This window comes from Macaca mulatta, chromosome 19 (assembly GCF_049350105.2).
Source record: "Macaca mulatta isolate MMU2019108-1 chromosome 19, T2T-MMU8v2.0, whole genome shotgun sequence".
NCBI lineage: Eukaryota > Metazoa > Chordata > Mammalia > Primates > Cercopithecidae > Macaca > Macaca mulatta.
In genome coordinates, this window is record NC_133424.1 from 10,558,888 (window position 1) to 10,671,734 (window position 112,847).

The 112,847-nt window shown below is 50.4% G+C and overlaps 1 protein-coding gene across 6 annotated transcripts; it reads right to left on the reverse strand.

The window, feature by feature from the left end:
* Positions 1-3,746: 3,746 nt before the first annotated feature.
* Positions 3,747-89,059, reverse strand: OLFM2 (olfactomedin 2). 6 transcript variants are annotated; one of them, XM_077976366.1, is made up of 6 exons: positions 88,891-89,059; positions 10,571-10,720; positions 7,720-7,860; positions 7,268-7,487; positions 6,813-6,919; positions 3,747-4,887 (listed from the first exon to the last, which is right to left on the reverse strand). In XM_077976366.1, the coding sequence occupies exons 1-6, from the start codon at positions 88,951-88,953 to the stop codon at positions 4,210-4,212; spliced, it is 1,359 nt and encodes a 452-aa protein (XP_077832492.1). In that variant the 5' UTR covers positions 88,954-89,059; the 3' UTR covers positions 3,747-4,209.
* Between the last annotated feature and the right edge of the window lie 23,788 nt (positions 89,060-112,847).

A 112,847-nucleotide genomic window follows, 5' to 3' on the forward strand; every position in this document is an offset into this window, starting at 1 on the left:
CTGCGGTTACCATGACAACAGGGCCCTCCTGGACTGGAGGGGGCTTCTGTGGGGAGGGGGACGGGAGCAGACACGGCTTCTAGTGCTCAATTGAAGGTGCAGCAGAGGGGATCCTGGGGTGGGTGGCGGGGAGATGGGGTCCCCCGCCAGTGTGGGGGCTATGGATGTGGCCTGCCTGACCCCCATCCCCTGTTCAGTCGGGGGGCTGTGGGTCTGATGGAGAAGTGGTTATGCCTGCACGCCCTATTCCCCTTCCACTTGATGGGGACCAGCCCAGATTGTGGGGGTGCCTGGCTGGCAGAGCTTAGGGACCAGAGCAACTAAAGCCTGGCCCCAGGGGACCTCCCCTCCCGCAAGCGCTGAGTTTCTAATAAAGGCCAAGCCTCATAAACAATCACCTGTGCCTGCTCCCATCTGGCTGGCTTCGGGAGCAATCGCTCACTCGCCTGCTGCCTGCCTGCCGGAGCGTTTGTCATTAGGAAGGTTTAATGGGTTTCCTCTCAGCTCCAGAGGGCTGGGGAGAGCCGGCTGCATGGCTACACCGCCAGGCAGAATGTTCTCCCGTTGCCTGGTGGAAGGGGGTTGGGAGTGAGGCAGCCGCGCCACCATTCACACCAGCAGTTGGATGTGGGGTTGGGGAAGTGACCACCCCTCCTGGAACAGTGGAGGCCCTGGTTCTGGAAGGATAGGAAATTAGTGGCTGGGGCCCAGAGGGTTTGCCGAGTTCCACTCCAAGGTGAAGAATGAGTTTTGTGTTCTGTCAGCAGCAGGGCCCAGGGAAGCGTGTGCATCGTTCTGTGTGGGAGACGCTGCCCCCCACCCGTGTGTGTGTGTGTGTGTGTGTATGTGTCTGCATTTGCCCAGTAATGTGTGGGGCCATGTGATTGGTTGTCTCTGTGTCCTGTGCATTTCGGGAGTCCCCTCATCTAGGTGTGACCACCTGCCCCTCCAGGCACCCCCTTCCCTTGTCTGTCTGTGCAGTGGCCAAAACCCAAATGAGAATGTCGCTGTTAGGTAACCATGCCTCCAGAGCCCACTTCGGGGCCGTGATTCATTATTAAGCAGCTGTGCATTCCCTTACCTCCCACTCACCCCCTCCTGCCTAGAAACAGGGCATAAATCCCAGGCCTTTAGGATGGTGACAGTGTAGTCTTCCCTAGTGCCACTTTACAGGCACCTCCCAGGCCAGACCTGCCCCAGGGGGTCAATCTCCACATGCCCCTGGCTTCTGTGGCCGTAGGGCAGGGCTGGAGCAGGTCACCTTGGGGTAAACGGGATTACTGCCCCAGGATTGGAGTTGGCTTCGCGGTGCCCATGTCCATGATGAGAGGGGAAATCAGTGAGTTAGCAGTGGACAGCTGAAGACATATGCACACAGATTGATCCTGGCCTGGGAAGTGTTAAGTCTGCCTGCCTATCCTTGTTTGTAACAAAAACCACAAACTCAAAAGCTCTGAGCCTGCGTGTGTGTGTGTGTGTGTGTGTGTGTGATCTCTCTCTGAGGACCTGGTACAGATGTGATGGACACACCCACACCCAGCCCCAATCGCGGTTTGAGAATGTGGCTCCCCAGCACTCAGCGTATTGTGGACAAAGATTGTGGACCTCAGCATCCTCAATTCTGCACCTTACTTTGGGAGAATCCAGTGTCTAAGGGCAATAAACTACCCTGTCCTCTCACTGTGGAGACTCTCTGCCTCCAAATAAATGTAAATTGGGGTGGGAGTTGGGGGGATACAGATGTTCTAGGTGTCCCGGCTTTGTGCTGCTTTTCGTTTCATTTTTTCAGCCGGTACAGAGTAAGGTGCCTCTCCACGTGCTAATCCGGGAATGAATCCTTTTTCCAATGTCAAACATATTTGCTTAAATGGAAATTAATTGCTTTTCTTGAGGATTTCTCTAAAAATTGGTTTTAAATGAGTACATTAGGCAGTCCCATTTATTATTCATTGGTTTCATTCCCAATATGGCCCCAGTATCTGAGTTCCCGGAGATGCCAGCACAGAGCGGAGATGATTTAATCAGGGAAACCATTAATTAGAGATGGGGAGAGCCTCCCCCGGGGGAGTGGGGAGCACCCACTCTGTGGCCTCAGCGGGGTGGGGATCTGGGCCACTGGGGCTCTTTAAATGATGTTTCTGCTCTGGATTCAATAGGGACCAACCACTGGGGTCAACATGGGGCAGGATCACCTGGGCAGCTTCCCCTACCTTCATTCTTGGCCCCTCAGCCCCAAGGGTGACGCTCCTCATCGTTCTTGTACCCCTTCCAACTAGCCTGGCTGCACCCCTTACATCCACCTCACGCAGGCCTTCAGACAGGCCTGGCTCGTATAAAGCCTTCATCTGGTTCTTCCCCGTCTGTGACTTCCCCTCCCCTGCCTTTAGCCAGATCTCTAAGGCTGCTGAGGACTTAGCTTCTCCTTTTTTATTTTTAAAATTGAGACAAGGTCTCACTCTGTGGCCCCGCTGCAATGCAGTGGCGCTCATGGTTCATGGCAGCCTCGAACTCCTGGATTCAAGAGATCCTCCCACCTCAGCCTCCCGAGTAGCTGGGACTGTAGGCGCACACCACCACGCCTGGCTAGTTTTCTCAATTTTTTTTAGAGATGCGGTCTTGTTAGGTTGCCCAGGCTGGTCTTGAACTCCTGGGCTCAAGCGATCCTTCCACCTCAGTTTCCCAAAGTGCTGGGATTACAGGCATGAGCTGCTGTATCCGGCCTTCTATAGTTCAGTCCCTTCCTGTCTCCCTCATACTCTTCTTTCCTGCCTCCAAAACGTCTTGTCTTTTCCTCTTCTTCCCCTCCAAGAGTTCTGGTTCCCCATCAAGGGCTATCCCTGCCCAATCCCTCTTCCAGGCAAACAGGCTCCATGTGTGGGGGGTGAGTGTGTTCAGCTGAAGGCACCTGAGTGCCCCTTTAGGCTGTTTCTAGCTTTTTTTGTGATTAGCTAACTCGGCACAAATGTGACTCGTTTAAAAACGATTTTTGAAATTACAAAGCAACAAGAGAAAAAAGAAAAAGGAAAAATTCAGCTGGGCCCTACTCTTTCATACCCAGCTTGTCAGAAACCAGCTCGATTGTTAAAAACCCATTTAAAAAATTGCCAGACTGGCCGGGCTCAGTGGCTCACGCCTGTAATCCCAGCACTTTGGGAGGCCGAGGGGGGCGGATCACTTGAGCCCAGGAGTTCAAGATCACCCTGGACAACATGTCGAAACCCCCATCTCTACTAAAAATACAAAAATTAGCCTGGCGTGGTGGTGCGTGCCTGTAATCCCAGCTACTCGGGAGGCTGAGGCACGCGAATCGTTTGAACCCGGGAGGCGGAGGTTGCAGTGTGCTGAGATCATGCCACTGCACACCAGCCTGGGTGACAGGGCAAGACTGTCTCAAAAAAAATTTTTTTTTTCCAGACCACTTAGTAATGCATCAAGAGTGATCAGAGAGTGGCAATCCAGTGACGGGAGAATACTCATTTGAGACCAGTTTTCATTGTTGTGCTAGAATTCTCGGTTGTTTTGATCAAACTGCTTTTAAATGAATTGCTTTCCATCAAAACAGCTTGGGATTGGGTCTCCTCACCCATCTCTCCAAAGGGCTGGCCCTGGGGAACCCCTTCCCCTCAGTTTGCTTAAGCTCAAGTCATGGAATAAGGGGAACCTCACTGGAGATGGGTCTCCAGGCTTGGACTTTGGGGCCACCTCCACCTCTGCCCCTGTTGGACACACAGAGTCATCAAAGCATCAAATGTCAAAGGTCCCGTTTATTCCGGCAAACCGGAAAGAAAAAGTGTAAATAAAAAAAGAAACAGATCCATGCACTCAACTCCTGGGGGTGGGGGTGGAAGTGAGGGATGAGGAATGGGTGGGAAGCAAGGAGGGAGGGGTGGAAGGACAGAGAGAGTGAGAGAGACAGAGAGAGGCAGAGACAGGGAAAGAACTGGAGAACCAGAGCCATAAAAAGAAAAAGACATCCATAAAAAGGCAGAAAGAAAGAAGTGTATTAAAAGCAGGGATCAATAAAGGAGAAGAGGGGAAATTGAGAAAATAGACAGAAATACACAGGCAGAGAACAAAAGCCCAGCAAAAAGGCGGGGAGAAAGGGCATGACAGAGACAGAGAGATCACCCTTGAGGGACACAGGCAGAATGAAAAGGGCCCCCAGCCCCCGGAGGCCCCCCAGGCAGCAGCCTGAGCCACAGCATTGGCTCAGGGGTCCCCAGAGGTGCTGATGACGTGAAACAGGGTGACATTGTAGAGCACCTGGTGACCGTTGTTCCAGGTATAGAGGGCGCGCTCCCGGGGGTTGTAATCCAGCATCGAGATGTGGGAATACTGGTTGTGGAAGGGCACGTCCGTGTACTCGTAACTGGACGTGTTGGTGAAATAGGCAAAGTAGACCTTGGCCCCAGCCAGGTGGGAGTTGGTCACGTAGAGCACACCGCAGATCATGAAGGCCTCGCCGGCGCTGCGCTTGGGGTAGCCGGTATCCCAGGACCGCATGACCTCGAGGGTGTGCGGGTCCAGCCGGCTGACCACGATGTTGCCCGCGTTCTGGTTGGTGGTGTACACAGCCCAGAGCCCGCTCTCGTCCACCATGAAGTCCATGTCGGAGAAACCGCCCCAGGAGTAGGGGAAGGTGTTGTTGTAACCGGCGCCCGGGAGGCTCCTCTGCACCAGCACGGAGCGTGAGCGGAAGTGGTATTTGACCACCACGTTGCTCTGGTACTTGTTATAGAACAGGGAGCCGTTGTACACCACGTGGCCCGTGCCCGCCCACGGCTGGGGTAGCAGGTGCTGGATAAAGTTCTGGCCTTTGATGAAGTCTCCCAGGGTACGGAACTCCAGGACCCGGCGGCCCTTGTAATAGCCATCCATGTACCAGACCTACGGGAACAGCCGCTGGTCACTGGGTGGGGGACCACCACCAATGACCCAAGGGTCCCAGCACCAGTTACAGCCATTAGAGATCAACGGTCACTAAGTAGTCATTAGTCATGGGAATTCTGTTGACCGTTCATTACCAATTATGGCCCTAGTGTGACCATGATCGTCTCGTGGTGACAGCATTAACCATGGGCAGTGAATTCAAGTGATGTCTTATCACTCAGTGGCTGTCCAGTGACCACTAACCACCCAATATCCAATGATCAGGGAATTCCTGGGCCCAGTGAGTCCCCAGGGGCTGCAGTTTCTTGGGGAACTGCATGGCCCCAGTGGGACCACGATCCCAGTGAGTGCTATTGGTCTTTTTTTTTTTTTTTTTTTTTTTGAGATGGAGTCTCGCTCTGTCGCCCAGGCTGGAGTGCAGTGGCGTGATCTCAGCTCACTGCAACCTCCCGGGTTCAAGCGATTCTCCTGCCTCAGCCTCCCGAGTAGCTGGGATTACAGGTGCGTATCACCATGCCCGGCTAATTTTTGCATTTTTAGTAGAGATGGGGTTTCGCAATGTTGGTCAGGCTGGTCTCAAACTCCCGTCCTTGTGATCCACTGTCTCGGCCTCCCAAAGTGCTGGGATTACAGGCATGAGCCACCATGCCTGGCCTTTTTTTTTTCCTTTTGAAACAAAGTCTCACCATTCTTCCCAGGCTGGAGTGCAGTGGCACAATCACAGCTCACTGCAGCCTTGACCTCCCAGGTTCAAGCGATCCTCCCACCTCAGCCCCCCGGATAGCTGGGACTACAAGCACAAGTCACCATGCCCGGCTAATTTATTGTATCTTTAGTAGAGACAAGGTCTCACAATGTTGCCCAGGCTAGTCTCAAACTGCTGAACTCAAGTGATCTGCCTGCCTTGGCCTCCTAAAGTGCTGGGATTACAGGCGTGAGCCACCGCACCCAGCTGCTATTGATCTTAAAACAGACCTGAAGTGGACAATGCTTCATCCCAAAGGACCCGGGGAACTGCAGCCCCTGGGGACTCACTGGGTCCAAGAATTCCCTGGTCATTGGATACTGGGTGGTTAGTGGTCACTGGACAGCTACTGAATGATAAGACATCACCTGAATTCATTGCCACGGTTAACTAACCCCTGTCACCACGAGGTGACTAGTTGTGTCATTGACATTATCGCTGTCATCATGTTAACTAGCATTTGTTGTTTTTGTTTTGTTTTGTTTTTGAGACAGAGTTTCATTCTTGTTGCCCAGGCTGGAGTGCAATGATGCAATCTTGGCTCACTGCAACCTCCACCTCCCGGGTTCAAGCGATTCTCTTCCTCAGCCTCCTGAGTAGCTGGGATTATAGGCATGTACCACCATGCGCGGCTAATTTTGTATTTCTAGTAGAGACGGGGTTTCTCCATGTTGGTCAGGCTGGTCTCGAACTCCCAGCCTCAGGTGATCCACCCACCTCGGCCTCCCAAAGTGCTGGGATTACAGGCGTGAGCCACCATGCCTGGCCTCATGGATGGTTCTTGTGTGTCTAAGTGATAGGCAGTCATGACCATGGAAGCTACTAGAAGTCCAAAGGTCACTGAGCAGTGCTTGGTGGAGGAGGTCTCTTGTCCTTGGGAAGGCATTGGTCATTGGATAGTTACTTGGACGTCAGTAGTCCCTGAGAACTGGTCGGTAGAACTCAGTAACCACTAGCCACTATACAGACACTGGAGGTCAACAGACTGGGATTCACAGGGCTGCAAAGCCCTTGGTCACTTGGGGGTTACTGGACAGGGAGGTCCAATGACCCTGGGGGATCCAGGACACTTTGGGCTACAAGACAGTCACCAGTGTGAACTCCCGGGGCACGTATGGGCAGTCAGAGGCTCTGTCCCTCCCAGGCCCTGACCCCAGGGGTGGGCGCAGTCACTCACCCGGCTATCCGCACTGGGGGCCATCGTGTCAGTCATCCAGGAGCCGAAGCGGGACCCCATGGCCCGAACGGTGATGGGGTTACTGACCCCGGTCAGCTTCCCACAGCCTGGGAGGCAGGAAAGGGGGAATAAGGATGGGGAAGGGAACAGCCCAAGAGAGGCAGGGCAAAGATGAAGTGCTATGATCAAGTTGGGAAAGTTGGGACCAGGGATGAGGGAAGACTCAAAAATCTGGTCCCAATATGTTGTTCAGTTGTGAGTGAGGGGTTAGAAGCCAAGGATCAGGGCCATTTCCAGCTTCTAGACTCAGGTGTAGCCTTAGGTAGGAAGGTCAAGGGTTGAGGTTTAGAAGTTAGAGGTCAAAACTGTGCCCAGCTTCTAGGCACAAACAGGTGATATTGGAGTTGGGTGTGGCAGTCAGAGATCAGGGGTCAGGGTCAAGGGCCAAGGCATACCCAGTTTCTGGGCGCAGGCGTGGAGCCGGGCCTCCAGGGCCATCACCCGCTGCTGCAGATCCTCGTACCCGTAGGCACCCATCTCCTCCTGGATGGTCGCCAGACTGCCGGAGAGATTCCTCACATCCTCCCGCAGGCGTACAATGGTCCGTGTGTCTGCCTTGTACTGCTCCAGGACCGAGCTCAGGGGCAACAGTTCTGTCATCCTGTCCTTCAGCTCCTGTGCATCAAGATGGAACCATGGCCAAGCCTGACCTCTGGCCTTTGACCCAGACATGACCTCAACCTCTGACTCATAACTTCACTCTTTGTCTTTGATGCACACCTGGCCCTTGGCATTTGGCTCAGACTGGACCCTAGATTCTTCCCAGACATGACTCCACTGTAGGAACTAATGGATACCAAATCCCAATCATTCGTTTGACCTCTGGTCTGGACCCAGGAGGACCCACCTGGAAGCTCTTGGCCGAGAGGGACCCATCAGCCGCCCGGAGCCGTGCATCCAGGCTCCGCATGAGGGTCTCCATGCCGCGTACATACTGGAGGTCGCGATACGTCCGCAGCTCAAGGACCTCCATGGACTGGGAGACATTCTGGACCTAGGAATGGGGACAACTGAAGGGACCAGACCTCCTTCCCCAAATCCCAACCCAGAGATGCCACAGACAAGAGCTGGCAGGGCCAGAGGCTGCGCAAACACCAGATCGACAAAGCCACCTTCTCCTCCCCTGAGCTTACCAGCAGCCTCCCAGTCGTGTGCCCAATCCATCCATCCATCCCTCTCTCCCTCCTACCCACTGGCTCCCATCTGGTCCACCCACCACCACCTCTCACCTCCTCCCTAGTCTCCCAGTTCCACCTTCATCCCCTGTAGTCAATTCGCTACACAGCAGACAGAAGGAACTTTCAAAACAGAGATTAAATCACCTTCCTCCTCCACAGATCCTGCGCTGGCTGGTCCTGCCCCGCCCCCCACCCCACCCACTTCCTCTCTCTTTGTTCTCACAGACTCTAAGCTCCTTCCCTCCGCAGGGTCTTTGCACTTGCTGGTCTCTCTACCTGGAGTGCTGTTCCCCCAACATTCCCATGGCTGGCTCCTTCTCATCCTTCAGGGTTCAGCTCCAGCATCCCCCACTCAAAGCATCCTTCCCTGACCACTCTGTCCCAGGTAGCCGCTCACTCACTCTCCTCTTGCCTGGTCATTTCTTTCCCAGCTGTGACTATGTAGAACATTCTTATCCATCTGCCTCCTTCAGGTGGGACCCTCAGAGACAGAGGCTGCGTCTAGCTTGTCCACAGCTTAACCTCCCGTGCCCAGCACTGGCCTGGAGTAGAGGCTCAGTAAGTACTTTTTGGCTGAATGAGTTAAATAAACTTCCCTTGCCCTGGCCTCTCCTGACCCAACCTGAGAGCCCCCAGCTCCCACCTCCACCTGGCTACGGTGAACTCCACCTGGGTAAGTTGAACTCCCCCTGGCTAAGGTAGACTCCCACCTGACTAAGGTGAACATCTGGCTAAGGTAGCCACCTTGTTAAGGTGAACTCCATCTCTGGCTTAAGTAGACTCTCACCTGGCTAAGGTAGACTCCACCTGGCTAAGGTGAACACCTGGTTAAGGTAGACTCCCACCGTATTAAGGTAGACTCTCACTTGGCTAAGATGAACACTTGGCTGAGGTAGACCCTCACCTGTCTAAGGCAGACCCTCACCTGGCTAAGGTAGACCCTCACCTGGCTAAGGCAGACCCTCACCTGGCTAAGGCAGACCCTCACCTGGCTAAGGTAGACCCTCACCTGGCTAAGGTAGATTCCTACCAGCTTCACCTGACTAAAGTGGACTCCTCCTGGCTAAGGTAAACTCAGAGTCACCACTGGATGCTTGTTGAAATACAGACTTTCCTGTACAATTATTCACATGACACTTGGAAATTCTCAGAAACCCAGCAGCCTAATACCCACCCTGAACGCCACAAAACTTTTTTTTTTTTTTTTTTTTTGAGACGGAGTCTCGCTCTGTCACCCAGGCTGGAGTGCAGTGGCCGGATCTCAGCTCACTGCAAGCTCCGCCTCCCGGGTTCATGCCATTCTCCTGCCTCAGCCTCCCGAGTAGCTGGGACTACAGGCGCCTGCCACCGCGCCCGGCTAAGTTTTTGTATTTTTAGTAGAGATGGGGTTTCACTGTGTTAGCCAGGATGGTCTCGATCTCCTGACCTCGTGATCCGCCCGTCTCGGCCTCCCAAAGTGCTGGGATTACAGGCTTGAGCCACCTCGCCCGGCCCACAAAACATTTTTACAGCACTCTTCCCTTCTCCACATTTTCACATTTCAGCTGCCTGAGGCCAACCGCAGTCCGAAAATATTAAGTGGGAAATTCCAGACATCAGCAATTTATAAGTTTTATTTATTTATTTATTTATATTTATTTATTTGAGATGGAGACTCGCTCTGTTGCCCAGGCTGGAGTGCAGTGGCGCCATCTCAGCTCACTGCAACCTCCATCTCCCAGGTTCAAGCAATTCTCCTGCCTCAGCCTCCCAAGTAGCTGGGACTACAGGCACACGCCACCACGCCCAGCTAATTTTTGTATTTTTAGTAGAGGCTGATCTCAAACCCCTGACCTCAAGTGGTCCACGTGCCTCGGCCTCCCAAAGTGCTGCGATTACAGGTGTGAGCTACCATGCCTGGCCCAGGGGACTATTTTCTATTGACCATGATCAGAGATAGAAGGAAACTTTTATAGGAGCCTCTTGGGGTGGAGGGTGAGACCCTCCCCAATGGGCACAGAACTCTGTCTCAAAAAAAAAAAAAGAAAAGAAAAAAAAAAGCATTGAACAGATAGTGGATAAAGTAGCCATCTGGGCATGATGGCTCACCCCTGTAATCCAAACACTTTGGGAGGTCGAGGCAGGAGGATCACTTGAGCCCAGGAGATTGAGACCAGCCTGTGCAACAGAGGGAGACCCCATCTCTACAAAAAATATAAAAATTAGCAGGGCATGGTGGTGCATGCCTGTAATCCCAGCTACTCGGAGGCTGAGGCGTGGGGATTGCTTGAACCCAGGAGTTTGAGGCCGCAGTGAGCTGATCATGTCCCTGCATTCCAGCCTGGGTAACAGAGTGAGACCCTGTGTCAAAAGGGGAAAAAAAAAAAAAGGACCTGCCTGGAGAGGAGCTGGATTATCAGCCAGCTCTGAATAATTTGCATAGCTGGATATGGCCACTGGCTGACCTGGATGGGGCTGGAGGGCGGGGTGAGAACTGGGAGATTTTCCCAGCCGCCCCCAGGGCACCTGGAAGGTTCTCACCTTCTCCATCAGTTGCCGCAGCTCCCGACTCCTGCCATCTCGAGAGCAGGTACTCTGCGCTGGGATCACAGCCGTGCAGATGCATTTCCCGTCAGGGGCCTGGGCTGAGGTGTACAGCTGCCAGCCCTCTTCTGGGCTCTGGAAGAGAGTCTGCAAAGAGATGGGCGTCAGAGACTGGGATCCCAGTGAGGGTCTCGCCTCGCCCTCGCTGGGACAGGAAGGGGGCCCGAGGAAACCACAGATGCCCTTTGCTGGGTTCCAGGTATATGCCAGTGCCTGTTGTGTGTGATCTCAGGCCCTCCTTAAGGAGCCTCATTTCACAGATGGCAAGACTGAGGTGCGGAGGGGTTGAGGAACACGGCAAGGAATTGGAGGACTCAACTGTTCTCCAAGACCAGAATTCATTCTCTCACACAGATTCATGCACACACACAACACTGTCTCCGTAACTGCCATTAGAACAGAGATCTGCCGGGCGCAGTGGCTCATGCCTGTAATCCCAGTACTTTGGGAGGCCGAGGCGGGCGGATCACGATGTCAGGAGATCGAGACCATCCTGGCTAACACAGTGAAACCCCGTCTCTACTAAAAAATACAAAAAAATTAGCTGGGCGTGGTGGTCGGCACCTATAGGCCCAGCTACTCAGGAGGCTGACGCAGGAGAATGGCGTGAACCCGGGAGGCAGAGCTTTCAGTGAGCTGAGATCGCGCCACTGCACTCCAGCCTGGGCGACAGAGAGAGACTCCATCTCAAAAAAAAAAAAAAAAAAAAAAGACCCACTCAACCCCCAAACCTGGGCCTCCTCTCTGCTTCCCCAGGCCACAGTGACATATCGGCTCTGGAGCTATCTCAGGACCACTTCATGGTTTGTTTTTTGTTTGTTTTTCGGTTTTTGGTGTTTTTTTCTTGTTGTTGTTGTTGTTTGAGATGGAGTCTCGCTCTGTCGCCCAGGCTGGAGTGCAGTGGCCGGATCTCAGCTCACTGCAAGCTCCGCCTCCCGGGTTTACGCCATTCTCCTGCCTCAGCCTCCCCAGTAGCTGGGACTACAGGCGCCTGCCACCTCGCCCGGCTAGTTTTTTTTGTATTTTTTAGTGGAGACGGGGTAGGTTTTTTTGTATTTTTTAGTGGAGATGGGGTTTCACCATGTTAGCCAGGATGGTGTCAATCTCCTGACCTCATGATCCGCCCGTCTCGGCCTCCCAAAGTGCTGGGATTACAGGCTTGAGCCACCGCGCCCGGCCTGTTGTTTGTTTTTGAGACACAGTCTTGCCCTGTCGCCCAGGCTGGAGTGCAGTGGCGCAGTCTGGGCTCACTGCAACCTCTGCCTCCCGGGTTCAAGGGATTCTCCTGCCTCAGCCTCCTGAGTAGCTGGGATTACAGGTGCACGCCTCCATGCTCGGCTAATTTTTGTATTTTTAGCAGAGATGGGGTTTCATCATGTTGGCCAGGCTTATCTCCAACACCTGGCCTCCACTCCAGCCTGGGTAACAGAGTGAGATCCTGTCTCAAAAGGAAAAAAAAAAAAGGATCTGACCTCAGGTGATCCGCCCGCCTCAGTGCTGCCATTACAGGCGTGAGCCACTGTGCCCAGCCATCAGGGCCACTAAATGTTAAGTGCAACCCTGCTGTGCCCCACCCTACCTGGAGCCGCTCAGGCAAGGTAATGGCAGACAAAATGCTCAGATAATCCAGCGATCAATTATGGCTTTGTTTCCCAAGCCATGCTCCTTGCAACACTGGTAATCTTACCAGGTGTGCTGGGAAAAGGATGCTCTGTGGTCAAATAAATGTGTTTCTTACTGGGAGAAACAAGTTTTGTTACTGTGGGACTTATCAGAGCCTTAGAAATGCTAATAAGTACCAGGGAACTCTAGGCACAAGACAGTCATAAACTTCCAAACTGACTAGAAGATACCCATGAGGCAGGTGGATCACCTGAGGTCAGGAGTTCGAGACCAGCCTGGCCAACATGGTGAAACCCTGTCTCTACTAAAAATACAAAAATTAGCCAGGCGTGGTGGCAGGCGCCTGTAATCCCAGCTACATGGGAGGCTGAGGCAGGAGAATCACTTGAACTTGGGAGGTGGAGGTTGCAGTGAGCCGAGATAGACCACTGCACTCCAGCCTAGGCGACAGAGCAAGACTCCATCTCAAAAAAAAAAAAGAAGATATCCATGAGAGTCTCTTCTGTCCCAGGCATAGGGTCTGGGATAGGATCAAGGAAGAGAAGGAATGAAGAAAACATCTGATGGTTGTCCATGGAGCTACTAGGAGAGACGGACATCTATCACTTAATGCCATTGATGCTTCTGGAACCACATGCTGCAGTGAGTGCTTTGAAGAGATAGTGCAGGGAGTAACAGGGGGTCTTCCCTCAGGCTGAGGGTCTCTGAGGAGGTGTCCAAGAGAATGGGCTCTTGAGATGAACTTGAGGGACGAGTGAGACAGAGGAAAAGGAGAAAGCAGGGGGCATTTCTGTCATTACAAATCCTGATCAATATCTGGAGGGGCCCGGGAATGTTGGCTCACGCCTGTAATCCCAGAATTTCGGGAGGCTGAAGTGGGCGGATCACTGAAGGCCAGAAGTTTAAGACCACCCTGAGCAATATAACAAGACCTCATCTATACTAAAAATTAAAAAAAAAAAAAAAACAACTAGCTGGATGTAGTGGCATGCACCTGTGGTCCCAGCTACTCAGAAGGCTGAAGCAGAAGGACTGCTTGAGCCCAGGAGATCGAGGCTGCAGTGAGCTATGGTTGTGCCACTGCACTTCAGCCTAGGCAACATGGCAAAACCCTGTTTCTACAAAAAATACAAAAATTAACCAGGCATGATGGCACACACCTGTGGTCCCAGCTACTCACATGGCTGAGGCGGGAGGATCGCTTGGGTGCAGGAAGTCGAGGCTGCAATGAGCTATGGCTGTGCCACTGCACTCCAGCCTCGGTGACAGAATGAGACCCCATCTCTTAAAAAAAATAAAGAGGCCGGGCGCAGTGGCTCACACCTGTAATCCTAGCACTTTGGAAAGCTGAGGTAGGTGGATCACCTGAGGTCAGGAGTTCAAGACCAGCTTAGCCAACCTGGTAAAACCCTGTCTCTACTAAAAATACAAAAATTAGCCAGGCATGGTGGTGGGCGCCTATAATCCCAGCTACTTGGGAGGCTGAGGCAGGAGAATCGCTTGAACCCGGGGGGGTGGGGACGGCAAGCCGAGGTTCCAATGAGCCGAGATCACACCACTTTACTCCAGCCTGGGCAAAAGAGCAAAACTCTATCGCAAAAAAAAAAAAAAAAAAAAAAAAAAAAGGATGTGGGGGAACGTGAGGGTTGTGGGGTAACTGGCTTGGGCTTGCACATGTTCAAAACCTGAAGTCTTTGCTTCAGACCTGAAGGAAGTGAGGGAGGAGCCATCTGGATGTCTGGGGAAGGGGTTCCAGGCAGAGAGAACAGCAAGTGGAAAGGCTCTGAGGCAGGACCACGCCTGGTGTGTTTGTGAAACAAGGAGGAGGCCCACGTGGCTGGAGCAGATTGAGTAAGGGGTAAGTGGAGGCAGATGAGGGAAGGGAGGTGATGGGGCAAGGCCTTGTGGGAAGCAGTGACGGCTTCGGGTTCTGCTCTGAGGAAGGTGGGAGCCATGGAGGGCTCTGTGCAGAGGCGGGACGTGACCTTACTCGTGTTCACAGCGACCTCTGCCTGCTCTAGAGGATGAGGGAGGGAGGCCAGGGCAGGGGTGACTGCACGGATCCAGGCAGGCGATGATGGGTGGTGGCCATAGAGGCGGTAAATGGAAGCTTCTGGTCCTATTCCAGGATGCATTCTGACAGGCATGGAAGAAATTCTGATTAAAAAAACCCCCAGTGTTTTACAGAGAAACAAAGCACCACAATCATTGATCGTTTGCACAGCCATTACTAGATCTCCCAGCAGAATCGGTGCCGTGAGCTGCAGCACAGAAAAACCAAGCTGTGAATTATGAGCAATCCCAGGGACTCCAACTATTAGCCCACCTTTTTCTCTCCCACTCAATCAAGTCTTTTTTTTTAAGCCTTATTGGAATATGAGCAAATGATATAATTGTACAAATTGTACAGATGAGCTTGACTCCCCCACTAATCTATAAGGAAAACAAACCATTCATAAATGCCAGCTGAAACTATTTTAGTCATTCTTTGAGCCTTTGTACACCCTTCCTAAATGGGGATAACCCCTTTGTAAGTTGCACATCCTCAGCCCCTGCAGAGAAGCACAGTAACTCACTTTCTCCGCCTTCCTTGTATTCAGGTAGGAGCTGGGTGGAGCTAACATTCACTGCAAGTGTGCCCAGGATTGGCCACAGCCAAGAGCTTTCTCTGGTGGTCAGACTCCACCCTGCCCTTGCATGGGGCCAGCAGAAAATACACCCAGCAATCCTCAAAGATGACCCAGAGGCATTAGTGATTAATACCACTCCTCTTGCCTCTCCAGTGGGAAAGAACTCGAAGGTGTATGTTCCATGAAATCTCCCAGAGGAACCCATTAAATTTGCACCTCAGTTGTCCACAGCAGCAACCTGCTTCTTACTTCTCTTTTATTTATTCACTTATTTTATTATTTTTTATTTTTGAGACAGACTCTCGCTGTGTTGCCCAGGCTGGAGGGCAGTGGTGCGATCTTGGCTCACTGCAACCTCCACCTCCTGGGTTCAAGCGATTTTCATGCCTCAGCCTCCCGAGTAGCTGGGATTACAGGTACCTGCCTCCATGCTTGGCTAAGTTTTGTATTTTTAGTAGAGATAGGGTTTCACCATGTTGGCCAGGCTGGTCTCGAACTCCTAGCCTCAAGCTATCTGCCCACCTTGGTCTCCCAAAGTGCTGGGATTGCAGGCGAGAGCCATTGCGCCTGGCACATTTATTTATTTTTTTAAGATAAAAAAATAAGACCCAGGACTGAGTCTTGCTGTCGCCCAGCACTGGGTCTTGCTGTCACCCACCACTGGAATGCAATGGTGCAATCCTAACTTACTGCAGCCTCAAACTCCTGGGTTTAAGCCATCCCCTCCCACCTCTGCCTCCTGAGTAGCTGGGCCTACAGGCAGGTACCAACACACCCAGCATTTTCTTTTTTTTTTTTTCCTTTTGTAGAGACAGAGTCCCACTTTGCTGCCCAGGCTGGTCTTGAACTCCTGGGCTCAAGCGATCCATCTGCCTCGGCCTCCCAAAGTGCTGGGATTACAGGTGTGAGCTGATGCGCCTGGGGTACTCATTAACTCTCCCTGCATGGGTTTCATTCACTTCCTCTCTCACTTCACTGCTCCCCTACTGGTTCTTCCTGGCGTCTCTTAGGTGGATATTTGCACTTACATCCTCCCTGAAGAAGCCTGACCTAAGACAGCAAGGATGGCCCAGTACAAGAGGAATACCCCATGAAAGCTTGTGCCTTTGGTTCTGGGAGGATCCAGAACTACTCTCCCCCACCTCCCTTCTTCTTCTTCTCTTTTTTTTTTTTTTTTTTGGAGATGGAGTCTCACTTGGTCACCCAGGCTGGTGTGCAGTGGCACTATCATGGCTTACGGCAGCCTCACCCTCCTGGGCTTAAGTGATTCCTCCCTCTTCAGCCTCCCGAGTAGCCGAGACTAAAGGCCTTTAGTCTCACCATCACACCTACTACTTTTTAACTTTTTTTGTAGAGATGAGAGTCTTGCTATATTGTCCAGTATGGTCTCAAACTCCTGGGCTCAAGCGATCCTCCTGCCTCAGCCTCCCAAAGCACTGGGATTACAAGGCATGAGCCACTGTTCCCTCTCTGGTTATTTTTGCTTTTTTGTTTTATTTTGAGAGGGAGTCTCGCTCTGTCACCCAGGCTGGAGTACAATGGTGGGATCTCGGCTCACTGCAGCCTCCACCTCCCAGGTTCAAGCAATTCTCCTGCCTCAGCCTCCCAAGTAGCTGGGATTACAGGCATGCGCCACCAAACCTGGCTAATTTTTGTATTTTTAGTAGAAACAGGGTTTCACCATGTTGGCCAGGCTGGTCTCGAACTCCTGACCTCAAATGATCCACCTGCCTCAGCCTCCCAAAGTGCTGGGATTACAGGCATGAGCCACCTCCTCCGGCCCTCCCTTCTTGATAAATCCAGTCTAATTCTTTAAAACAAAAAAACAAACAAAAAAACAAAGAAAAACATCAAACAGGAGCCCAAGCATCCCTGCCCCTCCTCCCCTGGCTCTGGTCCCCAAGCAATTTGGATAGAACCCCCAAGGAATATCTTTTGTGCAGAGACAAAGCCGCCGGTTCAACGTAATTAACATCTTCCTACATTTCCTAGTGTGTCCTTTGAAGCAAACAAGCCATTTTCTCTCGACAGAGGAAATATTGAATTGTAAAAGAGAAGCAAGATTTAAGTGGTGCAGAGAGAAGGCCTCCATGGTTTTCCTAAAATAATTGTCTGCGTTGGACGCATCTCACCGGAGTGTTCTCTGCAGCAGTGTAATTAAATGCCTGGGTTTTGGCTGCCAGTTCTCAGCACGCAGAGGTCCTCTGTTTTGCCCATTGGGTTTAAGTTCAGATATGCAGTCAATGCATGTCCCTAGGAACCACTGGAATGTTCTGGAAGGTTCCATGTGCTAGCTCTCCCATACTGGGTCTAGCTTGGAAACAAAGTCAAGAGCTCTTGGCAGTCAGAACACTAGGGAGGAACAGAGAGTGTCCTACTCTAGGGGAAATGCTTATAACAGCAGGTGCAAGAACACAGGCGTTCTCCAGCATAGAAATCTGTGGTCTAGCAGCCTGTCTCACCTTGGATGTGGCAGATGTACTAAAGAAGCCAATGCACTTTTTTTTTTTCTTTTTTTGAGACAGGGTCTTGCTCTGTTGCCCAGGCTGGAGTGCAGTGGCATGATCTAGGCTTACTGCAGCCTCAACTTCCCTGACTCAAGCAATCCTCTTGCCTCAGCCTCCCCAGCAGCTGGGACTACAGGCGTGCACCACCAGGACTGGCTATTTTTTTTTGGTACAGATGCGGATCTCACTACGTTTCCTAGGGCTGATCTTGAACTCCTGGGCTAAAGCGATCCACCCACCTTGGCCTCCCAAAGTGCTGGGATTATAGGCATGAGCTACCGCGACAGCCCTGCCAACCACTCTCTCTTTGCTGAGCCGTTGGTTCAGGGTTTAATATTCTTGTTAATGGGCTTTAAGACAGTGAAGCTATGCACTCAAGTAGCTGTTCCTCAAATGTCTTTTCTGGCCGAAATCTTTCAAACACTGTTGCTGAGGCTGCCCCAATTAAACATCAGCCTCTAAAACAGGTCCAGGATTAACTGAGTAGGACACAGGTAGGAAAAGTTTTTCTTGCTGTCGGGCCAGGGATCATCGTCTCTTACTATTCTACCACTTATATCTTGGTTCAAAAACAATTCCTGGTGGCCAGGCGCAGTGGCTCACGCCTGTAATCCCAGCACTTTTGGAGGTTGAGGCTGGCGGATCACAAGGTCAGGAGATCGAGACCATCCTGGCTAACACGGTGAAACCCAGTCTCTACTGAAAAATACAAAAAAAATTAGCTGGGCGTGGTGGTGGGCGCCTGTAGTCCCAGCTACTCAGGAGACTGAGGCAGGAGAATGGTGTGAACCCGGGAGGTGGAGCTTGCAGTGAGCTGAGATTGCTCCACTGCACTCCAGCCTGGGCAACAGAGTGAGACTCCATCTCAAAAAAAAAAAAAAGAATAAAAAGAAAAAAAAATTTCCTGGTGGCCGGACGCGGTGGCTTATGCCTGTAATCCCAATACTTTGGGAGGCGAAGGTGGGCGGATCACCTGAGGTCAGGAGTTCGAGACCAATCTGGCCAACATGGTGAAACCCCATCTCTACTAAAAATACAAAAAATTAGCCAGGCATGGTGGTGGGCGCCTGTAATCCCAGCTACTCAGGAGGCTGAGGCAGGAGAATCGCTTGAACCCAGGAGGCGGAGGTTGCAGTGAGCCAAGATCGTGCCACTGCAATCCAGTCTGGGCAACAGAGTGAGACTCCGTCTCAAAAAGCAACAACAGCAACAACAAAAAAAAACAATTCCTGGTGCTTCCCTGGGGACGGAGGCATTGCTACAGGGTCCTGGGGACAGGAGGAGTATTGGCTATCAGGAAGTAGCCAACGAGAAGACAGCAAGCGCCTACCTCTTAATAAAATGAGGCTATTATTGTGTTTGAGGCTGGATAATTTAATCAGGAAGCCAAGGCAGCTTGGGGCTTACATATTTATTTGTGCCCTGCCTTGTTCCAGAGAGGACTCTAAGTGGTTTACAAGGATATGTAAAATACCGTAAGATAGCGCCAATTAAATATGAGAGCGGGGATTAGATATTTTTGGAGGACAGACTGCCAGTCCGCAGCCAAGCCATTAAGGTTTCTGCAATTTGCATTTTATTCGGCCAATCCAAAGCTAAGAATTCAGCCCATGGAAACTTTGTGGACAAGCATCTGATTGCTATAAGGGAGGTTCATTAAGCATTGTTTAAAATTGGACAACTAGAAATTATTTTGATCAAAAGCTATTACACATGCTAGAAAAAAATTTTTTTTTGGAGACAGGGTCTTTCTCTGTCACCCAGGCTGGAGTACAGCAGTGTGATCATAGCTCACCATGGCCTCAATGTCCCACGGCTCAAGCGATCTTCCCACCTCTGTCTCCTGAGTAGCTGGGACTACAGGTGTGAGCCACTACAGGCTAGTTTTTTTTTTTTTTTTTGAGATGGAGTCTTGCTCTGTTGCCCAGGCTGGAGTGCAATGGCATGATCTTGGCTCACTGCAACCTCCGCCTCCAGGGTTCAGGTGATTCTCCTGCTTCAGTCTCTGGAGTAGCTGGGATTACAGGCATCTGCTACTATGCCCAGCTACTTTTTGTATTTTTGTAGAGATGGGGTTTCACCATGTTGGCCAGGCTGGTCTTGAACTCCTGACCTCAGGTGATCTGCCCGCCTTGCCCTCCCAAAGTGTTGGGATTACAGGTGTGAGCCACCACGCCTGGCCCAGGTTAATTTTTTAAAATTTTTTTGTAGAGACAGGGTCTAGCTATGTTGCCCAGCCTGGTCTCAAATTCCTGGGCTCAAGCAATTCTCCCGCCTCAGCCTCCCAAAGTATTGGGATTACATGCGTGAGGCACTGTATCCAACCAATTTACAAATTTAAGATGCATCTACAGAATGAGATACTATGCAGTCATTAAAAATTAGGGATTAATGGAGATTTTTTTTTTTTTTTTTTGAGACGGAGTCTCGCTCTGTAGCCCGGGCTGGAGTGCAGTGGCCGGATCTCAGCTCACTGCAAGCTCCGCCTCCTGGGTTCATGCCATTCTCCTGCCTCAGCCTCCCGAGTAGCTGGGACTACAGGCGCCCGCCACCTCGCTCGGCTAGTTTTTTGTATTTTTTAGTAGAGACGGGGTTTCACGGTGTTCGCCAGGATGGTCTCAATCCCCTGACCTCGTGATCCGCCCGTCTCGGCCTCCCAAAGTGCTGGGATTACAGGCTTGAGCCACCGCGCCCGGCCGGATTAATGGAGATTTTAATCACCATCTTTAAATTTATCTTATTTTCCAAATTTTCTACAGTGAACATATATCATTCTTTTTTTTTTTGAAACAGAGTCTCGCTCTGTCGCCCAGGCTGGAGTGCAGTGGCTGGATCTCAGCTCACTGCAAGCTCTGCCTCCCGGGTTTATGCCATTCTCCTGCCTCAGCCTCCCAAGTAGCTGGGACTACAGGCGCCCGCCACCTCACCTGGCTAGGTTTTTATATATATATATATATATTTTTTGAGACGGAGTCTCGCTCTGTCGCCCAGGCTGGAGTGCAGTGGCGCGATCTCGGCTCACTGCAAGCTCCGCCTCCCGGGTTCACGCCATTCTCCTGCCTCAGCCTCCCGAGTAGCTGGGACTACAGGCGCCCACAACCGCGCCTGGCTAATTTTTTGTATTTTTAGTAGAGACGGGGTTTCACCGTGGTCTCGATCTCCTGACCTTGTGATCCGCCCGCCTCGGCCTCCCAAAGTGCTGGGATTACAGGTGTGAGCCACTGCGCCCGGCCTAGGTTTTTATATTTTTTAGTAGAGACGGGGTTTCACCGTGTTAGCCAGGATGGTCTCGATCTCCTGACCTCGTGATCCACCCGTCTCGGCCTCCTAAAGTGCTGGGATTACAGGCTTGAGCCACCGCGCCCGGCCTATATCATTCTTATAAAGATTTTTAGGCCGGGTGCAGTGGCTCATGCCTGTAATCCCAACACTTTGGGAAGCCAAGGCAGGAGAATCACTTGACCCCAGGAGTTTGAGACCAGCCTGGGCAACATAGTAAAACCCCATCTCTACAAAAAATTTAAAAATTAGCTGAGCATGGTGGCACATGGCCTCCAGTCCCAGCTACTCGGGAAGCTGAAGTAGGAGGATCACTTGAGTCTGGGAGTTCAAGGCTGCAGTGAGCTATGAAGGCGCCACTACATTCCAGCCTGAGTGACAAAGTAAGACCCTGTCTCAAAAGAAAAAAAAAAAAAAAAATTCTAAAAAGTCCCTTAAAAATTTTTTTTTTTTTGGCAAGGGAGAAAAAGAAGAAAAACAAAAGCAGGGACATAAGACAGAGCCAGAAACGAGGCTAAGAAAAACTCATCCCTTAAAAACCTGAACAATCAGCATATGGCCGGGCCATAAGTTTGGCTCCAAGCTCCTTAGCAGCCAACTCAAAAAGGGAAAGCTGGTCATTTATGCGGTTCTCAGTGTCCTGAAACAAAAGTACACCAGATGCTCAGGAGAAAGCTCAATTATTTTTGGCAGGGATTTCTCCCACAGTCCTCCCAAAAAGGATTCCACGTGATGTCACCAGCATCTCTCCGGGCAATATCCTTACGATAGAAGTGACTAGCTTCCTCTAGATGTTTCTTATTCCTCCTGGGATGGTAGAGTAGGGCCAACTGGTAAGAGCAGGGTCCTGGAGTCAGGATGTCTGGGTTTAAGTTCTGGCTTCGCAGCCGGGCGCGGTGGCTCAAGCCTGTAATCCCAGCACTTTGGGAGGCCGAGACGGGCGGATCACGAGGTCGGGAGATCGAGACCATCCTGGTTAACATGGTGAAACCCCGTCTCTACTAAAAAATACAAAAAACTAGCCGGGCGAGGTGGCGGGCGCCTGTAGTCCCAGCTACTCGGGAGGCTGAGGCAGGAGAATGGCGTGAACCCGGGAGGCGGAGCTTGCAGTGAGCTGAGATCCGGCCACTGCACTCCAGCCTGGGTGACAGAGCGAGACTCCGTCTCAAAAAAAAAAAAAAAAAAAAAAAAGTTCTGGCTTCGCCATTCGCTTGCTGTGTGACCTCAGCGAGTGGCTTAACCTCTCTGTGTCTTTCTTAGTTTTTTCATTCGTACAATGGACATGATGACTACCTACTTCTCAGGGTTGCTAGGAGGATCAAATGAGTTCATAATATATATAAGAACAATTCGAACAGTCATCAGCATGTAGTAAGAGCTACACAAGTGTCTGCCAATACTGTTATTTTTATTTTTCAAGAGATAGGGTGTCACTCTATCGTCCATGCTGGAGTGCAGTGGCACAATCATGGCTCACTTCAGCCTTGAACTCCTGATCTCAAGCGATTCTCTGGCCATCAGCTTCCTGAGCAGCTGGGACTACAGGCATGTGCCACTATGCCCAGCTAATTTTTTATTTTTTGTAGAGATGGGAGTCTTGCTATATTGCCCAAGCTGGTTTTGAACTCGTGGCCTCAGACAGTTCCTCCAGCCTCAGCTTTCCAAAATGCTGGGATTACAGACATGTACCACTGTACCTGGTTAATTTTTAAAAATATTTTTGTAGAGACAGGATCTTACTGTGTTGCCCAGACTGCTCTTGAACTCCTGGCCTCAAGCAATCCTCCAGCCTCAGCCTCCCAAAGTGCTAGGATTACAGGCGTGTATCACTGCACCTGGTTAATTAAAAAAAATTTTTTTGTATAGGTGGGGTCTCACTATGTTGCCCAGGCTGGTGCAGCAGCATGATCATGGCTCACTGCAGCCTTGGATTCCTGGCCTCAAGAGATCTTCCCATCTCAGCCTCCCAAAGTACTGGGATTACTGGCCTGAGTCATCACACCCGGCCCTGCTATTGTTATTATCTTCATAACACTCAAAAGGCCAATTTGGTAACTTCCTGAGGTCAAACGGTGTGAGTCTTGACACAATAAAAAGGATCTGGCAAAAGTCTCATGGAGTTGGGGTTGAGGCTGTGGGATCATGAGGTAAAGAAAGTCCAGGCCGGGCGCGGTGGCTCAAGCCTGTAATCCCAGCACTTTGGGAGGCCGAGGCGGGCGGATCACGAGGTCAGGAGATCGAGACCATCCTGGCTAACATGGTGAAACCCCGTCCCTACTAAAAAACACAAAAAACTAGCCAGGCGTGGTGGCGGGCGCCTGTGGTCCCAGCTACTCGGGAGGCTGAGGCAGGAGAATGGCATAAACCCGGGAGGCGGAGCTTGCAGTGAGCCGAGATCGCGCCACTGCACTTCAGCCTGGGCGACAGAGCGAGACTCCGTCTCAAAAAAAAAAAAAAAAAAAAGAAAGTCCAACAAGGGAGAGAGGAGAGTGAGGGATGAGAGGGGACACTTGCTCCATCCTAGTCCCCACGCTGCCCAGCTGGCTTCCTGTTCCAGAACATCTCCTTGCTATAACCTGGCAGCAGGGGAGCCACGGTCCTGCATTCTTACAGGCAATGAACCAGGATGTAGGTGCACACTGCCGTGTTCTCTCTGGCCCATCCTCTCTAACTGTCTTTCCGTTCCCAGGTAACAAGATGCTTATTCTCATCTCCAGGCCTTTGCACGGGCCAGGCCCTCTGCCAATCCCCGCACTCTCCCCTTCTCAGGGCCAGGCTAACTCTTCCCCATGCCCGGGGTTCAAGCATCTAGGTCTCTTCCAAAAGCAGTCTTGGCTGTCCCTGCCACACGTTACCCTCCTCTCAAGTCATCCTCTGCATTTTCCCTAACGCTTCTGTTTCTTTCTTTTCTTTTCTTTCTTTCAGAGACAAGGTCTCAACTCTGTCACCCAGGCTAGAGTGCAGTGGCGCAATCTCGGCTCACTGCAGCCTTAACCTCCTGGGCTTAAGTTGTCCTCCCGCCTCAGCCTCCTGAGTATCTGGAACCACAGACATGCATCCCCACACCCGGCTATTTATTTATTTATTTATTTATTTTTGAGACAAAGTTTTGCTCTTGTTGCCCAGGCTGGAGTGCAATGGTACAATCTCAGCTCACTGCAACCTCTGCCTCCCAGGTTCAAGTGATTCTCCTGCCTCAGCCTCCCGAGTAGCTGGGATTACAGGCATGCACCATCACACCCAGCTAACTTTGTATTTTAGTAGAGACGAGGTTTCTCCATGTTGGTCAGGCTGGTCCTGAACTCCCGACCTCAGGTGATCCACCTGCCTTGGCCTCCCAAAGTGCTGGGATTACAGGTGTGAGCCACTGCGTCCTTACTCCTCATAGAGCAAGGCTAGGAGGAAGGTACTGTCATTATCTCCTTTTAACAGGTGGAGAAACTAGGGAAGAGCGGTCAGGGCTCTTTGCCAGGTGCAGAGGCTCATGCCTGTAATCCCAGCACTTTGGGAAGCCATGTCAGGCAGATCACTCTAGGTCAGGAGTTCAGCCTGGCCAACATGGTGAAACCTCATCTCTACTAAAAATACAAAAAATTAGCTGGGCATGGTGGAGAGCGCCTGTGATCCCCGCCACTTGGGAGGCTAAGGCAAGAGAATCACTCCAATCTGGGAGGCAGAGGTTGCAGTGAGCTGAGATGGTGCCACTGCACTCCAGCCTGGGCAACAGAGCGAGATCCTGTCTTAAAAAAAAAAAAAAGCCGCATGCTCTGGCTCACGCCTGTAACTCCAGCACTTCGGGAGGCCAAGGCAGGTGGATCACAAAGTCAGGAGTTCGAGTCCAGCCTGACCAACATGGTGAAACTCTGTCTCTACTAAAAATACAAAAAAATTAGCCAGGTGTGGTGGCGCTGTACTATAATCCCAGCTACTCAGGAGGCTAAGGCAGGAGGATCACTTGAACCCTGGAGGCGGAGGTTGCAGTGAGCCAAGATCCTGCCACTGCACTCCAGCCTGGGCGACAGAGCAAGAGTCCATCTCAAAAAAAAAAAAAGGCTCTTTGCCAAAGTATCACTGCCTGTAAGTGGTGTAGCTGAAATTCGAACACAGGCCATCTGGTTCCACAGTCTACATGGGCTAGTGGCACCTCTCCTGTCCTTCTCCTCAAAGCCCTGATCACAGTTGCCATTAGGAGGGCCTCACTGCTGGGAACGCTGGCTCCAGGCCTGCCTCTACCCTGGGACAGGAAATGACAGGGAGGTGGGGAGTTTTGTTTGCTTTGCAAACAATTCATCCGTGATCCTCAGAACCTGGCACGAGGTATGTTTGTTGAATGAGGATGCTGATGGACCAGTGGGACAGAGAGCAAACACTTTCACAGGTCTACCGTCAATTTCTCCCTTCTGCCACGGAGCTGGCTTCTGTTGTTCATCCTGGGGAAGGATAACCTGAGATTAGGCTGCAGACAGGTGCCCAGTAGGCTAAGCAGAGGCTGTGGCTTCTCTCTGACTGTGGGGATGGCAGGAGGACCGTGATGAATGATGGAGAATGCGCCTGTCTGCTACGTCTGAGCTGTGACAGGGGGCCATGTCCCTTTGGAAAGCTTGAGATAATAGCAGCCTGCTCTTGTCAAACCTTGAGGTGTTGGGCAAATCTCCCCTGAGTGATAAGCTTGACAGTCCTTAAAGAAGATAGCAGCCAGGCACTGTGGCTCATGCCATCATTCCCAGCACCTTGGGAGGCCAAGGCAGGTGGATGGCTTGAGCTTAGGAGTTTGAGACCAGCCTGGGCAACATGGTGAGACCCTATCTCTACCAAAAATACAAAATAATTTAGCCAGGCGTGGTAGCATAAGCCTGTGGTCCCAGCTACTCGGAAGGTTGAGGTGGGAGGATCGCCTGAGCCTGGGAAGCAGAGGTTGCAGTGAGCCGAGATCACGACACTGCACTCCAACCTGGGTGACAGAGTGAGACCCTGCCTCAAAAAAAAAAAAAAAAAAAAGATATCAGCTTGCCCATGCCATGCTGGAAGCTTGGGAACTGCCAGGGGCCTCCCTCAGCCTGAGAAACTGGGGTTCTGCCTGGAAGAGCCTTGTGGCTCGGGGAGGGGTCAGGATAGAAAGTGATTGTGAGTCCACACATTCATTCATCCATCCATCCGTTCACCTTTCCACCCATTCATCCATCTATCCATTCATTCATACAACCAACCATCTATCCATCTATCCATCCATTCATTCTTCTGTTCATCCATTTATCTATTTAGCATTCATTCATTCATCCATCCAACCATCCATTCACTCATATTCATTCATCCAACCATCCATTTATCCATCCATCCATCTATTCATTCACCTGTCCATCCATCCCCAAGCTCTACTCCCATTCTGAATTTCATATTTTACTTAACACTTATAGAGCTCACTCTTCTAAGTTGCTTTACAAAATATTACCAACATTCAATCCTTAGAGCCCTATATCATGGTAGGTACTAACACCAGCTCCATTCTACAGATGGGAAAACTGAGATACAGAGAAAGGTCAAGTTGTCCAAACTCACAGAGCTGGGATTTGGATGCCAGCCTATCAGACTCTCAGCCACTATGCTGGGAGGATAAGAGTCATTTCCTTCAGGGTCTCACTCTGTCGTGCAGGCTGGAGTGCAGTGGTGCAATCACGGTGTGATCCCTGTTCACTGCAACCTCCACCTCCCAGACTCAAGCCATCCTCTCATTTCAGCTCCCTGAGTAGCTAGGACTACAGGTGCACACCACCACGCCAGGCTAATTTTTGTATTTTTTGTAGAGACAGGGTTTCACCATGTTGCCCAGGTTGGTCTTGAACTCCTGGGTTCAAGGGCTCCACCTGCCTCAGCCTCCCAGAGTATTGTGTTTACAGACGTGAGCCATCACACCTGGCTGACATTTTTGGTTTCTTAAGAGACAGGGTCTCAAGCAGTTGCCCAAGCTGGAGTGCAGAGGCATGATCATAGCTCACTGCATCTTCAGCCTCCTAGGCTCGAGCAATTCTCTTGCTTCAGCCTCCTGAGTAGCTGGGACCACAGGTGTGTGCCACCACACCCTGATACTTTTTTTTTTATTTTTATTTTTGTTTTGAGACAGGGTCTTACTCTGTCCCCTGACATTGGTGTGATTGTGGCTCACTGCAGCCTCAACCTTCCAGACTCAAGCAATCCTCCCACCTCAGGCTCCCAAGTAGCTGGGACTACCGATGTACACTATCGTGCCTGGCTAATTTTTTTTTTTTTTTGTACAGACAGGATCTCGCTATGTTTCCCAAGCTAGTCTCGAACTCCTGGCCTCAAGCGATTCTCCAATCTCTGTCTCTCAAATCGCTGAAATTACAGGTGTGAGTCACCATGCCTGCCTAATCAACTTTCACTTTTGGATTTATTTTAGATTTACAGGAAAGTTACAAAGATAATACAGAGAGCTCCTGTCTACCCCTCATCCTGCCTTTCCTGTTATTACATATCTTACATAACCAGGGTACACTTGTCACAACTAAGAAATCAACATCGGTGCATTCATTACTATTAACTAAACTCCAGACTTTATTCAAATTCCCCAGTTTTCCCACTTGAGTCCTTTTTCTGGTCCAGAATCTAATGCAGGATCCCACGTTGCATTGAGTCATCACATGTACTTAGACTCCTCTGGTCTATGAGTTTCTCTGTCTTGTTTTTTCTGACCTTGACAGTTTTGAGGATTACTGGCCAGGGAGTTTTGGAGAATGCTCCACTGGCCTTTTTTTTTTTTTAAAAAAAAAAAAGAGAGATGGGGTCTCATATATTGCGCAGGCTGGACTCAAACTCCTGACCTTAAGTGACCCTCCCACCTAAGCCTCCCAAAGTGGTGGCATTACAGCCATGAGCCATCATGCCCAGCCACCACTGGCTTTTATTTATTTATTTATTTTTGAGACAGAGTCTCGCTCTGTCGCCCACCCTGGGGTGCAGTGGCGCCATCTCAGCTCACTGCAACCTCTACCTCCCGGGTTCGAGCGATTCTCCTGCCTCAGCCTCCCAAGTAGCTGGGACTACAGGTGTGCACCGCCATGCCTGGCTAATTTTTCTATTTTTAGTAGAGACGGGGTTTCACCATGTTGGCCGGGCTGGTCTCGAACTGCTGACCTCAAGTGATGACCCACCTTGGCCTCCCAAAGTGCTGGGATTACAGGCGTGAGCCACCGCACACAGCCTTTTATTTTACTTTTTAGAGACAGGGTCTTGCTGTGTTGCCCAGACTGGTCTTGAACTGCTGAGCTCAAGTGATCCTCCTGCCTCAGTCTCCCAAAGAACAGGGATTACAGGCATGAGCCACTGCACCCGTCCCCTACTGGCTTGAGGGCAGGAACTAGGGCCTCACTTTGTTGGCCGTATCCCCAGCCTGTAACCCAATGCAGTAGCTGCTTCAGACACTTCCTAAATGAACAAATATTGAATGGCCATCACTGAGAGCTTTATCTTCCTGTCCTCCCTGTTCCGCAGGCATCCCAGCCAGAGGCTAGATCTAGAAGAGTTCACGGTGAAATAAAAGCTTTTCTCCTTTCAGAAAGATTCGTTTTTGATCCTTTCTTTGTAGACATCAAGGATTCATTTCTTTAATATTTAAGGGCTTTTGTACCAAAGAGAAGCAGCTGCATTTGCATCAGTCTCATTTTTTCAAGGCAGGCGAGAGAGATCTTTCTAGCAAGATGGGGTTTCTTCCTTCACGGAGCTGTCACTTGATTTATCTGCTTCTCCTTCCCCAGCCTTCATGCCTCTGGCAGGGGGCAGGGAGGAGCGAGGGTTCTGGAATGATCCACAGATTCTGATGTCCTCTCTGCCACAGCCCTAGGAAGCTTAATTAGAACCTCGCCAATTTGCAGGGACTGAGGTGGCCTTAGGAGCTGGTGCAAGGGCCTGGCCAGGGAGGAAGATGAATTAGCAGCTTTTTTTTTTTTTGAGACAGTGGCACGATCACGACTCACTGCAGTTTCGACTTCCCTGGCTCAGGTGATCCTCCCACCTCAGCCTCCCGGGTAGCTGGGACCACAGGCACTCACCACCATATCTGGTTTTTTGTTGTTGTTGTTGTTTGTTTGTTTTTCCCACAGAGACAGGGTATCGCCATGTTGCCTATGTTGGTCTCGAACTGCTAAACTCAAGCAGTCCTCCCACCTCAGCCTCCCCAAGGTGCTAGGATTACAGGTATGAGCCACTGCACCTGGCCCGAATTAGCAGTTTTATTTCCTGTCCCTCTCAATATCTCAATAGCTACCACAGGGACCAAAAGCCTGGCTTGGGTACTCAGAGCATGTCCCTTTTCTAACATTAGCTGGTCAGAAGTGGGAATCCCTTTAGCCACGCAGGCCTGCAGGTCTCACTGCTTTTTATTTCTGAGCCCCGGGAGGCCAAGCTGAAGGCAGAGAATCTAAAGACACTGTCCTCAGCGAGGTCATCTCCCCGCCACTGAGGTCCCTACTGCTGGGAGACACTGGCCTCGATTTAATCTCTTGCCTGAAGTTTTTCAGACGTAAAAATGAGTCTGGGTGAGCTTTTCAGATAGTTCCTTCAACTTACAGGAATTCAATTTCTGGCCTGGATATAAATTTGCAGCCATCAGCGCCCGCGGTAGGGGCTGGGACCGGGCGCTTTGGTCGGGGATGGATTTCTAAAATCAATCCGTCAGCGCGTGGAAAAGGTCGTCATGGGGGACATTTATCTTCTATGGCTGGCTGAGGCATTTCTTTTTTTTTTTTTTTTTGAGACGGAGTCTGGCTCTGTCACCCAGGCTGGAGTGCGGTGGCCGGATCTCAGCTCACTGCAAGCTCCGCCTCCCGGGTTTACGCCATTCTCCTGCCTCAGCCTCCCGAGTAGCTGGGACTATAGGCGCCCGCCACCTCGCCCGGCTAGTTTTTTGTAGTTTTTAGTAGAGACGGGGTTTCACCGTGTTAGCCAGGATGGTCTCGATCTCCCGACCTCGTGATCCGCCCGTCTCGGCCTCCCAAAGTGCTGGGATTACAGGCTTGAGCCACCGCGCCCGGCCTGGCTGAGGCATTTCATACCAATAGCCAGGGACATCCCTGTACAAAATGGAGGTGTTTACTGTGAGGCCCCCAGGTGGTGGCTGGAGGGAGCCCTCAAAGGCTGGACAGCACAGCCAGGAGGGGATATCGATCAACCTGCCTAATAACAGACAGTCAGCTACGGGGACTCCTGAAAACCCACCTCCAAGGGCTCCTTCCTGCTAGGTTCCCCGTGTGCCCCTGGGGGTGGCAAGTCCACTCTGGGCCCAAACCCTTTATCCCTTGGCTACACCTGCAACACAGATTCCAGGGGTTTCAAAGAAATGAGTCTCAAAGGCATTCAATTCCCCCAGTGGAGGTGGGAGGACGTGGTCATTAAGGGTCTTAGGAGACCTCAAGCCTCAGGTCTGCTGTGTGACCTTGGGCTAGTGACTTAACCATCCTGTGCCTCCGTTCCCCCAGTTAGAATATACAGCTAAGAATAGTACTGATGTCATGAGGTGGTGGTTAATATATCAGAATGGCTTAACATAATGTTATGGTTTGAATGTGTCCCCACAAAATGCATGTGTTGGAAACGTAATCCATTTTATTTATTTAAAGTGAAAGCAAGTTTATTAGAGAAGCAAAGAAACAGAAGAACAGCTGGGTGCGGTGGCTCATGCCTGTAATCCCAACACTTTGGGAGGTCAAGGAGGGGGCAGATCAGTTAAGGCCAGGAGTTCGAGACCTGCCTGGCCAACATGGCGAAATCCTGCCTCTTGTAAAAATATAAAATTTAACTGGGCATGATGGCGGGCACCTGTAATCACTTGAACCAGGTAAGTGAAGGTTGCAATGAGCCGAGATCGTGCCACTGCACTCCAGCCTTGGCAACAGAGCGAGACTCCAGCTCAAAAAATAAAAATAAAAAATACGGCCTGGCGCAGTGGCTCATGCCTGTAATTCCAGCACTTTGGGAGGCTAAGGTGGGCGGATCACCTGAGGTCCAGAGTTTGAGACCAGCCTGACCAACATGGAGAAACCTTGTCTCTACTAAAAATACAAAATTAGCCGGGCGTGGTGGCACATGCCTGTAATCCCAGCTACTCGGGGGGCTGAGGCAGGAGAATGGCTTGAACCCAGGAGGCAGAGGTTGCTGTGAGCTGAGATTGCGCCATTGCACTCCAGCCTGGGCAACGAGAGAGAAACTCTGTCTCAAAAAAATAAAATAAAATAAAAATAAAAAAAGTAAGTATTGAGAGGTAGCACCTTTAGAGATGAAGTTAGGATGAATTAATGCCATTATCAGGGAAGTGGGTTAGTTATCATCGGTGTGGGCTATTGACAAAAAGAATGATTTTGGCCCAATTTCCTCTCTCTGTGTCACTTTTGCCTTCAGCCCTTTGGCCATGGGATGACCTGTGCCAGAGGCTGGCACCATGCCCTTGGACTTCCCAGTCTCCAGAACTGGAGAAATAAATTTCTTTTCTTTTCTTTTCTTATTTAAAGAAAGATTAATTAATTGATTGATTATTTTACAGATGAGGTCTGGCATTGTTGCCCAGGATGGAGTGCAATGATGCGATCCTGACTCATTGCAATCTCAACACTCCGGGCTCAATCGATCCCCCTGCCTTAGCCTCCTGAGTAGCTGGGACTACGCATGTGCCACCACATCTGGCTAATTTAAAAAATCTGTGTAGACATGGGGTCTGGCCACATTGCCCAGGCAGGTCTTGAACTCCTGGGCTCAAGCAACACTCCCACCTTGGCTGTCTAAGTGCTGAGATTACAGGCGTGAGCCACCACACCCAGCCCTTTATAAATTACCCAATCTGTGGTAGTCTGTTATAGTAATAGCAAACAGGCTGGGACACATACGCAATGTGATATTCAAGGGAGTGTGACAGAATTGCTTATGGAGTAAAAATAAGCAAATCGGTACTGACTGGGAACACAGAAAGGTGGGCTGGACCATCTGAGCTTCAATCTTGGCTCTGTGTTACCCTGGGCAAGTGACTCTCTCTGAGCCTCAGTTTCCTTACTCTTTTTTTTTTTTTTTTTTTTTTTTGAGACGGAATTTCACTCTTGTCACCCAGGCTGGAGTGAATGGCACAATCTCAGCTCACTGCAGCCTCCACATCCCGGGTTCAAACAATTCTCCTGTCTCAGCCTCCTGAGTAGCTGGGATTACAGACATGAGCCACTACACCTGGCATCAGTTTCATTTCGCAAACAGGGAAACTGGCAGTAGGTGATGAGATGACCCTGTCGGCATTTTGAGGATCCAGCGAGCGAATACACCGAAAGTGCTTCAAGCACTGGTCTAGAGAGAGTGCTCAGGAAATACCAACCGCTGTTTTCCTTGCAAAGGCAGATAGGACAGCACCCTCCACAGCTTCCCCACATTCACAAATAAGCAAGGAAGAAAGAAAAGGAAAGAGGCAATTATAACAGGGTGTGACAAGTGCAGCGATGCAGGGAAGCACAGAATGCTGGAAGAGCAGAGCTGGGCTCCAGAGCCTGCGTTTTTTGTTTGCTTATTTATTTGAGAATCGGTAGCCCAGGCTGGAGCACAGTGGCGCAAATCATGGCTCACTGCAGCGTCAACCTCCTGGGCTCAGGCGATCCTCCCACCTCAGCCTCCTGAGTGGCTGGGTGAGAGGGTTTGGATTTGTGTCCCGTCCAAATCTCATGTCAAATTGTAATCCCCAGTGCTGGAAGAGGGGCCTGGTGGGAGGTGACTGGATCATGGGGCTAGGTTCCCCCTTGCTGTTCTCGTGATAAGGAGTGAGTTCTTATGAGATCTCGCTGTCTGTTTATTTATTTATTTTGAGACAGAGTTTCACTCTTGTTGCCCAGGCTGGAGTGCAGTAGCGCAATCTTGGCTCATCGCAACCTCCGCCTCCCGGGTTCAAGTGATTCTCCTGCCTCAGCCTCCCGAGTGGCTGGGATTCCAGGCATACACCACCACGCCCAGCTAATTTTGTATTTTTAATAGAGATGGGGTTTCTCCATGATGGTCAGGCTGGTCACAAACGCCCAACCTCAGGTGATCTGCCCACCTCAGCCTCCCAGAGTGCTGGGATTACAAGCGTGAGCCGCCATGCCCAGCCAACATCTCATTGTTTAAAAGTGTATAGCACCTCCCCCAATCTCTCTCTTGCTCCTGCTCTGGCTGTGTAAAACCTGCCTGCTTCCCTTTCGCCCTCTGCCATGAATGTCAGTTTCCTGAGACCTCCCCAGCTATGGTTCCTGTACAGCCTGTGGAACTGTGAGCCAATTAAACCTCTTTTACTCATAAATTACCCAGTGTCAGGTATTTCTTTAGAGCAGTATGAGAATGAACTAATACACTGGGACTCCAGGTGTGCGCCACCGCGCCTGGCTAAGTTTTTTAATTTAAAAAAATTAAATTTAAATGTTAAGAGCCTGGGCTACGTTGCCCAGGCTGGTCTTGAACTCTGTTTTTTGTTTTTTGAGGTGGAGTCTCGCTCTGTCGCCCAGGCTAGAGTGCAGAGGCAAGATCTCAGCTCACTGCAACCTCCGCCTCCTGGGTTCAAGTGATTCTCCTGGCTCAGCCTCCTGAGTAGCTGGGACTACAGGTGAACGCCACTATGCCTGGCTAATTTTTGTATTTTTAGTAAAGACAAGGTTTCATCATGTTGGCCAGGCTGTTCTTGAACTCCTGACTTCAGGTGATACACCTACCTGGGCCTCCCAAAGTGCTGGGGTTACAGGCATAAGTCACTGGGCCGGGTCTGGTCTTATTTTTTTCTTTTTTTTGAGATGGAGTCTCGCTCTGTCGCCCAGGCTGGAGTGCAGTGGCCGGATCTCAGCTCACTGCAAGCTCTGCCTCCCAGGTTTACGCCATTCTCCTGCCTCAGCCTCCCGAGTAGCTGGGATTACAGGCGCCTGCCACCTTACCTGGCTAGTTTTTTATATTTTTTAGTAGAGACAGGGTTTCACCGTGTTAGCCAGGATGGTCTCAATCTCCTGACCTCGTGATCCGCCCGTCTCGGCCTCCCAAAGTGCTGGGATTACAGGCTTGAGCCGCCGCGCCCAGCCTAGTCTTAAACTCTTGAGGTCAAGTGATCCTCCCACCTCAGCCTCCCAAAGTGCCAGGATTACAGATGGGAGCCACTGTGCCTGGCCCAGAGCCTGGTTTTGAGGGTGTAGCAACAACCTTCTGGAAGAAACAATAGCTAAGCTTACGGATGTAGGAGCGAGAGTCGGCATGGGCAAAGGCAGGGAGGGCACAGTATCTGTTCATCCCAGAAATATTTACTGAACACCCACTATGTGCCAGTCACTGTTCTAGGTACTGGGGTCACTACTGTCCAGGAGACGGGCAGACATCCCCACCCTCATAAAGCTTCTGCTCTAGTAGGAAGAGGCATGGCAAATGGAGGGACCTGAAAGTTGTTCAATGAGGAGCTGGGGCCAGGTGTGATGAGGCGCACCTGTAATTCCAGCACTTTAGGAGGCTGAGGTGGGAGGATCACTTGTGACCAGGCGTTTGAGTCTGCAGTGAGCTGTGATCACACCACGGCACTCCAGCCTGAGCAACAGAGCGAGACCCCATCTCTAAAAATAAATAAATAATACAAATAAATAAAAGAGGCAATGAAGACACAGACACACATAGGAAAAGACCATGTGAAGATACAATAAAATGTGGCCACCTGCAAGCCAATGAGAGCAGCCTCGAAAGAAGCCAATGCTGCCCACGATTTGATTTCAGGCTTCAAGCCTCTAGGATTGTGAGAAATTAAATTTCCATTGTTTAAGCCACCTAGCCCGAAGCACTTCATGACAGCAGACCTAGCAAACAAACACACGTTTCTGCAGCTTTGGTGCTCTCTCTGTGGCCTGGGGGTAGCAATAGTTCCTCTCAGCTGCAGACCCCAGGGATTTTCTGAGACAGTCTTGCTCTGTCACCCAGGCTGGAGTGCAGTGACGCGATGTCGGTTCACTGCAGCCTCTGCCTCCCAGGTTCAAGCAATTCTTCTGCCTCAGCCTCCCAAGCAGCTGAATTTACAGGCATCCCGCTACCACATCCCGCTAATTTTTGTATTTTTAGTAGAGACGGGATTTCGCCATGTTGGCCAGGCTGGCCTCAAACTCTTGACCTCAAGTGATCTGCCCGCCTCGGCCTCCCAAAGTGCTGGGATTATAGGCATGAGCCACTGCGCCCAGCAACCCCAGGGATTTTCAACATCCCTTTGTTCCTTCTGTTAACCCTGCCCACATCTCTGAAAATAGTCATTTCATTCCAGAGAATTCTCCTCTGGAATCCCTTTTGAAGGAACTATGCTTTTTCCTGGGACCCTGCCCGATACAGTGATGTTATGCAGGAGCCTGGCCAGGCAGGGCTACTGAGAGATGGACTCTGAGATGACTCAAGGGTAGGAAACTTCCAACGGCGTGCATGTGAATTTGACTGCGTATCCCAGGCTGGGCAGCATAAGCAACAAAAATGCATTGTCTCACAGTTCTGGAGGCTGGAAGTCAGAGGTCAAGGTGTCAGCAGGGTTGGTTCCTTCAAGGCTCACTGTAGCCTCAACCTCTTGGATTCAAGGGATCCTCTCAGCTCAGCCTCCCGAGTAGCTGGAACTATGTGTACATGCCACCATGTCCTGCTAATTTTTAATTTTTTCTTTTTTCTTTTTTTTTTTTTTTACAGTTGGGGGTCTTGCTGTGTGGCCCAGGCTGGTCTCGAACTCCTGATGTCAAGCGATCCTCCCACCTTGGCCTCCCAAAGTGCTGGGATGACAGGTGTGAGCTACTGCACCCAGACCTAATCTCCTTTTCTTATACAGACATGAGTCATGTTGGAGTAGGGCCCATTCCAAAGACCTCATTTTAATTTAATCACCCCTTTAAAAAACCCCACCTCCAAATACAGTCACATTCATTGTGAGGTACTGGGTGTTAAGAATTAAACATATGGGCTGGGCGTGGTGGCTCACGCCTATAATCTCAACACTGTGGGAGGAGGCCGAGGCGGGTGGATGGCTTGAGCCCAGGCAATTGCTTGAGACCAGCCTGGGCAACATGGCAAAACCTCATCTCTACAAAAAATACAAAAATTAGCCAGGTGTGGTGGCTTGCAGCAGTAGTCTCAGTTACTCGGGAGGCTGAGGAGGGAGGATCACGAGGTCAGGAGATCGAGACCATCCCATCCTTGTTCACACAGTGAAACCCCGTCTCTACTAAAAATACAAAAAACTAGCCGGGCGTGATGGCGGGCGCCTGTAGTCCCAGCTACTCAGGAGGCTGAGGCAGGAAAATGGCGTGAACTCGTGAGGTGGAGCTTGCAGTGAGCCGAGATTGCGCCACTGCACTCCAGCCTGGGCAACAGAGCGAGACTCCGTCTCAAAAAAAAAAAAAAAAAAAAAAGAATTAAACACATGAATTTTTGGAGGATGGAAACACACAATTCAGCCCATAGCCGTGTGTGAGTCGGGTAAGAATGTGGTCAGGGGCTGGACGGTGGCTCACACTCGTAATCCCAGCACTTTGGGAGGCTGAGGTGGGTGGATCACTTGACCTCAGGAGTTTGAGACCAGCCTGGGCAATGTAGTGAGACGCCGTCTCTACAAAATATTAAAAAATTAGCTGGGCATGGTGGTGCATGCCTGTGGTCTCACCGACTCGGGAGGCTGAGGTGGGAGGATGTTTTGAGCTCAGGAGTGAGCTATGATTGCGCCACTGCATTCCAGCCTGGAAAACAGAGCAAGACCCTATTAAAAAAACAAAACAAAACAAAAGTCTGGGCGCAGTGGCTCACGCCTGTAATCCCAGCACTTTGGGAGGCCAAAGTGGGTGGATCACGAGGTCAGGAGATCGAGACCATCCTGGCTAACATGGTGAAACCCCGTCTCTACTAAAAATACAAAAAATTGGCCAGGCGCGGTGGCTCATGCCTATAATCCCAGCACTTTGGGAGGCTGAGGCGGGTATCACAAGGTCAGATCAAGACTATCCTGGCTAACATGGTGAAACCCCGTCTCTACTAAAAGTACAAAAAATTAGCCGGGCATGGTGGCGGGTGCCTGTAGTCCCAGCTACTTGGGAGGCTGAGGCAGGAGAATGGCGTGAACCCGGGACGCGGAGCGTGCAGTGAGCTGAGATAGCGCCACTGCACTCCAGCCTGGGCGACAGAGTGAGATTCCATCTTGGCGGTGGGGGCGGGGGGGGGGGAAGCCAGGTGCGGTAGCTCATACCTATAATCCCAGCACTTTGGGAGGCCAAGGTGGGTGGATCACATGAGGTTAGGAGGTCGAGACCAGCCTGGTCAGCATGGTGAAACCCTGTCTCTACTAAAAAAAAAAATACAAAAAAAATTAGCCGGGAGTGGTGGCAAGTGCCTGCAGTCCTAGGTACTTGGGAGGCTGAGGCAGGAGAATCACTTGAATCTGGGGGTGGAGGTTGCAGTGAGCCAAGATCCCACCACTGAACTCCAGCCTGGGTGACAGAGCGAGACTCCATCTCAACAACAACAAAAAAAAGAATGTGGCCAAGAAGGAGATCATGAAAGGTGAACTGGCCAGGGCAAAACACAGGCAGAAATCCAGCAAATTCCAGGTAAGCATATCCAGGCTGACTCAGCCCATCCCTCTGAATAATTCTAAGACTTCCAAAGGAATCAATCTCAGAGGCAGTAAACAGCTCCAGCCTGGAGGCAGGCACGTCCTCTGCTTGGAGGGGAGGGGGCAGTGGCGGCCACCTGGGTCACCCGAGACCTTTGTTAGCGAGAATGGGCCGCTTAAAGAGAAATCAATCCTGGCTTACACTGAGCAGCTGCTCCCAGTCAAAGCTGCTGGACAGAGGCCCTTGGCCCCCCAGCTTCTCCAGGGCTGGGAGTGGAGCCAGAGGAGGCTGAAGACTGCTCTGCCAGGTGGCAGGACTCAGAGGGCCTTCAATCAGCCTGCATTGTACCCACCAGCGCCTGTATTCATCCCCGGCTGAGCACGCACTTCAGTATCACCTCTAGCCACGGCATTCACCAAAGTAATCCAGCATCCAGCAAGTAATAACATCTTCACCAGCCTAGTCAAGCACTGCCTGTGTGCCAGGCATTCCACATGCACGATGTGTGCACGGGGGACCTCATCGCACCACCTTCTAGCCATGACCTCAAACAAGTGACTTGAGCCTCATGGTGCGCCAGTTTCCCCGTCTGTAAAACGAGGTGAACGGCAGCATCCACCTCTTAGGGCGGTTGCGGAGGTTGAACGAATGCCTACGCTCACAGAGCTTAAAATCATAGTAGTCTTGGCTGGGCATGGTGGCTCACGCACTTTGGGAGGCTGGGGTGAAAGGATGGTTTGAGCCCAGGACTTCGAGACCAGCCTGGGTAACATAGTGAGACCTCCGTCTCTACCAAATATACATAGATTAGCCAGGCATGGTGGTGCGCACCTGTAGTCCCAGTTACTTGGGAGGCTAATGGGGGAGGATCACCTGAGCCCAGGGAGGTTGAGGCTGCAATGAGCTGTGATCACACCACTGCACTCCAGCCTGGGTGACAGAGTGAGACCCTGTCTCAAAAATTTAAAAAAAGACAAAAACAACAAAACAAAACAAAACCCAGGCACAGTAGCTCAGGACTGTAATCCCAGCACTTTGGGAGGCCAAGGCAGGCAGATCACAAGGTCAGGAGTTCGAAACCTAGCCTGGCCAACATGGTGAAACCCCATCTCTACCAAAAATATTTAAAAGTAGCCGGGTGCGGTGGCAGGCGCCTGTAGTCCCAGCTACTCAGGAGGCTGATGCAGGAGAATCACTTGAATCCAGGAGGTGGAGGTTGCACTGAGCCGAGATTGTGCCACTGCACTCCAGCCCCAGGTCTATGGGATTGTAGAGATGTTGGTGTTTCTACAGCTAGGACTCCCCAATTCTAGGCATTCTTCAGGGCTCACAGCAAACATCACCACCTCCAAGAAGCCTTCTCCATCCTCTAAGATAGGTCTGGGTTCCTTCCTGTGTACCATCTCCACAGCTCCCTGCCCCTTCCCTCCACAAGGTTCCTATATTTTATTCTTTTCCTTGCATGGTAGGTGTCTGCATGCCCCATTAGGATGTGAGCTCCAAAAGGGCAGGGCTGAGTCTTTCTGCTGTGGTCCCGACACCAGCAGATGCTGGAGAGAATGAACAGGCATCGAGACATGAATGAATGAATGAATGAATGAATGAATGAATGAATGCTTCCTGTACACTCCAAGTTTTCCATGTGGCCTCTTCCTCCCCGACACACTCTGTCCGCTCTCTTCCTCCTTCCTCTCCCATCACAGGGTGGATACAGGGGCTCTGGGTTTTGAAGGGGTCATGGGGTCAAAGGTTGTTGAGTGTAGCTCTGAAGCACATGGACCCTGGAGGCTGACAACTTGAAATTCAAAACCCAGCTTCTCTTTCTAGCTGTGTGACCGTGGACAAGTGACTTAACCTCTCTGTGCCTCACTTTCCCCACCTGCCAAATGGGAGTGATAGTAGGTGCCTTAGTGTTGAGTGAGTGATTCTGACCCATTTAGAGGCCGCGTCTCTTCCTTTGGGTCCCTTCTGCAATTCCCAGACTGGGAGGCAGAGGGCTGAGTCTCCGGCAGTTAATGAATCCGGAAAAAATCTCAGCTGTGTCAGAGGAGCCCCAGTGCCAAGCTGGCCTGGTTTTTATCCCGAGAGAGCTGAGAACAGGGTCTGGTGTCAGACATCCACGCTGCGATTGGCGTAAATGCCTGGTGCTCCTATGACTCCCCTCGTTAGGGCTGGGGGAGTGTGGGAGATGCTCCTGGGGCTCTGCCCGGAGCTCCTGACTGCCTAGATGTACCCGCCCTGCAGCTGCTGAGCATGGCGGCTCATTGCTAGCAGCTGTGAACTTCTCTGGAGACCTGCCCATGGCTTTTGGGGGCCACTACACCTTGGAGATGCTTGGGAGGTGTCACCTACCCCCAAAGGCAGCTAATGACTGATGCAGGGGTAAGAAGCCCACCCCTTTTCTCATGGTGGGATAACTCCACAGTGCCCCCCACCCTTGTGGATCAAGCCAAACACGGACTTTACCTAGGATCTCATCTTTGCTCAATCTATTCTCTTCCAGGTCCTGCTCCCCTCACCCCTGCCCCGACTTTCAATTATGTGCTCCACGGTTGGGCACGGTGGCTCACGCCTGTAATCCCAGTACTTTGGGAGGCCGAGGCAGGAGGATCATTGAGCCCAGGAGTTTAAGACCAGGCTGGGCAACACAGCAAGACCCTGTCTGTCTCTACAAAAGATTAAAAAACTAACCAGGTGTGGTGGCGCACACCTGTAGTCCCAGCTACATGGGAGGCTGAGGTGGGAGGATCGCTTGAGCCCAGAAGGTTGAGGCTGCAGTGAGCCATGACTGCACCCCTGCACTCCAGCCTGGGCAACGGAGTAAGACCCTGTCGCAAAAAAAAAAAAAAAAAAAAAATTCACATGCTGGAAACCTACGTCTCTAGTTCTGCTTCTTAGGAACCCAACCTAACATGGGGGAAATGATGAATGTTCAACCTAAGAGGGTTATTATTATTACTATTTTTTGAGACGGAGTTTTGCTCTCGTTGCCCAGGCTGGAGTGCAATGGAGTGATCTCAGCTCACTGCAACCTCCGCCTTCCAGGTTCAAGGGATTTTCCTGCCTCAGCCTCCCAAATAGCTGGGATTACAGGCGCATGCCACCACGCCCAGGTAATTTTTTGTATTTTTAGTAGAAATGGGGTTTCACCATGTTAGCTATGCTGGTCTCGAACTCCTGACCTCAGGTGATCTGCCCACCTCAGCCTCCCAAAGTGTTGGGATTACTGCATCTGGACCTAAGAGGGTATTTATGTCAGTGTCCCATCAGGCTCACATTCACACCGCGGCACTGAGCTCTGTCATTTCCACCTGAATAAGCAATCCATCCTGCACAACCCTGAGAGCAGCCCGCGCTTCGAAATGCATCCCGGATTCTGCCCAATCTGCCTCATTTACATGTGCAGACCCCGTCATGCTCCAGGGCCAGCCCTGATGCATTTTTCTGCATAGGTCTGACTATGTTCCCCACCCCACCTTACATTCATCTCGGTTTTTTTTCTTTCTTTCTTTTTTTAAATCTTGGCTCACTGCAAACTCTGCCTCCTGGGTCCAAGCGATTCTCCTGCCTCAGCCTCCCAAGTAGCTGGGATCACAGGCATGTGTCACCACGCCTGGCTAATTTTGTATTTTTAGTAAAGATGAGGTTTCACCATGTTGGCCAGGCTGGTCTCAAACTCCTGACCTCAAGTGATCCACTTGTCTCGGCCTCCCAAAGTGTTGGGATTACAGGTGTGAACCACTGCACCCGGCCTACCCTCTCTTTCTCTTATACCAATGCATCAGCCTTACCTTTAGAATCTACCCATTGCCCTACCCTCTTGATGGCCATCGCCGTGATCAAGCCCCTGGCATTGCTCACCTGACCCAGCACAGTTCATCCCTTCTGTGGTCTCCCAGTTCCCCCTACTTGCCCCCACAGTCTGCTTCCCCCACAGCAGGCAGAGAGCGCCTGTGAACACCTGAATCACGTTGAGTCTCTCCTGTGCTGACAGCCCTCCATGGCTCCCATCTCCCTTGGGGTCAAAAGCCCAAATCCTTAGCCAAGTGTGGTGGCTCACACCTGTAATCCCAGTATTTTGAGAAGCAGAGGCGAGAGGATCACTTGAGCCCAGGAGTTGAGACCTGCCTAGGCAACATAGTGAGACCCCATCTCTACAAAAAATTTAAAAATTAGCCAGACGTGGTGGCATGTGTCTGTCATCCCGGCTACACAGGAGGCTGAAGTGGGAGGATCGCTTGAGCCTGGGAGGTCGAGGCTGTGGTGAGCCATAATCTCTCCTTGTCTCAAAAAAGAAAAAGAAGAAAAAGCTTTTTCTTCCTTTTCTTTAGTAGAGTTCTCCCCAAGGCACGTAAGTCCTGCACAATGTGTTCCATCACCTCCCTGCCCTCACTTCCTTCCACTCTCCCTCTCGCTCACTCTGTTCCAGCCACACGGTTCCTGCAAAACCCCAAACATGTTTCTTCTAGATCACCTCTTTGCACTGGCTGTACCCTCCGCCTGGAATGTCCTTCCACCTCCTTCAGATCCTTACTGAAATGTCATTGTTTCAAAAGACCTTCCCTGCTGGCCGGGCGCGGTGGCTCACGTCTGTAATCCCAGAACTTTGGGAGGCAGAGGCGGGTGGATCATTTGAGGTCAGGAGTTCGAGACCAGCCTGGCTAACATGGTGAAACCCCGTCTCTACTAAAAATACACAAATTAGCCAGGTGTGGTGGTGCACGCCTGTAATCCCAGCTACTCGGGAGGCTGAGGCGGGAGAATTGCTTGAGTCTGGGGGGCGGAGGTTGCGGTGAGCTGAGATTGTGCGACTATACTCCAGTCTGGACAACAGTGAGACCCTATCTCAAAAAAAGAAAAAAAAAAACCTTCGTGATCTCCCCTGGCCAGAACTACAAGTGCCCAAGCACCCCCCATCCACTTCCCTACTCCATCTGCTTCCGCCACATCATTTATGCATTAATTTTGCAAATTATCTTTCTTCCCCTCCAGAATGTCAGGCAGGAGTTTTTACCTGTTTTTGTTCACCGCTGTGTTGCTAGCACTTAAAATAGATCATCTTGCACACAACAGGCACCTGGTATCCATTTGTTATTTTTAAAACTGCACAACAACCATATGAGGTAGGAACTCTCGGTGTGCCCCTTATGTGGGTGGCGAAACTGAGGCCCAGAGAGGGGAGGGACTGTGCTTGGGTCATGGGTCAGGGAGTCAGCTGTGGCCATGTGTCTCTCTATGGTGTGTATGTGTGCAACTGTGTTTTTTGTATTTTATTTTTTGTTTTTGAGATAGGCTCTTGCTCTGTTGCCCAGGCTAGAGTGCAGTGGCGCGATCACAGCTCACACAGCCTCGATATCCCAGGCTCAAGCAATCCTCCCACCTCAGTTGGCCAAGTAGCTGAGACTACAGGTGCATGCCACCATGCCTAGCAAGTGTTTGTCTTTTTTTGTAGAGATGGGGTCTCACTATGTTGCCCAGGCTGGTCTCGAACTCCTGGGCTCAAGCCATCCTCCTGCCTTGGCCTCTCAAAGTGTTGGAATTACAAGCATGAGCCACCATGCCCAGCCCAACTGTGTGTTTTGTGCAGATGCAGCGTGAGTGACTGGCTGCATCAGCCCGAATGTGGACAGAGGAGGATGCATTTAGGCTCACTTTGCATCGGGGTGTCTGTGAGTGGAAGGGAGGCAGTGGGCCAGACCCAGGCAGGTGTGAACACGTGTCTGGGTGTTCGGCTGGGTATGAATGCGTGTGTGTGCCAATGCACTGGCGGATGGGAAATTGTGCATCCACAGTGAAGCTGTGTGTATGTGTGTGTGAAGGGGAGGCTCTGTGAGCCTCGGATGGGGCTGGAGCTGCAGTTGAAGCAATGTTGTGGGTGAGGGAAGAACCCCACCAGCCACAGGCCTGTTATTTATAGACGAATCCTGGTTCATAAATTCCAATTTTTTTTTTTATCTCCCTTACTGCCAGGCCCCTATAAATATTCATGAGTTTCCTGCCTTGGAATATTTGAGTAGTCAGAAGGAGGAGTGGGGAGGAGAGGGGAAGATGAAGGGTCCCCGGTGGCGCTGGGAGATCATGCGGGTCAGGAGGACAGGGGTCTCTCTGGTTTTGCCTTCTCTTCCCTCTGGGCTCCCCTCTTCCAAGCTGCAGCTGGCAAGGTGAGGAAGGCGCTCGGCTGATAGAGAGATCTACCAGCACCTATTATTATTTTTCCCCAGTGTCTGTGGAAAAATACCACCCACTCTGGGGGCAGAAAAGGTGTCTGCACTGTTTTCTCAGCTCCGGCTCTAGCTGCGGCTCAGAAACTCATTACCCCTGGGACCCCCAGCTCAGCAGAGACGGGGAGATCCCTCTGATGTATCTGAAGCTAAGGGAAGACTCTTGGGGGAGGGGGTGGCCACTGTGGCCTCCTGCCCTGCCTCAAGGAAGGAAACAGGTCATGAGAATGAGTGCCCGTGAGAAGGAATAAAGTGTGTGCATGTGGACGTATCTATGGGAGTAACTGTTGAAACATGTAAGAGGCTGCAGCAGTCAATAGAACTGTTGACAAATTTTCTAGTTCTTTTCTCTTAGGCATATGATGGGGCTGTAGGACTGCCCCAGTGTGGCCACGTGACTTCCTTTAGCCAATGCTGTTTAAGTGCAGTGACTTCCGGGTGAATACTTTAAGAGCCAGTGTGGACCAGGTGTGGTGGCTCACACCTGTAATCCCAGCACTTTGGGAGGCCAAGGCAGAAGAATTGCTTGAGGCCAGGAGTTTGAGACCAGCCTGGGCAACATAGCAAGACCCCCTATTCTACAAAATATTTAAAAAATTAATCAGGCGTGGAGGGGCACACCTGTATTCCCAGCTACTCAGGAGGCTAAGGCAGCAGGATTGTTTAAGCCCAGGAGTTGGAGGCTGCAGTGAGCTGTCATCACACCACTGTACTCCAGCCTGGGCACAGAGCAAGACCCTGTCTCTGAAACAAAGAAGAAAAAAAAAGCCAAGTCAGTGTGCAATGCCACAGTCTTCCCTCAGCAACTGCAGAAGGGCATGTTGGGCTGGGTGCTGTGGCTCACGCTTGTAATCCCAGCACTTTGGGAGGCCAAGGTCGGTAAATCACTAGAGGTCAGGAGCTCGAGACCAGCCTGGCCAACATGGTGAAACACAGTCTCTACTAAAAATACAAAAATTAGCTAGGCCTGGTGGCAGGTGCCTGTAATCCTAGCTACTTGGGAGGCTGAGGCAGGAGAATCACTTGAACCCGGAGGCAGAGGCTGCAGTGAGCCAAGATCGTGCCATTGCACTGCAGCCTAGGCAACAGAGTGAGACTCCATCTCAAAAAAAAAAAAAAAAAAAAAAAAGCGCATGTTGGGGCCAGGCATGGTGGCTCACGCCTGTAATCCCAGCACTTTGGGAGGCCAAGGTGGGTAAATCACTTGAGGTCAGGAGCTCGAGACCAGCCTGGCCAACATGGTGAAACTCCATCTCTACTAAAAATATAAAAATTAGCCATGTGTGGTGGCACGTGCCTGTAGTCCCAGCTACTTGGGAGGCTGAGGCAGGAGAATTGCTTGAACTGGGAGGCAGAAGTTGCAGTGAGCTGAGATGGTGCCACTGCACTCCAGCCTGGGCAACAGAGAAGACTCTGTCTGAAAAAAAAAAAAAAAAGAAAAGAAAAAAGAAAAAAGTACATGTTGGTATGAAGGCTCCATCACTGGGGTCCCTGAATGGCCAGACTAGACAGAGACCCTGCCAACCCTCATGTATCATGCTCATTTGGTTGTAGTAACCCTCTGAGACTTGGGAGCTGTTTTGTTACACAGCAAAACCTAGCCTATGCTGACTGGCACAGAGCCAGTGAGTGTGTGAGACGGAGGTGTGGTACATCTGTGTCTACGTGACCAAGAACACACATGAGCATGTAGCCATATATAGGCTTACCTGTGTGAGCATCAGCAAGTGTATAAAACTATGCATATGAATGTATAAAATAGGATGGTGTCAGATGATATATAAGTGAGAAAACTTCAGGGACACTGTTCTCCGAGAACACCACGACCCTGGAGTTGGGTACTATCGCAGATGTGAAATTGGTGTGGTGAGGAGGGCTATGTGTGAGTGTGCCAGTTGGCTGTGTTTATAAGACCGTGATGTGGTCTGTACATGTGTGTGCCAGGGTTTGGGGTGTCAGTGTGCATGTCTGTGCCACATGTGTTGCTGTGTATCTGAGGCACGTGCATGGGTTGGTGTGACTGTGTGTCTGCACGTGCATATATGCTGCTATGTGGATATGGGATACGCTGGGTGTGACAGCTTATGTGGAGTGGGGGCATCACTCAAGTCTGTATCAGAGTACACACAGTCAACACCAGAGGGAGGGACAGCCACCCTGGGCATCCCTAGTGCTGTTGGCTCATGGGCCTGAGCTGGCTCAGCCTTGGATCCTAGGATGACCTGGCATTGGGAAATAAAATTCTGGCTGGGCGCGGTGGTTCATGTCTGTAATCCCAGCACTTTGGGAGGCCGAGGTGGGTGAATCACTTGAGGCCAGGAATTCAAGACTAGCCTGGCCAATATGACAAAACCCTGTCTCTACTAAAAATACAAAAATTAGCCGGGCATTGTTGCGGGCACCAGTAGTAGTTCCAGCTACTCAGGAGGCTGAGGTGGGAGAATCGCTTGAACCCAGGAGGCAGAGGTTGTAGTGAACCAAGATGGCGCCACTGCATTCCAGCCAGGGCGACAGAGTGAGACTCTGTGTCAAATAAAATCAAATAAAAATAAAATTATCTTTCCTTCATGAGTCCTGGGACATTCCAAGTCATCTGCAATGGCCATTCATCCCAGAGGCACTCAACAGTTTGGGTGATGCGGTTCAACAAGGAGAGTAAACCTATTCTCCCACAACTTCAAGTTAAGCTTATTTCCAAGATAAGCCCATTTTCTGGTTCTATCCTCACAAGGTTCTGATCTGATCTGTCTCAGGATGTGGGTGCCGCCCTGGTCTATCTCAGGATTCAAGTTAAACTCCGGTCTATCTCAGTACCTGGGTTTAGCCTTGTCTGTCTCAAGTCCACAGCGTAGCCCTGTTCTACCCAGGACTCGGATTTGGTCCTGGCCTCCTTCATCTCCTAGAACCAGGTTTCTCTTTGGTCTCTCCCAGTTTAGCCATTGTCTCGTTGTCTGTCCTGAGCTTGAGCTTGACTCTAGTTTGTCATAGAGTCAAACCACGAGGCATCTTTTTTTTTTTTGAGACAGAGTCTCGCTCTGTTGCCCAGGCTAGAGTACAGTGGCACAATTGCGGCTCACTGCAGCCTCCACCTCCCAGGTTCAAGCAATTCTCCTGCCTCAGCCTCCCAAGTAGCTTGGATTATAGGTGCCCACCACCACGCCCAGCTAATTTTTGTATTTTTAGTAGAGACTGGGTTTCACCATGTTAGCCAGGGTGGTCTCAAACTCCTGACCTCAGGTGATCCACCCACCTCCACCTCCCAAAGTGCTGGGATTACAGGCATGAGCTACCGTGCCCGGCCAACCATGGAGTATCTTAACACCTTGAGGATGTATCCCTGTTCTGTTCCAGGACTTGAATGAACCCCCCATCTTGGAACCTGAACTGAGCCTGGTCTATCTCAGTACCTGGGCACAACTTGCCCTAGTAGAACGTTCACAATCAGGTGAGAATTTCGTGGCAGAAGTTTCCCCCTCCTGGGCACCTTCTCACATGTGGAGCACTTCTCTTAAAGTGCTTGGGGCCTCTTGGGTGAACGTCTACTGCAAATGATTGCTGTGTCTCAGGATTAATGAGGGTAAGGGGATTTCATTTCTCCAACACCATCATGTAAAATTCATTAAAGCGGAGTTCGCAGGTCTATTTCAAGGATTATTACCAGGGTTTCTTGATGAGCTATTACACACAGCATAAATCTTCAAGAGGTTTCAAGACTTTACAAGAACCATCCTGAGGCTCACCTCATAGATACTAGAGTTGAACGTCCCTCTATCTGAGCTCTCCCCAGCCTCAGACACCAAACCTCAGGTCAGGCATTCAAGATGGTTTTCTCGGTCAGGCACTATGGCTCACCCCTGTAATCCCAGCAACTTTGGGAGGCCGAGGCGGGCGGATCACTTGAAGCCCGGAGTTTGAGACCTGGCCAACATGGTAAAACCCCATATCAACTAAAAATACAAAAATTAGCCGGGTGTGGTGCTGCATGCCTGTAATCCCAGCTATCAGGAGGCTGAGGCAGGAGAATCGCTTGAACCTGGGAGGTGGAGGTTGCAGTGAGCCGAGATCATGGCAACATGCGCTAAACAGGAAGGCTCAAAACCTACGGTCACCTGAGCCCAGGTAGGTCGAGGCTCAGTGAAACCAGGATGGTGTCACTGCACTCCAGCCTGGGCAACATAGTGAGACTCTCTCTTGAAAATAATAATAATAAAAATAAAATAAATAAAATAAAGCCGGGTGCGGTGGCTCATGCCTGTAATCCCAGCACTTTGGGAGGCCGAGACGGGCGGATCACGAGGTCAGGAGATCGAGATCATCCTGGCTAACACAATGAAACCCCGTCTCTACTAAAAATACAAAAATAATTAGCCGGGTGTGGTGGTGGGCGCCTGTAGTCCCAGCTACTCGGGAGGCTGAGGCAGGAGAATGGCATGAACCCGGGAAGTGGAGCTTGCAGTGAGCCAAGATTGCACCACTGCACTCCAGCCTGGGTGACAGAGCGAGACTCCGTCTCAAAAAAAAAAAAAAAAAAAAAAAAATACAAAATTAGCCAGGCATGGTGGCGCATGCCTGTAATCTCAGCTACTCAGGAGGCTGAGGCAGAAGAATCGCTTGAACCCGGGAGGCGGAGGTTGCGGTGAGCCAAGATTGAGCCATTGCACTCCAGCCTGGGCAACAAGAGTGAAACTCCAATCAAATAAATAAATAAATAAATAAATAAAATAACTTTCTGCTCCCCGGTTGAGAACCACAGCTCTAGACTTAGCCTTGCATTTTCTCTTTACCTTTGTCTTTCTCTAAGGAGTCTTACCCTTACCAAAGCGTCCATCAACACCTGCCTGTATATATGTCCTCAGAGCTCCGATGCATATATGCATCATCTGACTCCTTGACCGCTCCTCCTGCCCCGGATATCTCTAAGGCATCTCAAGCCCAACATGTTCAAACTGAAATGCACAGCCTTCCCTCCCAAACCAGTTCGTATCCGATATTCCTCATGTCACCATCTCCATCCTCCCCACCCCTGGGTCAGTGGGTTAGACACCCAGGCATTATCCTCACCCTCATTTTACTCCCTCACTAAATCCTACTGACATTAACTCCTAGATCGCTTTAGAATTCACGCATCATTCTTCATCTCTATCACCATGCAATGATCTAAGCCACTTTCACAATTCAGCAAGTCTAGGCTGTGCGCAGTGGCTCACGCCTGTAATCCCAGCACTTTGGGAGGCCGAGGTGGGAGGACTGCTTGATCCCAGGAGTTTGAGACCAGCCTGGGCAACATATTAGGACCCCAACTCTACTCTAAAAAAAAATTTTTTTTTTTGAGATGGAGTCCTGCTCTGTCGCCCAGGCTGGAGTGCAGTGGCCGGATCTCAGCTCACTGCAAGCTCCGCCTCCCTGGGTTCACGCCATTCTCCTGCCTCAGCCTCCTGAGTAGCTGGGACTACAGGCGCCCGCCACCTCGCCCGGCTAGTTTTTTGTATTTTTTAATAGAGACGGGGTTTCACTGTGTTAGCCAGGATGGTCTCGATCTCCTGACCTTGTGATCCGCACATCTTGGCCTCCCAAAGTGCTGGGATTACAGGCTTGAGCCACCACGCCTGGCCAAAAAAATTTTTTTTTAATTAGCTGGGTGTGGTGGCACATGCCTGTAGTCCCAGCTACTCAGGAGGCTGAGGCGGGGGGATCACTCAAGCCTGAGAAGTCAAAGCTGCAATGAGCCGTGATCACACCACTACACTCCAGCCTGGGTGACACAGTGAGACCCTGTCTCAAAAATAAATAAATAAATAGTTGTAAAATATGACAAAATTTTTAAATAAAAATAAAGAAAGTCTACTTGGTCTACTTCAATCTACCTTTTTTCTTGCTAGTAACTCTATACATGGGAGCTTCCAGGAAACTTTATTTATTTTTATTACTTATTTATTTTTTTAGACGGAGCCTTGCTCTGTCATCCAGGCTGGAGTGCAGTGGCAGGATCTCAGTTCACTGCAAACTTCGCCTCCTGGGTTCAAGTGATTCTCCTGCCCCAGCCTCCCAAGTAGCTGGGATTACAGGCGCACACCACCATACCTGGCTAATTTTTGTATTTTTAGTAGTGACAGTGTTTCGCCATGTTGGCCAGGCTGGTCTCAAACTCCTGACCTCAGGTGATTTACCCGCCTTGGCCTCTGAAAGCCGGGAAACTTGACGATGCAGGTGTGATCACATTATCCTCCCAGCCAAAACCACATTGGTGGATTCCTTTAATTCTTAGGATAGAGACAAAACTCCTTAACATCGCCACAAGAGCCTGTGGGTCTGCACTTTACTTACTTATCTGCTTTCATCTGGTCTCCTCGCTCCCAGGCCTTCCTTACTTTATTTTAATTTTTTTCAGAGACAGAGTCTTGTTCTGTTACCCAGGCTGGAGTGCAGTGGTGCAATCATAGCTTACTGCAGCCTGGAACTCCTGGCTCAAGCCATCCTCCCACCTCGGCCTCCCAAAGTGCTGGGATTATAGGTGTGTGCCACCTCATCTGGCTTTGCAAGGCCTTCTTTAGTCCATCACGTTTTCCATCCTTCCTCTCACCCCAGGGCCTTGGCATAAGCAATTCCCTCTGCCCAGAGCATCCTTTCCTCTCTGCCTCAGATCTCAGCTCTTGCTTCCTCCAACTTCCAAATTACATCAAATCTCCTTATTAGAAGCTCCTAGAGCACCAAGAATCTTTCCCTCAAAGCTGTTATCACAGCTGCCAATTATATTTATTTACAAGTACATAATCATCACCTACCTCCCTGTTTTGCGGGAGGTGCCACACATCCACGTCTGTTTGATTGAATTTAATTTCTCCGTTAAAAGCACATAAGAAGTCCTCAAAAATACTTATTGAGGGTGCAGTGGCTCACACCTATAATCCCAGCAGTTTGAGAGGCTGAGACGGGTGGATCGCTTGAGCACAGGAGTTCAAGACCAGCCTGGGCAACATAGCGAGACCTTGTCTCTACAAAAAAATTAGATGATGTGGGCTAGGCATGGAGGCTCACGCCTGTAATCCCAGCACTTTGGGAGGCCAAGGTGGGCAGATCACCTGAGGTCAGGAGCTCAAGACCAGCCTGGCCAACATGGTGAAACCCCATCTTTACTAAAAATATGAAAATCAGCCTGGCGTGGTGGCAAGTGCCTGTAATCCCAGCTACTTGGGAGGCTGAGGCAGGAGAATCACTTGAACCCAGAGGTGGAGGTTGCAGTGAGCCAAGGTCCCACCACTACACTCCAGCCTGGTCCGTGTGAGACTCTGTCTCAAAAAAATAAATTAGAAGGCATGGTGGTGTGAGCCTGTAGTCCCAGCTACTCAGGAGGCTGAGGTGGGAGGATGAGCCTAGGGAGGTCGAGGCTGCAGTGAGCTGGGATGGTGCCACTGCAATCCAGCCTGGATGACAGAATGAGACCCTGTCTCAAAAATAAAATCAAATAAAAACAAAATACTTGTCGAATAAATAAATACACGGATGGATAAATGGCTCCGCTGTTTTCAGGATCTAGTCTGAGTGACTTGGCCTGGCATTTGAGGCTCTCCATGACCTCAGGGGCTGAGCTCCCTCCTGGTCTCAGTAAAGGTCAGAGCAAAAACCCAAGGGCACGAGATGCCAGGTGGGGAATAATAATTCAGCAGAAGCAGGAAGTCAGAAGCACAGTGACCAAGACAATTCAGGCCCCTCCACAGAGTCACAGAAATGTTGAGGGAAACACTGACTTTATTTTCATGGAGTATGGAAGGGGGTTCGGATCATTGTTACTTCCTGGCTATTAACAGGCAGAGTGACCTGTCTGATGTCTGTTCTGCCTTGATTCTCCTTGTCTTTTATTTTATTTTTACTTTTAGACAGGGTCTCGCTCTGTTACCCAGGCTGGAGTACAGTGGCATGATCATAGCTCACTGCAACCTCGACCTCCTGGGCTCAAGCAATCCTCTCACACCTCAGCCTTCCAAGTAGCTGGGACTATAGATGCTTGCTACTGCGCCCACCTATTTTTTTTTTTTTTTTTTTTGAGACAGAGGCGGGGTTTCACCATGTTGGTCAGGGTGGTCTCGAACTCCTGACCTCAGGTGATACACCCACCTCAGCCTCCCAAAGTGCTGGGATTACAGGCATGAGCCATGGCGCCCAGCCCCAGCTAATTTAAAAAAAAATTTTGTGTGTGTGCTAGGAGTGGTGGCTCACGCCTGTAATCTCAGCACTTTGGGAGGCCAAGGCAGGCAGATCACCCGAGGTCAGGAGTTCGAGACCAGCCTGGCCAATATGGTGAAACCTCTTCTCTACTAAAAATACAAATATTAGCTGGGTGTGGTGACAGGCGCCCGTAATCCCAGCTACTTAGGAGGCTGAAGCAGGAGAATTGCTTGAACCCAGGAGATAGAGGTTGCAGTGAACTGAGATCATGCCATTGCACTCCAGCCTGGGCAACAGTGAGACTTCATGTCAAAAAAAAGAAAAAAAAAAAGCGTGTGTGGAGACTGGGTCTTGCTATGTTGCCCAGAGCAGTCTCAAGTTCCGGGGCTCATGCGATCCTCCCGCCTCAACCTCCCAAAGTTCTGGGATTACAGGCATGAGCCACTGTGCCTGGCCCCCTCCTTATCTTTAAGAAATTCTCCCTGGACCTTAGAAGTCTCTTTAGTCACCACGCTGTTTCTGTGTTCCTCTCTTTCCCCATTTCATCACATCTGATCCATCAGCAAGTGCTGACGGCTCTGCTTCTGAGATGTACCAATCTGCCCACTGCTCACCATTCCAGCTGCCACTGTTCTGGTTCAGACAACACTAGGCTTGCTTGGTCCTTCTGCTTCTACTCTCACTCCATTACCCAACCCACCAGCTAGAGAGATCTTTAAATAATGTGAATCAGATCAAGTCCCTCCACCCTACTGCAAATCGTCCAGCAGCTTCTCACTGCATTTAGAATAAAAGCCAACAACTTTGAGAGGCCGAGGTGGGTGGATCACTGGAGGTCAGGAGTTCAAGACCAACCCAGCCAACATGGCAAAACCCCGCCTCTACTAAAAATACAAAAATTAGCCGGGCGTGGTGGCAGCCACCTGTAATCCCAGTTACTTGGGAGACTGAGGCAGGAGAATCACTTGAACCCGGGAGGTGGAGGTTGCACTAAGCCAAGATTGTACCACTGCACTCCAGCCTGGGTGACAGAATGATATTCCATCTCAAGAAAAAAAAAAAAAAAGAATAAAAGCCAACAGTTCACTGTGGCTGGAAGCCTCGAATGCAGTGTTCCTTGCCAACCTCTACAACTCCATTATCTCTCCCTCTCCAGCCTTCTCTTTCCAGAGTACACCACACTTGTTTCAACCTCAGGGCCTCTGCATGTGCAATACTCTCTCCCATAACGCCCATCTCCCTGGTTCCTTCTCAATCAGCTCCACAAAGAGCTTACCCCAGTGACCCGACATAATGGGGCTCACCCACTCATACTCTCTCCCACCTGTTGTGTTCTTCTCTTTTCTTTTTTGAGACAGAGTTTTGCTCTGTCACCCAGACTGGAGTACAGTGGTGTAACAATGGCTCACTGCAGCCTCGACCTCCTGGGCTCCAGCGATCCTCCCATTTCAGCCTCCCAAGTAGCTGAGACTACAGGTGCATGCCACCATGCCTGGCTAATTTTTGTATTTTTTTGTAGAGATAGGGTCTCACTACATTGCCCAGGCTTGTCTTGAACTCCTGGGATCAAGCAATCCTCCCACCTCGGCTTCCAAACGTGCTGGGGTTACATACTTATGGTGAGCCACCGCACCTGCCCCCCGCCGCCAGATACTGTTTAACCCTCTGTATTGCGCTTATGACCAGATGACAATTTCTTGTTTATTTGTTTGTTACTGATCTCCTCCCACCACAATGTCAGTTTCACAAGAGCAAGTGGCTTGTCTCACGTGTACCCCTGGCACATAGTAGGTGCTTAATAAATATCTGTTGACTGAATTGACAAAGGAGCGAATAATGGCTTTCTGAGTCCCTGGAGCCCCAGCTATTGGGTTTTGGCAGATTCCCTGCATTCCTTACATAAAGCTCCTATTTCCCTGGGCTGGTTAGGAGGCTTTCAATTCCAAACAGACTCTCTGACTCCCCCCCACCTCCTGGCCGACAGGAGGCAAATGAAAATGAAGAGGGGTGTCAGGGAAGAGCTAACTGCCGAGAGAGGAAACCTGGGAAGGGGAGGAGGGGGATGACTTGAAAGGATGGACCTTCTCTGGCTGGGGCAGGGAAGGAGAGAAACTGGTGGAGCTGCGTCAGTGGAGAACAGAGCAACATCATGGGGAATGCAAGCACACGCAGAAGCTGTGAGAAAAGGCTGGAATATTAGACAGAAAAGGGCCGGAATCTCTCTGCACTGCACTGGTGGAAAATATTCATGATAGTAATCATGATTCAACTCAATAAAAACCATGGCCTCGGCCAGGCGCGGTGGCTCACGCCTGTAATCCCAGCACTTTGGGAAGCCGAGACGGGCGGATCATGAGGTCAGGAGATTAAGACCATCCTGGCTAACATAGTGAAACCCTGTCTCTACTAAAAATACAAAAAATTAGTTGGACGCAGTGGCGGGCACCTGTAGTCCCAGCTACATGGGAGGCTGAGGCAGGAGAATGGTGTGAACCCAGGAGGCGGAGCTTATAGTGAGTCGAGATCGCACCACTGCACTCCAGCCTGGGCTTACAGAGCGAGACTCTGTCTCAAAAAACAAAAACAAAAACAAAAACAAAAAAACCCACCACGGTCTCTACCATGCATCGCACCCTTCCTTGTGCCGGGCATCTTTCTGTGCATTGGCCCCCATACTTAGCTCTGATGGGGGAAAGGTGTGACACGTGACAGGGGGTGGGGTGGGGGGGAATCCCAGCTAAGAAGGGCTGGTGAAGCACTTTGGGTGGCTGAGGCAGGAGGATCGCTTGAACCTAGGAGTTTGAGATCGGCTTGGACAACATCGTAAAACCCTGTCTCTACAAAAAAATTAAAAATTAGCTGAGCATGGTGATGCATGCCTGTAGTCCCAACTACTCAGGAGGCTGAAGTGGGAGGATGACTTGAGCCCAGGAGGCTGAGGCTGCAGTGAGCTATGATTGCAGCACTGCACTCCAGCCTGAGTGACAGAGCAAGGCCTTGTTTCAAGAGAGGAGAGGGGAGGGAAGGGGAGGGAAGGGGAAGGGGAGGGAAGGGGAGGGAAGGGGAAGGGGAGGGAAGGGGAGGGAAGGGGAAGGGGAGGGAAGGGGAGGGAAGGAAGGAAGGAAGGAAGGAAGGAAGGGAGGAAAGAAAGAGAAAAAAGAAAGAAAGGGAGAAAGGAAAGAAAGAAAGAGAAAGAAAGAAAAAGAATGAGAAAGAAAGTAAGAAAGGAAGGAAGGAAAGAAAGAGAGAAAGAGAAGAAAAGAAAGGAGAGAAGGAAAGAAGGAAAGAGGAGGGAAAGAAAGAAAGGAGAAAAACAAAAAAAGGAAGGAAAGAAGAAAGAAAGGAAGGGAGGGAGAGAAGGAAGGAAGGAAGCTGGATACAGTGGCCTGTGCCTGTAATTCCAGCTACTTGGGAGGCTGAGGAATTAGACTTGCTTGAGCCTAGAAGGCAGAGGTTGCAGAGAGCTGAGATCACGTCACTGCAGTCCAGCCTGGGTGACAGATTGAGACTCTGTCTCAAAAAAAATAATAATAATAATAATAATGAAAGAAACGGTGTGGTTAGCAGGGCTGTGCTCAGGGCTCCGTATTCCTGGCTCACTATCCAGGATGGCCGAGTACCCAGACACCCACCTGACTCTAAACTTCCCTCTAAGCTCCTTTCAAAAGAGCCTGAGGGCACTTCTGAGGCCACCTTTGTTAGCTTTGAGATCTTGCTTTACCAGGAGTTCAGAGAATTTCTGGAGATTTGGTTATTTGTGTTCCAAAAGAGGAGCATGTAGGCATTGGAGCGCATGGGGATTCTGACGCCTGTGTTTATCCACAGGCACATGTGAATTCCCACTTTCAGGGCACATGTAGGGTATCTGGACATGCCTGTGACTAGCCACGCACACATGTGCACATCAGTGAAAATCCAGGGAAATGCCATTGTGCATTGGAGGATATGTATGTCTGTGTGCTGTGGCTGATGGCAATTAACATTCCTTTTGTTCACACATGTTCACAAACATTCTATTTCCATAGATTCTGTGTACAAATCGTGAGCCCACAAGTCAACCTGTGTAATGACTTTACATACTGACTCTATATTGATATCGTGGACACTGGATATATCTGTGTTTACTTGCCTTCATCTATTTTTTTTTTTTGAGATGGAGTCTTGCTCTGTCGCCCAGGCTGGAGGGCAATGGCGCGATCTCGGTTCACTGCAACCTCCGCCTTCTGGGTTCAAGCGATTCTCCTGCCTCAGCCTGACGAGTAGCTGGGATTACAGGAACCCACCACTGTGCCTGGCTAATTTTTATATTTTGTATTTAGTAGAGATGGGGTGTCACCATGTTGGCCAGGCTGGTCTTGAACTCCTGACCTCAAGTGATCTGCCTGCCTCGGCCTCCCAAAGTGGTGGGATTACAGGTGAGAGCCCCGGAGTTCAAGACCAGGTGTGAGGATCACCCAGCCTTTTTTGGTTTCTTTTTAGAGACAAGATCTCACTATGTCACCCAGGCTGGAGTGCTGGTGCGATCATAGCTCACTGGAGCCTCGACTTCCCGAGTAGCTGGGATTACAGGCATGTACCACCATACCTGGCTAATTTTTTATACTTTTTGTTGTAGAGACAGGGTCTCCCTATGTTGCCCAGCCTCATCTTGAACTCCTGAGCTCAAGTGATCCTCCTGCCTTGGCCTCCCAAGTAGCGGAGACGACAGGCGGGTACCACCACACCCAGCTAATTTTTGTACTTTTTGTACAGACAGCCTCGATTTCCCGAGTAGCTGGGATTACAGGCGTGCACCACCATGCTTGGCTAATTTTTACATATTTTGTTGTAGAGACAGGATCTCACGATGTTGCCCAGACTGGTCTTGAACTCCTGGGCTCAAGCGATCCTCCCACTTCAGCCTCTCAAAGTGCTGAGATAACAGGTATAAGCCACTGCACCTGGCCGTTGCTTTTATCCTTCATAATTCTGCAGCCATGGACAGAAGTGCACATACCCATACTCACAAATAGCTCTGTAACATGTGCCAGTGTGTGAGCCCATCACACTGGTGAACACCTCCCTATGAACACCCATGGCCCTCTGTGTGTTCTCCTGAACAGCCAGGTACACACATGTATGCCCACCAGGAGCCAAAAACATGTTATTCACTAACATATTATCCACACAGAAGGCACACACTTGCGTCCATTCAAGGAACAACTGTGCCCTTCCGTGATTAATTCTCCACACCCATTTGTGTCCAGCTGCCTCTATCCACGAACATTCCTACACTCCTTTCAGGAGGAACTGGCATCTGTATATATCTTTCAGCTGCCATCTTAGGTCTCCCAACGAACTCATTAGCATTGCGGTGAGACCTGAAATATTCCTGCAGAACTTCTGCTATACCAATAAGCCTGATGTCCTGCTGAGGTCACATGGCACTTACAAGGGCTAATGGAGCCAGCCTTGGCCAGCAGAGTTAGGAAACCCTGGACTCCTGGAAGAGCCAGAGAATGTCTGGCTATTTACTCCCAAGAATAAACAAATTTCCTTTCCTTCTCACTGCACCAAGTGCCCCAGCCAGCATCTATCTGCAGAACCAAAGTCATATTTCAAGATACATTTTTGGCCCCAATACTATCCTGGCATCACACTAACGGCTACATCTACTTGTTATTCTACTGAAGGTTGCATTACTCTGATGGGCACTACACTGGGAGCTGCATCACCAGACTTGTCATTATATTGAAGGCCACATCACTATCATGGGCACTACACTGAGGGCTGCATCACCAGACTTGTCATTATACTGAAGGCCACATCACTATCATGGGCACTACACTGAGGGCTGCATCACCAGACTTGTCATTATACTGAAGGCCACATCACTATCATGGGCACTACACTGAGGGCTGCATCACCAGACTTGTCATTATACTGAAGGCTGCATTACCTGGTTGGGCATTACACTGAGGGTTGGATCATCAGACCTGTCTGAACCATCCTGTTAGTCTTGCCCTTAGGTCTCCAATCCCAGGCTGAGTATTTGTGTGTGTGTGCGTGTGTGTGTGTGTTTTGAGACAGAGTCTCACTCTGTCACCTAGGCTGGAGCTCGGTGGCAGGATCTCGGTGCTCAATGCAACCTCCGCCTCCCAGGTTCAAGTGATTCTCCTGCCTCAGCCTTCCATGTAGCTGGGATTATAGGCATGTACCACCATACCCAGATAATTTTTGTATTTTTAGTAGAGATGGGGTTTCACCACGTTGGCCAGGCTGGTCTCAAACCCCTGACCTCAGGTGATCCACCCACATCTACCTCCCAAAGTGTTGGGATAACAGGCATAAGCCCAGCCCAGTCTGAGTATTCTGAGTATTAAACTGAGGGCTTCATAACTAGAAAGGTAAACTTAAGAGGCAACACTTTCCCTCAGCACTGGTAGCTCCTCTGTGTGGGGTGTGAAGGGGCAAGCAGAAGTGGGGTTGAGAAGTGATTCAGAGGTGCCTGGTAGGACTAGAGAGATGAGGAAAATTGGGGATCCTGAAGCCACACACTGGGGGTGGGATGCCAGAATACAGAAAAGCACCTATTACATCAAGAGTTGGAATTCTGGCCAGGCGTGGTGGCTCACACCTGTAATCCCAACACTTTGGGAGGCCAAGGTGAGAGGATCACTTGAGGACAGGAGTTTGAGACAAGCCTAGGCCACATAGTGAGCTCCGTCTCTACATAAAATGCAAAAATTAGCCAGGTGTGGTGGTACACACCATAGTCCCAGCTATTTGGGAGGCTCAGGCAGGAGGATCGCTTGAGCACAGGATGTCGAGGCTACAGTGAGCTATGATCATGCCAATGCACTCCAGTCTAGGTGACAGAGTGAGACCCTGTCTTGGGAGAAAAAAAATATGTTAGGGCTGGGCACAGTAGCTCATGCCTGTAATCCCAGCACTTTGGGAGGCTGAGGTGGGTAGATAGCCTGAGTTCAGGAGTTCAAGACCAGCCTGGCCAATATGTTGAAACCCCGTCTCTACTAAAAATACCAAAAAAAAAGGCCGGGCACAGTGGCTCATGCTTGTAATCCCAGCACTTTGGGAGGTCGAGGCAGGCAGATCACGAGGTCAGGAGATTGAGACCATCCTGGCTAACACGGTAAAACTCCATCTCTACGAAAAATACAAAAAATTAGCTGGGCGTGACGGCGGGCGCCTGTAGTCCCAGCTACTCGGGAGACTGAGGCAGGAGAATGGCGGGAACCCGGGAGGCGGAGCTTGCAGTGAGCTGAGATCGCGCCACTGCACTCCAGCCTGGGCGACAGAGCGAGACTCCGTCTCAAAAAAAAAAAAAAAAAAAAAATTATCCAGGCATGGTGGCAGATGCCTGTAGTCCCGGCTACTCAGGAGGCTGAGGCAGGAGACTCACTTGAACCCGGGAGGCAGAGGTTGCACCACTGCACTCCAGCATGGGCGACAGAGTGAGATTCCGTCTCAAAAAAAAAAAAAAAGTTGGAATTCAACCTTCCTAAGCCACTAGTGCTGAAGGGGCTGGAAAGATTGAGATTGGTTCATCTTGGAGGCTGTGGATCCTTGTCCTGTCTCTGCTGTTCCTACCAGGAGCCTCTGCCGAAAACCTACCTTGCCATGCCCTTGAGAAGAGATGCTTTACCTACAGGTACAGGCCTTGGCAGCCTGGCACAGGAGCTATACCCTGAGCAGTCTCAACATGTGCCACATCCTCAGATGTGCACCACATGCCCCATCGCACCTCAACACAGTCAGGCATGCCTTTGTCACGCTCAGACATTCTGCACGCAAGACACGCTCTCATCCACTCCAACGCGTCCCTTGGGTTCAGACACAACTGATGGCCATCAGATTGCCCTTACACGAAGGGGTGTGCTTGCCATGAAGACACGCTCAAACATGCTATGACATGCTCTGATACGCAGGGGGCACGCACACACCCAAGCATGCTTTCGCAGGGGCCAGGCAGGTCTGCAGCCTCTGCCAGAGTCTACGCGCCCGTGGCCACCTTGCCCTTCCGGATGGATTGATGGGGCGGCGGGGAGAAGGCTGTTATAAATTAAACATTGAGACGCTGTCTGAGCACCAGGCTCTGCCATCCACTCATTGGCTGGTTCCCTCCCAGGAGGCTGCAGGTACGCAAGGTGGGGGAGAGGGCAGGGGAAGTGGCTCGCTTAATTAATTAGTCCTAATTGAGATATCTTTGCAAATATCCCTTTATTGAAGGACACCATTCCATCCGTTTCCTGGGAATTTGTCGCCTCTATTTGTCTCTGGCCCCTGAGTATCGCAGAAATGACAAGACAAGAAAGAGCACTCCCAAGAGCTGCTCGAACCTTAGCTGTGTTTCTGATCATGACAGCAGCACTGAGGGACAGGCGGGAAGGCTCAGAGATTCACAGAGATCCAGGCGGAGGGGCAGAGAGGTTAGGCAAGGGGAGATGCGAAAACTCAAATACAAACCGAACTGCAGAGCCAGAGATACGGACTCTGAAATACAGGAAGACAGAGACGCAGGCAGAGAAAACTTTGCAACTGGGAGGACCAGAGTGGGGACAGATGGACGCGCGGCTGGGCAGACAAACCTCCCCTCTGCCTTTTCCCGCCTGGCTTGGCCTCCCCCACCTCCTGGGCAATCCGCTCTCTGCAGCAGCAGCGGTAACAATCAGGCCTGATTCCTTTTGGCCCTAGCTACCCTCCCCTTCCCTCTCCCTCCCCCAGTCACTCCTGCAATCATCTCCCTTGTTCAAAATGAGCTTCTGCAGCTGCAGCCCAGACAGCTGTTCCATCTTGGAGCCAGTACTGGGCCTGGTGGCTGGGTCCTAGAGGGACGCCCTCCCGAGCGGCAGCAGGGGAGGGGAAATGGTGCTGGGGGGCAGAGGGGGCAAGGGGTCACCTGGAGCTTGGGAGCCCACCTCCATCTCCAGTCAACGCTTGGCCCCATCACCAGCGTACCCAGGGGGTCCAGACACTCCCAACGCCTCTCTTTGGGACCCTCAAGAGAGGTGGCCTGGGGCTGGGTGTGGTGGCTCACGCCTGTAATCCCAGCACTTTGGGTAGCTGAGGCGGGTGGATCACTTAAGGTCAGGAGTTTGAGACCAGCCTGGCCAACATGCTGAAACCTCATCTCTACTAAAAATACAAAAATTAGCTGGGTGTGGTAGCACACTCCTGTAGTGCCAGCTACTCAGGAGGCCGAGGCATGAGAATCGCTTGAACCCAGGAGGTGATTGAGGGAGGTTGCAGTGGGCCAACATGGTGCCACTGCACTCCAGCCTGGATGAGGCGAGATTCCATCTCAAAATAAATGAATAAACAAACAAACAAATAAATAAGAGAGGTGGTCTGGGTCATCCTGCCCTCTGTCACCAAATCCTCCCTAACATCCAACACAGGTCCTAGCCCTAGAAGCCTCTCTCGCTCAAGAATTCTAGTCTGTTTCCCAGGGTCCTCGTCAGGGTCCTATGGTGAGATGGAGACAGAATCCCAGAGATAGAGACAGACGGACACAGAGGGACATGGAGAGACAGACATGAATGAGATAAAGAGACAGATATAGGCCGGGCATGGTGGCTTACGCCTGTAATCCCAACACTTTGGGAAGCCGAGGTGGGTGATCACTTGAGGTCAGGAGTTCGAGATGAGCCTGGCCAACATGGCAAAACGCCGTCTCTACTTGGTGGTGCACGTGTCTGTAATCCCAGCTACTTGGGAGGCTGAGGCAGGAGAATCACTTGAACCCAGGAGGCGGAGGTTGTAGTGAGCAAAGATTGTGCCACTGCACTCCAGTTTGGGTCACAGAGTGACAATCCATCTCAAAAAAATAAAATAAAATTTAAAAATTTGAAAAATCTAAAGTCCCTGAAAAACCCCCCTCCCCACAACATGATATGGCTCCCATCACCTCCCTTCCCTCACCTCCTCTCCCTCTTCCCCTCACTCACTATGCTCCAGACATGGGCCTCCTCCCTGTTCCCCCAACACGCCAGGCAAGGTCTTGCCTCATGCTCTTTGCAGGGGCTGTTCCCTCTACTTATAACTCTCTGCCTCCTGAAATCCTCCCTCTTCCCCCCTTTACATCCTTCCGATCTCGCATATATGTTACCTCCTCAGAGAGGCCACTCAATCTAAAATAATTCCTCCCTTATTCTTCTCTTATTTTTTGTTGTTGTTGAGACGGTTTCACTCTGTCACCCAGGCTGGAGTGCAGTGGTGTGGTCATAGCTCACTGTAGCCTCCAACTCCTGGGCTCAAGCAATCCTCATGCTTCAGCCCCCTGAGTAGCTGGGACGACAAGTGTGCACCACCATGCCCAGCTAATTCTTTTTATTTTTCTTTTATTTCTTTTTTTTTTCTTTTCCTAGATGGAGTTTTGCTCTTGTCGCCCAAGCTGGAGTGCAATGGTGTGATCTCGGCTCACTGCAACCTCTGCCTCCTGTCCTGCCTCAGCCTCCTAAGTAGCTGGGGTTACAGGCGCCCGCCATCACACCTGGGTAATTTTTTTTTTTTTTGAGACGGAGTCTCGCTCTGTCGCCCAGGCTGGAGTGCAGTGGCGCGATCTCGGCTCACTGCAAGCTCCGCCTCCCGGGTTCACGCCATTCTCCTGCCTCAGCCTCCCGAGTAGCTGGGACTACAGGCGCCCACAACCGCGCCCGGCTAATTTTTTGTATTTTTAGTAGAGACGGGGTTTCACCGTGGTCTCGATCTCCTGACCTTGTGATCCGCCCGCCTCGGCCTCCCAAAGTGCTGGGATTACAGGCGTGAGCCACCGCGCCCGGCCAATTTTTTTTTTTTTTTGGAGACAGAGTCTTACTCTGTTGCCCAGGCTGGAGTGCAGTGGCGCAATCTCGGCTCACTGCAAGCTCCGCCTCCCGGGTTCACGCCATTCTCCTGCCTCAGCCTCCTGAGTAGCTGGGACTGCAGGCACCTGCCACCATGCCCAGCTAATTATTGTATTTTTCGTAAAGATGGGGTTTCACCGTGTTAGTCAGGATGGTCTCGATCTCCTGACCTCATGATCTGCCCGCCTCGGCCTCCCAAAGCACTGAGATTACAGGCATAAACCACCGGGTTTCACCATGTTGGCCAGGCTGGTCTTGAACTCCTGACTTCAGGTGATCCACCCACCTTGGCCTCCCAAAGTGCTGGGATTACAGGTGTGAACCACCGTGCCTGGCTAAAAATGTATTTTCTTTCTGTGTAGAGATGGGGTCTTGCTATGTTATCCAGGCTGATCTCGAACTCCTGCCCTCAAGCAATCTTCCCACCTTGACCTCCCAAAGGGCTGAGATTACACATATGAGCCACTGTGGTCAGCCTATTTTAATTTTTTGTAGAGACAGGATCTTGCTGTGTTGCCCAGGATGGTACTGAACTCTTAGCCTCAAGCAATCTTCCCACCCCTGCCTTCCAAAGCTTGAGAATTACAGGCATGAGCCACAGTGCCACTCTAAGAGCCTTTTGCTGAGAGCTGCTCAGCCCCTCCTTATTCTTCCCATAAAGCAAAGGGTCCCCCTCAAACAGCATACCCCTTCTCCATCTCCCCTTCTTTCTCTCCAGCCCCCCAGGAGGAGGGGATGGTTAAGGGTATAACATACAAGATTCAGGTATTTCACTTCAGGCCTTGAAATGATGGCCGCAGCTGGCAATACAACTGACAGCTCTTAGTCTGGTCCTGGATTTATGATCCCCAGGTGAGGAGCCATTCTGCCGAAGGCTCCCATCCCACAGGGATGGTTTATGGCTGGGAGTTGGCCAAAGGTAGTAGCGGCAGCTTCCTCCCCACGTCTTCCCAGAGATGGTCTGTAACCACAGGAATGCTAAGCTGCTTCTGCAATTCAGGAGGAGGAAGCCAGAGAGAAGCAGGACCCCTGATGCTCTAGGCTCACCGCCACCATACCTCTGAGTTCCTTTTTAAAGCCAAACACCAGCATCCAACCTTCCGCCTCCTGACTTTGGGAATCCATACTGCTTCGTTTCCTGAACCCCTCAGCCTCCCCAACGCTGGGACGCTACACCTTCCAACATCTCCTCCTAACTGAGCACCTACTATGTGCCTGGTCACTTTCCATTTGTTATCCCCAGTCCTGAGGAAGGTGAAATGATTTAGACACTTGAGAAATATTTATTCCAGGCTCGGCTAGAAGGGTAAACAAAACAACCCCTCCTTACTAAACACCTACTATGCGCCCATTATTTATCTGTTTTTGTTTGAAGGAGGAATCCACAAATCCTTATGAAGGTGTGGTTGTGGATTCAGTCATCTGACAAATACTTATTGTAGTCCTACTACGCGTCATACCTTAGGGTTCACTAGTGAGCAAAACACAGATGTCTTCAAGGATCTTACAGTCTCATGAAGACTCTAAATTCCCCCTGACTAATAAGGAAATCAAATCCCAACTTCTCAGGAGGTTAAGACGGAGGAATGACTTGGGCCTAGGAGTTCCAGGTGTCAGTGAGCTATGATGGCACCACTGCACTCCAGCCTGGGTGACAGAGTGAGACTCTTTCTCTAAAAATAATAATATTAATAATAATAACAATAAGGAAATTGTGGCTTAGAGAAATTAAATAATTTTCCCCCAAAGTCACACAGCTAGTAAATTACAGGGCCAGAATTCAAACCCAGATATGTCTGACTCGAAAGTCTTATCACTAACTGAGCATCTGCTATCTTAGGCACTGATCTGGGGGTTTTCAAACGTAAAAGTTCTTGACATAGAAGAGGCACTTGATAGTCTTGCGGAATAGGCTGGGTGCTGGTGGCTCATGCCTGTAATCCCAGCATTTTGGGAGGCCGAGGCGGGAGGATCCCTTGAGCCCAGGAGTTCAAGACCAGCTTGGGCAACATGGTGAGACACTCCATCTCCTAAAAAAAAAAGTTTTGTGGAATAAATACAATGGATGGAAGGATAGATGAATGGATGGAGAGGCAGATGGATGGTAGAAGGATGGATGCATAGAGGATAGAAAAAGAGATAGTTGGATGATGGATAATGGATGGATGGAGGGATTAGTGAATGCAAGTATACAGAGATGGATGGATAGAAGAATGGATCCATGAAAGGACAGAGAGACAAATGACAAATCATGGATAGATGAAAAGAGATGGGTGGAAGGATAAAGAGATGGATGTGTGAAAGGATGGAGGTACAGATGGATGGACAGATGGAATAATGGGTGGGTGTATGAGTGAATGGATGGATAGAAAAATGGATGGGTAGATGAAATAATGGATGGATAGATGGATGGACTGATGGTATAATAGGTGGATGGATGAATGAATGGAGAGATGGATAGCAAGACAGATGGAAGGATGGACGTAAAAATAGATGGATAGGCTATCTATTTTTGGCTAACACTGTGAAACCCTGTCTCTACTAAAAATACAAAAAATTAGCCGGGCGTGGTGGCGGGCACCTGTAGTCCCAGCTACTCGGGAGGCTGAGGCAGGAGAATGGCGTGAACCTGGGAGGTGGAGCTTGCAGTGAGCCGAGATTGCACCACTGCACTCCAGCCTGGGCAACAGAGCGAGACTCCGTCTCAAAAAAAAAAAAAAAAAGGCCGGACACGGTGGCTCACGCCTGTAATCCCAGCACTTTGGGAGGCCGAGGCGGGTGGATCACGAGGTCAGGAGATCGAGACCATCCTGGCTAACACGGTGAAACCCCATCTCTGCTAAAAATACAAAAAATTAGCCAGGTGAGGTGGCGGGCGCCTGTAGTCCCAGCTACTCGGGAGGCCGAGACAGGAGAATGGCGTGAACCCGGGAGGCAGAGCTTGCAGTGAGCCGAGATCGCACCATTGCACTCCAGCCTGGGCAATGAGCAAGACTCCATCTCAAAAAAAAAAAAAAAAGATGGATAGATGGATGGAAGCAGGGATGGATGGATGTACGAAGAGATATATGGAAGGGTGTAAGGTTGGCAATTTGAATAGCAGATCTCTGTTACAACAATTCTGTGAGGTAAGACATCATTCCGATTTTATAGATGAGAAAACAATAGCTTGGAGTGACAAAGGCAGTGGCCAGAGTCATAGAGCAAGTTGGGGACAAAATCTAGATTCCAACATAGGTCTATCAGACTCCCAAGATGGACACCCTCATGTCACAGTGCCCTCCCAGCCCTCACCCTGAGTACCTTAACATCTCACTTCTCAGATCCCTTTTGACAAAGTATAATGAGACTGAGGGATGGGGTGGTGCCAGGGATGGGAGGGCCATTGGCTTTCAGCAGGCGAATTCATGGAAGCATTGGATGAAGGTGCTGTTAGCTACGAATGGGCCAGAGTGGAGATCAGGTCTGTTTGGGCACACACACACACACACACTTACAGAAAACACACAGCACACAGGGCATCCTACCCATATGCGTACAAGGCAGGCACACACGCACACTTTCATAAATACACACTTGCACTTATATGCACACATTTATAAAGACATAACTGTCCACACATATGCACACAAAGATACTTGCACACATGTCTGCACAGATACGTATGCATACACAAAATCATAACTCATAGACATGCTCTTGCATACTTATGTATGCATTCTGCAGACACACCATATACACACATTTACACACACCTGCACAGAACACATGCACACAGACTCACATGCTTTCGATGGTGGTGGAGGGAAATTTGGCTTCTGATTTCAATGAGATACCATCTCTCTCCCTTCTCAGACGGCAACGGCAAGAAGCCTGTCATACTCATGTATAACAAACTCATATGCACACACGCAATCTTGTAACACACGCAAACCCATAGTCGGGGACAGGCAATTGCAGATATGTCCACATCCAAGCACAGTCACTCAGGGACACACCCACACTCATTCTGGGATGCACCCTCACACACAGGAAGACACACCCAGACCCCATGTCAGCAGTATACATAAACTTTCTCCACTCCCATTCCCCCCATATACACACGGAAACACACACATATAGACACACCAGGACATACCCAAGTAATAAGCACTTGATGTGACAGACACACAGAAACACACCGTCTCACACATTGGCTGCCAAGTCTAATCTAGCCTGAAAGCTCTTACCTGTGTCAAGCCCAATACTACCCCCACCAGGGGCTGGATAAAGCCTTCTCAGGTGTCCCCACCACCACCACACACACACTTGCCTTCCACCCTAGGGAGCAAATCTTCTTTGCCCCCAGCAAGGAGAAAGAAGCTGCATGATGACCATTTGGGGCTAAGCAAGGGAGGGTTGGTGAAGAGCTGGGGCTAAAGAAAGGGAGCCCCAGGCATCGCAGCCTGGGTTTGGGGGACGATTTAGGAGAAGCCCCCAAACAGATGGAACAGGTGTGGGGCCACCAGAGGTAGAGGAATAGGAGGGGAGGGGCACATCTGGAGGAGGCCCAGGGAAGTTTGCAATGAAGGAAGCCCCTCCCCTCTCTCCCCAGGACACCACTATGAACCCCACTGAGTTCTCTCCTTCCCCGATCCAGGGAAGCTCTGTAGCGATCCAGGGAAGCTCTGTAGCAGGGAAGCTGGAGGATAAAGCCACAAAGGGGGATGGGATGGGAAGGCGCAATCCCGGAGTTCCTGGAGGCAGTGTCAGCTCCGGCCCCAGTCTGCGCCTTTTCTACCTCCCAGGGAGGGTGAGTTATGGGGATAAATATTCAGCACATGGCGAGGCAAGAATGGAGGAAGGGGTGCAGGGGAGAGAAAAAGAGACAAAAAGAGACACAAACTCTCAGACAGCGCCACAGAGCCAGAGACAGAGACAGGGAGAGACAGAAATATTAATAGAAAGAGACCCAGAGACGCAAAGCAGGGGAAATAGACCCAGACAGAACTACTCAGAGACGCCAAGACGGAACCAGGCAGAGACCTTGAAGGTGGAGACACTCGGAAACCCCTGGATCCTCCCCTCTTTCAGAGACAGTGTTTTTCTAAACCCCCGAGTCTCACCGTCCTCCCGCTGCACCCCACTCAGCCCGGACTCCGCTCAATTCCGCAGCCCTTGTCGCCTCCGCCCTGGGGCTGGAGCGAGCCCGGTACACTGTTGGCGCTCAGACATTGCTCACTAATAATAATAATCAATAATAACAACAAGAACCATGCCAAATGGCGCGGAGATGGCTGCGGGTCCCCGGGGCTCCTTCTGCCTCCACGTCCGACCCTGGAACCCCGAGAGGGCGTCCCCTACCCAGGCGCGCCGGGCAGGGTCGTGGGGAGCATGGGGGTAGGGGGGTACAGGTGGGGGCCCCCGGGGGCTGCGGCGGCGGTAGTGGCGGTGGCGCGGGCACCACGCCCCCCGGGAGCGCCCCCCGCGCGGCAGCCACTCACGATTTTCTCGGAGGCGCCCGCACGGGACACGGTGCCGTTGAGCCCCACGAGCGAGGGCAGCGTCTGCGACATCCAGTTGGTGACCATGGCCATGGTGCTCAGCACAGCCCCGATCTTGAGCAGCGGCACCGACATCGCGCCCCCGCCTCATGCCCCGCGGCCGCCCGCCGCGCTTCCCTTCTCTGGCCCACCGCGGGGCGCTCTGTCCCTCGACACCCAGGCGCCCCGGGGGGCGTGGGGGAGGGGGCACGAGCGCAAGCTGCGGGTGGGGGGGTTCCGGGCTGGGGTGAGGGGGGGCTCGGGGACGCGGGCTGCGGCTCGGCGCGCCTGGCGGGCTCCTCTTATAAAGCGCCGGCTCGGCCCCCCGCCCCCTCCAGCGCCTCCGCGCCGGGCACTTCCAGCCGCCGTGACGTCACGGCTCCGGCCCGGAGCCCGGCGGGGGGCGGGGGGCGCCCAGACTGCCCTCACCTCCCCATCCAACAGCCTCGCCCGCCCCCCGCCGGGGACCGCTCCATGGGGCGGGGGATCTCCCCCTGGTGGCATTCCCCAAGCGCCCCACCCCCACCGCGGTGTCATTCCCCAGCCCCGCCCCCCAGCGGTATTCCCCCCCACGCCGCTCCCCCTAGGCGGTGTTCCCGGACCGCCTCCCGCGCGCAGCCCCTCTCCGAGCCCCAGCCGCGGGACCCCGCGCGTAAAGGCGCACTCGGCCCACCCCGGCCACCCGAAGAGGGCAGGGGGCCGGAGTCGCAAGTCCCCACCCACTTACTGTTGAGACACCCACCCTGGCTCCCTAAAACCTTGGAGAGCGGGCATTGGGGGGCGTGGGGGGCGACACGCTCGTGCGCTCCCATGAATCGGGTCACCAAGAATCTCCTTTAGCTGCGGGAAGGGGCTTCCTTCCCGGGCACTGAGACCACTCTAGGGATCCCTCGGTCATTTCGTGCCCCAAGGGTGGCGTGATCCAGGGCCAGCAGACGCAATTGCTTGGGTGCAGGTGCGGTGCTGGGGTCACTTCGGCCACGGGAGGAGTTCCTACGACAACCAAGGGCAGCATCCTACCCAGGGACCGCGGAGACCCAGTACGCAGCTTTTAGGAGGCGAGTCTCGGGCAGGTGTAGACTCGCAACTTTAACTTGGGGTGGGGGCGGGGCACTCACGCTTCGGACCTTTCTCGCGGCCCCGGGGACCTGCTCCCGGCCCGCCCCCTCGGGGGAGCTGGAAGCGCAGTGCCCTCGCCGCCCACCCGTCCGCCCACGCACCAGCCGGCGGCGGCGGCCGCGGGGCCGCGAAGAGGAGCGCCGGGCTGGTTTTAATTTCCTCTGTTTTGCCTGCACTCACGCCCCCTCCTGGCGTCCCCGCGTCACCTCGCGCCGCCGCCGCCGTCGCCCTCAGCCCGCGGCCGCCGCCGTCTGGAGGCGGCGATGACTCAGGCCTTTCCAGGCGACGGCCTGGGGCTGAGGGCTCGGGCTGGGGAGAAGCGCTAAGGATGAGGGGGGAGTGGGGCTGGGGGTATTGAACAGTCTTTTTTTCTGAGCTGGACAACACCGAGATGGAAGTGTGACCTGCGGGGATGACTGTTTCTCTCTGCCTCAGTTTCCCCATTTGCCAAGTGGGTGGTGGAGACCTAACACGTGTAAAGGGCTTGGTCATCCTGAGAATCAGGTAATTTACTGAGCATCTACTATGTCCCAAGTACTGTGAACAACAGACAAAAATGTCTGCCTGTATGAAATTGAATATTCTTTTCTCTCTCTCTCTCTTTTTTTTTTTTGGTAGAGATGGGCATCTCTCTATGTTGCCCGGGCTGGTCTCGAAACCCTGGCCTCAATTGATCCTCCTACCCTGGCCTCCCAAAGTGTTGGGATTCCAGGAGTGAGCCTCCAGGTTGGATGTGAAGATGAATATTCTATGGGGTGAGACAGTCAAGAAATAGGGGAAAAAGTAAAGTACGTAAGATATTAAGAGGAAGGGGAAGTAAACTTTAAACAGGGTGATTGGAGAAAGGGACGTTTAAGCAGAGACCTGAAGAAAGTGAGGAAAGGGGGGCTGGCCCGGTGGCTCACATCTGTAATCCCAGCACTTTGGGAGGCCAAGGCGGGCGGATCACGAGGTCAGAAGATAGAGACCATCCTGGCTAATGCAGTGAAACCCTGTCTTTACTAAAAATACAAAAAATTAGCCGGGCGTGGTGGCGGGCACCTGTAGTCCCAGCTACTCAGGAGGCTGAGGCAGGAGAATGGTGTGAACCCAGGAGGCAGAGGTTGCAGTGAGCTGAGATCGTGCCACTGCACTCCAGCCTGGGCGACAGAGCGAGACTCCATCTCAAAAAAAAAAAAGAAAAAAGAAAGTGAGGAAGGGAACCATTTGGATATCTGGGGGAAGAGAGTTCCAGGCAACAGGAACAGCAAGTGCAAAGGCCCTGGGGCAGGAGTGTTCCAGGACCAGGAAGGAGGCCAGCATAGTTGGAGTGAGCCAGGGGGAGAATAAGGGATGATGATGTTTGTAAAATACTTTACAAGTGTCTGGGACATGGTAAGTTTTTCAAATAGTAGCTACCATTGTTGTTATTATTTGAGGCCGGGCACAGTGGCTCATGCCTGTAATCCCAGAACTTTGGGAGGCCGAGGCGGATGGATCACTTGAGGCCAGGAGTTCGAGACCAGCCTGGTCAACATGGTAAAACTCTGTCTCTACTAAAAACACAAAAATTAGCCGGCTATGGTGGTGCACGCCTGTAACCCAGCTACTTGGGAGGTTGAGGCGGGAGAATTGCTTGAACCCGGGAGGCGGAGGTTGCAGTGAGCGGAGATCGAGCCACTGCACTCCAGCCTTCCAGCCTGGGCGACAGACAGAGTGAGACCCTGTCTAAAAAAAAAGAAAAAAGAGTTCTTACCAGCTTGTTCTAAAGCTTTCATTGATGAGTGCTAAACACTTTGCAGATGCATTGTTAACAGTTGCTGCAACATCCATGAACAGTACAGCGACACTCCTATTTCCAGGTAAGGAAACTGAGCTCAGAAAGGAGAGGGACCCAGATCAGGGGAACCCAGCATGGAAGTGGGGGCCCAGGTTTTGAAACCAGGTCTGTCTGATTTCAGATCCTAAGACCAACTGGGCTCCAGGCCTCCTGGCTTAGACAATTTGGAACCCAACCCAACTTTCTCACTCTCTGGCCATGGGTGCTGTGGGAAACTGCCTTAGTTCAGCGCATCCAAGCTTCTTCAAGGAGTGGTCTGTGCTCAAGTTTGCACTTCTTGCATTTAATTCCTCGCCTCCCACCTCCCCAGCATTTCCAAAACTCCTCTTACCGAAGGTGCCAATTTGCCAGGTCCGTACCCTCATGCCAGTCCTCCTTAGGTCATTCTCACAGTCAGTCAGTCTCCATGCACCATCACCTTCTTGAAACTCCTTTTTCCCTTGACTTCAGAGACACGGTATCACTTCCTAGTTCTGCGCCCACCTCTCTGGCTGTGCCGTCGCTGTCTCCTGCTACTCCCAAAAACTCTGTATCTTTCAGGGCTTTGTCTGGGTTCCCTGCCACTCTCATTCTGCCTGGACCATCACACCCACTCTCAAAGTTTTGGCTGCATCTGGGACACTGCTACCTCAGGACCTTTGAACTTCCTGTTCCCTCTACACAAAACACTGTTACCAACGATGCCCCACATGACTTGTTCCTTTACTTAATTAATGTATTTTTTAGAGGCAGGGTCTTGCTCTGTCACCCAGGCTGGAGTGCAGTGGTTCGATCATAGCTCACTGCAGCCTCTAACTCCTAGGCTTAAGCTATCCTCCGGCCTCAGCCTCCCAAGTAGCTGGGACTATGGATGCGAGCCACCATTCCCAGTCCTTTATTTAATTTATATCTCTGCTCTGTCATTGTGTGGGTCAGAGCCATGCCCTGCCCTTCCCCCAAGAAAACTACATTTCCCAGATTCCATTGCATACTGGCTTCCTGTTCGGTTTATCCAATGGGAGGCACTGGAGGGAGATGGGAGCTTGGAGAGGAAGGGAGAAGCCAACGTGTTTCTCTCCTGTGTCCGCTTGGGGTGAACGGTGTTTTCCAGCAGTGGCTACGCCTCCTCCATAGTCCCAGTTCCTACCCAAGGGTCCCTTCCTCATCACATCCCCTCTGTGCCATGTCCCTCCAGTAGTGTTCTGCTGTAGCTTATTCCGGATTTCCTCATCATCCCATGTGGCTTCTCAACTCTTTCTTCTCCCACTTAACCGATTCTCTGTATTAAATTCCCCCTCTCTGAAACACACAGAGTGGTTTGTTTCCCTAACAAGACCCTCAGTGATATGGTGATCTTCTCCAAAGGACCTTCCCTGGCCACCTCATCTACAATCTGAGCCCCCCACCACTCTCTGCCACTTACCCTACTTTAGTTCTTTTTTGTTTTGTTTTGTTTTGAGACGGAGTCTCACTCTCTTGCTCAGGTTGGAATGCAATGGCGAAATCTCTGCTCACTGCAACCTCCATCTCCCGGGTTCAAGTAATTCTCGTGCCTCAGCCTCCCGAGTAGCTGGGTTTACAGGTGCATGCCACCATGCCCGGCTAATTTTTCTATTTTTAGTAGAGATGGGGTTTCACCATGTTGGCCAGGCTGGTTTTGAACTCCTGACCTCTAGAGAGCCACCCGCCTCGGCCTCCCAAAGTGCTGGGATTACAGGCATGAGCCACCACACCCATCCACTGTGGTTCTTTTATCTTTTTTTTTTTTTTTTTGAGACGGAGTCTCGCTCTGTCGCCCAGGCTGGAGTGCAGTGACCGGATCTCAGCTCACTGCAAGCTCTGCCTCCTGGGTTCACGCCATTCTCCTGCCTCAGCCTCCTGAGTAGCTGGGACTACAGGCGCCCGCCATCTCGCCCAGCTAGTTTTTTGTATTTTTTAGTAGAGACGGGGTTTCACCGTGTAGGCCAGGATAGTCTCGATCTCCTGACCTCGTGATCCACCCGTCTCAGCCTCCCAAAGTGCTGGGATTACAGGCTTGAGCCACCGCGCCCAGCCTATTTTTTTTTTTTTTTTTAAGGCGAGGGTCTGGGCACTCTGTTGCCCAGGCTGGAGTGCAGTGGTGCAATCATAGTTCACTGTAACCTCAAATTCCTGGGCTCAAGTGATCCTCCCACCTCTGCCTCCTGAATAGGTGAGACTACAGAGGCACACCACCGTGCCCAGCTAATTTTTTAAGTTTTCTGTAGAGATAGGGTCTCACTATGTTGCCTGGGCTGGTCTCAAACTCTTGGGCTCAGGCAATCCACCTGCCTCAACCTCCCAAAATGCTGGGATCATAGGCGTGAGCCACCACACCAGACCCTAGAAGTCTTTTTAAAGACCCAACAATTCCATCTACCCAAGAGAAACCAAAGCATATGTCCATGAAAAGACCTACACATGAATATTCATAGCAGCATTGGTTATAATGAGTGAAACAATCCAAATACCCATCAACTGGTGAGGAAATAAACAAATTGCGGTACATCCATACAACGGAATGCCATTCCGCCATAAAAAGGAACACGCTCCTGATATATGTTACAATGTGGATGATCCTCAAAAACATTTTGCTAAGTAAAAGGAGACAGAGGCAAAAGGCCACATAGTTTATGATTCTATTTATACAAAATGTCCAGGGAGAGCAAATCAATACAGACAGAAAGTAGACGAGAGATTGCCTGGAACTGGGGGTGGCAGTGGAGATGGAATGCAAATGGGCACGGGGGCTGTTTTGGGGGTGATGAAAATGTCCTATAATTGGATCAGGGTGATGGCTGCACAATTCTGTAAAATTTACGAAAAGTCATTGAATGGCGTGCTTACACAGGTGAATTTTACACCTGTCTGTAAATTACACCTCCATAAAACTGCTGAAAAGGGAAGATCCACCAGGCGCCGTGGCTCACGCCTGTAATCCCAGCACCTTGGGAGGCTGAAGCGGGAGAATTGTTTGAAGCCAGGAGTTGGAGACCAGCCTGGGCAATGTAGTGAGACCTCGTTTCTTCCTATTTATTTATTTTTTTGAGACAGAGTCTCACTCTGTCGCTCAGGCTGGAGTGCAGTGGCCCGATCTGGGCTCACTGCAACCTTCCCCTCCCGGTTCAAGTGATTCCCTTGCCTCAGCCTCCCGAGTGGCTGGGATTATAGATGTGCGCCATGACACCTGGCCAATTTTTGTATTTTTAGTAGATGTTGCCAGGCTGGTCTATGTTGGCCAGGCTGGTCTCAAACTCCTGATCTCAGGTGATTCTCATGCCTTGGCCTCCCAAAGTGCTGGGATTACAGGCATGAGCCACCACACCTGGCCCCCTGCCAATTTTTTTTTTTTTTTTTTTTTTTTTTTTGAGACGGAGTCTTGCTCTATCACCCAGGCTGGAGTGCAGTGGCGAGATCTTGGCTCACCGCAACCTCTGCGTCCAGGTTTCAAGTGATTCTCCTGCCTCAGCCTCCTGAGTAGCTGGGATCACAGGGGCATGCCACCATGCCCAGCTAATTTTTGTATTTTTGTTTTTTTAGTAGAGATGGGGTTTCACCATGTTGGCCAGCTGGTCTCGAACTCCTGACCTCAGGTGGTCTGCCCACCTCAGCCTCCCAAAGTGCTAGGATTACAGACGTAAGCCACACCACCTGGCCCCTCCTCCCCGCAAAAAAATTTTAAGTAGCTGGGCATGTCCCTGTAGTACCAGCTACTTGGGAGGCTGAGGTGGGAGGATCACTTAAGCCCAAGTTTTTGAGGCTGCAGTGAGCTATGATGGCACCTCTGCACTGCAGACTGGGCAACACAGCAAGACCCTGCCTATACAAAAGGGGGAGGCATTTTTAAACTTTGCCTGCAAGCTCCCTCTTTGAGGTGCCCTGCACTGTACTAACATGAGAATAAGTGTCTCCTTAAATTTTGAGCCCAAGCTTCCTTGCTTGCATCACCCTGGTCCTGGCAATGATGTACCCATGGTCAGAAATGAGAGACTGTTTACTTTTTACCCCTCCTTCTCCATCCCTCCTCCTCTATCCAAACCAGCACCACAGCCAGCTAATCCTGATGCAGAAATATCTCAAGAAAGTGTCAACTCTTCCCCATCATCATCACTGTGAATATCATGCTGGTGAGCCACTGAAAAAAATATTTCTTCTGGGGCCAGGCTCATGCAATAATCCCAGCACTTTGGAAGGCTGAGGTGGGCAGATCATTTGAGGTCAGAAGTTCGAGACCAGCCTGACCAACATGGCGAAACTCCATCTCTACTAAAAATACAAAAAAAAAAAAAAAAATTAGTTGGGCATGGTGGCACAGACCTGCAATCCCAGCTACTTGGGGGGCTGAAGCAGGAAAGTTATTTGAACCTGGGAGGCAGAGGTTGCTGTGAGCAGAGATCACACTACTGTACTCCAGCCTGGGCAACAGAGTGAGACTCTGTCTCAAAAAAAAAAAAAAAAAAAAAAAGTTTTTTTTTCCCTTGAAATTTCTGGGTAAAAAATTAATATCAATATTAATAAAAATATCAATAATTGCTGAGGTTTACTTAGTACTATCATGTTCCAGACACCATTTGCAGCAAAGTACCTGTAATAACTCATTTAACCCTCAGAATACCCCTATGCAACAGACAGAATTATAATTTCCTTTTGTTGTTGTTGTTTTGAAACACGATTTTGCCTGCCCTGTCACCCAGGCTGGAGTGCAGTCACGTCATCACACTTCACTGCAGCCTCGACCTCCCTGACTCAAACGATCCTCCTACCTCAAACTTCCGAATAGCTGGGACTACAGTTACATGCCACCATGCTTGGTTATTTTTTTTAATTATTATTTTTGGTAGAAGTGGGGTCTTGCCTAAGCTGGTCTCAAACTCCTGGCTCAAGCGATCCCCTTGCCTCAGCTTTTCAAAATGCTGGGATGACAGGCATGAGCCACTGCACCCAGCTAGGCAAAGATTTTTAAAATAGAACACTAACAAGCACTAGCCATGAAAGAAAAAAAGATTTGAACTACATTAAGATTAAGAAATCCTGGCTGAGTGCAGTGGTTCACACCTGTAATAGCACTTTGGGAGGCCAGGGCGGGAGGATGGCTTGAGCCCAGGAATTTGAGACCAGCCTGGGCAACATGGTGAAACTCCATCTCTACAAAAACTACAAAAATTAGCTGGGTGTGGTGGTGTGCACCTGTAGCTCCAGCAACTCGGCAGGCTGAGGTGGGAGGATGACTTGAGCCCAGGAGATCGAGGCTGCAGTGAGCCATAATTCCACCACTGCACTCCAGCCTGGGCAACAGAGCGAGACCCTGTCTCAAAAAAAAAAAAAAAAAGAGAGAGAAATGAAATGAAATTAAGGACTTCTATTGATTAAAAGACACCACTAAGAGAATGAAAAGAAAAGCTACAGAGGAGAAGATATTTGCAATCATTATGTCCAACAAAAATCTCATATCCTGATTTTACACTTATGTAAAATATGTATATGTATCTATGTAAAATCTGGGTACACTCACACACACACACACACACACACACACACACACACACACACACATATTCCTACAAATCAGTAAGAAAAGCCAGACATCTGAACAGAGAAGTGGGCAAAAGACTTAGACATTTCACGAAAGTGGATATCCAAGTTGTCAATAAACATATGGAAAGGCACTTAATTCATCAGCAGGCACATCATTCATCATCAGGAAATGTAAATTAAACCCACAATGTTCCCAGCACTTTGGGAAGCGGAGGTGGGAGGATCACTTGAGCCCAGGAGTTGGAGACCTGCCTAGGCAACATAACCAGACCCTGACTCAAAAAAACAAAAATAAATTTATAAATAAACCCACAATGCAATACTATCTGGCACCCATCAGAATGTCTAAAATTAAAAAAAGTTCAGGCACAGTGGCTCATACCTGTAATCCCAGTACTTTGGGAGCCCAAGGTGGGTGGATTACTTGAGCTCAGGGGTTCCAGATTAGCCTGGGCAACAGGGCAAAACCCCATCTCTACAAAAAAATTAGCCAGGCGTGGTGGTGCATGCTTGTGGTTCTAGCTACTTGGGAGGCTGAGGTGGGAGGATTGCTTGAGTCTAGGAGGTTGAGGCTGCAGTGAGCAGAGACTGTGCCACTGCACTCCAGCCTGGGTGACAGAGTGAGACCCTGTCTCAAAAAAAAAAAAAAAGAAAGAAAAGAAAAAAAAAAGAGGGTGGGCATGGTGGCTCACGCCTGTAATCCCAGCACTTTGGGAGGCCAAGGCGGGCGGATCAAGAGGTCAGGAGATCGAGACCATCCTGGCTAACACGGTGAAACCCTGTCTCTACTAAAAAAATTTTAAAAAACTAGCCGGGCGTGGTGGTGGGCGCCTGCAGTCCCAGCTACTGTGGAGGCTGAGGCAGGAGAATGGTGTGAACCCAGGAGGTGGAGCTTGCAGTGAGCCGAGATCGCACCACTGCACTCCAGCCTGGGCGAGACTCCATCTCAAAAAAAAAAACAAAAAGACAATACCAAGTGTTGGGGAAGATATGGAGCAACTGGAACACTTCATACACTACTGGTGGAAGAGTACGTTGTTGACTTTTTGGAAGAGTCTCTGCAACTTTGGAAGACTGTACAGCAGTTTCTCCCCATGGCTCAGCAATTCCACTCCTACGTATATACAGTTGAGCTTCATGATTCAAAAATTCCAGATAGGCAAATTCGCCTACTTGTTGCAATTTGTTTATACTCTAAGATCAATACTCGCTGGGGCATTTGTAGTCATTTGTGGACATGCACAGTGATAATATTATTTTTCTTATTTAGAAACAGGGTGGAGTAGCCGGGTGCGGCGGCTCACGCCTGTAATCCCAGCATTTTGGGAGGCTGAGGCCGGCAGATCACTTGAGGTCAGGAGTTTGATACCAGCCTGGCCAACATGGTGAAATCCTGTCTCTACTAAAAATACAAAAATTAGCCAGGTATGGTGGGTGCACACCTGTAATCCCAGATGCTTGGGAAGCTGATGCACAAGAATTGCTTGAACCCAGGAGGCAGAGGTTGCTGTGAGCCAAGATCATTGCCACTGCACTCCAGCCTGGGCGACAGAGTGAGACTGTCTCAGGAAAAAAAGAAAGAAAAGAAAGAAAGAGATAAAGAAAGAAAAACAAAGAAAGGAAGAAAGGAAGAAAGAAAGTGAGAAAGGGAGAGAGAAAGAGAGAGAGAGAGAGACTGGGCACGGTAACTCACGCCTATAATCCCAGCACTTTGGGAGGCTGAGGCAGGTGGATCACTTTGTCAGGAGATCAAGACTATCCTGGCTAACACAGTGAAACCCTGTCTCTACTAAAAATACAAAAAAATTAGCTGGGCGTGTTGGCGGGTGCCTGTAGTCCCAGCTGCTGGGGAGGCTGAGGCAGGAGAATGGCGTGAACCCAGGAGGCAGAGCTTGCAGTGAGCCAAGATCGCGCCGCTGCACTCCAGCCTGGGTGACAGAGTGAGACTCTGTCTGAAAGAAAAAAAGAAAGAGAAGGAAGGAAGGAAGAAAGGAAGGAAGGAAGGAAGGAAGGAAAGGTGGGAGGGAAGGAAGGAAGGAAGGAAAGAAAGGAAAGAGAAGAAAGAAAGAGAGAAGAAAGAAAAAAAGAAAAGAAAGAAAGGAAGGAAAAGAAAGAGGAAAGAAAGAAAGGAAAGAAAGAGAGAAAGAAAGCAAGAAAGAAAGAGAAAAAGAAGGAAGGAGAGAGAAGAGAGAGAAAGAAAGAAGAAGGAAGGAAGGAAGGAAGGAAGGAAGGAAGGAAGGAAGGAAGGAAGGAAGGAAGGAAGGGGAGTTCAGTGGTGGGATCATAGCTCACTGTGACCTTTACCTCCTGGGGTCAAGCAGTCCTGCCAAGTAGCTGGGACTTCAGGCATGCAGCACCACGCTTAGCTAATTAAAAAAAATTTTTTTGCAGAGCCAGGCATGGTGCCTCACGTCTGTAATTCCAGCACTTTAGGAGGCCGAGGCAGGTGGATCACCTGAGGTCAGGAGTTCGAGACCAACCTGGCCAACATGTCAAAATCCCATCTCTACTAAAAATACAGAAATTAGCCAGGTTTGGTGGTGTGTGCCTGTAATCCCAGCTACTCGGGAGGCTGAGGCACAAGAATCACTTGAACCCAGGAGGTGGAGGTTGCAGTGAGCCGAGATCGCGCCACTGTATTTCAGCCTGGGCAACAGAGCGACAGCCCCGTCTCTACAAAAATAAATAAATAAATAAATAATAAATAAATAATTTTTTTTTTTTGAAACGGAGGTTTCACTCTGTTGCCCAGGCTGGTCTTGAACTGCTGGGCTGAAGCCATCCTTCCGCCTTGGCCACCCAAAGCACTGGGATTATAGGCGTGAGCCATTGCTCCTGGCCTGACAACATACTCAGTCACCCAACCCTGTTGAGGTTCTAATAAGGAGACACACTGCTTTCTTCCTCCAGTTCTGATACTACATGCAAGTGTCTTTTTTATGATCCATTTAGTGCTAAGCTTTTCATATTTTTGTGCTGTTTGTTGGTGACTTCGCTATCTTCAGTGGCCCCCACGCACCGTGCTGAAGTGTAGCCTAGTGTTTCTGAGTGCAAGAAGGCTGTGATGTGTCTCACGGAGAAAAGACATGTGTTAGAGAAGCTTCATTCAGGCATCAGATGTAGTGCTATTGGCCGGGAGTTCAATGCTAATGAATCAAAAAATACATATATATGTGATATATATATGTGTGTGTGTATATATATATCTGATATATATATATGATATTCTAAAACAGAAACACACATAAAACAAAATTATGGCTGGGGGCTGGGCGCGGTGGCTCAAGCCTGTAATCCCAGCACTTTGGGAGGCCGAGACGGGCGGATCACGAGGTCAGGAGATCGAGACCATCCTGGCTAACACGGTGAAACCCCGTCTCTACTAAAAATTACAAAAAAACTAGCCGGGCGAGGTGGCGGGTGCCTGTAGTCCCAGCTACTCGGGAGGCTGAGGCAGGAGAATGGCGTGAACCCGGGAGGCAGAGCTTGCAGTGAGCCGAGATCTGGCCACTGCACTCCAGCCTGGGTGACAGAGCAAGACTCCGTCTCAAAAAAAAAAAAAAAAAAAAAATTATGGCTGGGTGCCATGGCTCATGCCTGTAATCCCAGCACTTTGGGAAGCTGAGGCAGGCAGATCATTTGAGCCCAGGAGTTGGAGACCAGCCTGGGCAACATGGTGAAATCCCAGCTCTACAAAAAAATCAGCCAGGCATGGCGGTGCATAATCCCAGCTACAGAGGTGTTGGGAGGCTGAGGCGGGAGAATGGCCTGAGTCCGGAAGGCGGAGGCTGCAGTGAGCCGAGATCACACCACTGCACTCTAGCCAAGGGGACAGAGTGAGACCCTGTCTAAGCAAAACACAACAAAAGAAAAAAGTTATATATTGTTCAGTTGACAAAAACAATGTGGTCAGAGGCTTTCGACAAAAACAACAAGTGTTAGCGAGGAAGTGGAAAAATAAGAACCCTTTGTGGGAACGTAAAATGGTGCAGCCGCCGTAGAAAACATTATTGTAGTTCTTCAAAAACTTAAAACGTAGTTACCCTTTGACCCAGCAATACCTTTTTTTTTTTGAGACAGGATCTTACACTGTCACCCAGGCAGTGGTACAATCATGGCTCACTGCAGCCTTGACCTCCCGGGCTCAAGTGATCCTCCCACCTCAGCCTCCCGAGTAGCTGGGACCACAGGCACAGCTAATTTTTGTATTTGTTGTAGAGACAGTGTTTTACCATGTTGTTGAGGTTGGTCTCAAACTCCTGGGCTCAAGCAATCCACCCACCTCAGCCTCCCAATTGCTGGGATCACAGGTGTGAGCTGCTGTGCCTGGCCCAGCCACGCCACTGCTGAGTACGTACACTCAGTGTCTCAAAGAGATATTGGTACACCCATGATCACAGCAGTATTAATCCCAGCACCTTGGGAGGCTGAGGCAAGAGGATCACTTGAGGCCAAGAGTTCAAGACCAGCCTGGACAACATAGTGAGACCCCCACCTCTACAAAAAAAAAAAGAAAAAGAAAAATTAACTGGATGTAGTGGTACACACCTGTAGTCCTAGCTATTTGAGAGGCTAAGGTAGGAGGATCACTCGGGCCAAGGAGGTTGAGGCAACAGTGGGCTGTCATCACACCACTCCAGTCTAGCCTGGTCAACAGAGCAAGACCCTGCCTCTTAAAAAAAAAATAAATAAATAAAATTTAAAAAGAACCTGGCTCACCATGTGCTCAACATGTATTTTTCTTGGGATTCACCAGGACTCTCACAGCCTAAAAAGTGAGAAGCTATTTACCATTTCATTTGATGGCTGAACCGGCTCTGCCTTTTGGTTTTTTTTCATCTTGTGCAATGACACCTGTCTTCTCGTCTATTAAGCAAGGCTAGGTACTAGCTGCCCAGGATTGTTGGAACTACATATAAAGTAAGAGTAAACAGGGACCAAGAGTCTACTGGGTCCCCAGGAGCAATAAGAACAACCTTTTCCAGGCTGGACGTGGTGGCTCATGCCTGTAATCCCAGCACTTAGGGAGGCCAAGGTGGGCGGATCACTTGAGGCCAGGAGTTCAAGACCAGCCTGGGCAACATGGCAAAACACTGTCTCTATTAAAAATATAAAAACTGGCCAGGCGTGGTGGTGCACACTTATAGTCCCAGCTACTTGGGTGGCTGAGGCATGAGAATTGCTTGAACCCAAGAGGTGGAGGTTGCAGTGAGATGAGATCGTGCCACTGCACTCCGGACTGGGCGATAGAGTGAGACTCTGTCTAAAAAAAAAAAAAGAGAGAGAGAGAGAGAGAAAGATAGTAAACTTTTGTATATAGTCTTCATGGAATCTCCTCTCCCTACTCTCTGCTCTTTCCTGGTTACTTCTTGGTTTGTGGCTACGCTCTGGATGGATGAAGTCGCAAGACACACTGAGGTGGTGTGCACCTGTAATCCCAACTACTTGGGAGGCTGAGGCAGGAGAATTGCTTAAGCCCAGGAATTCGAGGCCACCCTGGGCACCATGGCAAGACCCCATCTCAAAAAGAGAAAAAGAGACAGAATGGGCTTCCACCTTGGCAGTGAAGACATGTTAATGTTCTCAGACAAGAGTTCCCTAGATGTGGGAATAAAGTGTTCCTGTTATGACAACTTTTTCCCAACACAGCCAGGCTCAACTCCTCCAGAAGTTAAATCTTCTACTCCACTCCTTGAGAGCACAAACTACCACCTAGTGCTTACTGCATAGTATAATGCTTGAGATACAGAAGGCTGTCAATGAATGCCCTCTAAATCAATACATGGGCCGGGCACGGTGGCTCACGCCTGTAATCCCAGCACTTTGGAAGGCTAAGGCAGGTGGATCACCTGAGGTCAGGAGTTTGAGACCAGCCTGAACAATATAGTGAAACCCTGTCTCTACTAAAAATACAAAAATTAGCTGGGCATGGTGGCGTGCACCTGTGGTCCCAGCTACTCGGGAGGCTGAGGTGGGAGAACAGCTTGAACTCGGGAGGCGGAGGTTGCAGTGAGCCGAGATTGCGCCACTTCACTCCAGCCTGAGCAACAGAGTGAGACCCCGTCTCAAAATAAAATAAAAAAATAAAATAAATGAATACATGAGTGTAGGAACAAATGAAAACAGCACATTACTGCCTCCCAGGCACTGACACTGAATCCTGGGGCTAAAAAGTCATTGCCCACACCAGCCACTGGGCTCATCAGAAACCCAACCATACTAGGCCAGGCGCGGTGGCTCACGCCTGTAATTCCAGCATTTTGGGAGGCCGAGGCGGGCAGATCACCTGAGGTCAGGAGTTCGAGACCAGCCTGACCAACATGGAGAAATCCCCGTCTCTACTAAAAATACAAAATTAGCCAGATGTGGTGGCACATGCCTGTAATCCCAGCTACTTGGGAGGCTGAGGCAGGAGAATCGCTTGAACCCAGGAGGCGGAGTTTGCGGTGAGCCGAGATTGCGCCATTGCACTCCAGCCTGGGCAACAGAGTGAAACTCCATCTCAAAAAAAAAAAAGAAAGAAAAAAAGAAATCCACACAAAACATATGGTTGGCCTACAAGGATGCAGTCACTGGTGTGATGATGATACAAGCATGTCCCTGTGCTCATGGTCCCTGAACCTGCACACAACCACCAAACATATACATACATGCATGACACCACAGACACCTGCCTACGGGGCCAAAATTAGAGTGAGGTAAGTTATGCAAGTGCAGAGGTGGAGCCCATAGTTAATTAAAAATTTGTTTTTGTTCATCGTAGATTTTTCTTGCATTAATTTAGATTTTCTTAAAATGTTCCATTAAAATATCATTTATCTTGGTTACTGGTTTTTATTTTTTTAGGGCCATCCCCTTAAATTTTGCACTATAGCTGAACACTATACCATGTACCTGTCACCCTAGCTACTCAGGAGGCTGAGGCAGAAGGATCACTTGGGCCCAGGAGTTAGAGGCTTCAGTGAGCTATGACTGCACCACTGTACTCCAGCATGGGTGACAGAACAAGACTCCGTCTTAGCAATAGGCCCAGCACTGTGGCTCACGCCTGTAATCACAGCACTTTGGGAGGCCAAGCCGGGCGGATCGTCCGAGGTCTGGAGCTCGAGACCAGTGTGGGCAATGTGGTGAAACTCTGTCTCTACTAAAAATACAAAAAAAAAAAAATTAGCTGGGTGTGGTGATGCGCGCCTGTAATCCCAGCTACTCAAGAGGCTGAGCAGGAGAATCGCTTGAACCCGGAAGGCGGAGGTTGCAGTGAGCCGAAATCGCGCCATTGCACTCCAGTCTGGCCAACACAGCAAGACTCCGTCTCAAATCATCATCATCATCATCATCAACAACTTTTTAAAATGTTTGCACCTGCGGCGAGTATCTCACCTGTTTTACCCTGACCTGGGCACCTCCATCCCACATACGCACATGCACAGGCACAGGTGTAAAATCACACACATTCACCCACCAGTCACACAGACGCACACAGTCTCTGCACAAACCTCATTCAACCACTAGATGTCGCCCAAGCTCCATAATCTTAAATCCAGCCCCAAAGGGGCGCTTCCCTACACTAACTCAAGAGTCTTTCAATTTCCTTTTACTTCCCTCCACTGGGACATTTACATACTCTAAAGGAGCCCCAGGAGAACATCGTCCTACCCCTAAATAGCAGTGCCCTATCAGGGTGGAATTTCAGGCACAGGTAAAGAAGATGGGTGTTCTTTCTTTCTTTTTTGTGGAAACAGGGTCAATCTGTCGCCCAAGCTGGAGTGCAGTGGTGCAATAATAGCTCACTGCAGCCTTGAACTCCCGGGCTGAAGTGATCCTCACACCCTGGCCCCTAAGTAGAACTACAAGCCTGGCCAATTTTTTAAAAAGTTACTGTAAAGGCCAGGCACGGTGGCTCACGCCTGTTATCCCAGCAGATTGGGAGGCCGAGGCAGACAAATCAAGAGGTCAGGAATTTGAGACCAGCCTGGCCAACATGGTGAAAACCCATCTCTACTAAAAATACAAAAATTAACTGGGCATGGTGGCACACCCCTGTGGTCCCAGCTATTCGGGAGGCTGAGGCACAAGAATCTCTTGAGCCTGGGAGGCAGAGGTTGCACGGAGCTGAGATCATCACACCACTGTACTCCAGCCTGGGTGACAGAACAAGACTCCATCTCAAAAATAAAAAAAAGAAAAAGTTATTGTAGAGATGGGATCTTGCTGTATTGCCCAGGCTGGTCTCAAATTCCTGGCCTCAAGAGACCCTCTGGCTTTGGTCTCCCAAAATGCTGGGATCACAGGTGTCAGCCATCACACCTGGCCCAAAGAATGGGTTTCTCGGTGCCTTTCATCCAGGAGCGAGTGTTCCCCTGACACTCTCTTGATACAAGAATCCTGTGTCTTGAGAAAGAAAGACACTCTGTGTGTGTAAGGGGGTGTGTGTCAGGCTCTGTTCTAGACACTGGAGAAACAACAAAGCTGGCTGAACCCTGATAAACTGCCGCTGTAGTGGGGAAATAGACAATGAATGAATAGAAGAATCATAGAAATGTGGAAACAAGAGCTGTAAAGGAAAACATGGCCGGGCTCACATCTATAATCCCAGCACTTTGGATGGCAGATCACCTAAGGTCAGGAGTTCAAGACCAGCTTGGCCAACATGGTGAAACCCTGTCTCTACTAAAAATACAAAGAAAACTGGCCGGGCGTCAGGTGGCATGTGCCTGTAGTCCCAGCTACTCGGGAGGTTGAGGCACAAGAATCACTTGAACCCATGAGGCAAAGGTTGCAGTGAGCCGAGATCGCGCCACTGCACTTCAGCCCAGGCAACAGAGCAAGACTCAATCTCAAAAAAATAAAATAAAATAAATAAATAGAAAAAGAACACGGAGTAAGCACTCAGAGAGTGGCAGCAGGGGGCTATTTCACCTAGCTGTTCAGGGTGGGCCTCTTGGAGGAGGTGACATTTAAGCAGACATCAGAGATAAATAGCTACCAGGGGGAACAGTGTCACAGGGAGATGGAGCGGCAAGTGTGAAGTCCCTGAGGCATGTGATCTAAACTGAATTATTCCTTCTCCCCATCCTCTGGAAGCCCCAGGAAAGAGTTGGTCCCAAACCCAGACAGTGCCAACGATGTAGCTAGATCTTAGGGAGGGATCAGGAATCAGCAAGGCATCTTTTCCACAGGGAAAATAGTGGAGCTCAGAACTATCAAGCTCTCTGGTAGTCACTCCCAGGCCAGAACCCAGAACATTGTGGATAGATCCTGAATGAATGGACAATGCCTCTGAAAGGCTCTGCTTTCCTGTTCTCCTGCTCTCTGGGTCAAATCCAAACTTCCGCCCACAGTTTACAAGTTCCTAAGTGGTCTGGCTTCCCTGGCCTCATCTCCCCACCAACGTCCCCATTACTCACTCCTCTCCAGCCACACCAGTGTCCACACTGCTTCTGAAACTCACCAAGCTTGTTCTTACCCCAGGGCTTTTGCACCTTCTGTTCCTCCCACCTTGAATGCTCTTCCCCCAGACACCCACAAGGCTCCTTCTCTCACCTTCTTCAGATGTCACCTGAAATGCCACCTATTTAGAGACACCTTCCCTCACCACACTGGCTCAAATAGCCTCCACCCTGTAATCTTTTTCTGTTTTTTTTTTTTTTTTTTTTTTTTTGCTTTAAGACAGAGTCTTGTTCTGTTGCCCAGGCTGGAGTGCAGTGACATGACCTTGGCTCACTGCAACCTCCGCCTGCCAGGTTCAAGCAATTCTCCTGCCTCAGCCTCCCGAGTAGCTGGGATTACAGGTGCCCGCCACCACGCCCAGCTAATTTTTTATATTTTTAGTAGAGACAGGGTTTCACTATGTTGGCCAGGCTGGTCTCGAACTCCTGACCTCAGGCGATCCACTTGCCTCAGCCTCTCAAAGTGCTGGGATTACAGGTGTGAACCACTGCACCCAGCTCCACTCTAATCTTCTATACTTTATCTGTTATTCTTCATGCTACTTGCATTGTATCATATGTATATTTAGTTGCCGACACTGTATTACATGGGTTACTCGGTTCTTTTCTGTCTCCTCTACTAGGTCAACTCCAGGAGAGCAGGGATTTGATGACTCAGTTGGTGGCTGTATCCCCAGTGCATAATCTGTTCGCGGAATGGATTAACCAATGATTTCTAGGAAGGACCCCGGGTCCATCAGGAACAGGGAAGAAGTCTTCGGAAAGTGATGGAGGGAGCTAGGAGCAGGTAGAGCATCCTCTCTGCAGACCCCTCCCTTCCCTGGGTTGCCAGGCTGGGTGAGCCAACGCCAAGGGGGTGTACGGGCTGCCTAGACTGTTTTACGACTATGTAGTTCCCGCAGTGGCCGCCTGGAGGCACTGCAGCCCACGGCAGGATTCCACCAGCCCCGCCCTAACGGATTACCTCATTTGGCCACGCCTCCATTGTCCTTTAGCCCCGCCTCCACTGACCTCGTTAGTCCCGCCCCCAAAGCAACTCCCTCCCAGCCCCGGGGGCTGTAGGATTCACCCTCCAATTGCAACTCTGGCAGCAAACTCTGGCACCCTAGCCAATCTTGGTGAGAAGACAGAAAATCTAGGGTCTCCCTAGCAGGGGGTGGAGGAGAAGCCACAGGGGGTGGCTCCAAGGATAATTCAACTTGATTCCTGGTTCATTTTTTTTCCAGCGGTTTCTCAAGTGTGTGCCTCTTTTGGTCTTTTATCTCTCCCAGGTGTGTCTCTTTGCTTCTCTCCGGCTCACACATCCATTGAGTACCTACTGTGTGTGGCCTGATGCCTGGCGCTGGGCACAATCCCTATTCCACCCAGCGCGTGGGTGCTTAGATGCGTGGGGAAATGGAGGAGCGAGGGAGGGGACCCCACAACCTCTCCTCGTGGCCTAGAAATCCTTCTATCTGGAGTCTAACCTCCATTCCTCCCAACACCCCCCTCGGGGTGAGTACAAGGGTCTGATTCTTTTCTTGATGAGGAAGGGGAATGTGCCCAGATTGTTTCTCCCCTGCCTATCTACCTAAAAACCTCCCCCTAGCAATGTCTTCACGGACGCTGTCCACACCCATGGAGCGGATTATTTAACAAGAGGGTAATCGTGTGGGCTCAGGAGCCAGACTGCCTCGGCTCAGTCCCACCTCTGTCACTCTCGAGCTTGAGCAAGTGATTTAACTTTTCTGTGCCTCAGTTTCCCCATCTATAAAATGAAGGTAACAATACCATGCCCTAGTAGACAAGAGGCAGAGGGGGTTAAATGCCTTAGTCTGTGCTGTGTGATTGAAACAGCACCCCTCAAATTAGCACGTAATGAATGCTCACTGTTATTATAATGACTACTTTATTATTTTTGATCCCAGCTTCCCTGTGAACTCCTACAGAGCTGAGAACTTGGGGGTGCTCTCACCCCCAAGATGGAGGAGGAGAAGGGGGCTTTCCAATAGCAAAAGAGAGCGTGGACGCCCCACATTCTGCAAGGCTCCCTGAGCCTGCCCAAGAGAAGGGTGCCAGGGGGAGGGAGATGCTTCTATAAGGGCATGAATGGCGTGTGCGGTTGTGAGCAAGGCACCAAGACACACACACGTGCATGGATGGACACGTTTGCACACACAGCGCTTGCGCGCGCGCGCGCGCGCACACACACACACACCCTTTTAGAATGATTTACCCAAAGGTACAGAATAGCACACGCTGACTCCAAGGCTCTCACACGGCCACACACCTGGCCACACACGTATTGTACAACACCCAGTCATCCGGAGCCAGTAATGAGGACACGGTCACACACAGACTCTCTCACATACCGATCACACCCCAACTCAGGCACTACTTGGACAAGCCCCCCAACCGCCACACACACAAACTCCCCCCGGTCACACCCAACCACGACACAAAGACACACACGTTTACCCTGCACCCCCAAAGCATTTCACACGCGTCCCCGTCAGTCACTCTCACGTGAGTCCCGCCCCCTGCCCCACACTGGGGGCTGCAGGCGAGGAGTGGGGGGCTTCAGAAACTGGGCATCTCGGCCCCGAAGAGGAAGTCAAGGGTAAGCAACTGTCCCCGTCCAAAGCCCCCTGAAGTTTCCCTCCCAACCCCACTCAGCTCCCGCGAGATGGCGGGGTGGGGGCTCGAGGCCGTGGAGGGGTTGAGAACCCCAAAGATGCCACCCCCAAACCAGCCCAACCTGAGGCTGGATTTGAAGCCCCCCTTGTCCTCTCCCAAGCCAGAGAGTGCACGTCCCGGCCCCTCCCCCGCTGTGCGACCCCCGTCCCTCGCCGCCCTGCAGCTGGGGGGGCTTGTGGAGCCTCCCAACACCGTTTCTGCAAGAACCTTCCGTGCCCCCCTCCTCTCCCGGAGCCACCCGCGCCCGCACCTGCCCGCCGGGCCCCTACCTGTCCGGCCAGGCCTGAGCACAGCAGCAGCAGCAGCGGCGGCGGGACCGTGAGCGGCCACATGACGCGCCCCCAGCCCGGCGTCCCGACCCCCGCCCGCCCTAGCGGCGTCTCGGCGCGGGGACCGCCACCAGGCGCGACCCCGCCCGCCCGGCCGGGGCGACCCTGCGCCGCCGCCTCCCCCGCCTCGCCGGCGGCTGGGATTCCGCCCCACCCCCGCCCCCTCGCTTGCTCCGAGTCTTTGTTGCGGGCTCCGCCCCCCGCCCCGCCCCCAGCTCGTCTTCGGGCGCAGCTCGAGCAGGGTCGGGTGGGGGGGTGGGGGACGGGGAAGTGGGGGAGCCAGCACCAGCGAGGGGACCTGAGGACAGGACTTGGCAGCGCCCCCCAACCCCCAGGCCATTCCGGGAGCGGGTCGCGGAGGTGGGGGAGGGGTGCCCGTCACGTGTTTGTAAATTTCACCCTCCAGGGGACATTTCCCACTTTGCAGGTGGGAGGGGGATGAATGGTTGAGGGAGAGGAGTAGGAGGAAGGCCTGGTAGCAGAGAAGAGAAATGATGAATGCTCCCTCCCTAAAAACTCAAGAGTCAACAGGGAAACTGAGGCAGAGTCTGAAATTGGAAGTTGGAGGAGGGGTCAGTGCCAGGACAAGACGGGTGGGGCATAGATGGAGACGGGGAATAAGAGGGAAAAAATTGGGGTTGGGGGGGACAGGAGACCGAGAAACAGGCAAGAGGCCAATGGAAATGGCCACGTGGGTGAGCCTGGCCTCCAAAAGGGGCGTCTCGTTTTCACTCTCCCCGGGCGCCCCATTTCCCCACCAGTCCTCCCGCTGGAAGCCTCCCCGCCTCCGCCACACCTGGAAGAGTTTCTCCTCGCTCCTGTTTCAATAGCCCAAGATGAAAGACCACATCCCCCGAGAGAATCAAAATATTAACACCGCCTCCACGCGAAGCCATTTGCATATGAAGGGCGTCCTTGTCTAGCCTCTCTTTCGGGAGGCTTTCCAGCCTTTCTCTGCCTCTCACTCCTCCAAAAGTGTTCCTAGGCCGGGCGCGGTGGCTCACGCCTGTAATCCCAGCACTTTGGGAGGCTGAAGAGGGCGGATCATATGAGGTCAGGAGTTCAAGACCAGCCTGGCCAACATGGCAAAACCCCATCTCAACTAAAAAATACAAAAATTAACCGGGCGTGGTGGTGCATGCCTGGAATCCCAGCTACTCGGGAGGCTGAGACAGGAGAATCGCTTGAACCCACGAGGCAGAGGTTGCAGTGAGGGAGATCGTGCCATTGCACTCCAGCCTGGGCAACAGGAGGAAAACTCGTCTAAAAAAAAAAAAAAAGTGTCCCTAGTCGTCTTCCCTCCCCACCCCTCCAGGGATTTAGATGTATGTAGGGAGAGGTGGAGGAGGAGGGCGGGTAAGTAAGTCAGATTAGAAAGAAATTGGGCATAAAATATGGGAGGCTAGGAAGCCTGGCATTTTTGTGACCCTGATACTGATGGGCTAGGAGAGATCTCCCCAGACGCTGGTGGGGCATCCAGGCTCTTAACACTGTTGCAGGAATGAATTCAAGGAGGAATCATAAAATAATGAAAAGTTCAGAGATTTTTTGTTAAAGGAAAAGTTCACACTTGAGAAAAGGGAGTGGGTGTACTCAAGAGAGAATAATGGGCAAGGTGGTTTGGGACTGCTACCTTTATGTGTCTCTTTTTTTTTTTTTTTTTTTTTTGGTACAAAGTCTCACTGTGTCACCCAGGCTGGAGTGCAGTGGTGTGATCTTGGCTCACTGCAACCTCCGCCTCCCGGGTTCAAGTGATTCTCCTGCCTCAGCCTCCTGAATAGCTGGGACTACAGGTGTGCGCCATCGCAGCTGGCTAATTTTTTGTATTTTTAGTAGAAACGGGGCTTCACCATATTGGCCAGGCTGGTCTCAAACTCCTGACCTCATGATCCACCCGCCTTGGCCTCCCAAAGTGCTGAGATTACAGGCGTGAGCCACCACACCCGGCTACTATGTGTCTGTTTAACCGAGGGATGGAATATTCTTGAAAACTGGAAAAAGGTGGACTGTGGTGCCACCCATTTTTACACCAAATTTGAGTGTCCCTAGAACTGTCACAGGAGCTGGTGGGTGGGTAATTTTAGTATTTTAATGAGTGCAAAATGAGATCCCAGGTGAAACCTAGGTAGAACCCAACACCATGTTGGGTCCAGTAGGTCTTAGCCAGCTTGGTCCACACCCTGGTTTTCAGGGTATTATCAGTCCATAGCCTCTAGTCATGTGAAGCAGCTGCCTGTGACCACCATGTATCATTCCTATCTCAACCTTACTGGGGATAAAACATGTTAATGATGGATTTGTCAAGTTAATGAGAAAGAGCTTGGTGACCCACAGACCTGGGTTCAACCCTGGTGCTGCTACTTCTTGGCCATGTGACCTTAGGGAAAAAGCTTTCCATCTATTAGAAGACCTGTTTTTTGCAGAGTTATTGGGAGACATCTGTGACTCTAAGCAAAGAGAGCACCTAGCTAGCGCTCACTCTCTGCACACATTTCAACAACCAACCATGCACTGGGTTGAGGACACTCGTCATGGGATGTGGACACAAAATAGAGTCTGAGCCTAGGAAGACATCCCATTTATTCTTCTCTCTCTCTCTCTCTCTCTCTCTCTTTTTTTTTTTTTTTTTTTGAGATGGATTCTCACTCTGTCACACCCAGGCTGGAGTGAAGTGGCTCGATCTCAGCTTGCAACCTCTGCCTTCTGGGTTCAAGGGATTCTCCCGCCTCGGCCTTCCAAGTAGCTGGGATTACAGGTGCCTGCCACCACGCCCATCTAATTTTTCATATTTTTAGTAGAGATGGGGTTTCACCATATTGGCCAGGCTGGTCACGAACTCCCGACCTCAGGTGATCTGCCTGCCTCAGCCTTCCAAATTGCTGGGATAACAGGCGTGAGCCACCACATCCAGTGTATTCTATCTCCTTTTCCCAAATGGGAGACAGTCCTTTGTGGGCCCTTCAGGCCAAGCCTGCAGTTGGCATTGCATAAAAGGAGGACATTGGTTGGTAGGACCCACAAGCTCTTGGCCAAGAATGGGTCTCATGGTCAAGAGTCAGCACTCTTGACTCATGAATGCTGCATTTCAGAACCATGAACAGTGTCCTCCTTGGGCTTTGGTCACTGAGATGATCACAGTTACAACTAAGCTACAGCCTGTGTTGTATAGTTGGAATTTGGTCAATATGCACTTAGATCTGTTCCCCACTTTTCCCCTGCAACCCTCTGTATCAGGGCAATGGCTTCTGCAAATTATCTTTCTCAGGTTCTCTACAAACTACATTTCCCAGGCTTCCTTGCATCTGGTTAGGCTCAGCCAATGGGAGGTCTAGAGGGAGATTGGAAGGTGCCAAGAAAAGAGAAGCCAGAGAATTGCCCCCCTCCACTTTGAGTGTCTCTAGCCATGGCTGCTGTGCACCCTCTGTGGTCGCAGTCCCATCAGGTATTCCCCACCATGGTGGGGGTGGGGGCAGGTGACTGGCCAGGTGACTGCAGCTCCTGGATTCAGGTAACTACCACCTCCTTTTGTTGTTTCAGTCCTTGCAAAGATGATAGGTAGCAACTAGAGTTGATTCACCTTCTCCAGTTTGCTCTTAAAACCTACCTAATAGGGACAGGCGCGGTGGCTCATGCCTGTAATCCCAGTATTTTGGGAGGCCAAAGCAGGTGGATCACCTGAGGTCAGGTGTTTGAGACCAGCCTGCCCAACATGGTAAAACCCTGTCTCTACTAAAAATACAAAAAATTAGCCAGGCATGGTAGCGGGTGTCTGTAATCCCAGCTACTGAGGAGGCTGAGGTAGGAGAATCGCTTGAACCCAGGAGGTAGAGGTTGCAGTGAGCTGAGATCGCACCACTGCACTCCAGCCTGGGCAACAAGAGCAAAACTCCGTCTCAAAAAAGAAAACAAAACAAAACTTACCTATCGGCTGGGTGCCATGGCTAACACTTCTAATCCCAACACTTTGGGAGGCTGGGGCAGGTGGATTGTTCAGCCAAGGAGTTCAAGACCAGCCTGGCTAACATGGTGAAGCTGCATCTCTACCAAAAATACAAAAATGAGCCAGGCATGGTGGTGCACACCTGTAGTCTCAGCTACTCAGGAGGCTGAGGTGGGAGGATCACCTGAGCCTGGGAAGGTCGAGACTGCAGTGAGCTATGATTATTCCACTGCACTCCAGCCTGGGCAACAGAGTGAGACCCTGTCTCAGAAAAACCCCACAAAAACAAACAAACAAACAAACAGACCTACCTAATACCTCTGTGTATGGCTAATTAAAGTCCCCGTATTAAATTCTTTATATTGAATTTCCTGGGATGAGCTGTTGTTCTGACTGGACCTTAGCCAATGCATTCAATGCCATTGGTCATTGACTGGTATGGTTAGTGTCCCTCTGGGTGTCCTGATGGTGCTGTGGTTTGTCTCCTGTTGAACTGGGATCTGTGCTGCTGTCAACATCATGGTTCTGCCAGGGTCAGCATTGTGGTCAGCGTTGTGGTCACTCCTGGTCATTCTTGGTTGTGTTGTGGTCAGTGTGGTGATTAGTACTACAGTCAGTTTCCTGGTGACACTGTGCTCTGTCCTAGTGCTATGGTCCTTGACCTGAGCTCGCTTTGGATAGTGACCTGGCCGAGCTATGGTCAAAATTATGATTGAGTCATACTGCGGTCAAAGTCACACTCGGCATCCTGGTTGCACTGATACCAGTTTCAAGGTCAGCACTGGGGTTAATGTTAAGAAGAGTGCAGTGAGCCGGGCCCAGTGGCTCATGCCTGTAATGCCAGAACTTCGGGAGGCCGAGGTGGGCGAATCACCAGGTCAGGAGATCGAGACCATCCTGGCTAACACGGTGAAACCCCATCTCTATTAAAAATACAAAAAATTAGCCGGGCGTGGTGGGGGCACCTGTAGTCCCAGCCACTCAGGAGGCTGAGGCAGGAAAATGGCGTGAACCCGGGAGGCGGAGCTTGCAGTGAGCCAAGATCGTGCCACTGCACTCCAGCCTGGGCGACAGAGCGAGACGCTGTCAAACAAACAAACAAACAAAAACCATGCAGTATCTATGGTGTAGTGGCCATCATTGAAGAGACATCAGGATCCGCTTCTCAAGGATCTATTGTGGCAAAATGGATGAACTGGGGACTCAGGGTCTGGCACTGGGCACAGGTCATTCTCCATGACACGTAGGAAGCAGGGAGGCAGGGCGTTGGATCTTGCCATCTGACCATTGGGTTTTTCTAATTGGCACTTGGACAGTCATGGGTTCCTGTCACCCTCTCATGTTTCCAGCCAGAGAGGGACACAGCCCACATCTGTTTCCTCACACCCTGCACCACCCCCTTCATAGAGAAAATGATCATGAAGTGAATGCCTGTCAACACATGCCTTTGCTCTTGCTAATCCCTAAGTATATTATTTAGAGGTCCTTTGGTAGAAATTAGCAGAAACTGAACTTGAACTGGATTAAGAAAAAAAAATCTATTGGCTCATATAACTTAAACAAAAATGAGGGTAGTGGAATTCAGGCATGGCTGGATCCAGGGGTTCTGTTATCTCATCAGGATTCGGTCTCCATTCCTCATCTCTCATTTCTCATTCCATGCTGTCTTCTGGGAAGGATTCACTGTTAGCCAAGAGATGACAAAGATGGTTTCCAGAAGCTTCTTTCTTCCAAGCTCAGCAGCATCAGCAAAAAGAGAGCTTGCAAAATAATATCTCTTATTATGCATCCCAAGTTGTGTGCCCATCCTGAACCAATTATGTGTTCAGAGGAATTCATTATTTGGCTTGGCTTGGTCTGGCTCATAGATCACTCCCACAGAGCCAGAGAGTGCAGTTAGCCTTATTCAACCTACATTGGATAGGAAATGGGAGGTAGAGGGGGATATAGAATGTTGACCACTAAAAGAGAGAAAGGATACTGTACAAGCAAAACAAAATATATGGTGGGGGGGGGGTTCTTGGCACCGTTTCAACCCTCTAGTATACATTCCTTATTATAGAACCTGCAAAGCGAAAATATTTCCAGACTCCCTTGCAGCTAAATTTCTGTATGCCAATTAGGTTTCATCCATTAGAAGCATGAGAAGTGGGTGGTGGAAGAAGGTAGAATTAATCTTTCTGTTATGCTGGTAGAGGCAGCTGCTAAGCACAATTGGAAGACACTGGATTTTCCTGCAGGAATGTTCCTATTTCCAACTGTCAGAACCACCCGTTTTTGTTAAGAGTCCATTGCAGTAACAATGATGACTGCCTACATATCTCTAAATTGCAACTTTGCTGGTGTTTTCACTGTTTTGTTGTTCCTGTTGCCATTGTTGTTGTTGTTGTTGTTTTTGAGATAGAGTCTCACTGTGTTACCAAGGCTGGAGTGAAGTGATGGGATCTTGGCTCACTGCAACCTCCACCTCCCAGACTCAAGCAATCCTTCCACCTCCATCCATCCCAGTAAGTGGGACTATAGTTGCATACCACCACACCTTGCCAAGTTTCTGTATTTTCTGTAGAGATGGAGTCTCTCCATTTGCCTAGGCTTGTCTCAAACTCCTGGGCTCAAGGGATCCACCCACATTGGCCTCCCAAAGTGCTAGGATTACAGGTGTGAGTCACCACACCCGGCCATGTTGTTCCTTTTTATGGCTCAATAATATTCCATTGTGTGGCTATCCCACATTTTGTTCATTAATTATGGTGATGTAGTCTTAAAGTCAAAAATCCCCACCTTCCTGCTAATAATAGAGGTGGAAGCTCCTGCACGGGTGAGTTGGGAGGTGACGGTTTTTGTTTTTTTGTTTTTGTTTTTGTTTTTTTTTTAAGATGGAGCGTCGCTCTGTTGCCCAGGCTGGAGTGCGAGTGCAGTGGTACAATCTCTGCTCAACGCAACCTCAACCTCCTGGATTCAAGCAATTCTGCTTCAGCCTCCAGAGTAACTGGGATTACAGGTGCGTGCCATCACGCCCAGCTAGTTTTTTGTATTTTTAGTAGAGACGGGGTTTCACTATGTTGGCCAGGCTGGTCTTGAACTCCTGACCTCAAGTCATCTGCCTGCCTTGGCCTCCCAAAGGGATAGGATTACAGGCGTGAGCCATTGCACCTGGCCGGGAGGTGGTGTTTTGTAGCAAGTCGTTCTATCGGCTTTCCCTCAATCACTATTCTCCAGCCTTAGTTCTGTAAGCACCAAGTTCCCTGGTTTCAGTTCTCATTTCCTACAACTAAATGTGATTGATATGTGCTTGGAAGGTTCATTCCCTTTATCTTCCTGAAGAGAACCTCATAATTCACAAAGCCCTAATACTTCAAGCTATTCATGACCTACCTACTCAGTACTCCCTCCTGGACTATGCTGGAAACATCTCTTTAACAGGACCTTCCTGAGTCACTGAGCTCCAGTGAAGCACTCAACACTGGGATACATCCTCTGCATACACTAATTCCTTGAGTTCTTACAACAACCCTATAGGGTAGGCACTATCATCCCCCATTTAAAAATGCAGGGCAGGTGCAGCGGCTCATACCTGTAATCCCAGCACTTTGGGAGGCGGAGGAGTGCAGATCACTTGAGTCCAGGAGTTTGAGACCAGCCTGGCAACATGGCAAAACCCCATCTCTACAACAAATACAAAAAGTAGCCAGGCATGGTGGCTTGTGCCTGTAGTACCAGCTACCTGGGAGGCTGAGGGGGGAAGATTGTTTGAGCCCAGGAGATTGAGGCTGCAGTGAGCTGCGATTACACCACTGCACTCCAGCCTGGGTGACAGAGCAAGACCCTGTCTCTAGTAAATAAATAAATGAAAAGTTTGAGGCTCAGAGAAGTTAAGTAATTTGCCTGAGGTCACTCAGCTATAAAGGGCAGACAGGCCGGGCGCGGTGGCTCAAGCCTGTAATCCCAGCACTTTGGGAGGCCGAGACGGGCGGATCACGAGGTCAGGAGATCGAGACCATCCTGGCTAACACGGTGAAACCCCGTCTCTATTAAGAAATACAAAAAAAAAACTAGCCGGGCGAGGTGGCGGGCGCCTGTAGTCCCAGCTACTCGGGAGGCTGAGGCCGGAGAATGGCGTGAACCCGGGAGGCGGAGCTTGCAGTGAGCTGAGATCCGGCCACTGCACTCCAGCCTGGGTGACAGAGCGAGACTCCGTCTCAAAAAAAAAAAAAAAAAAAAAAAAAAAGGGCAGACACAGGATTCAGACTCAGTTCCATCTGACTCAAAGCCAACCTACTGGCTGGGTGCAGTGGCTTGCACCTGTATTCCCAGCACTTTAGGAGGCCAAGGTGGGAGGATTGCTTGAGCCCAGGAGTTCTAGGCTACAGTGACCTGTGATGGTGCCACGGTACTCCAGCCTGGGTGATAGAGTAAGACCTTGTCTCTTTCTTTTTTTCAAAAGAAGAAAAAAAGGAAGTAGTTGGGGTCTCACCCAGGTAATTATTTTAATTAACGACAGCCCATCTCTACTAAAAATAAAAAGTTATATGAGCATACCTGTAGTCTCACCTACTTTGAAGGTTGAAGCAGGAGGATTGCTCGAGCCTGAGAGGTTGAGGCTGTAATGAGCTGATTACACCACTGTACTCCAGCCTGGGCAACAGAGCAAGACCTTGTCTCAAAAACGAAAGAAAGAAAGAAAGGGGCCGGGCACTGTGGTTCACAACTGTAATCCCAGCACTTTGGGAGGCCGAGGTGGGTGGATTACTTGAGGTCAGAAGTTTGAGACTAGCCAGGCCAACATGGTGAAACCCCGTCTCTACTAAAAATACAAAAATTAGCCGGGCATAGTGGTGCATGCCTATAATCTCAGCTACTCGGGAGGCTGAGGCAGGAGAATTGCTTGAACCTGAGAGGTGGAGGTTGCAGTAAGCTGAGATCACTGCACTCCAGCCTGGGTGGCAGAACAAGATGAGAGAAAGAAAGAAAGAAAGAAAAAGAGAGAGAGAGGAAAGAAAGAGAGAGAGAGAGAGAAAGGAAGGAAGGAAGGAAGGAAGGAAGGAAGGAAGGAAAGAAAGAAAGAAAGAAAGAAAGAAAGAAAGAAAGAAAGAAAGAAAGAAAGAAAGAAAGAAAGAAAGAAAAGAAAGAAAGAGAAAAGAAAGAAGAGGCCGGGTGCGATGGCTCAAGCCTGTAATCCCAGCACTTTGGGAGGCCGAGGCGGGTGGATCATGAGGTCAGAAGATCGAGACCATCCTGGCTAACACGGTGAAACCCCATCTCTACTAAAAATACAAAAAACTAGCCGGGCGAGGTGGCGGGCGCCTGTAGTCCCAGCTACTCGGGAGGCTGAGGCAGAAGAATGGCGTAAACCCGGGAGGCGGAGCTTGCAGTGAGCTGAGATCTGGCCACTGCACTCCAGCCTGGGCGACAGAGAGAGACTCTGTCTCAAAAAAAAAAAAAAAAAAAAAAAAAAGAAAGAAAGAAGAAAGAAGGAGAGAAAGAAAGAGGAAGGAATGAAGGGAGGGAGGGAAAGAAGGAAGGAAGGAAGGAAGGAAAGAAGGAAGGAAGGAAGGAAGGAAGGAGAGAGGAAGGAAGGCAGGCAAGGAAGGAGAGAGAGAGAGAGAGAAAGAAAATACACACATACACACACAACTCCACAAAACCCACAATTCAGACACACAGCTCACACACAGGTCTCCAGCATAGACATGTTTATACATCCATTTACTCAATCACCCACAATACAATCACACAACACAGGCAGACAGTTCACATGCCAACACACTCTTGCACAGACACGCAAACAGAAGCACGAAATTTGTACAGAGCACGCTCACAGTGTCTGATCCATAACTCAGACACGGAGTCACGCCCACAAAGGCACAGTAGAGGCAGAGTTCACACACAAACAGACCCGTCAGGACCCACGACACAGCCCTCTGACACGCGGACGCCAGGCCAGGGCAGCGTGGGAATGAGGCTGCAAGGAGGGAGTGAAGTGGAGGGGATGACTCAGGAGGCCTCTCTGGGGGAGGAGGAGGAGGGAAGGAGGGAGGAGGGCAGGCATCCAGCGCATGTGGTTCCTATTAGGGGCCTGGGAATTGAGGCATGAGCTGGCGGGACAAGGAGACCCAGGAACGCTTCCCAGCCCTACCAAAGCAGGAAGGAGTAAGGCCCTGATCTGAGGCTCTGCGGCCGGAACTTGGCTCAGAACCGCAGCTGTTCCTAAAGCAGAGTGGTCTGCCCCAAGCCAGGCCCAGCGGGGGACTCATTTCAATCCCTGCGATAGTCCTGGAGAAGGTTTCTTTTTCTTTCTTTTTTTTTTTTTTTCTGAGACAGAGTTTTGCTCTTGTTGCCCAGGCTGGAGTGCAGTGGTGCAATCTCAGCTCGCTGCAACCTCCTCCTCCAGGGTTCAAGCGATTCTCCTGCCTCTGCCTCCCGAGTAGCTGGGATTACAGGCTCCTGCCACCAGGCCTGGCTAATTTTTGTATTTTTAGTAGAGACAGGGTTTCACCATGTTGGTCAGGCTAGTCTCGAACTCCTGACCTCAGGTGATATGCCCGCCTTGGCCTCTCAAAATGCTAGGATTACAGGCATGAGCCACCCTGCCCGGCCTCCTGGCAAGGGTTTCTTTCTCTTTCTTTCTTTCTCTTTCTTTCTTTCTTTCTTTCTTTCTTTCTTTCTTTCTTTCTTTCTTTCTTTCTTTCTTTCTTTCTTTCTTTCTTTCTTCCTTTCCTTTCTTTCCTTCCTTCCTTCCTTCCTTCCTCTCTCCCTCCCTCCCTCTTTCTTTCCTTTTTCTTCCTTCCTTCCTACCTTTTCTTTTCTTTTCTTTTTTGAGATGGAGTCTTACTCTGTCGCCCAGGCTGGAGTGCAGTGGCGAAATCTCGGCACACTGCAACCTCTGCCTCCTGGGTTCAAGCGATTCTCCTGCCTCGGCCTCCTGAGTAGCTGGGATTACAGGCATGCACCACCACGCCTGGCTAATTTTTATATTTTTAATAGAGACAGGGTTTCTCCACGTTGGCCAGGCTAGTCTCAAACTCCTGACTTCAATTGATCTGCCCACCTCAGGCCTCCCAAAGTACTGGGATTACAGCCACCAAGCCCGGCCCCTTTCTTTCTTTTTCTGAGACGGGGTCTCACTCTGTCACCCAGGCTGGAGTGCGGTAGCACAATCACAGCTCATTGTAGCCTCAACCTCCCCAGGCTCAGGTGATCCTTCTACCTCAGCCTTCCAAGTGGCTGGTACTACAAGTGCGCACCAACACCATGCCCAGCTAATTTTTGTATTTTTTTTGTAGAGATGGGGTTTTACCATGTTGCCCAGGCTGGTCTGGTCTTGAACTCCTGGGCTCAAGTGATCAACTTGCCTTGGCCTCCTAAAGGGTTGGGATTACAGGTATGAGTCACCAGGCCTGGTCTTTTTTTTTTTGGGGGGGGGGACAGAATCTTGCTCTGTCACCCAGGCTGGAGTGCAGTGGTGCGATCATGGCTCACTGCAGCCTCGACCTCCTGGCCTCAGGCAATCATCCTTGGAAGGATTTCACAGGGGAGGAAAGTGACATTCAGAAAGGTGAAGCAACTTGCCTGAGGTCACACAGCAAGGAGGCGGAGGAGCTAGGATTCAAGCCCATGTCTCTGTGCAGCCTCCTTTCCCATCTTGTAGTAGAGGCCTGGACCCCTCCATTTAAGCTGCAAGGAGAGATGAAGCACTGATGCCTGGCCCAGGCTGCACTGGATTTGCGGCTCTGAAAAAGCCAGCTGTGGCCAGGTATGGTGGCTCTTGCATGTGATCCCAGCATTTTGGGAGGCCAAGGCATATGGATCACTTGAGGCCAGGAGTGTTAGACGAGCCTGACCAACATGACGAAACCCTATCTTTACTAAAAATACAAAAAAAGTTAGTCGAGCTTGGTGGTGTGTGCCTGTAGTCCCAGCTACTCGGGAGACTGGGGCAGGAGAATCACTTGAATCCAGGGACAGAGGTTGCAGTGAGCCGAGATCATGCCACTGCACTCCAGCCTGGGGAGCAGAGTGAGACTCTGGGTTGAGTCCAGGAGTTCCAAACCAGCCTGGGCAACAGGGCAAGACTGCCTTTCTGTAAAATAATAATAATAATAATAATAATAATAATAATAATAATAATAAAACTAGCTGGGCATGGTGATTTGCGCCTTCTACTTGGGAGGATGAGGTGGGAGAATCACTTGAGCCCAGGAGTTGAAGGCTGCAGTGAGCTATGATGGCACCGCTGCACCCCAGCCTGGGCAACAGAGCAAGACCCTGTTTCGTAAAAAAACAAAGAGACGCCGGGTGCGGTGACTCAAGCCTGTAATCCCAGCACTTTGGGAGGCTGAGATGGGTGGACCACGAGGTCAGGAGATCGAGACCATCCTGGCTAACACGGTGAAACCCCGTCTCTACTAAAAATTACAAAAAAACTAGCCGGGCGTGGTGGCGGGTGCCTGTAGTCCCAGCTACTCGGGCGGCTGAGGCAGGAGAATGGCGTAAACCCGGGAGGCGGAGCTTGCAGTGAGCCGAGATCTGGCCACTGCACTCCAGCCTGGGCGACAGAGCAAGACTCCGTCTCAAAAAAAAAAAAAAAGAGAGAAAGAGAGAGAGATACTTGTATCTACAATGAGAGGCAAAGCCTCCAGTTGAGCTAACAAAGCAAGTTGCAAAAGAACATGTTCAACATTGAACCAGCTAGAGATGATTTAAAAATCTGCCAAATCATGTGTGTCATCCATGGATACGGCAGTCCATACGCAGTACATTCGGAAAAGCATTCTGGGAACAGCCATTCCCACACTCAGAGGGGTGGGACAATGGGGAATGAGTGTTTCATGGGGACAGTAGTTCAGTCTGGGAAGATGAGCACATTCTGGAGATGAGTGGTGGTGATGGTTGCACAATAATGCGAACATACTCAAGCCCCTGGACTATACACTTAAAAATAATTACAATGGAAAAATGTTATGTACATATGTGTGTGTATATTATATGTGTGTGTGTATATATACACACATATATACACATATATAATACATATATACACATATATACATATATATACATATATATATATTTTTTTTTTTTTAATGGAGTCTCCCTTTGTCACCAGGCTGGAGTGCAGTGGCACCATCTCAGCTCACTACAACCTCCACCTCCCGAGTTCAAGCAATTCTCCTGCCTCAGCCTCCCGTGTAGCTGGGACTACAGGTGCACACCACCATGTCCAGCTAATTTTTGTTTTTTTGGTAGAGACAGGGCTTTACCATGTTGGCCAGGATGGTCTCAATCTTTTGACCTCGTGATCTGCCCGCCTCAGCCTCCCAACGTGCTGGGCGTGAGCCATCGAGCCCGGCCCTATGTTATGTATATTTAACATACACATTTGGATACAGTTGGTAAGGGAAAGAAAGAGATGCAGTCGGATAAATGTATACAAGGGGCATCAGTTATGTGCAAAGCGTTATTTCTCAGGTGGGTGTGTGAATAGGTGAGAGTTCATGATAAGAATTCTCTCTATTATTTTCTATTTATGTATTAATTAATTATTTTTTTGAGACGGAGTCTCACTCTGTCACCCAGGGTGGAGTGCAGTGGCACGATCTCAGCTCACTGAGGCCTCCACCTCCCAGGTTCAAGCGATTCTCCTGCCTCAGCCTCCTGAGTAGCTAGGATTGCAGGTGCACACCGCCATGCGCAACTAATTTTTGTATTTTTAGTAGAGACGGGTTTTCACCATGTTGGCCAGGCTGGTCTCAAACTCCTGACCTCAGATGATCTGGCCTCCTTGACTTCCCAAAGTGCTGGGATTACAGGCATGAGCCACCGTGCCTGGCCAGTTATTGTAAATAGTTCTGCTATGCACTTGGGAATTACAAATATGTCTTTGACAGGGTCTCATTCTATCATCCAGGCTGGAGTGCAGTGGCACAGTCATGGCTCACTGCAGCCTCGCCCTCCTGGGCTCAAGCAATACTGTTGCCTCAGCCTCTCTAGTAGCTGGGACTACAGGCACACAGCATTATGCCTGGCTAACGTTTTAAGTTGCTATAGAAACAGGGTCTCACTATGTTGCCAGGACTGATCTCGAACTCCGGGCCTCAAGCGATCCTCCCGCCTTGGCCTCCCAAAGCACTAGGATTACAGGCTTGAGCCACCGCCCCTGGACTCCCCTAGCTTTGCTTCACAGCACCGCCTATATATATATATATATATATATATATATATATATATATAATTTATATAAACATTTATATATTATTTATTTTTATATAAATTTATATATATAATTTATATATATATATTTGCTTACTGCCTGTCAACCATCCTAAAGTGTTAACTCCAGCAGGGCAAAGATCTTTGTTTCATGGCTGTCTCCCCAGAGCCTATGCCATTGCACTCTAGTGCCTGGAGCATAGTAGGTGCTGAATAAATATTTGTTAAATGTTATGTGTGCTGGGATGGGACCTCTGATATGTCTACAAGCCAGTTTTTTGGGGGGTTTTTTGTTGTCATTTTTGAGATGGAGTCTCACTCCGTTGCCCAGGCTGGAGTGCAGTGGTGCAACCTCGGCTCGCTGCAACTTCCACCTCCTGGGTTCAAGCGATTCTCCTGCCTCAGCTTCCCGAGTAGCTGGGATTATAGGTGTGCGCACCACCATACCTCACTAATTTTTGTATTTTTAGTAGAGATGGGGTTTCAGCATGTCCACCAGGCTGGTCTCGAACTCCTGACCTCAGGTGATCTGCCAGCCTCAGCTCCCCAAAGTGCTGGGATTACAAGCGTGAGCCACCGCGCCTGGCCTACAAGCCAGTTTAACCAGGCTCTTTTTTTTTTTTTTTTTTTTTTTTTTTTGAGACGGAGTCTTGCTCTGTCGCCCAGGCTGGAGTGCAGTGGCGCAATCTCGGCTCACTGCAAGCTCCGCCTCCCGGGTTCACGCCATTCTCCTGCCTCAGCCTCCCTAGTAGCTGGGACTACAGGAGCCCGCCACTGCGCCGGCTAATTTTTTCTATTTTTAGTAGAGACGGGGTTTCACCATGGTCTCGATCTCCTGACCTTGTGATCCGTCCGCCTCGGCCTCCCAAACTGCTGGGATTACAGGCGTGAGCCACCGCGCCCGGCCTAACCAGGCTCTTGTATGTAGCTTCATGTGTCAATGGCATGTCTTCATGTGAGGCTGCAGTTTTCCAGGTCTAACATGTGCCAGCCAGGCCTCATGATGCAGTAGTTTTGTGTATGACAACGACAGTCTCTCTCTCCAGGTGTGGCTTGTCTCTGCAAATGGATTTCTGAACACCAGTGTGTGTGTGTGAAGGGGACTCTGGGTGTGTGTTGTAAACGAATAAGTAACAGAGGCAGATCTCAAGCAATTTAGAGGTTGATTTCGCCAAGGTTAAGGACACGCCTGGGAAAAAGAAACACAAGTTACAGTAGGATCTGCGGCCTGTGCTTTGTCCGAAGAGAGTTTTGAGGACTTCACTATTTAAAGGGGACTGGATGCAGTGGTTCATGCCTGCAATCCCAGTGCTTTGGGAGGCAGAGGTGGAAGGATCACTTGAGCCTGGGAGTTCAAGGCTGTAGTGAGCTCTGATGGCACCATTGCACTTCAGCCTGGGCAACACAGCGAGACCCTATCTCCAAAAAGACATTTTTTTAAGAAAAAAAATTAGGGTGGGCACAATGGCTCACACCTGTAATCCCAGCACTTTGGGAGGTCAAGGCAGGCAGATCACTTGAGGCCAGGAATTCAAGACCAGCCTGGCCAACATGGTGAAACCCCATCTCTACTAAAAATACAAAAAATTAGCCGGTCGTGGCAGCATGTGCCGGTAATCCCAGCTACTTGAGAGGCTCAGGTATGAGAATCGCTTGAACTCGGGAGGCGGAGGTTGCAGCGAACTGAGATCACATCATTGCACTCCAGCCTGGGTGACAGAGCGAGAGTCCATCTCAAAGGAAAGAAAAAAATGAAAACAATTTTAAGGGGAAAAAGCAAAAAGGAGGAAGGAGGAAGGGAAAAACAGCAGGGGCGAGAGTAGGCGATGAGGCAAGTGTTTTCATTCTCGTGAGGCTTTGATTACCGCTTAGTGAATCTGCCTTTTACATATGAAAAGAGGGGGGTAGAGGAAACGTTGATTATGCAATCAGCTCCAGCTCAGTACATCTACATTTTACGTAAGACAAAGTAAGCAAGTGAAATTACAGCTATCTGCTTGGGAACAAAAGGAAAGCAGTTTTCGCCTGACTCAGTTCCCAAGCTTCACTTTTCCCTTTTGCCACGGTTGAGTTTGGAGCCCCAAGATGAAATTTTCCTTTCACAGCTGGGTGTGTGTGACGGTGTGTGTGTGCCCTGCTATTGGTGCCAGTGTGTCTGAACCTGGCTGAGGATGTGTGTGTATGGGGGTTTGGTACATGACCTGCAGCTGTGGCAGGGGTGACAAGAGAGAAGTCTAACTTTGAGAGTCCTTGGTTCTGATATGTAATTGTGTGTGAGTGTCCCCATCAAAGTTGTGGCCAGGCATGGTGGCTCATGCCTATAATACCAGCACTTTGAGAGGTCAAGGTGGGCGGATTGTCTGAGGTCAGGAGTTTGAGACTAGCCTGGCCAACATTGCAAAACCCCGTCTCTAATAGAAATACAAAAAAAAAAAAAAAAAAAAAAGCCAGGCGTGGTGGCACACACCTGTAGTCCCAGCTACTCAGGAGGCTGACTCAGGGGAATTGCTTGAACCCGGGAGGCAGAGGTTGCAGTGAGCCAACATTGTGCCACTGCACTCCAGCCTGGGCAACACAGCGAGACTTCATCTCAAACAAAACAAAAAAGCTATGAGTATGCATGTGTAAAATTCCCTGCTAGGCCCAGCCCCCTGGCTCACACTTGTCATCCCAGCACTTTGAGAGGCTGAGGCAGGAAAATTGCTTGAGCTCAGGAGTTCCAGACCAGCCTGGGCAACATAGTGAGCCTTTGTCTCTACAAAAGATCTAAAAATTAGGTAGGTGTGGTGGCATGAGCCTGTGGTCCCAGCTGCTCAGGAGGCTGAGATATGAGGATCTCTTGAGCCTGGGATGTTGAGGCTCTACTCCAGCCTGGGCAACAGAATGAGACCCTGTCTCAAAAACAACAACAACAGCAACAACAACAACAACGAAAGAATTAGCCGGGCATGGTAGTGCGCACCTGTAGTCCCAGCTATTAGGGAGGCTGAGGCAGGAGGATTGCTTAAAGCCAGGAATTTGAGGCTGCAGTAAGCTATGATCTAGCCACTGAACTTCAGCTTGGGTGACAGAACAGGACCCTGTCTCTAAAAAAAAAATTAAAAACAATTAGTTAGGAGTTGGGGGATGTACCTATGGTCCCAGCTACTCTGGAGGCTGAGACAGGAGGATCACTTGAGCAGGGGAGGTTGAAGCTGCAGTGAGCCATGATCGCACCACTGCGTTCCAGCTTGGTGACAGAGCAAGACCCCAACTCCTAAACAAATAAACTCCCCTACCATATCCGCCCTCTCCTCCGCCCCCAAACCACAACCATCTCTGTATAAAGCCACAGGCAGCCCCCACTCTGGCCACCCCACTCTGCCCCTAGCTGGAACACTGTGTGTCAGTAATTGCTCAGGGAGCACTAGCAGTGTGACTAATTATGGCTGCTAAATATGCAAATCAGCTGGGGGTTTTCCGGGCAGCCGCCGGGGTGCTGGCACTGATGCTGAATAAACACAAGGAGCTTAGCAAGGCCCAGAATTCCCTTCTCACACCTTTGTCAATTAACCTTTCATTTACAGGGTCGGGTTTCTCATTCATTAACGAGCTTTGGGCTCATTAAAGAGTCCTCATTAAACTCTATAAATTGTCCCTCCCTTCCAAAATGCCTGCACCAGAATGGAAATGGAGTTGCAAAACTGAGACAGGCCGACCTGCATTCAAATGCCTGGCTGTGTACTGTGGGCAGACACCTCCCCTCTCTGAACCTGTTTCCTTCCTGTAAAATGCAAACAAACAGACATGGGGCCGTGGGGGCAAGTCCCCATGGCTCATACTTATAATCTCAACACTTTGGGAGGCCAAGGTGGGAGGATTGCCTGAGGACAGGAGTTTGAGACAAGCCTGGGCAACAGAGCAAGACCCTTTCTCTACAAAAAAATTTGAAAATTAGCTGAGCATGGTGAAGCACACCTGTAGTCTCAGCTACTCAGGAGGCTGAGTCAAGAGGGTTGGTTGAGCCTAGGTGTTGGAGGCTGCAGTGAGCTATGATCATGCCACTGCACTCCAGCCTGGGCAACAGAGCAAGACCCTGTTTCAAAAAAATAAAATGCAGAGGTCAGGAGTTTGAGAACAGCCTGGCCAACACAGCAAAACCGCCATCTGTACTAAAGATACAAAAGTTAGCCGGGTGTGGTGTCACGTGCCTGTAGTCCCAGTTGCAGGAGAATTGCTTGAACCCGGGAGGCAAAGGCTGCAGTGAGCTGAAATCATGCCACTGCACTCCAGCCTGGGCAACAGAGCAAGACTCTGTCTCAAAAAATAAATAAAATAAAATAAAATAAAATAAAATAAAATAAAATAGGCCGAGCACGGTGGCTCACACCTCTAATCCCAGCACTTTGGGAGGCTGAGGCGAGCGGATGACCTGAGGTCAGGAGTTCGAGATCAGCCTGACCAACATGATGAAACCCCTCTCTACTAAAAATACAAAAATTAGCTGGGCATGGTGGCACACACCCGTAATCCCAGCTACACAGAAGGCTGAGGCAGGAGAATCACCTGAACCCGGGAGGCGGAGAGTGCAGTGAGCCGAGATCGCGCCATTCCACTCCAGCCTGGGCAACAAGAGGGAAACTCCATCTCATAAAATAAAATAAATAAAATCATAGGCCAGGAGCGGTGGCTCACGCTTGTAATCCCAGCACTTTGGGAGGCTGAAGTGGAGGATCACAGGGCCAAGAGATCGAGACCATCCTGGCCAACATGGTGAAACCCCATCTCTACTAAAAATACAAAAAAATTAGCTGGGCATGATGGCACGTGCCTGTAGTCTCGGCTACTTGGGAGGCTGAAGCAGGAGAATCGCTTGAGCCCCAGAGGCGGAGGTTGCAGTGAACCGAGATTGCACCACTGTACTCAAGCCTGGGCAACAAGAGCGAAACTCTAGCTCAAAAAAAAAATAATAATAGTTGGCCAGGCGCAGTGGCTCACACCTGTAATCCCAGCACTTTAGGAGGCCAAGGCGGGTGGATCATCTGAGGTCAGGAATTCGAGACCAGCCTAACCAACATAGTGAAACCCCGTCTCTACTAAAAATACAATATTGGTCAGGTGTGGTGGTACATGCCTCTAATCCCAGCTACTTGGGAGGCTGAGGCAGGGGAATCGCTTGATCCCGGGAGACAGAGGTTGCAGTGAGCCGAGATTGCCCCATTGCACTCCAGCCTGGGTGACAGAGCAAAACTCCATCTCAAAATAATAATAATAACAATAATAAATAAAATAAAATAATAATAATAATAGTAAATATATATTAAAAGGAATGGGAGATATTAAAGTGGACTGTGATAAAGAAAGAGAATACATAGGCCGGGTGCGGTGGCTCACACCTGTAATCCCAGCATTTTGGGAGGCCAAGGTGGGTGAATCACGAGGTCAGGAGATCGAGACCATCCTGGCTAATATGGTAAAATCCCGTCTCTACTAAAAATACAAAAAATTAGCCAGGTGTGGTGGTGGGTGCCTGTAGTCCCAGCTACTTGGGAGGCTGAGGCAGGAGAACGGCGTGAACCCGGGAGGCGGAGCTTGAAGTGAGCCGAGATTGTGCCACTGCACTCCAGCCTGGGCAACAGAGTGAGACTCCGTCTCAAAAAGCAGAAAGAAAACAAAGAAAAGAAAAGAGAAAAGAAAAGACATGTAAAGTGCTGAGCCCAGGGATGTAGTTTTGAAAAACAGCAATGGGCCGGGCGCGGTGGCTCAAGCCTGTAATCCCAGCACTTTGGGAGGCCGAGGCGGGCGGATCACAAGGTCAGGAGATCGAGACCACAGTGAAACCCCGTCTCTACTAAAAATACAAAAAATTAGCCGGGCGCGGTGGCGGGCGCCTGTAGTCCCAGCTACTCAGGAGGCTGAGGCAGGAGAATGGCGGGAACCCGGGAGGCGGAGCTTGCAGTGAGCCGAGATCGCGCCACTGCACTCCAGCCTGGGCAACAGCGTGAGACTCTGTCTCAAAAAAAAAAAAAAAAAAAAAAAAAAGAAAAACAGCAATGGCCAAAATTCCCTTAAGAGAGAGGACTTTGTTTAGCAAAATGTTTTTTTGCGTTTTTTTTTTTGTTTTTTTTTTTAAAGAGATAGGATCTTGCTATGTTGCCCATGTGGACTTGAACTCCTGGGCTCAAACTCACTCCAGATCTCTCGCCTTAGGCTCCTAAATAGCTGGGGTTACAGGTGCATGTCACCATGCCCAGCTCTGTTTAGCAAAATCTGTTGATGGTCTTCATCACTTTCTAGTTCTAGACTTTGGATAAATTATTCCACCTTTCTGTGTTCCTCAGTTTCCTTATCTGCACCATGGAGATAATAGTAGTACATCCCTCAAAGTTTATTATGTGGAATAATTAAATTAATCGAGGTAAAACATTTGATGAACAGTGTCTCGCATATGGGTAATAAATGGCAACTATGATTATGTTAGTTGAGGCCGGGCATGGTGTCTCACGCCTGTAATCCCAGCACTTTGGGAAGCTGAGGCTGAATGATCCCTTGAGCCCAGGAGCTTGAGACCAGCCTGGGCAACACAGTGAGACTTTGTCTTTTTTTTTTTATTTTTGAGACAGAGTCTTGCTCTGTCACCCAGGCTGGAGGGCAGTGGCTCAGTCTTGGCTCAATCTTGGCTCACTGCAACCTCTGCCTCCCCGGTTCAAGCGATTTTCATGGCTCAGCCTCCAGAGCAGCTGGGACTACAGGCACATGCCACCATGCCCAGCTAATTTTTGTATTTTTAGGTGGAGACAGGGTTTCACCATATTGGCCAGGCTGGTCTCAAACTCCTGACTTCGTGAACCACCCGCCTTGGCCTCCCAAACTGCTGGGATTACAGGTCTGAGCCACAGTGCCCAGCCGAGACCCTGTCTCTTAAAAAAAGTTTGAAAATTGGCCGGGTACGGTGGCTCATGCCTGTAATCCCAGGACTTTGGGAGGCCGAGACAAGTGGATCACGAGGTCAGGAGATCAAGACCATCCTGGACAACATGGTGAAACCCCATCTCTAGTAAAATACAAAAAAATTAGCCAGGCATGATGGAGCATGCCTGTAGTCCCAGCTACTAGGGAGACTGAGGCAGGGAAGTTGCTTGAACATGGGAGGCAGAGGTTGCAGTGAGCCAAGATGGCACCACTACACTCCAGCCTGGCGACAGAGCAAGACTCCGTCTCAAAAAAAAAAAAAAAAAAAAAAGTTTAAAAATTAGCTAGGCGTGGTGGCACATGACTATAGTCCCAGCTATTTGAGAGGCTGAGGTGGGAGGACCAATTGAGGCCAGGAGTTGGAGACTGCAGTGAGCCCAGATCACACCACTATACTCCAGCCTGGGCAACAGAGCAAGAAAAAAAATGCTCTAAAAAAACATGAATGAACGAATCACCAACCTCTGGGCACCAACAGTCTTCATGGAGTCAGGACTCTTAGCAACGTTGATTCAATGAATGAGGACCAGTATTCAGATGGCCTTAAGGGGCTGGTGGCAGGAGTAGTAGGGGGAGAGCCTTGGGTTTGAGGGAGAAAACTCACTCCAGTCTGAAGTTTCTACCCACCCAATCCCACCTGACCCAACTCAACTCACACCATTTCTCCATCACTCCTAACTAAACTCAATCCAACAGTGCCTATCAACTGATGAATGAATTAGCCAAAGGTGGGAGATGACTGAATATTACTTCGCAATAAAAAGGAATGAAATACTGATGCATGTACAAATAAACCTGGAAACCAGCCGGGCGCTGTGGTTAATGTCTGCAATCCCAGCACTTTGGGAGGTCGAGGTGGGTGAATCACTTGAGGCCAGGAGTTCAAGACCAACCTGGCCAACATGGTGAAACCCCGTTTCTACTAAAAATACAAAAATTAGCCAGGGATGGTGGTGTGTGCCTGTAGTCCCAGCTACTTGGAAGGCTGAGACAGGAGAGCTGCTTGAACCCTGGAGGGGGAGGTTGCAGTAAGCCGAGATCATGCTACTACACTCCAGCCTGGGTGACAGAGCGAGACCCTGCCCCCAAAACAAAAATCTCCTGGAAACCATTTGGCTCAAAAGGCCAGACACAAAGGGCCATATATTGTGTGATTCCATTTATTTTTATTTATTCCTTTTGTTTTTGTTTTTTGGTTTTTATTTTAGAGAGAAGGTCTCACTCTGTTGCCCAGGCTGGAGTACTGTGGTGTGATCATAGCTCACTGCAGCCTCCAACTCCTGGCCTCCAGTGATTCTCCTGCCTCAGCCTCCTGAGTAGCTGGAACTACAGATGTGCACCACTGTACCTGGCTAATGTTTTTATTTTTATTTTTGTAGAAATGGGGTCTTGCTATGTTGCCTGGGCTGGTCTGGAACTCCTGGCCTCAAGCAATCTTCCTGCCTTGGCCTCCCAGAATGCTGGGGTTGCAGGAGTGAGTCACCTCACCCAGCCTGATTCCATTCATATGAAATGGACATTTCAGTCCAGAATAGGCAAATCCTAAGAGACAGAAAGCAAATTCGCGGTTGCCTACAGCTGGGAGGTTGGAAAGACATGCGGAGTGACCACTAATGGGTATAGGATTTCTTTTAATTATACAGCTTAAATGGGTGAATTATATGGTATGTGAATTCTATCTCAATAAATCAGTTAAAAATATATCTCAAACCAACATCTAACTCCTAATTCAAATCATCCCGAACCAAGTTTTGTTTTTTGTTTTTTTTTTGAGACGGAGTCTCGCTCTGTCGCCCAGGCTGGAGTGCAGTGGCATGATCTCGGCTCACTGCAAGCTCTGCCTCCTGGGTTCACGCCATTCTCCTGCCTCAGCCTTCCGAGTAGCTGGGACTACAGGCGCCTGCCACCACGCCCGGCTACTTTTTTGTAGTTTTTTAGTAGAGACGGGGTTTCACCGAGTTAGCCAGGATGGTCTTGATCTCCTGACCTCATGATCCACCCACCTCGGCCTCCCAAAGTGCTGGAATTACAGGCGTGAGCCACCGCACCCGGCCTTTTTTTTTTTTTTTTTTTGAGACAAGGTCTTGCTGTGGTATCACCCAGGCTGGAGCACAGTGGTGCAACCTCAGCTTACTGCAACCTCCGCCTCCTAGGCTCAAGTGATTCTCCCACTTCAGCCTCCTGAGTGGCTGAAACCACAGGCATGCTTCTCCATGCCCAGCTAATTAAATTTTTTTTTTTTTTTTTTTTTTTGTAAAGAGGCCAAACTTCTGGTTTAAGCTGTCTTGGGCCTCCCAGCCCAAGCTGACAATTTTCAACTTTTCCTCTAGGAGCCTAGGTGAATAAATAGGCCTCTAATCTCCAGTAAGTCTCATTAAAATTGGATTCCCAAAAGACACACCTAATTAATACAGGTGGTGACAGGTACCTCAGATGAGACAAGAGCCAGATCCCAAGAGTGATGTGGGCCACATCAGATGAAAGAGATCAAGAGCTGGGTGAGGTGGCTCATGCCTGTGATTTCAGCAGCTCAGGAGGCTGAGGTGGGAGGATCACTTAAGGCTAGTAGTTTGAGACCAGCCTCGACAACAAAGCAAGACAATATCTCTCTATACACACACACACACACACACAAACACACACACACACACACACACACAACAACCTAACTGGGTGTGATGGTGCATGCCTGTGGTCCCAGGTACTCAGGAGGCTGAAGAAGGAGGATCAGTTGAGTCCCAGAGTTGGAGGCTGCAGTGAGCCATGATCACGCCATTGCACTCCAGACTGGGCAACA

Excerpts from the sequence above, each read along its gene's own strand:
- OLFM2 (XM_077976365.1), bottom strand. The coding sequence starts at position 68,122 with ATGTCGGTGCCGCTGCTCAAGATCGGGGCTGTGCTGAGCACCATGGCC. Across the intron at positions 10,721-67,987 it reads CGGGCGCCTCCGAGAAAATC|ACTCTCTTCCAGAGCCCAGA; the intron begins GTGAGTGGCTGC and ends ATCTCTTTGCAG. Across the intron at positions 7,518-7,650 it reads GGTATCCATTAGTTCCTACA|GCTTGGCCATGGTTCCATCT; the intron begins GTGGAGTCATGT and ends GCCAGAGGTCAG.